This window comes from Salminus brasiliensis, chromosome 24 (assembly GCF_030463535.1).
Source record: "Salminus brasiliensis chromosome 24, fSalBra1.hap2, whole genome shotgun sequence".
Lineage (NCBI taxonomy): Eukaryota > Metazoa > Chordata > Actinopteri > Characiformes > Bryconidae > Salminus > Salminus brasiliensis.
The window spans coordinates 18,782,911-18,902,332 of NC_132901.1; the positions used below are offsets into that span (position 1 = coordinate 18,782,911).

A 119,422-nucleotide genomic window follows, 5' to 3' on the forward strand; every position below is an offset into this window, starting at 1 on the left:
ATAAGAACACACTGATTCTAATAATTAGATTCAAATGACTCATGTGAACACACTGATTCTAATAATTAAATTCAAATGATTCATGTGAACACACTGATTCTAATAATTAGATTCAGATGACTCATATAAACACTGATTCTAATAATTAGATTCAAATGATTTATGTGAACACACTGATTCTAATAATTAGATTCAAATGACTCATATGAACACACTGATTCTAATAATTAGATTCAAATGATTCATGTGAACACACTGATTCTAATAATTAGATTCAGATGACTCATGTGAACACACTGATTCTAATAATTAGATTCAAATGATTCATATGAACACACTGATTCTAATAATTAGATTTAAATGATTCATGTGAACACACTGATTCTAATAATTAGATTCAAATGACTAATATGAACACACTGATTCTAATAATTAGATTCAAATGATTCATGTGAACATACTGATTCTAATAATTAGATTCAAATGACTCATGTGAACACACTGATTCTAATAATTAGATTCAAATGATTCATGTGAACACACTGATTCTAATAATTAGATTCAGATGACTCATGTGAACACACTGATTCTAATAATTAGATTCAAATGATTCATATGAACACACTGATTCTAATAATTAGATTTAAATGATTCATGTGAACACACTGATTCTAATAATTAGATTCAAATGACTAATATGAACACACTGATTCTAATAATTAGATTCAAATGATTCATGTGAACATACTGATTCTAATAATTAGATTCAAATGACTCATATGAACACACTGATTCTAATAATTAGATTCAAATGATTCATGTGAACACACTGATTCTAATAATTAGATTCAGATGACTCATATGAACACACTGATTCTAATAATTAGATTCAAATGATTCATATGAACACACTGATTCTAATAATTAGATTCAAATGATTCATGTGAACACACTGATTCTAATAATTAGATTCAAATGACTAATATGAACACACTGATTCTAATAATTAGATTCAAATGATTCATGTGAACACACTGATTCTAATAATTAGATTCAAATGACTCATATGAACACACTGATTCTAATAATTAGATTCAAATGACTCCATTCAAACAACTTCATTCAATGCACTGCTGTAAATGTAAGTCTGTGGACGCCCCTTCTAACGAATGCAATTAGCTCCCTTAAGGTGCACCCATTGCTGACACAGATGTGCAAATGCACACACCCATACAGCTTGTCTAGTTCCTGTAGCACAGTATTGGCACCATGCCTAATGTCAGGCAGCGGCTAGAGGGGTTCCACTGCCCTCAGCATGGGGCTGTGTTCTCTGGAATGATGCTTGGTGCTACATTCAACATCCTGACCTTACTAATGCTATTGCTGCTAAAAGCAATCAAATCCTCACTGCAAGCCTTCCCTGGACAGTTGAGACAGTTACTCATTCTGAAGCAGGCTCAACTCTTTTTTATACCCTGGATTTAGGAAGAAGCAGTAAATGAGCTAAATTTGCAGAGTTAGCTCATTCATTCGATAGTTATTAAGATGGTTAAGTGGTCGTTCTGTGAAGTGAGCTTGGATGCCAGACCTGAGTGTTGGACGCCAGACCTCACTTTGTCGTGGGCTTAATTCAGCAAAACACTGGCAAAGGGAGGTGCCTACCTGATGACTGCCCTGTGAATAGCTTGTATTGCAGTGGGTGATTAGAATATGGGTAAAAGGAAATGGACTGGGCCAAATGTGCAACTTCAAACATCTTTCTTATCTATAGTATTTCAGTTAAGGCGTTTACTTAAATGTCTATCTGTATTTATTTCTGTGTCTGAACAGAAATAATGAATTGCGTCAACTAATTCTGGATTTTTGATGGGTACTGTACATACCTAGAACAAATCATAAGCAAGCGAAAATACAGAAGAAGATCCAGAAATTAAAATGAAAACCAATTTAACTTAAAACCTAAACAAAAAAAAATCCATGCATCAGAGCTGGCAATATTTTATACTGTATATAGTCAAGCTAGTGCTAATTGGAAACAGGTGTTCTACAACAGGCAGGTTATGCAGGCGGCCTACCTTCTTAACTGCTAGTGATATTTCCAGGATGAAAATGTGTGGTGAACATGTTGTCTTTTGGTTTTCAAATGAGATCACTCATCAAAAAGGTTTCAAAAGGTTACATATTGACAACTAACTTGCATATTACTTCATGTAGCTGAAACCTTTTTATATAGTTATGGATATATATACAGGGACAGGCCAGCTTCCACCTGTATTGAAATTCAGCAGCCCAGATTTTACCAGTACTAACATTCAGCAGTCCAGCTTTCACAAGAACTGACATTCAGTAGTCCAGCTTTCACCAGTACTAACATTCAGCAGTCCAGCGTTCACCAGTACTAACATTCAGCAGCCCAGATTTTACCAGCACTAACATTCAGCAGTCTAGTTATCATCAGCACTGATATTCACCAGCACTAACATTCAGCAGCCCAGATTTTACCAGCACTAACATTCAGCAGCCAGGCCTTTACCAACACTAATATTCATAAGCCCAGCTTTCACCAGTAACAACATCCAGCAGTCCAGCTTTCACAAGAACTGACATTCAGCAGTCCAGCTTTCACCAGTACCAACATTCAGCAGTTCAGGTTTCACCAAAACTGACATTCAGCAGCCCTGCTTTCACCAGCACTAACATTCAGCTTTAACTGTACTGACCCTTTGCATTATGCAGAGGTTCTTTAAACTTGTAAAATAGGTACTATTTTCTAGGTGGGTCTTCAATGGAAATTCTCCAACAGACTTTTTTGCAAATGAAGTCTTGGGGCCACAACAGCACTGCACTGATTAGCTATTTGCTATCGGAGCTAATATCAATTACAGACTATGTCCAAATGAGCATCAGCAGGTTGTTTCTTGTGCCCCTCATACACATTTGCCACTTCAGTGATTGGCAAAAGCCCTTTAAATCCAATCCAGGCAGTGCACACACACTGTGCACACACACAGCATCAAAAAACGTACGAAGACCAGCAAATGCCACATCGATATTTTACAAAGCCAAGCCACAGCTGTCGATAGACCTCACGCTGTCAATATTGACCAATACAAACATCTCCCAGTGCACACACACTCGCTCACCTTCACACCTGCCATGCCCCAAGTGTTGGTCTGTGTCCAATATTTTGTTCTGTGCTCAGTGCTGCAGAATTCTGCACAATGTGGTAGAATCTACATTAATGAACATTGAAGTTCAGATCATTTTTTCCTTTGCCTACTCACCTTATCCTTTCCTAGATATGCTGTATGTTGGTTACTGGGCATTACTCACCAGCACCAACAATTAGCAATTCACCTAACATCCGGCAGCTCAACATTCAGCAGTCATAACATTTAGCAGCTCAGTTTTCACCAGAACTGAAATTTAGCAGCCCAGCTTTCACCAGCAATAACATTCAGCTGCCCAACTTTCACCAGAACTGACATTCAGCAGCCCAACTTTCACCAGTAATAACATTCAGCAGCCCAGCTTTCACCGGATCTGACATTCAGCAGCCCAGCTTTCACCAGATCTGACATTTAGCAGCCCAGCTTTCACCAGATCTGACATTCAGCAGCCCAACTTTCACCAGTAATAACATTCAGCTGCCCAACTTTCACCAGTAATAACATTAAGCAGCCCAGCTTTCACCAGATCTGACATTTAGCAGCCCAGCTTTCACCAGCCATAACATTCAGCAGCCCAGCTTTCACCAGATCTGACATTCAGCAGCCCAGCTTTCACCAGATCTGACATTCAGCAGCCCAACTTTCACCAGCAATAACATTCAGCAGCCCAACTTTCACCAGCAATAACATTCAGCAGCCCAACTTTCACCAGCCCAACTTTCACCAGCAATAACATTCAGCAGCCCAACTTTCACCAGCAATAACATTCAGCAGCCCAACTTTTACCAGCAATAACATTCAGCAGCCCAACTTTCACCAGCAATAACATTCAGCAGCCCAACTTTCACCAGCAATAACATTCAGCAGCCCAACTTTCACCAGCAATAACATTCAGCAGCCCAACTTTCACTAGCAATAACATTCAGCAGCCCAACTTTCACTAGCAATAACATTCAGCTGCCCAACTTTCACCAGAACTGACATTTAGCAGCCAGGCTTTCATCAACACTATTATTCAGCAGTGTAGCTTTCACCAGCGCTAACATTCATAAGCCCAGCTTAGCTGCCTAAAAGTTTACTGGGGTCCAGGCAACTGTATGATCCCTGATAAATAGTTAAAAAAGCTTTTAAATTCAATTTAAATTTAAATTTACATAGTAACGTATTATTTATACAAACATTTCAAACATTTATACGTTACAAAAAAATAAGGGCAAAGTTTCCCCACTATTCCCTGTTGTCACTACCATTATATATAAAACTAACATGCAAAAAACATTTAGGTTTACAGGTGGTTTTGGATGGCAAATTAAAATGATACATTTTGGTATATGGTTCCAATCACCAGCCTGTCACAGACCAGATGTTAATCACATCACACCAAACCACTCTGAATGAAATTGTTTCCATCTCAACCTCTGAATTATGCAGAGAAAAAAAAATCATTGTCAGGCCCCTTAAATGACCACAGCATTGCAGAATGGATCAGTAGGCCACCTCACCTCATTACAGCCACCTCAGCCCCTTCCCGTCTCTCTCTCTTACTGTTCCGCTGATACGGGCCGACAGCACCTGAGTGATTTCTACCTCCGCGTGAGGCACTAATAATGATGATTACAGCCATAATATCCTGTGCTTTTTCTCACATGCAGCCGCTTTGTCTAACTGCCGCTTCGTTCTGATTTTGTCACGAACACAGCGAGAACAAGACGGTAGAGCCCACCTAAGTGAGTCAGCAGTCTGAACACACTTCTTTGATTTGCTATCTCAGAAGGAAAGGGAAAGCAGCTCAATTTTTCGGAACATTGTACACGTCTCCCATACTGATTATGAGACACACTGTACCCTGCGTTTCAAAGGATGAACGATCATAGCAATAGTCTAGCAAAAAATACGATAAAATAAAACAATATCAGACATACACCATTTTTTTGCCTCAGCAGTGACTTTTCTGTTGCCTATAGTGGTTAAATGACAGTAAAATACATGTTGAGGTGAGTTACACAGGTGCTTTTACTTCATTACTACATCCGCTGTGTTTGGGATGGAACTTTGGATGCTGTGGCCTTTGTTGGAGCACCATGGTAAAGTGTATGTGTGAGGATGAGAGTGAGTGAAATACCTCTAAAACCATGTACAGTTGAAACCAGAAGTTTACATACACCATATAAAAAGACATGTATGCTTTTTTCTCACTGTCTGACAATTAATATTGTATTAATATTATATAAAATAATAAACTTTTTCAGTTACATTTATGGCATTTAGCAGATGCTCTTACCCAGAGCGACTTACAGGGTTACTCATATTACACAGGTGGGCCAATGTAGTGTTAGGAGTCTGGCCCAAGGACTCTTATTGGTGCAGCATAGTCACCCAGGCTGGGAATCAAACCCCAGTCTCCCACATGGTGTGGTAGCTCAGTGCCAGGTAGTGGTGTTATCTATTGCGCCACGCCAACCACAATCAATTTTAGGTCAATTAGGATTACCAACATTATTTCTATTTGCTAAATGACTGAATAATTAAAAAGAGGGATTTTTAAGGCAATGTTATTACTTTGTTTAAAGTCAAAAGTTTAAATACACTAAAATCACTATGCCTTCAAACAATCTGTCCAGCCCATATGATGATGTCATGTCTTTGGAAGCTTCTGATAGGTTTATTGGCAACATCTGAGTTAATTAGAGACACAACTGTGGATGTATTTTAAGGCACACCTGAAACACACTGCTTCTTTGTGTAACATCATAAGAAAGTCAAGAATGGAAAACAGCCAAGATATCAGGAAGAGGATTGTGGACTTGCACGAGTCTGGCTCATCCCTGGGTGCAATTTCTAGATGCCTAAAAGAGCCTTGTTCATCTGTACAAACAATTATACACAAGTACAAACAAGATGGGAATGTCCAGCCATTACACCGCTCAGGAAGGAGATGGGTTCTGGGTCCCAGAGATGAACGTGCTTTGGTCCAAAATGTGCCCAAATCAACCCAAGAACAAAAGCTAAAGACCTTGTAAAGACGCTGGCTGAAGCTGGTAAAAGTGTGTCATTATCCACAGTGAAACCAGTACTGTATCCACACGGGCTGAAAGGCCACTCTACCAGGAAGAAGCCATAATGCCAAAAGAACTGTTTGGTCATAATGACCATCCTTACGTTTGGAGGAAAAAGGGGGAAGCTGGCAAGCCTGAGAACACCATCCCAACTGTGAAACGCGGGGGTGGCAGCATCATGTTGTGGGGTTGTTTTGCTGCAGGCCCACAGCCTCACAGCATGATGGAACCGCCACCAAATTTTACTGTGGGCAGCAAGTGTTTGTTCTGGAATGCTGTGTTTTTTTTCCACCATGCATACCAGCCCTTGTTATGTCCAAATACCTCAATTTTAGTTTCATCGGTCCACAGCACCTTGTTTCAAAATGAAGCTGGCTTGTAAAATGTGCTTTAGCATACTTCCAGCGATGCTGTTTGTGGCGTGTGCGCAGAAAAGACTTCTTCTGCATCACTCTCCCATACAGCCTCTCCCTGTGCAAAGTGCGCTGAATAGCTGAACGATGCACAGTGACACCATCTGCAGCAAGATGATGTTGTAGGTCTTTGGAGCTGGTCTGTGGGCTGACTATGACTGTTCTCACCATCCTTCGCCTCTGCAACTTTTTAACAGAAAATAATATATATATATTTATTTATTATTGATTCATTTATTATTATTTATGAGCTATTTCCTGCTTTCTTAGATAACGGTCAATTATTTGTCATTTTAGGGAAACTTTCACTAGTTTTATATTAATGTGTACACTGTAAACAAAACGGTCTAATGACTGGCAGCAATGACTGCCACATAAAACGTGAAATTCAAATAACAATAACATCAGTCAAATAACATCATTAAAATTCTGTGGACAAAACTGTAGTTCTATAGAGAAATTATTACATTTTCACATTTTATATATATTATTACATATTACTTTATTTTCAGATTTTTCCTGAATTATTACAAGTGATTGCCTTCAAAAAAGTAACAACACTAAAAGTTCTGCAGCAAACTAGTACATCTTCCCCATTGGCTGCTGGCACCATCTATTTGCATACAGGGCGTGTCCTCCAGTCACTGACACCGTTTCCCCAAGGCTACCTTTACCTTTTACTTTAAAGTGTTTGATTATAAACATTTGGGAACAATCAGTAAAAGAACAGGATTTCACTGCAGAATTTTTAGGGTTGTCACTTAACAATGTTTGATTGTAGTAATTTAAGAAATATTTCAATATTCAAGGATATTTGCCTTTAATTTTGATATTTGATATTTTTATGATTTTCTTTTTTATTATTATTTTAACAGATTTTTCAACAATTTTCTCCCCAATTTGGCCACCATTTACCCAACCTGCACATACTCTCCCCCGACACTAGTGAGCCAACACACATCCCTGGATACGCCATCTCGTCTACGCCAGCGACGGCCAGCACCGCACCGATGTGCAAAGAGCGCCATCTACTCACCCTGGAGAGAGCAGGGCCAGTTGTGCTCTCTCGGGTCCCGGCTGATTTTCTTTTTTACAGTGTCCTCTATCTTGATCACAAGCTGGTTAACCAGTTTTCACAGTTTTCATGTGAGCAGCTTTTCAACCACCTTGACCATCAAAGACCGGCTTGAACCATCCAAAACCAGCAACCAGCAACCGCTAGTCTTGAGGGATACAACATAATAAAAACATTCGGATATTTGAATGTCACATGTTCTGCATATTAGACAAAATTAGCACAAAAGACAGATTAGCAGGGCGCAGGGATGGTAGTGCTGACCCCCTAAATGTTGCCCATCACACACTTCACTACAGCCAAGAAGGAAAAGTAGACAGTGCTACTGTTTTTAGCTACGTAATGCACTTATGTCCATGTTTGGAGATAACAGGGCGTCATATGGTGTCAGAAAAATGATTAAATATGTAAGAGACGAAATTACTGTGCAACATGACCCAGTTCGAGGCCAATGTAGCAGTGTGATGCTAATTAGCAGGATAAGGGCCTCTGCTTATTAGCTACATAAGCCTCATAGCAATTACTGAAGAAGCAAACTTCTGACACCAAACATGCCATGGCTGTCAACTACTGTTTATTTGGGGTAGGGAGGACCTTGCGTTAATTACATTTCTCTATAAATTACCACTTAAAAATGATAGCAAGCAGCATACAAATTGAACACGTTTGTAAGTGAGGGAACATGACACAGCTAGGAGTCGGTGAGGTGGCGGAGCGTGTATGTGTGTGTGGGGGGGGGGGGTAAGTGTTGAAGGGGTTGAAAGCAAAGGTGAGTTCATCTGCCTGTTTCCCGTGTCTGCTGCAGAGGCACTTTTTAATAGGCGCGGTGGGAGCAGGGCGGTCCCCGCAGGATTCTGATATGTTTAACTTTGAGCTGTGTCACCGGCGCTTTGGCTAAATCAGATTTGATCAGCGAGGCACATCTGGCCAAAAGAGGAGCGCCTAATCCTATAAAACAACACGCGCCGGGAATACATCCATCCCAAAGAGCTCTCCGGCGTCCTTCTCAAGGTGCTGTACGTGTACATGGATAGGGAGGTTGACCCATGCCTGATTTATTTGGTTGCTTAACTTGAGGAGCCTAATTGTTCTAATACGTTCTATGCAATTATTAATAATATAGTATATACATATGAGTATACACAAACAGTAGAGAGTGCATTTCCTGACTTGGGGGGTTCCTACCTCCCGATTTCTCCTTGCCTTCACCAGCGTTAATGAACCCAACCAGATATTGCATAATTAGATGACAACTACAGTTAACACTGGCCTTCCAGAAAATGGCCTTCCATGTCATTATGTAATTAATACACCAGATTTGATATTAATGCAACTTGTATTTATTGGATTTTCATGTTTTCCAGTGCAAATAAACTCCTAATGCCCTGATAAACAGCTGCGCATTTACTCAAGACATGAGCAGAGCGAGAGAAGGAGATGGGAAGTAAATGGGTAGGGAAGAGAGAATTAGACAGATGGAGAGAGAGAGGGAATGAGAGAGAGGTGTTCATATTTTATTAATAATCAGTCTCACTTGGGTAACTGACACAAACTGGGAAGCATGTGATCTCAGAGGGCTTTCTTCAGTACGCTTCACTACACAGCAAAAAGTCCACCATTTCTGAATGCGCACGTCCACATACCAAACCACCCTAATGACCATTAGTCTACAAGGCCTGTAGGAAGTGCTGTCAACCAGTCTGTGCATTTCTGTTGTAGCCAGCTCCACAATGGAGTGCTGCAAACCTGCCCACTGTTAAAAGAATAGGATCCTTGAGGAACATTTGGAGGTTCTTCAGTTTGAAACTGTGGAGGAACCTCTCAGGATGATTAGGGTCCTTTTCTTCGAGGTTCCTCTAAGCATCTTAAGAGGTTTTGCCACAGTTTCAGATTGAAGGTGTCTCCTAAAGTTCCTCAATGATCTTTAAACTTGCATCCTGCACCTAATAAGGCCCAGATTCATCAAATGTGTTGGAAAATGGTTGGGACGATTTTCCAGATGATGATGACCCTCAAATAAAAACACTGTGCAGTTATTTGTATACGTAAATGAGCAGCTGACCTGAGCTTGGGTTACCACGCGTCCCCTTTGTATCCGACACATCCTCCTTTTGGTTTTGGCTTCGAAAGATGAGTGTCAAGATTTAACGATAAGATCCAGGGAGTCATTCCGTAACATCACAGCCGAAATGTTCTCACAATGACAGGACGTTTGATCCACTCACCTCAGAATCCTGTGGATTCAGTGGAGGAGCATCCAGAAAACCATCCAGAGTGCTGACATTTCAATGCTTCTCCTTCGGAAGGGGTTTGACTGCACTGTGAGCCTTCTCCTCTCGCTGCTTTCATTTGCATGAGGGAGGCTACAGAGCCGTAGCACAACCACGCATGACTAAATCCTCAACAGGTTAGGCTCTTCGTGTCTCAAAGCGAAGGCTGCAGCTGAAGTAGAGAGACCTTGCTAGCACTGCCGTCCATTCGAAGGCTCCTCTGCCATCTTTACATCTCTGCTCTGTGCCCGGCGAAGGGCTGTGGGTGACTGAAGCTCTTGAAGGATGCACCAGTTGAGACCTTCAGCTTCTCAGAAACGAAGGCTGCATTTCTTGGCCTCATCGGAAGGATCCTACATTCCTCCTACTGAGGAATACAGCCTTCCTTGGCTTTGAGACATGGCTAATATTTCAGCACCTGCCAATACCACTTGCTGCATTTACACAACAACTACCCACTCCAGTGAGTCAACTCTCAACAGACTAATAGTGATACACGATATGGACGAAAGTATTGGGACACCTCCTTATTTAATGTTTCTGCTGAAATCAAGGGTATTGAAAAAGAGTTGATCCTGCTTTTGTTGGAGTGGCTGTTTCTACTGTCCAGGGAAGAAGGCGTTCTAGTAGATTTTGAAGCATTGCTGTGAGGATTTGATTGCACAGCAAACCCTCTTGCTCATGCCTGGAATTAGTGCTAATAGGGTGACATTCATCTGGTCCACACAGCCTATTTCATTGGCACTACTTCTCTACAGAGAATAGACGAGCTGTGTGTGTGTGTGTGTGTGTGCATTTGCACAATTGTATCAGCAATGGGTGCAACTTAAGGTAGCTGAATGCATTGATTAGAAGGGGTGTCCACAAACATTTGGACATGTATCTCATTGCTATGTTGTTGATGTTGTACATCATCAAATTGCAAAGCATTTGCAAAGGAACATGCAACCTTCTGCCGTTGCGCCAAGATCCGGTTTCATGCTTGCGTGGCCATTGTAGCCGCCTTGGGTGGTGGCCAGGTGCTAACATGGCTCAGTGGCTCACATGGGCAGTGGTGGCTGGAGTTGCTCTTCTGTAGGTTCAAACCTGATGGGATAGGCCTAGTTGACCTCGTGCATCGATGGTTCATGCTGTATCCCTCCTCAGACCCCCTCAGACCACAGCTGACCAACACATCCACTAGAATCAGTGAGTGTTCATAATGTTTTGGCTCATTGTTTATCCAGTAGACTCTCAATGAGATTAAAAAGCCCTCCTCTTGCAGGGGGTCTTGGTCAGAACAGTTAAAAATAGAACGCAATTAATTAATTAATTAATTCTACATTTCTATTAAATGATGTTAAATGTGGTCTGATGACTTGAGTCTGTTACTGGCAGCGCTGATGCGGGACCCCCTGACTATCTGCGTGTCCACTGCTCTGCTGTCCCACTTCACCCCCTCCAGCCCACTTCACATTGCTAAGGAGCCTCGAGGGTCAGTTGTCATGGCAGCCAGCAAGCGGCGCGTGAGCGTTCGTCGGAGCTCGAGTTCCCAGTCCGCTGATGGATGGACATTAGGAGTCAATTCGCTGAACCGATTCGTTCGATTCTTTATTTTTTAAACTACTTGCTCCGTGAAATGATTCAAAAGATTCTAAAGAATCGAATCGAAACCAGCTTAAGCAAATGTAACTAAGCAGAGTATAGGTTGATTCATTCCAGCCACCGGTTTAACTCATTAAACCCTAAAGACCTGTAATTGGGACCATGCATTAAATTACATGAGCTGCTTAAACAAATAATTACTAATCATACAATCTAATTTCTAAAAAAGAGATCTATGTGGTATTTAATAATAGTATTTTAGTATTTGTTATTTTAAATAGAGTAATTTTAAAGTTTAAAGTAAAAAAAAAAGTTACATTATTTTATAATATATATTACTTAATTATTTTATTAATATTTTGGGACTATAATTTCTGCATAAATGTTAAATGCTAAATAATGAAACAAACCTTTTGTATAGAAACCCCTCTGATTCATTCAATTTCTGTGAGTCGACTCGCTCGGCTCGTATGAACGATTCGTTGACGAATTCCCGTCACTATTCCGTTAAACGGGAGAAACGGGGACGGTCCCGTAACGAGATAACACAGAAGACCACAGTTGGATAAGTAAGTTCTCATTTCAAGCCTTTATCATTAGTCAAACCGCTTTAACTTTTTGTAAATGTATTTTTAAGGCTTACGCTGAGTTTGTTTGGGTACTTTGTTATAAATCCCGGTTCGGTGTAGCTTAGCTACAGCTAACACACACAGACAGGGGGAGGCAGGGAGAGCTACTGCGAGAGACCCGCAGCGCTAGCTAGCTTTTATATCAGGGTTTTTGTAAAAACTCATATCATATTTGTTGCTTTTGGCGTCGTGTCTTGTTTGTTTTGCCTGCGGGTTTACGTGGTTAAAAGTCTCGGCTTTATCGCCTGTTGCTTCCCCGGGAGGAGAGCTCTGAAAAGCGGATTGGCTGCAGCCCTGCTGCTCGACGACGGTGTGGCCAAACAGGCTCGGCTCAGTTAAAGAAGAAGAAGGAGGAGAGGAAGCCTGTCTGAGTGTGAAATTCATCGATAAAAGTAGCCAGGCTGTATTTCGATCAATCAGGGAATAATGTGAGGTCTTCAGGCTGGAATAGGATGTTTGTAAGGACAGCAGCGGGACGTCAATAACAGGTTAGCCCGCAGCCTGGCTGCAGGTCTCTATACTGTAGGTAACGTTACACCCATCAGACCATTATAGCTAGACTCACAGTGCTGCTGCATGTGGACCAGAAACCACATTATTATCATTATTATTATTATTTATTATTATTATTTATTATATTATATTGGGACCATGCATTAAATTACATGAGCTGCTTAAACAAATAATTACTAATCATACAATCTAATATCTAAAAAAGAGATCTATGTGGTATTTAATAATAGTATTTAGTATTTGTTATTTTAAATAGAGTAATTTTAAAGTTTAAAGTAAAAAAAAAAGTTACATTATTTTATAATATATATTATTTAATTATTTTATTAATATTTTGGGACTATAATTTCTGCATAAATGTTAAATGCTAAATAATGAAACAAACCTTTTGTATAGAAACCCCTGTGATTCATTCAATTTCTGTGAGTCGACTCGCTCGGCTCGCAGCGGGACGTCAATAACAGGTTAGCCCGCAGCCTGGCTGCAGGTCTCTATACTGTAGGTAACGTTACACCCATCAGACCATTATAGCTAGACTCACAGTGCTACTGAATGTGGACCAGAAACCACATTGTTATTATTATTATTTATTCATTTTATTCTATTAATATGTGCTTATTGTGCATTTCAGCCAGGTATGGGTTGCCTCAATACAGCAGAAGTAATCCTGTCTGCAGAAATTCAGTATCTTAAGCATCCTCTAATGTATAAAGGCACTTTAAGGTGTATAGCATTGCTTTCACCTGAAACCTGTGTCTCTTCACATCTGACATTTTTCACGTTTATGCTTTTTTTCACATAATATGAATCTGACAGATGTTCTTTCATACTTTAAAAATGTGTTGGCTCCTGGACTGCTTTGCTGTTACTGACTAAATACTTATTTGACACTGACATATCAGCATAACAAAAGTTAACAACAAAACAAATATTACTTTTACTAATGAAAACTTTTTATTTTACAGTTAGTTTTCTTAAAATCTAAAAGCTGTTTAAACACATAATTTATATTTTTCACTTATACATAATTGTCTTTTGTAAAATCACATTTCAGTAAACAGTGTTTTCTTGTAATTTAATATGATGTTCCAGAGAATAAAGTACTGGGAAAGTATTGTAAAAGTACATGAATACACACATTGGGGAAAGTACTAACAGACGTTTAAAAATATTTGCTACTTTTAACAGAATATGATAACATCAAAATATCAAAAATCAAGGGCATGATTATGTCGATTACAGGTTCTGAATGCTGGTTTTGAGTCATTTCCAATTAATTGCTCCATTAAATTACTAAAACATTCATTTCAAAATTTGGACACTCAGATATTTGTTGTGGTAAAATCTGCAAAAACCTAGCTTGACTCTGTTTTGAGACTTCTTCACCCACCCATGAGCCAGGTGCCAGGTGGCAAAGTCAATTAGGCTGAGACTGACCATAGGCAAATGACAATCCTTCAATAAGAGCATTAGTCCAATACAAAGGGCAACAACAGCCCTGCATAAACCCTTGGACATCAAGAGTTACTGCTGTCATTTACATTGTTACTTTATTTTTATTTATTACTAATTAATAACATTACTAATAATGTAATGAAGTATGTTTACAATATATTGACATTCTGCATCAGCGGGATTTGAACCTGCACACACCTTTTTTAATGGCTGTGTCCAATGGCTGTGTTTTAAACAGCACACTGTGTACTATAGACTGTATACTGTACCAGTGTCTAAAAACCTAAAAGTTACTAGAGCATTTCTGTTGGTTCATTTATTATGAAGTGTAGAATATGTGTGGACGTCCTGTAAGGTGAGGATATGGAGCTTTTTCGTTCTCCTACATCTTTGTTTTTTTAATTATTATTATTTCAATACAAAATAAAGTAAAATATAATTAAACCAACAATATAACAATATAATAGCAGAATATTAATAACACTCTTCTCTGTTGTGCTCTTTAAACATCCACTTTCATTTGTTGTCTTGAAATCAAAAGGCATATCATACAATTTTGTTCCATTTGATACATTTGTAAAGAAAGTAGGCAAATGAAAAGTAGAATATTAAAAAAGAAATTGTGAAAAAAACAAAATGAACCAAAAAATAGGAAAATTGGTGAGTTTTCCATCCACCAAGTTTTTGTTACTTTTAAAATGCCCAAAAAATATCCTGATTGGGAAAAGTTCCCAGTCAGTTGTGAAATTTCATTATTACCCCTAACATTTGGAAGCCTGGCTTCTTTGAGTAATGTAACTGAAGTACAAAAACCTCGAATAAGCGCTTAAGTTCAGCAAGAAGTACATATACTTTGTTCCACCACTGATGAAGATCTCTTTCCTTGCACACTGGAATATTTGGCTCGGGTTGTAAATCCCATGAAAACTGGGAATCACAGTAGCTATTTTGAACAGAGCCAGTGACAAAAAAGATAAAAAGTAAGATTAAAAGTTTGGAATCAGAAATTTCCACAGAATTGGTTTAAATAAGCTACAGTTTACAACAGACTTTTGTGTTGATTAGTGCAGTTTATAAGGAACAACAGGATTGCTATTTTCCAGCCTTGCCTTTTCTCCTATAAGCTATGATATCAGACATCACGGATGCCTGGAGTGCTTTCGTCCATCAGACACAGTTCAGAAAGGTGATGGGTTCACTTAACTGTGAGAGTAGTGAAGCTGGGTTAAGATCTGGCCACAAATCTCATATGGGATGTGAAACTAACTGTTAAGTGTGAATGATAATCTAGGAGAATATTTAAGGTTGTGTTGATACCTAGCCTACATTCGATTAAAACGAACCCTGGTGCGATTGCTCTGTTAGTGCGGTTCATTAGAGTAAGTGTGAACACTCCCTTTCAAACTCCAAATGCAGAGTTGTGAACACTCACTAACATCACAGAGTCCACTGCTGTCCATCACGAGTGAGTCTCCGTGAAGACCTGCCCACGTTTCTGTGCTTTAACTTCGTCTGTATGACTCTTTAGATTAGCAAGGCTGTGTGCCAAACCTCACACAACCACACTACTACACAGTGTTTCACAACTAGGCACCATTAGAACTGCATTCATTAGTATAGTCGCCTCAGGAAAGTAAAGACGTGCAACTTGGGATGCAGCCACAGAAGCGTTAAATTTTACAGCTTTAATGTACTTCGTTCCGTGAACTAATTAGCATGTGTACATCATCAGTAATGTGGTTTAATACCAATGTGAAGCTGTCCAGATTCAATAAGACAGGTGTATGGGTCCAGGGGTCAGATTTAAAGTTTTTTTTTGCTAGTTATGGCATGGATCACGCAGGGCTCGCAGACACACACACCTTATGCAGACCTCTACTTGCAACCCTTGCGTTTTCCCCTTTTGCTTTGATTGCAAATATGTCAGTGTGAACGCAAAGCAAACCACAACCAAAATCTAGCAATGGATCTGGATTTTCTTGCTTGGTCCAGACCAAGGGAATGAAGCTTTGAGCATAAACACACCCTAAGTGAAGTCATGTCAGCTACCAAACAAATGACAGTTGCTCATAGTTTGCTTGTAATTAATGATTTATTTACAGTATTTATTTATTTTATTTTTTTCCAGGTGTCAGTGAGGATTGAAGACTGGAAAAAGATGATTGAGTCAATTGGTGAGTCTTCAATTGCTGACAGCTGCTTTGCTTTGATTAATGAGTATCTTTTCTTTTTATAACTGATACCAAAGTATGCCAGGACCACTGGATGTGGTTTAAATGGGCTGAGAAATGTTTTTCAGCCATAACATTATTCCCACTGGGAGGTGCAGTGAAAAACATTTTACACATTATCTTCATCTACAGTGGAATCTGTCAAGGGGTGGACATATGTGGCATCAAGTGAACAGTCAGTTCTTGAAATGTTAAAAGCAGGACAAATAGGCAAGCATAAGGATCTCAGCCACTTTGACAAGAACCAAATCGCGATGGCTAGACGTCTGGGTCTGAACATCTCAGGCAGGCTCTGTGGGGTTTTACTGGTATGCAAAAATAATCAGAGAAAAGATAACCAATGAACCAGCGACAGGGTCATGGGCACCTAAGGCTCATTGATAAGATCCATGTCGGATACAGGCTCCACCTCACAACGTACAGGCCTTAAAGGAGCTGCTGATAACGTCTTGGTGCCAGATACCGCAGGAAGCCTTTAGTGGTCTCGTAGAGTCCATGCCTCGAGTGGTCAGATAAGTTATGGCAGCTCAAGGGGGGTCTTCTCAATATTCAGACCACAAACCTGTCTTTGTTGACCGACTCCATCTGGTAATATGATCAACACTGTCTCAATGTACAGCTCTGGAGGAAGCTTGCATTATTTGTTAGCTACATTAGCCTCATAGCCTCAGTGTCAAAACGAAGAAGCAAGTTTAGTATCACACATTTCTCAGCTGACATTTGGAGTAGGAGATACTATGAAAATTAGGGGTCTCAAATGGGTTTGCTGGAGTTCCTCTTTTGACAGTCAGGAAAGATTAGCTCTGACTGAAGCTTTCCAGATTTCCAAGATTTGGAGGTGGCTGTCACATGCCACTGATGGATTGGTGTCCTGCTGGGTCGAAGCAAGTCCTTTGATCTGTGAAAATTACACAGACAATAGGCTTCTTTTATAAAACCCAATGTACTTGGTTCTAATTATGTTCGTTTTCAGCATTTGTGTACAGTCCTTTAGGAAATCACTGTGACCAATTATGGTCTTGAAATAAGGGTCTATAAATTGAGCTTGGCTTGGATAAACAGTACTATCCTACTAAAAAGCGTGGAGGTTCTATAAACTTCACTCTCAAAAACAAAAATGTTTCTTTGACAAACTATCCATTGTAAGGGTTTTTAGGGAAACAAAAGTGATTTACAATGAGATAGCTCCAGAGAGGCTCCAGAGTTAGGCTCCACGTACAATTAGGTAGGTGCACATATTTGTCACTGTACAGTGTACACTGTACAGCGAAATGTGTCCTCCGCATTTAACCCATCTGGTAGTGAACACACACACACACACACACATGTGTTAGGGGCAGTGAGTACACACACACACCCAGAGCGGTGGGCAGCCAACTCCAGCGCCCGGGGAGCAGAGAGGGTAAAGGGCCTTGCTCAAGGGCCCAACAGTGGCAGCTTGCCGAGCCCGGGAATCGAACCCACAACCCTGTTATCGATATCCCGGCGCTCTAACCGCTGAGCCACCACGATAAGATAGGATAATCCTTTATTATTCCCACAGTGGGAAAATTCTCAAAATTTCAGGACAGGGCTAGTCCGGGATTTAAAGGGGAACAGACTGTTCATGTAACAGATTAGAAACCTCCAAGGTGGGAATTATGTTTCTTTTTATAATTTGTATAACAGGCTTTCTGAAAACCCCCACCATGCTGATGAAGAGCCAAGCCAGCCTAGCTAGCTTGCTTATTATCACAGGGCGTGTTTTACCTGGATGGCCAGCACCCTGACCACCAAGTCCAGCTTAGACCATAAAGATCCAATTTATTTGTATAGCACTTTTTACAACTGGCGTGGTCACAAAGCAGCTTTACTGAATCAAAGACCACTGTTGAGCAAGCCAATGCTGTAGTAGCAAGAAACCAGGACTTACAAGAGGAAACCCATCCTCCTCTGGTTAGAACTATTCATAAATTGTTGAGATAAGTCACCGTACCACCACAGAGGACTGTTGTTCTGCTCAGGTGTTCTACAAAAGATGGTCTTGAGCTGGATTCTTTGCCAGGGTGATTACATTGACCACACAAGATATGGCAATGATGCCACCAGGCTTTGAGGAAAGCCAGTCAGAAGTCCACTGGCAATGTTGCGTAGTCCATAATGCACATTATTTACGCTTACATTTAAGGCATTTCTCAGACGCTCTTATCCAGAGCGACTTACAAAAGTGCTTCACTGTTTACATATCCGAAAATATCCTTGCTAGTTTGTAGAGACTAGGATCCAAAAGATACCTCTAAGCTTAGAGATCACAATACTCCACACTACACTTCGCCCAAGTACTCTTGGAAGAGATGGGTTTTCAGTCAGTGTTGGAAGACAGCAAGCGACACAGTTTTTGGGGAAGTTCGTTCCACCACTTCGGTGCCATTATGATAACAGTCCAGATGTGCAGTGTTGTCAGAATACTGCAGTAGAGAGTGCATTAACACAGTCTACTCCAGTACTGCTTTTATAAATGCATCATTTTTCAAAGCTGTAAGTTGGTATCCAATGACTTGTTTCCTCAAAAGCACCCCACCCAACCCCCCCCTCCTCAAAAGCTCTGGAGGTTTATTGCTTATCTTTGCACCATTCAAGGACACTGGACTTTGTGCCATTGCAGATTATCCACTGGATGTCTAAAAGTTCTCAGATGTCACAAACAAAAAATACAAACTGGACAACTGAAAAATTCACAGCGTTCTAAAACTTTTGACTGGTTCAGATCATTTGGAGCAGACAGAATGCACACCGATGCCTCAAACTAGAACCAGTTGATGTAGTTTTTTGATTGCGACATAATTGATCTCAACAGCCACGGAAGGAGGCCTCACACAAAGGCTGTGTTAGTATCCAGCAGGACCACGGCACAAAATCTCTCGGATTAATGTCCGGGAGGTCTTCCTGTCAAACAGCGTTATATCAGAATTGTTTATTTAAACAGTTTGAGCCGACAAAAGCAGAGATCACAGAATTCCAAGTTGGTTCGGACTCTGCGAGCATGAGCATCCTCTGAGATTACAGAGAGAGCTGTTGTTTGTTATTGAATTTCCTGTCAGTGCTTTGTGAGGAGGCGCTGTTTGAGACCACTGTTAAAGAGCTGTGCTCACTCTCACACAAACACACACACACACACACACACTTGGGTTTAGTCACGCTCCATGAGCACAGAAATGACCTCCGCTGGTCCAAACTTGCCTGCAGAGCTTCACTCATTGCACCTGGACATCAGAGTCAATACTGAGGACTTAAGCCCCTATGCGTCTGTTATTGTAACTCGTGTCCCATGTATTGTGAGTACCTGTGCAGTATGTAATACGGTCATTTTATGAAAGGAAAGAACTTTATTACTATATTTGGTTGCCTTTCTGTGTCTTGCAATAACTGTATCAAGCAGATCTGCATTCTTCTTCTGGGAGGCTTCTCCAGGCTTTTCCAGCAGCTTCTTTTAGTTGTTTGTTTGTTTTGGGGGGGGGGTTCTTCCCTCAGTCTTCTCTCCAGGAGATGAAATGCATGCTCAATTGAGTTTGTTTGTTTTAGGGGTTTCACCCTTTCAGACTCCTATCTAGAAGGTGAAATGCATGCTCGGTTGAGTTAAGGTCTGGTGATTCTCTTGGCCAGTCTTAGGTCCTATTCGGACAGGATAGTTTTACATGGAGAGACGGAGTAATGTATTTTTACTGCAGGACGCCTGTAAAATTGATATGAAATAAGAATAACATTTGCGCACTGCTGTCACCGTCCAAAATAAAATGTGCATAATACATAATAACCATCTTATAACCCACTTCATAATGACATAATCTGTATAAGCTGTGGACGTAGTGCAACTAGGCCATCTCATCCTGCGTTATTTTAAACCTATCATGTTAATAATTTTTAAACCGTCAGTCTGACAACAAATGCTCTGAATCAGGAGAGAGAAACTGGTTAGCTTTAGCTCAGGTTTTGGATCCATTGAAGTTGAGCGACTTAGTCTGTAGAAATGATTGACATGGTGCATTTGGACCACTTAGAAACTCTGGAAATACTTACATTAACCCTCCTCCCTATGGAAAAATAATCCTGAAGGCTTTAAATGTTCCAATTTTCCTCTGGTGAAGTTCTTTGTTGTGTTGGTAGTGTTATTTGGGTCATTGTCTTGCTGCATGATCAAGTTCCTCCTGATTTCATAGAAATGCATACAGTGTAAACTGGCTCATGTAGGCCTTATAATCTTATTAGTTTTATAATCAATAGAGGTTAGTCAGCCAATTTCAGAAGCAGCCATGCAAGCCCAAGCCTTGACACTACCACCTCCAGGCTTGACAGATGACATGTAAATAGCAGGTTACGGGAAATAAATACTTACAGTGTATAGCAAAAGCAAAAAAATGGCCTTGCGGTTCCATGCATTCAGGCCTGTGCCACCACCTTTGCCTAATTGTGGAGAATGTAATAAAGGCCAGATGACCTTCTTTCCATCTCTGATGACCAGTGCTTGTTTTGATCACCTCTGAACTGCATCCATCTGCATTCATCTTCATAAGGATGGGTTTATACAATGGATTTCTGCTAAAATCTCCTACTCTATGTAGTTCTGGAGGGACTGTTTATGCTGAAACAGTCTATGAGGTCCACTTCAGTGAGTCAGATCAGTTGACTCAGCTGGCCCATCTGTTCTGATCCCACAGAAGAGCCACTGTAGCACAAATGTCTGAAAAGTTAAAGCTGCCTATGAGAAAAAGAGTCGAAACACCCAGTAAATCCCAGCTTGCTGTGCTTGGCGCTACATACTCACAGACCAGTCAAAGTGCCCATGCTGACCATTGTCCAAACGAGAAAAACGCCTACAATGGGCATGTGAGCATCAAAGCTGGAGCATGAAGCAGAGGAAGAAGATGGCCTAGTTTGACATCATGTGGAAGGGTGCAAGTGCACTGTCCAGGCTGTGGCACTGGGATGCTTTGGGCAATGATCTGCTGGGAAACTTAGGATCCTGACATTCCTATGAGTATTACTTTGACACATAGCAGTGGCAGTGGCGTCGACCTGCAGGGTAGTGTCAGGGTAGGGTACTGTCACACTTTTGAGATGTCCAATTGAGCGTCTGTGAGACCTACTGAACAAACAAGTCAGATGGAGCCCCCAGCTCGCAACAAAGGGCCTTGAGGGATCTGCAGACGGGTCACACAGGTGAACCTACACAATATTAGGGAGGTGGTATCTGTAAGCAAGCCTAAACTTTACCCTCATAAACTTGGTTTTAAAAAACACTAGGATTTGGTGTTGGCTGGTGTTGTGGTTCATTTTTTTCTCATTCTTCTCCTCAGCTTTAGAGACGTAGAGATGTTTAAGAATGTGTTATAAGATGAACTCTGTTGGGCAGTGGTAGCAAGAGCGATAGCCCTCTCTTCTCTCTCTCTTTCTCTCTCTCTCTCGCGCTCTCTCTCTCTCCCATCATCAATCATTCACTTCATTCTCAGCAGAAACGGGGTGGGTAGTGTTACCCAGAAGGCATTTCAGATTCTATTACCCAGTCTGGAACAGAGCGTCCAGCAACTAGCGCACAAAAAAAAGCAAAACAATGACTGGACATGGTTTTATGGTCCTCTTAAAATTGTTACTGCTGGTGGTGTTGTAAATAAAGTGTGAGTAATGTGAATATATGTCACATGCATAGTTATACAGGGTACAACTAGCAGCAAAATGCTTTTATAACTGCCCGTTCACATGAAACAATAAGATATAATATTATACTGTATAAGATATATATGTAACATTATTATTAAGAGTATATCAAATACAAGGATAGAGCAAATATGCCAAATAACCAAATAAAAACAAATATGTATAAAAAGTATAAAATGTATAAAATATGAAAGAATGTAATAACAATATATACACTTAATTTACATAATAAGGAAATTGAGATTTAACACGTCACGACTGCTCTGATCCAGTTCCAGTATTTGTGTTTTTTAGTTTATATGTAAATGTATAAAAGAGAAAACCAGGATATATCATTAACCCACCTCAACATGGCTTTTTAGTAGAAAATGTCCTTTGTCTATATAAATACCCTCTATTTACTACTGACAGTGATGAGTGATGAGTGTTGAATACGCAAAAAAAATGTATGCCTTAAGGTTTGATAAATTGTTGTGTTTTCTGACATTAACTAAAGCACCCATATTTTAAGAATGTGCTAAGTCCATTTTTTGTGTGGAGAAAAAGTGTTAGCCAAAGCAGTCAACGCGGCTGCATAGAAACCCCATTGCCAGACTAGTGCTTCGATGGTGCAGAGCAAAGCAGATGCACCAGTGTATAATCTCCCACAACAATATAGGCCCCTTGCGCAGGCTACGGTGTAAATTTTACAACCTGCACTTTACTAACAGTGTAAGTATGATGCACTGTGTAGAAATGAAAATAAATAAATAAATAAAAATGTGAACTATATGAAACATAGATTTAAACATTTAAGTGTACACAAATAAATATGAATATTAAATATGAGTAAACATAATGTACATTTATTAAAAACATAATGAAAATGTCCTATTTAAAAAAAAAAAAAATACTGCTATTTGTTTAGTCTATGTGTTTAGTTTGTTTTTTATTAAATCAGCTTACAACAGAAAACCAGGACTTCTGTTATGATGAAAAAAATAATAATCTGTAATCAAGGGGCAGCTGTAATGTGTATACACTTAAAATACCTTACTTTTTCAGTGTATGGTATTAGAGACTGAAATGCCTGCAATTCCTGATTTGTCATGTAAGTGCTGTATCTCTGAAGTAAGTGTGTGTGATGCTCCACAGATACCCAGCGCTGTCTGCAGGCAGTGGAGCGTCTGCAGGCTCGTCTGAAGGAGAAGGGGGGTGACGTTCCCTCTGATGAGAAACTAAGCCTGCTCAAATCTGTCCTACAGAGTCCTCTGTTCCACCAGATCCTCGCCCTGCAGAAATCTGTACAGCACCTGAAGGAACAGGTAATGAAACTACATTACCCACGATCCACCTCAGCATGTCTTTAGCCCTGCGCTCAATAGACATGTCCTTCAGCTGTTCTTCTATTAAACAGGCTAGACTCTGGGCCTAACTGATGTAATTTGAGCAATCCTGTGTTATTTTAACCAAAGGCAGTGCCGAACCTGGTAGTAACTCAAGTTATGAAAAAATTCATATTCTGAATGATCAGGACGACATTCATAAAAGTCTCCTGGGAAAGATATTCATAGTTTTAGCTTAACTTTAACTTCAAAGTTTCATTTTCTCCTTAAAAATAGAAAAAAAAATAGTTTTTTGCTTAACTTTTTAAAGTTTTTTTTTTTTTTACTTTTTGTCTCTTTTTTTGCTTTTCTCTTTACATTTATTGAACTTTTTCTTTTCTTCTTAAAATTAAATTGAAAGGTTTTCTTTTACCTTTTGTCTTGTTACTTTTGCATACCTTATTTCAGAACTTTTTTTCTTTTCATATCTTCTTAAGAACAGTTTTTTTTGCTTAACTATTTTGCTTAACTTTACTCTTAAAACGTTTCCTTATCTTTATCCTTTTTATATCTTCTTATGAACTCTGTTTTTGACTTTCCGAAAAAGACAAAAGCTAAGACCAGTTGGTATTCTTGAAAGAATTATGTAGCAAATGTTTTCTTAACCTTCTACTGGCCTCATACATGCCTTAAACTATAATTCAGTAGTCAAGTACGTAAACCTTTAAAATGATCCGTTTTAATAGCTGAATTACTAGATGTTTAATGTGAATATGTATTTTAACAGTAATAAAAGTGAAGATTCTTCTTATGTAACACATATTTGTGAGTAGGAACATGCCTGCCATAATCTAAAATCCTATAAATATTATCTCTATCTTGTTTATGTGTCCAAGACAAGCCTCCACAACCCTCCACCACTCTGTCTCCTCACTTTTAACCCTCATCTATAATCCTTGGCTCAATTTATCAGAGGGGGGCCTGGCCTGGGGAAGTTCTCCTGAGTTCTCTCCTCTCACTTTAGTCCTCTCCCAAATCATAATAAGCTGATGGTATGGTCCGAACTAGCAAAACTGCTGTTAGTAATAGAGAACTAGCAGTTTTCTCCAGGATCAGTTCTAGTTCTTGTTTGCTAAAAGATTTTTCTTAGGAAAGCTTTTGAGAATCCAGCCGGGGCTGTAAAAAAACAACAACAACTAATAACTTAAAACAAGAAAGAAAGAAATCCCAAAATGAACCAGTATATTTTTCAACCCGCTGTGGAAAAGAGGATGAAACTGATGGCTTCCTTTTCGCCGGCTTGTTAATAATCAATTTAAATAGCAGTCTAGTCTCATTTACTTAATTGAGTCATTACTCCTTCATGAAAGGCAGCAATTAGTACATTACATAATACGTTCAAAGAATCTATTTTCTGCAGCTAAAGCTGTGGAAATCTGTACTGAACCATAAACATGCACACAACCCACAGCTGACAAGGAATCCAGTACCCATAATGTAGCGCAAAGTTCTCCCCCACGTGACCCACGGGTTTTCTACTTCACTGACTGTGCCATTTGGCCGTGGTGAGCTATGTAGCGTCACTCATTTGCTCAGTATAAGGCCTCGAGCTACAGAAACAAGTGTTTCAGTCCTGTAGCGTTTGGAGAACTGAGTTATGACTCACTGATCTGACTTTGTGAACCTTTAATCATCCTTACCCACGTCAGCTGCTCGTTCATCCGCTAAAACCACGGTTAGCAAGTCAGAGGTTACATCAGTCAGCATTCCTACGGCAAGAGAGCAGATTTAGGGTCTGTATTTGCATCTTGCGTAATGAATTTTGGCACAGTGCAGTTCATTAAGTAAGCAGACTTAGTTTGTGCTGCTCAGTGGCAGTTGTTCATTTTTACCCGTCAAGAGAAATCCACGTTTTGGCCTTGAGAAGCTCAACAGTTGTTGGATGAACACTTGAATGGTCATTTGAATCATTGCCCCGCTTTAAATAAAAAGGTAAAGTGCCGTCTAGTGAGTTTTAATCCCTGAAGTAGATTCTTTCTTTCTTGCACCGAAGGGAGAACCAGGAGACGGCTGCGGTGTTAAGTTTATTTCAAGGCGATCAAAGTTAAATCTTAGCTCTTGTCCAAAAAAAAGTATCTGGACACGCAGTTTTTATAGCCCGTTCCCCCCCCCCATTCCCAAGAGGGTAAACTTATACACATATACATGTTAACATACACACTCTTATACACAAACACTGATATCCAGCACCCCTTAAACCTTATTCAGATGATTTAGTCATTAATACTAAAGTGAAAACTATTGTAAAGCCGTTTAGCTGTGGAGTGCCACAGGGTTCTATTTTAGGGCCTATAGTGTATATGCTTAGCTATAGAGTTTAGAGCGTTTAATTGGTTAATGCAGTAGGTGCGATCCTGCTTTAGCTATACACGAACCGATCACTTTATTAGGAACGGCTGAACACCTTCTCATCCATGCAGTTCTTCTAATCCTTTCACTCAGCCAATTGTGTGGCAGCAATGCAGTGTGTAAAGGAAGATACAGGTCAGCAGCTTCAGGTAATGTTCACATTAACCTTCAGAACAGGTGGAAATATGTGATGTCAGTGATTGATTGGTTCTGAATGCTAGACTCGCTGGTTTGAGTATTTCGTAAACCACTGATCTCCTTAAATTCTCAGAACAGCAGTCTCTGAGTTGTTCAGAATGAGGTAATACAGGGAACATCCAGTGAGCAGCAGGTCTGCAGATGGAAACGCCTTGTTGACAAGAGAGGTCAGAGTGGTTGTTGGAGCTGACAGGAAGGCTCCAGTAACTCAGTAACTGTTTTGAAGGTGTATCGAGAATGGCATTGAGTGCCAGTGGAACCCCGCAGACCATTGATACCAGAGGGTTACGGCGACTCCCCCGAGTGCTACAGAGCAATCGACGCTCCACTGTGAACCAGTTCACCTCTATAATGTACACCTTCTATCATCTAATACAGCTCATGCCACAACATCTCGCTAGCGTCCTCCAAGCCAGGAGTGGTTCTTCCCACTGTTAGGTGACCTTTAGTGAACTCTCTTGTGCCTGAACTAATGATGACCAAGTCACCACTGTCCTGTTGTTTGTGGGTGGGCTGATCCTGAATCAGCACCGTAATGTGGTGAATGAGCGCTTGGAGTGAAGAGGGTTGATTTTACTGCACTGTGGTTTTTGAAGCTTGTCGAGCATCTGGGTTCGACCTGAGACTGAGAGTGTGTGTTGAAACTATGTGAGCTATGTCGGGGGAGGCTGGGATGGTGCAGGAATGGAGATTATCAAACGCCAGCGGTCTCCCTCTCTCCTCTGTCTCTCTCTCTCCTCTCTCTCTCTCTCTCTCTCTCTCATTTTTCTCTTCTCTCTTATTTGTTCTCTCTTCATCTGTTTTTCTTTTTTTCTTTCTCCTCACCCCTCTCTCTCTTTCATTTTCCCACCTTTTCATTGCTTCACATCTCTCTCACCTGTCTCCTTTCTCTCTCTCTTTCTCTTGTTTTCTCCTCTTAATTTCCTCATTCTCTCTTATTGATGTCTCCTCTTTCTCACCATTCTCTTCCAATTCCTTTTTTCTCTTTCACCATTTCACCTCTCTCCCTTATTTCTCTCTCTCTCTCTCTCTCTCTCTCTCTCACACACACTTGTTTCTTTTCCTCTCTCTCCCCTCTCCTCTGTTTTCTTTTTTCTTTCATATTTTTACTTCTCTCTCTCTCTCTCTCTCTCTCTCTCTTTCATTATTTCACTTCATTATTTATCTTTCTGTCTCCCTTTTTTCTCTCTCTCTTTCATGTTCTTCTTCTCTTTCTCTTCATATTCCCACCTCTCTTTCTCTCTTTCTCCCCTTCATTTCCTCCTTCTCTCTTATTTGCTCTCTCTACCAGTCTCCCTTTGTCTTTGTCTTTTTTGTCTCCTCTCTCTCTCTCTTCCCCCCTCATTTACGTCTCTCTCGCTCCCTTTTTCACCTGTCTTTTCTTTTTTCTCTTTCATCGTTTCACTTCACTCTCTCCCTTATTTCTCTCTCTCTTGTTTATTTTCCTCTTTCTCCCCTCTCCTCTGTTCTCTTTTTTCTTTGTCCTTTATCCTTTTTTCCTTTCATATTTCCACTACACACACTCTCTCTCTCTCTGTCTCTCTCTCTCTCTCTCTCTCTCTCTCTCTCTCTGTCTCTGTCTCTCATTTTTCAGCTTTTTCACTCCTCCTTCTCTCCCCCATTTCTTTGTCTATCTCTCTCTCATTTTTCACCTCACTCTCTCTCTCATTTTTCTCCTGTCGTTCTTTGACTCTCTTACTCATTCTTATTCTCTCTCGCCCCTGCTCACTTGTATTCCTGTGCGCTGCTGTCTGTAATGTAACTAATGACTCATAAGGAAGCATAAAGGCCACTTTAGTCAGCCCTGATTGGCCAGTCAGTCACTGTAATAAATGTTAAATGGGGGAGTCTCTTCAGCTTACAGTCACGAAAGTTACAATTCCAGCGCATGGCTGAGACGGCTAAATTGAGACGTATGAACTGTTAAGGGGTTTCTTCGGCAGGCAGGAAGAGAGAGGAGAGAGGAGAGAGAGAGGCGGTCAGACACAGAGGCGATGGTTTGTCCGGAGGCGATTGGCACTCACGCTTCACCTGAACAAAAATTTCATCAGGGCCTTTATTTGTTTGCCCCGCAGTCTCTGCTGGACCCTGTTTGTTTACAGCAACCGGTGGGTCAGGCTTTGTCTTTGTCCCCCTGGCAACCAGGCTGGAGGGGAGGGGGTGGGGAGTGGTGAAGTGGGGCAGAAGCAATTTCTTAAATGTGCAAGAACCAAACTGGAACGCTAATCCTCTTAGCAGCACAGGCTAACGAACAACACGCACACTCAGTGCTAACGTAGCTTAGCGCATTGAGAAAGCTGCTCACACACGAGCCAAACACACACCGCTGCTCTTCTCCTGAATGGGCTAAGCTTGAGCTAAGCTACATTTACACTGGAGAGCACTTCACAGGGATTTACAGTGCACTAAACCAAACAAATGACACTGGAGTACATAATCATTTAACATCAGTGAACTCTTTATTGAAGCCTATATTTAGGTCAAGTGAGCTCTGTGATAAAATGGGACTTTTTAACCACATCTTATCCCTGGCCCTCACTTTACCCTGAAGCCTGGACCTAAACTTAACCCCACATCTGGTCCTATCCCTGACGCCAACTTTAATCTGAACCTAGAACCTAAACCTAACCCTGACGCAAACTTTAACCTGAACCTAGAACCTAAGCCTACATCTGATTCTAACCCCAACTTTAACCTGAACCCAAATCCTAAACCTAAGCCTACATCTGGTCCTAACCCTAACTGTAACCTGAACCCAAATCCTAAACTTAAGCCTAGATCTGGCCCTAACCCTAACTTTAACCTGAACCCAAATCCTAAACCTAAGCCTACATCTGGCCCTAACCCTAACTTTAACCTGAACCCAAATCCTAAACCTAAGCCTACATCTGGCCCTAACCCTAACTTTAACCTGAACCCAAATCCTAAACCTAAGCCTACATCTGACCCTAACCCTAACTTTAACCTGAACCCAAATCCTAAACTTAAGCCTAGATCTGGTCCTAACCCTAACTTTAACCTGAACCCAAATCCTAAACCTAAGCCTACATCTGACCCTAACCCTAACTTTAACCTGAACCCAAATCCTAAACCTAAGCCTACATCTGACCCTAACCCTAACTTTAACCTGAACCCAAAACCTAAACCTAACTTTACACCTGGTCCTATCCCTGGCCCTCACTTTAACCTGAACCCAAATCCTAAACCTAAGCCTACATCTGGTCCTAACCCTAACTTTAACCTAAACCCAGAATCTAAACCTAACCCGACACTTGGTCCCTCATACTCTGACTTTAAACTCAATCCAGAACCTAAACTTAATCTTAAACTGAACTTAACCAACACCCTGACGTTAATTTTAAACTGAATTTACACTTTAACAACTTTAATGCTAAACTTAGAACCTAAACCTTACTCTACACCTGGTCCTATCCCTGATGTTAGAGCCTAAACTTTAACTTTAAACCAGAACCTAAGCCAAACATTATACCTAGTCCTAACCCTAACTTCACCCTCAACCCAGAACTGAAACTTGCATGTCTTCGGTGAGCTGAATGAGAAATAATTCATATTCAGGCTGCTGCATGCTTTTATTACTGGCAATAACTGTGACTCTTACTGAGTGATATTATCTTTCTCAGATTGCTTCCTTCAGGCATTTCTTTTTAAACTCCACTTTTTTTGAGAGACATTTGCTGTAAATTGTGTTTTTTCACAGATGGTCTTATAAAACACACCGTACATCATGGACAAAGGTCATCCATGAAATAAACCCAGTTCTATAGAACATCCTGAACAGGCAGCTAATTTGTGGCTGAGGTCGTACGCATTACCGCAGGCAGTATGAAGTTGTGCACAGATGTTTTTGAGTCATATTCTGTCTTGATAATTGATGCAAAACACTTTGTACTTTATCAAGATCAAGTGTGTGGGGGGCGGGTAAATATGGAAGTTAATTAGGCAGTTGTGAGGTTTAATGAAGAACACGTGCAGCCATATGTCCCAGAGAGGAGAAATGATCCTGAAATTATCCAAACTAATGTGTTTTTCCCGGCTTCAGACCGACTATTTATATTCTCAGATCATGAATAAATAAAAAGACAATTAAAGCCACCCATGGATCAGGCGAGCATTCCATTTTATCTAAACATCTTCCTCCCACCTTTGTCTCTGTCTCTCTCTCTTTCTCTCTCTCTTTCTCTCTCTCTCTTTCTCAGGCTCCGTGTGTAAACTCAGATTTTAATGGAGGATATGTTGACTTGTCTCAGATTAACGGACAGGCCACACCAGAGGAGCATGAGCGCATCATTCGGGCCATGGCTCAGGTGACACACACACACACACACACACACACACACACACACGTAAAAAGAATGTATCTTAGATGAATATATATGTCAAAGATGTGTATATATATATATATAGATGTCAAATTATAATTATACATATACATTATACATATACACTTGCATATTTGCATCAGTCATTGTACTGAGGTGGGAAAATGAAAGAGAGAGAGGGGCGAGGAGAAAGAAAAAAAGAAAAACAGATGAAGAGAGAACAAATAAGAGAGAAGAGGAAAATGAGAGAGAGAGAGAGAGAGAGAGAGCGAGAGGAGAGAGAGAGAGCATGTTTATAATACAGCATACAGTGCACAGCACCTTCTATAGTATATATATATATATTCTACTCAGTTTTAACGTGATTTGTGTGTGTCTATACTGTGTATGTTTGTGTGTTTTCTGCAGGGCCGGTACGTGACTCATATTGAGCTGGTAAAGCCGGTATCAGGTGGTTTGGGTTTTAGTGTGGTGGGGCTGCGTAATGAGAACCAAGGAGAACTGGGCATTTTCGTGCAGGAAATACAGACCGGAAGTGTTGCATACTGGTAATGGAGCACACATTCACAGTTATTCCTAAAGTCACACTTAAACATACAAGAGGACAGTCAAATGACTAAAAACCTCACTCAAATTCAGTGGTAAAATTTTTAATAACATTTCATTAAAGTTTCTTCAGAGAAACACTGTTACTTTACTGATTTTCCCTGATTTCTTATGATCACTCTTCATTCATCATTCTTATGAACACTTTAATTTCACTTTTACAACACTTAAAATTCTGCAGTGAAACAACATTTTTTACAGTCAATCACCTTCAATAAAGTGACACTGATCCAACAGTCACATCTGTCAAGGGGTGGGACATATTAGGCAGCAGATGAAGCTGTTAAATGCAGGAAAAATGGACAAGTATAAGAATCTAAGCCACTTTGACAAGAACCCAACTGTGATGTTCTAAACGACTGGGTCAGAACATCTCCAAAACATCAGACATGTCCTGTGGGGGTGTTCTGGTATGCAGTGGTCAGTACCTACCAAAACAACCTGTGAACTGGCAACAGGGTCATGGGCATTTTGTGCACTACCTTACAACCCTCAGGACTCCCCTTTAGAATCTGCTGCTAACGTCTTGGTGCTAGATCTTACTGTATTGCTGCACTGTGCACTGCTGACTGTCCTGAATTCTGTCCTGAATATTTCTCCTTATTGTGTAACACTCATGATGAGCTGAAAGGAGAGGATCTGATGTTCAGAGTTCAGACTTTGCAGCATTCACAGTCCATTTTTATCTCATAATATTTCTCCTTCTGGTGTTTAAGTGGCAGGGTGAAGGATCTTTGAGATAAGTAGTTACACAGTGTCTAGACTGGGCCATGTGGGGCTCTCTGTCTCTGCTGGCTTAGTTTAGTTGTACACGCTGCATTCTGTCTGTTGTATGACAACAATGCTGAATAGATCAGAGGTGATCTGACCTTGCTGATTCTAAGCTAAGATTCAAAGTGCCTTGTCCAAGGTTATACAATATATGTACAAATGTTTGTGGACACCCCTTTGCACCCGTTGCTGCCACAAATACACACAGGAGACTCTGCAGCAGATAAACATGTATCTATTGGCACCATGCCGAATGCCAGGTGTGGGCTAGAGGGGTATAAACTGTGGAACTGTGTTCTCTGAAATGATGGATGGTGCCTCCATCCAAAAATTTTAAGATGAGTTGTGGAGTTGGAGAATGAGGTGGGTTGATAATCATCCAACATCCTGATCTGCCTAACGCTCCTGTCGCTGAATTCAGTCAAATCCTCACAGCAATGCTCTATTCACTGCAGAACTTTAAATCTAGTAGAAAGCCTTCCCTGGACAGTCACTCCAATACAAGCATAGTATCAGAAAGGATTCCACTGTTGTTTGAGTCTGTACACCATTTCTACATGAACTGTAAGAACATCAATAATAATGATGATAATAATAGTAATAATAATAATAATAATAATAATTAGGAGGATATTGTTAATATAAAAATAGTAAATGCACTTCACATTCACTTTTATCCAGTGCAGGATTTCACTCCTCGTCTTTACTGTCTACTGCCTTGTTGGTTTATTAAACTGTCCATCCTATCTGTCAGTGATGGTAAGCTGAAAGAAGCGGATCAGATCCTGGCGATAAACGGACAGCCTCTGGACCAGAACGTCACCCATCAGCAGGCAGTGGCTCTGCTGCAGAGAGCATCTGAGCATGTGCAGATCACTGTGGCCCGAGGACCTGTCCCTCAGCTGTCCAGCCCCGTGGTATCCAGAACACCCAGTGCTGCCAGCACATTGTCGGCACATTCTAGTGCGGTGAGGTGTCAACGTCATACATATAAACATAAATACAATCACTTATGTAATGTGATGTTAATGTTCGTTGCTTATAGATTTTGGTGTGTGTCAGATTGCATACTACAAACTAATACTATAAGATAGAAAGTGTATACTAATCGTAATAGTGTGGATTGGTTCTCCAGTCACCATTGTACTTGCTCTACTTGCGTGTTATCCTCCCTTTTTTCTAATAAATATTCCATTTAGTTCCTTTAGTTTTGCTTTGCACTGTGGGATAATAGTGCCCATCGTAATTACACTGAGTATGTATCGTGTTCTGAGTATGTACCTCATAGAGTATATTCAACTTTGCCACTTTTATCTATACTACATGCTTCATACTCAAAAGCTCGTTAGTACTAGTAATTAGTTTACAATTGGGGTGCACCTTTTTTAAAAGAAGCTGGACAAAACAGTTTAAATGGGTCCAAAATTAAGAGGTGAGCTGTAGATGAATTAAAAACATCAAGAATTAAATAATTACATTCATTTCCAAACTGACTTGTATATAAGTGTCAATCAAATCTTGACATAGAAGAATAGCTGTTTCTCTGTAGGCCTCATAGTGCCCCCATGCTGTTACTGCTTTAAAGCTGCCACCAGAGGAGCTAGGATCGCACCCATGTACACACAGCACATAGTAAAATAGATCCACAAATCAGAGCTATTTTTAGCTCTTTTGCACAACATTTCTTCTTGTTGGATACACTATGTTTTTTCTGAGTGAGAGCATACAGACTTTTCATGTCTCAGTTACCTGTTTTCTTGTTTAAAGATGGGAGTTTTCTGACACTAACACAATTACAAAATGCAGCTTTTGGACTTTGATAGATAACATTCATTCCAAGTACTGAATAATGAATAGAGAACTGAGTTGTGGTGTCATTAGGTAATATTTTACTTATGTAGTTTATCTTGTTTAGTTAGTATTCAGTAAAATAGCAACTATTAAAAGTAAGTGATTCCAAAAAAAAAAAGCCATACACACACGCACACACACACACACATTCTTCCATACTTAGACACATGCTCAAAGGAAATCCAGAGGCCGTTTGTGTTGCACTGATATTTAACTGTCCATCATGTGGTCCTCATTCATTCATTCTTTCTTTTATACAACCTCTATCTATCCACCCATCTGTTAAGTCCCTTATTCATATCCTTTGCCTTGTACAGACACACTGGACTCAGGTGGAGACCATAGAGCTGGTAAACGATGGCAGTGGGCTGGGTTTCGGCATCGTCGGGGGCAAAACCACCGGAGTCATCGTCAAAACCATCCTACCTGGCGGTATCGCAGACCAGGTGAGACAAAATTCTCTGAGCTTAATCAGCTTATTTTAAAGGAATATATGAATGAAAAAATATATAATTTTCCTCCTTTTCCCAAGTGTAGTCAATCAACCTTTGTTTGGTGTCTGAAGTCTGCACTGAAGCTTCAAGGCTAATGCAGCTAACATGCAATTATCATGCAAAACAGCTGTATAACTATGTGTTAGCTATAAACTTGGACTATTGTACACTCAGAGATTAGAAAGAACAGAGATAACCTTCTTTATTTTGAATTACAGTTGAGATGTCACAGAGATAGGGTAGGGTTTACTGAGGTTCTGATATCTGTAACCGAGTTGCTTTAGCTTTAGCTCTCCAGGTTGCTCATACGCGAAGAAAGGGGCCTTTTCAATTTCCTAGGGTGGTTAAAGACTGTCAAGCTCTCTTTTTAAACGGTGCAGGCGGACATTCGTAGGCACTACTATTCAGAGCTGGACGTGACGACGCAGTGACTATGATAAAGGTCTATTGACAATGAATTGGTCAGGTGTTCATATGCTCTAGTATGACTATATAGACTCTGTCCAGTAGCACTAGTAACACTAGCCCCTGTATCTGTCTTTTGTCTGACTGTTAACGTTGAGTAGATTAGTCTGTGGAGCATTTAACCCTGAGAAGCCCTAGTTGCCGGTGCGTTCTAGCACCCTCCAGAGGGTGTGTGTGTGTGTGTATGTGTCTGTGTGTGTGGCTTTAAAGAGGAAGTGGGAGCTAATCCTTTAGCTTACTGAGCCATGCAGGATAAAACTTTAATAAAGACATCAAGCATGACCTGCTCAGACTATTCTCACACACACACACACACACACACACACACACACACACCCTCTGACTAAGCCCTTGTTGATAGGCGCAGGAGACCTGCAGTGTTCAGAATTCTGCATGTTCTGAATTGTGCTGCATTGTTCAGTATATGTAATTCGCATAATGAGTTATCGTTGTCATTTTGCTAAATGCTGAAATATGGTTCATTATTTGGTTGTGTCAAGTGGTCGCACGGCAAGAAAATACAGGCTGTTACATAAACATAATTGCTATCTGTAAGCTTGCCTCATTTGGCCAGAATTGTGTTGAGGAACGCTGTGTTATTCATGTGGAACCACTTTTAATCAGGAAAATTGAAAGCGTTGATTTTCAAGGTACTGTTTAATGTGATGGCATGATTCTTTACATAATTACATAAATTATTATTTGTATAATGAATTGCATTAACATCTGATTTATATTCAGTGTTCACAGGTTTAAGGCCTTTTCCCATTTGTTTGAATGTCAGACAGCATGTACAAGATGTTTTTTACTTTCTGCAAAACAAGACTGTATGTTATGTAGAAACTTTTACCTTTAAAAATAACAGTTTCAAGTCATTCTGATGCTCCACTAACTGTAAAAGGGAGAATGGCGTCTCTGTCATTGCCACACCGAGCCAGACCGCTGCTACTGCACTATGTAACTTTGGTGAAGCTGCACAGGGACTTTATTACTCTACATGCTTCAGATGCAGCTTCTTTATCTCTTAGCTTGTCAGCAAATGCATATGTACAGATTAATTAATCAAGGTAAATTATTTCATTCATTAATTGCCTAATATTTTCAATCTGCCAAGAGATTTCAACAATAGCATATAGAATATCATCAGATGCATAGGCATAGACCTAAGAGGAGACAGCCTGAGAGACACAACAACACACTGACAGTGAATGTCAGTGACTGGAGGACATGCCGGGGAGCTCAATTCAGTACTGCCAATTAACCCACCCTCCTTCTAGCACTAGCGATGCTCCTGACACTAGGAGGGTAAGGACTTCTGCTGCTACGCTTAGAGGAAAGCACAGGGACCACATCTCCACCGCACTGGGTAACAGACACCTGTGCTGGCCAGCATCACTTCAAGAGTGATGAAGGGAGAGAGTGCCATCTACCCACCGGGAGAGAACACAGCCAATTGTGCTCTTTCAGGCTCTGGCTGCTGATGGCAAAGCTGCATGGCTAGGGGAATTCGAACCAGTCACTTCTGTCACTTCAGTCACTATTGTATTATTATTCTTACATTAATATCTCTGCATTTGCTCTTTTTCTCTCTGTCTTTCTGTTGCAGGACGGTCACTTGCGGAGTGGAGATCATATCTTGCGTATTGGTGAAACTGACCTGTACGGCTTGGGCAGTGAGCAGGTAGCTCAGGTGCTGCGACAGTGTGGCAACAGAGTCAAACTGGTCATCAGCAGGGCAACAGTAGACGACACCCCGAGTCTCCCTACAACATTGCCAACAGTTACTGAGCAGCAGGTGAACTGATTGATTAGGAGAATGCCTGAACCTAAGCTATCCTCCACACTGCATTATAGGATCTTATAGTGTAGTTTTCTCAAAGGTTATTTTCAGTGTTCTTCCTTTTTGTTCATCCATTGCTCCGTACTTCTTCTGCAGGGCCATGAGGAAGAAGAGCCAGGTGCGTTTGACGTCAGCTTGACGAAGAACGCTCAGGGTCTTGGCATTACCATCGCAGGATATGTGGGGGACAAAAGTTCCGGTGAGTTGGTTATTTCTCCACAAAGATTGATCACTGTCTGATCATACGACAAACATAACTGACTGTGCAATAGAGTGTCACGGAAATACATTCCAGCCAGTGCGCCGCTATCTTAACATCTAACAAGCCAAGAATGGAACAGCCCCTCCATACTTGGTCACAATGGTCAAAAGCTGATCAGTATCAAGGGCCTTTTGGGCTTCAAGTATAGCCAGGCTTGATCCACCATCCTTTAAAATTCACCTAAGACCATCCATGCTTTTTTTCTGTCCTGGCACCAAAGTGGTGGAATGAACTTCCCCTTGGAGTCCGAACAGCAGAGTCATCAACTGAAGACCCACCTCTTCCAAGAGTACAAGTGTAGTGTAGAGCATTGTGGTCTCCATCCTGACTTTTGTATTTTGTAGCATCTAAGCTTAGACGTATCTCTTGGATTCTAGTCTTTACAAAATATTTTCTGAGTAAACAGTGAAGCACTTCATGTACGTTGCTCTGGATAATGTAAATGTAATGATTTCCCAGAAGTGGTAACTTTTAGAGGAGGAAGTGGAAATAAATATTGGATTATTTGGTTTATTATTCTTTTTTTTTTTTCTTTTTTTAGGACTTAGGAATTTACAAAAATTAATTAAATGGTTTAGTTCAACGCAGTTCTGCTTTACATTTCTGAGTCAGGGTGCATGTTTTTAGTGATTAAGCATCTGTGATGAAATTTATATGCAAATTATGGAGCTAGAGGAGTGAGGGCTTACATACAGACTCTTAGGATTGAGCTTTAATGTATGTTAATGTAAAGAGCCGTCATTTCAAGTCATTTCAGATCATTTCAGATCCTTTCGTTGTTCATGGTGAAACGTCAGACATTGTAAAAAGCGACCAGCATTTTCCCACTGTGTAAGACAGGGAGTTATTACAGCGGCAGTGTGTTAATGTGTACTGTTGTGCTAAGCAATTAACTGGGATTGTTCTCAGCTCACTACAGTTGATTCATTCGCAGCTCATTCTCTGAAGTCTTTCTCATTAGTAATATCTCACTTCAGTCTTTCCCGCGATGCTCTTCGATTAACCTGCGCTGTACGTCTTTCCGTGTTGCAGAGCCCTCTGGGATATTCGTGAAGAGCATAACCACTGGAAGCGCCGTGGAGCAAGATGGCCGCATCCACGTGGGAGATCAGATCATAGCTGTGAGTTCATTACAGTTTTTTCCAAGGATGGTTTTGTCTGTACTGTAATGCAGAGTTCTGTCTATAATGAAATACCTACAAAAAACATTTGCACACCCCGCAGGTATTTATAGCTCCATCTGCAGGATCCTAAAGCTTATACATGCAAGATGACAAATTTGTTGTCTGTGGAGTTTATATTGTGTAAGTGTTTTTTGCTCATGTCTACCCCCTGCAGGTTGATGGTATGGACATACAGGGCTTCACAAATCAGCAAGCAGTAGAGGTGCTACGACACACCGGCCAAACGGTCCATCTCAAACTCGTCCGTCGCGGCTTCATGCCAGAAGAAATGCCCCCGCCGATCATATCTGTCGCCACGGAAACAAAACCCACCCCCAGCGTGTCTCTCGATTCAAGACTGGAGCACGTTGCCATTGACCCCACGCCTGGTAAGCAGTGATATTAATAATTGGGAGAAACAGTACCAGTTAAGTGTTGGTCAGTTGCTGCTGTATTGACTGTTTAGAGATGTAGGAAGCAATCACAATCTGCCAAGGACCACAACCCGTGAGAATGGCATCAAGACGCATTGAAAGGTCTTGGGAAAATTATAGCTTTTCAGTGTCACTTCAGAGTAGGGTCATAACTTCTCATGGCTTGTAAAAAGGAATGGGGGAGTTTTCTATATGCATCTGTGTGTGCTTGGACAAAAAGGCAGAAAAAAAACAGGGATAGCCTACAATCTTGTTATTACATGTAAATGGATATTCAATACATATAGGATATGTATATCCCCTCTTTGTATATGTGTTATGTATATAAAGTCAGGTCCATAAGTATTCGGACAGTTATGAAAAAATTCTGAAATTTTTGCTCTGTACACCACCACGGTGGGTTTGAAGTGAAGCAATCAGCAGTCACACTTGACACTTGACTGATGAGAAGTTTCATGATCAGTTGTGGGCTGTTCCCTCATCACTTCATGACAAATTAAGGTGATAAAAGATCTGGAGCTGAACACAACTAAAGTATATAATCACAGGATTCTTTACGTAGTAAACAAAAAAGCCTTCACAACATCTAGTCGAGTCAAGAACACGCCGGAGAAGGAAGGCATATCATTGTCAAGGTCTATAATCAAAAGGCCGCTTCATATATTTAAATACAGTTAACTTGAAGATGTGAATCACTGGTAACACTAAAGAACAGAAGTGATTAAACATGATTCATTCATTTTTCGATTTATAGAAAGAAGGCCTAAAAAGACTAAAATTCCCAATTCTGGGAGCCAAAATGACCTTGAGTGTCGGGAAGAACATGAAAGGTTCTTGATCTAAAGCATCTGTCTGTCAAACGTGATGGAGGTACTGTTGTGGCATGTGTGGCTGCCAGTGGAATTGCTCACTAGTGTTTGTTGATGATTTGACTGTTGATAGTCATGAAGTAGCAGAATGCATTCTGTAATGTATAGAGCTGTGCATTCTGTTCAGATTGATCAGAAGCTCCAAAACATACTTTGAAAACAATCCAGGAGTTTCTTTAAGCAAAGAAACTGAATGTTATTAAATGGCTGAGGTCTCCTGACCTCACCCCAACAGAGCATGTTTTTCTTTTACTGAAGACAAAACTGAAGGCAGACAGAGCCACAGACAGGCATAAACTGAAGGCGGCTGCAGCAAAGGCCTGGCAAAGCATCTCAACTGAGGAATTTTAGCATTTGGCGATGTCAGTGGGTTCCAGACTTCAGACAGTCAATGAGTGCAAAGAATTCACATCCACATATTAAACATAGTCCTTACATTTTAAACTATATATCTAGTTGTACTTGAGCCTGTGAAAGTGTGTGTGTAGACCTTTACAATAGTCACTGCATTGCCACATCGGGCTCTGAATAGTAGCGTTCTCGAACTTTCACCTGCATCATTTAACAGAGCGTTTACCAGTCAGGAGGGCAGTTAACATGTCTGGAAGCCCCTCTAACATGGTTGTCCTTGCCAAAGCACATCTGCCGCAGCACGTTGTGTGCCGCTGCATGGAGCTCAGCAGTGAGGGTGTTCAGTGTGGAAAGCAGCGGCATCTAGTCGGATCGTCTAGGAATCCACCTGTGATGAGTTTTGCAAAGCAGAGAAGGAGCAGAGCATTTCTTTATGCTAACACCAGACAGACTAAGGACCAGCACTTACTGAGAGCATGTTTAACTCCACCCACTTCCACTCCCAATATTAGTGATATTAGCAAGCGCCCTGAACACCACAGCTAGCTAAGAGACACAGCATTGTATTTCTGCATTAAGCTGCTCACTAAGACCCGGTGCTGAGGTGTCTATTCCACAATCCTGAGTCCTGATCTGTCCCACCGTTCAGTTTAACTCCCCTTTTATTGATCACCTCATTATTGAGTTTTTCAGATGTAGTTGAACATTTTTTAACATGGTGGAGTGGAACATCTTTACTGCTTCCTTTCAAATCCATGAATATGTATCATATTCATAGGGCACATCTATGACTCCACATATCCTGACATTGAATAAACACAGGCATGTGTGTGTGTGTGTGTGTGTCTGTGTCTTTCCATAATTACAGCACTAAATTTAGACTCACAGCCAAACCTCTCCACCCAGCCCTGAGAGCTCTCGTTCACTCATCCCTTCATCTTCACCTCTCCCTCTCTCCCATCATTTTAACCAGCCTGTGATTACTGAGGGACAGGAGGACAAAAAAAACCAAAAAACAGCCCAATCACTTCAGATGAGGCAGAGCGCAGGGTGTCGTCTTCTGAGAACGAAAGAGAAAAGGACAGAGTGAAGGAAGAGAGATAGAGACTCTATGTGATTTGTGTTACTTCTTGTTAAGTCTTAAGTTAAGAATTGTTTTTGATGTTCATGCATCAAAATGTGATGGATGTGTGTGTTTGTGTGTGTGTTTATGTACATGTATTTGTGCTCAGAAGAGAAGTTTAATGCGGATACATCAGAAACTTCCAGAAACACGGCCGCTGCAGCTCCTCCATGCATTCCTGAGCAGAAGAATGGTAAGAGAGAATTGGATTATCAAAGTCCAGGATAATCTACCTGCTAATGTTTTAGCAGGCTGATGTGTATTAGTGCTGATTGGCAGCCCAGTGTGTTTTTCCTGTGGTTTCAGTGAATTAGTAGTCATTTTCGTATGTTTCCTAAGGTTTCTGATTGTCTGTTTTGTCTTTACGGTGCTGATTTGGCTGTTTTCTGACTTTTTTCAGGCATCAAACTAAGCCCAGAAGAGGAAGAGGAGCTGCTGAAGAAATGGCAGAATTCTCTCGGCCCCAGCAACGAAGTGATCGTGAGTCATTCATACTCTATAATGGAGCAAAACACATTAAAAAAATGAAAATCATCAGTATCAGATTTATTGGCCAAGAATCTGGTTCCAGCCCTTGGTGTCTCTCTAGTGTTATATGCAGCATTCAGACAGTGTACAAGCAATAAGCACACTAGACCATTAAGAGTACCATTTAAAAACTTCAGTAAAATAAAGTAGACTATTCACAAATAGAATAGAATAGGAACATTGCTGAGAAATGTGAGAAAGGGTTTAAAGGTTAACCCTTTAAAGCAGGGGAGGGCAACTGGGGCTGGAGTCCAGCAGACCTACTCAATCTAGCAATTAACAGGTGAGTTGAATAAGATGCTGAATAAGGTGAGCAGGAAAACTGCCCACCACGATTTAAAGTCGAGTGTATCATATTCTATGCATATTTGAATTTTGGAGACATCTGCAGAAGCACAGTAAATATGAATTAATTAAAGTCACATTTGATTTCATTTTTTAAAATAACTTTTCTTTTTTGTTTTTAATCATTTTAATAATTCTATCTGGCAATGGGGCTTCAAGCTTTAAAGTGTAAAAAAGTAATAGTAATTAGAAAAAGGTATAACTTAGCATTGCCCTGTTTCCATTTTAACCTCTTTCCATAGGTGATAATGTAATAATTTACATAGCACGTATTAAAAAAGATCAGTGTGTAGAGTCCGCACATTCTGTGAGCTACCTGCTTGCTGTATAAAATTGCACAAAGGTTTAGTTCTTGTTGGATGCGCTGTGTTTTTCCTCAAAGAGTGTAAGTTCATTCAGAGTGCAGTTTGACCCTGGAAACGTTATTGCTCGATTTATAGCTTTGGTCTTTTAAAATTGAGTGACATGGGACTGCCATTCCTATTCATTCTTGTTTTCTGGTTTCGAATGAGACTTTCTGACCGTAACAAAATTAGTTTTGGGCTTAATTTGATCACATTCAGCAGAAATGGCAGCCACTCGTGGGCTTGTAGAAGGAGGTTGACTTTGTAATTGTCCATTGAAAGCTGGTGACACTGCTCTAGAAAAGGCAACACAGTGCATGGTAATGTTGAGTTTTGTTTATGAATGACAAAGATGTTCATTAAGTGAAATGATGGATTTGTTGATTTGCACAGTGTGGGCGTGCACGCCTGTGCCGCTGTGATTGATATGCTTGTGCAGATAGTAATTTTCTGCAGTAATTATACACGGTGCACTCGCAGGGCCAGACTGAGCAGATGTGCTGTGAAAGACAAGACCGCAGCAGCAGTGATATGATGAATCTCAATATTTTTGCATTTGTTTGTTGCAAATTCTTCTAGTTGTCTGGTTAAGAAGTGTGTGTGTGTGTGTGTCAGGTTGTACAGGTAGAGAAGTTCAGTGAAAGTAGTGGTTTGGGAATCAGTCTGGAGGCAAGTGCTGGTCACCACTACATACGATCAGTCTTACCTGAGGGACCTGTTGGACGCTCTGGAAAACTCTACAGCGGAGATGAACTACTGGAGGTGCAGTACACACCCAGACACGCACAAACACACACTGGTTTGTTTTTCTACAGCGTTAGTTAGTATGTTCCATTTGATATATTTTTACCCCTCTAGCCTACACCTGCCATTAGGCACAGTGGCAGTGGTTTCATGATGCATTCATCAGAAGGAGTGTCCACAAACATTTGGACATATAGTGAACATATTGTTTTGATTGTTTAGATTCAATTGTCATGGTCATTGTTGTCAATGTGTGTTTGTTTGTTTGTGCGTGTGTGTAGGTGAATGGTATATCTCTAAGAGGTGAGACCCATAAGGAGGTTGTCAGCATTCTAAAGGAGCTTCCAGTTTGTGTGTATATGACCTGCTGTAGACCCGCCCCCTTGCCTCCAACTGACATCCAGACTGGCCAATCAGGACTAGAGGAGGAAGCATCAGACTCCACAGAAAAGGTAAGATAAGTAATAGCTTATGCACAAAGTACACACAACTTTTTTTACTTGTTTTTTTGCTTGTTTAGTTTTTTACAAAAAACCTTACGTTTTCTCATGTCTGAAAGCATGTTGGTCTAAGAGCTGTCAGATTTGCCCTGCTCTGGATTATGTCAGATTATGTTATGCAGGTGGACAGATTTAATCCTAACCCCACTGCAGAGACGCTTAGACTGACAAAAGCAGGGCGAGACACTGTCAAATGACGAAACGCTCAGTTTTACCTTAGAGACACAGGCCTGAAATTTGGCTCGCACTTTTTGACTTCAGGATACATGAATTAGCTAATTTCTCCATTAGAGAAGATGTTTCTTCAGTTTCTCAGAGATTTGGGTTCTGTCCCTGAAGGTACTGGGAGATGTTGAGGACTTCCTTGTGTCTGGTGAATCAGAGAGGAGATTGAGAGATCATGTGACGGAGGAGACAACCGGAGTTCCATTGGCGATGTGGGAGTCAGAGATTCAGGACATTGAGTTGGAGAAAGGAGAGCGGGGGCTGGGCTTCAGTATCCTGGACTATCAAGTAAGTCCTCAGGACCAAATGGACTAACCTTTTGCACCAGATTTCAATCACAGATATGACCCATTCTGCACAAAAAGCATGTTATGTCTGAAACCTGCACACCAGCCTAAAAGTAGTGTAGTGTTTGTAGTGCTCTAGAAAGACAAATAATTAGAACAGAACTTTAAACTTTAAAATGTCTTTATACTATCCTTGTAAAGGCTGTATGAAACACCTTAAAATCATTAGTTTGCAGTTCTAACAAATAAAAAGGCCAACAGTGACCTGTTGCTTTCTAAATAGCGAACCGAGATCCATCTATACTGTTAAAGCTCAGATATTATTGGTTACTAATTTTACTTTGTTTTCTCCATCAATTTCCAGCTTTTGCAGATATTTGTTAAGACCAATGACAGTTCAACCACCAAAAGAAGCTTTTATTAGTTATCAAATAAAGTTTGGCCTACAATAACACACAGTTGTTACATTCACATATAAGCAGTGTTGTTTACATTCGCATTTTCAGCAATGTTGACGTCAGTGTTTGTAACAAATGATATGTTTTAGACTTTACAGTAAGGCTCTCTTTGTTGGTGCTCATACATGTTAATAAAAAAGATTGATACAGTTACTGAAAGATGGATACAGTTACTGAAATACGGATACAATTACTGAAAGATAAATAATATTACTGAAATATAGATAAAAGATTGATTAACAATGGATAAAAGATTGATAAAATTACTGAAAGATGGATAATAGATGGATAAAAAATATCAATTAAAGATGGATAAAAGATGAATGAAAAATGGATACAATTATTGAAAGATGGATAAAATGTCAATTAAAGATAGATAGGATTACTGAAAGATAAATAAAATATGGTCAAGATTCAGTTGCTTAAAGAATGATTCAAATTCAATTGATTAACAATGGAGAAAATATATAAAATTACTGAAAGATGGATAAAAGATGGATAAAATATTAATTAAAGATGATTAAAAGAGGACTGAAAGATTTCTTAAATATGTATAAGAGATGGTCGAATATGGAGAAAAGATGACTGAAAGATGGAGAAAAGACTGAAAAGAGGGCTACAGTCACTGAAAGATGGATGAAAAATTAAAAGTTAAAAGATGACTGTAAGATTCATTAAAGATGGATAAAAGATGGATGCAAATACTAAAAGATGAATAACTGATGTATAAAAGATGACTAAAAGACGGATACAAATGCTAAGAGACGGATAAACCATGTCTGAAAGATTTATAAAAGATGGATTAAATCACTGAACTATGGATCAATAAAATATGACTGGGAGTTGGATAGACAATGACTGGAAGATGGATGAAACAGCCCTTTGTCCTAAGAATAAATGAAGAATGAAGAATTGAATATAATACTATGCAGTAAATAATTTTGTTTTTTAGGCTGTTATTGTCCATATTTCACTACTGTGTAAATAGCTTTTCTAGTTACATTTATTTATTATGTATATAAAGTATTATGTGTATAAAGTAATTTGAATCGTGCCTGACATCAGGTGTGTGTGTGTGCATAGGACCCAATGGACCCAGCCAAAACAGTAATTGTGATCCGGTCGTTGGTGCCTGAGGGTGTGGCTGAACTGGACGGGCGTTTGTTGCCAGGAGACCGGTTGATGTACGTAAACAACACCAACCTGGAGAGCGCCAGTCTGGAGGAGGCTGTGCAGGCACTGAAGGGGGCCAACCTGGGCACAGTCCGCATCGGGGTGGCCAAGCCGCTGCCTGTAAGAAAACTGATTAAGTATAATGAGAGCTAGTGATGATGAATGGTGTTTTTTCTATGCATGTGTGTGTGTGTGTGTGTTTATGTGATAGTGTGGTTCTGCGTACCTCTGTGTGTTATTGAAGCCTGTGTTTCTGTAACCTGACTCCTCTACAGGTTGTTTAAATATTTCATGCTGTAGGCAAAGCTCCGCTCATGTCTGAAGAAGTTTTCAAAGCTGATGAAAATGTAACACTTCTCAGCCTGTTTACTTTTTTATCCAGCGTTTTCTCAGAGAGAGATTTCAGTCTGTTGTATTCCACAGTCTGCCCTATCAGACACTCTGCATCGCTGGGAGGCTTCTCTCACATGCGTATTGTAGCGTTTGTGCACTTGTGCTTTCATTTGTCCCTCCTTCAATAATCCTCTCTCCCTGTTTCTCTCTCTACAATCTGCACTCACTCTCTGTCTCTCTTTTTCTCTCTCTCTATTTCTCTATTTCTATCTTCTTCGTTTTTCTCCATCTCTCCTTTTTCTAACTTTAACTTTTTTCTTTTCCCCCTTCCTATCTGTCTCTTTTTTTCTTTTCCGTGTTCCTGTTTTCCTTTGTCTTTACTTACTCTCTCTCTCTTTCTCTCTCTCTTTATTTCTTTTTTTTTAAACACTCTCTATCTCTCTTTTGCTTTCTCTCTCTTTCTTCTTCTCATTTTCTCTCTGCCACCCCCCTTTCTCTCTTCTCCCTCTCATTCTCTCTCTCTCTCTCTCTCTCTCTCTCTCTCTCTCTCTCTCTCTCTCTCTCTCTCCATCTCTCTCTCTCTCTCTCTCTCTCTCTCTCTCTCTTTATTATACCCTTTCTGTTTTTGTTTTTCCTCTTTCTCTCTTTCTGGTCTCTTTCTCTGTCTCTCCCTCTTCTCTTCCTTTTTTCCTCCTTCTTTCCCTCCACCTTGTTTCCATTTCCTTTTTTTGTATCTCTTTCTCTCTCGCTTTCTCTTTTTTCTTCACTTTTTCTTTATCCTCCCCCTCTCTCCCTCTCCTGTTTCTTTCTACACTCTTTTTTAACTCTCTCTTTTGATACATTTCTCTTTTGTCCATCTCTCTCTCTCTCTCTCTCTCTCTCTCTCTCTCTCGTTTGACTTCTTGCTCTTTAATTTTCAACCTTCACACATTTTTAGACCCCTTGAAGATCAAATGACCCATAGCAGTGTTTGGTTTGACTCCCTCTGCTTATTCCCCAGCTCAGGTTCTCTGCATGAGGTTCACTTCAGCAGATCAACCCAAATCAAAACCACACTCTCAGTGATCATGATGAGAACTCTGCTAGTTGGCTAACACACCTTGCACTACTAACTTACTCCAATCAAATCGTGACTATTAACCGAATCAGTCACCTCAAAACCGGCAAATCTAAGGCAACAGAATTCGCTTGGTCTTCGCCGTTTGTGTAATTTGTCATCCCGAACATTCAGAAGAGCTTCACTACGCTGTCTTTGCAGACCGAGGATGATGCCGCCTCTTCCTCCTCCATCTTCTCGGCTCTGGTCCAGAAGGAGAGAGATGAGGATGAGGAGGAAGAAGAAGAAGTGATGTTCCGTGCTGAGCCAGCGCTGGTCAGTGCTTAATGAGACACGCTGCTACTCGAAGAACACAAACCAAAAAAAAACACATTTTGAATAAATGATAAATAATAATTTTTAATTATGGTCTTAGTAGCAAGTTAGTAGTGCAAGGAACCGACTTGCTGGCCAGGACATACCAGCAAGCAGCCGTGCTTTAAGCCTTAGATAACATAATGACAGGTTTACTCAACGGCTTAAATGCAGTTACTGAGGTCGATGAATCTTTATTTTGACTATAACATAAGAGAAGGGTTCTCATGCCTACCTAGACACAGGTCCACTATATATTTGTGGACATCCTTTCTGATGAATGCATTCAGCTACAGATAGAAGACACACACAGCTTGTCTAGTCCCTGTAGTAACAGAAGTACTGCCAATAGAATAGGACTCTCTAGAGAAGATAAACATGAGACCCTCCAGCATTGAGCTGTGGAGCAGTGGAACTATGTTCTCTGGAATGAAGGTCGGTTCTCCATCCAATACTTTTGAGTAGGGATGAGGTGGGGGTTATGGTCATTCAACATCCTGACTTCAGGATGCTGTCATTTTTATATAATAGACATGACACATAGTTACGTCATGTAATATTTACATTTAACATTGGCATGGTGGACTTTTTATCAAATCAAAATATACCTTCCTGTTTAGTGATGAAAACATGCAGTGTGAGTTCACGGTTTAGAATCTGCACCTCCTACAGGATTTTTCTGCTGGTTTCAGAGTCATGAAGAAAGCTACAGAAGGCTTATCGCTGCTGATAACACATTCAAAGTGGTAGATAGCAGAGCATTAGTCCATAGAGCACTCAGCGTAAATTATATACACAAAATACAAAAAAATAAACACTTGGAACAGTCTGCATCAGGGCTCTTCAGTTCCAGTAGTGGATGGCCTGCGTCCAGCATAGTTTGGTGCTTTCCCTGTCCAAACCCGCTAACAGATCCAGATGTATGTGCAGCGAACTAATCACCAAACTGTCCTAAAAAAATCCCACAAATGTAAATCTGATTAGCTTGACCACGTGTCTCCAGATCGACTCCAGTGATGTGGACTTGTCGGACGAGAAGGCGTTTGATCGCCACTATAACAACGAAGAGGACGACACATTTCAGGCGTCCATGATCGCTCTCCACGGAAGCACCTGCAGTGCTGATCTGACCTATCAGATGACCATGCAGGTCTCTACGCCTCAGGTATTTACAGCCAATGACACTCAGTAAATCTTAATGTTGATCAATACGAAGATATACACTCCTCCTGCGATACTTGGTTTCCTTGCTGTGATTGGTTTTCCAAATGGACTTTTTCTGTTTCTTTGTTTTAAACTGACATTATGAGGCTAATGTAGCTAACAATCTATGGGAGTCCATGGAAAAAGCTTAATGTGGTTTAAGATTACTTAATGACTCGGCCGGTTCGAGACAAGAGTGTGATGAGGTAGGCATGCAGTTTACACAGTGTCAGTTGGTGTAGTGTATAAGTAGAGGTGGGCGATATGTTGGGCTGCTGTGATTACCACGACTGTTTATCTTTTTAGGTCTCTGACACTTCAGTTCAAATAACAAACATTTTTCCTCATTACCAATACCTAACTGCTCCAAGAGGTCAGTCGCTTTTGGCTCCAGTCCGGCTGGCTCTATTTAAAGCTACAGTTTTAAAAGACAACTAATGCCATAGCAGAGCGAAATAGGTCCTTAAAAGTTTCCAGAGACCCAAAGCATCAAAATTAAGTTTGACCATTAGTATAACCATTGATAGGGAAGCTTTGTGAATCTGTTGTTGTTGTAGCCGTGAAATGCTTTGAGTATTAATGCGATATATTCGTTTGCTTGCTGCCTTAGACTTTCCAGTGAATACGTAACTAAGAGAAAATGCTAAGGCTAGGATCTGGGCTTTTACACTGATTAATGGTGCCTGTGTGTGTGTTGATGCACTTTGGGTTTGATTGGATATAAACCATATCTAATGACTCTATTCAGACATTATTTTAAGCACATTTTTTGAATGAAGGGAACAACGTAAATACAGTACAGTAGATCACCTACACTTTGATAAGGGGTATAAAAACCTCATGGCACTGCTGACTATTACGCTCAAGTTCTTGTTTAAACCTTAAAAGAATTGTGAATTGGAGGAAAATGAATTGTTTAGATGAATTGACTAATCGACAAAATAATCGACAGATTATTCGACAGAAAAGCAGGTATTAATGGCAGCCCTAGTGATATGTCAGTAATATTGTATCATGATGAAACACAGTCATGATTTCTGTACAGACTTGCTTCACTACATTCATTTAAACAGGACTGTTTGTGCTCTTTATGATGAAACAGAGAGTCGGTCAGTGTCCTCCAACTGGGAACATTGCATGAGAAATGTACTAATAGCGTTACAATGCAAACCAATATCACGTCCCATGTTTTCATAACGTTCCTGGAACTCTATCTACTCTATTCCTTAACTTTAGAGTCAAACCATGCTGGAACCAATGCGGACCGTTCTTATAACACTTTCTGTTAGCTGGAATTAGCCTCATAGTGTGGAGGTGAAGAAGCAAACCTTATTTACAAAAGGACTTCTTATTTACAAAAAATTCTGGACTACCGATAAGCTGTAAATGTGTACATTTTTTGCATGCTAAAAAGCTTTTCATGAACCACCACACTGCTCGTAATGTTGCCGAAGTACTGAATAACCTTCGCAACAGAAATGAGTCAGACTCCTGATTTGTTCACTTGGTTTCCAGTGTCTGCATTTTTGCATTTTTTCCACTAGTAGGTCATCCATCCTCCCTGTGGACTCATAGCCCAGTAATTCCGGGCCGCCCACTTGGTCTCCCGTAGTGCGGTTCAGTCTGCACATCAGTACAACCCCTCCATCCCCACCCCCTGGTCCCCTGTATAAATTAGCCTTCTCCGACCCAAACATCTCTAAAGCCCCACTGTGTGTCATTAGATAAAGTAGCCAGTTCCCTTCACCCATTCAGAGGAAACACTTCAGCCGCCTGTTTCGCCTCCTGTATAATGACTCTCCATGCCGTCATTTCGGGGCTGTATTGCAGCAAGGCCCATCATCTCTGATTTTATTTGAGTTTTTATTTGTCCTTGTGGGTGCGAGTGCAGTTCGGATTCAGCCACGAGCCTCCACTGAATCATTTAGAGAGATGGAGCCGTGTTATAGCCCAGCCCAGCCACTGTCGGGAATGCAGGGTGTTCGGTGCGTGTGATGATTACTGTGGCTTGTACATGGATTTTGTGAACAAAGCTCAGTAGATCAGTGGCCCGAGTGTGGATTGGAATATTACCTGGTCGTAATAGCGGTCATAAAGTTTGTGATGCAGTAGGGCTGGGGAATACAATGTTGTTATTGTGATAAATTGCACCATAATATGCTTGTTTTAGTGTATCATGAGTGCTGCTAGGACACTGTACAATGGCATGATTCATAAAAAAGAGCAATTATAGGCTGTAAAGAACCACACCTGCTGTATATCTGTAACTCTAACATGTCTATCAGTAGCTAGGGGTGTAAGACAATATCCCTATATATTGAAGTATCAGGATATTCTGTGTTCTTCAATTCTGTATTGATTCTCAAATAGTATTTTATTATTTTTTGACCAATGAAACATTTCCTTAAATTTGATTAAAGAAACTCACAATATATCGTCTTGCTTACAGTAGCGCAGTATATCGCAATATATCATGGTTTGTATCGTATAGGCAGGTTATTGCCAATACACAGTCCTAAGGTTGGGCGGCATCCATTTTTTCATAGCGATATACGCTATTCGAGTGCTGCAGTTTATGGTATTACCGGATGCGGTGGGGGAATTGTGTTTACAAGGCTTCCGCAGAATCTCGTCCTGCCTTATTTAATAAATGGAAAAATGACCAAATACTACGTTCAGTTTGAACACAGGCTGAACAAGTGAACACTGCACAGTTCAAAATCAGTCATTCAATAAATGTTAAACCTGAACCTGAGGAGCTGGTTAGCATTAGCTTAATAAGCAGGATAACACTACTACTCACCACAGAACAAACTCAAGGCTGGCTGACTGAAAGCTCACTTCTAAACGTTTAGTAAACGATCATGATCGAGCGACTGCTGTAGCCTTTGCTTAACTAGCTTGGCTGCAGCTCCACCGAGTATCAGACTGCCCAGTACAGCTGCTGTTGACTAACTGCTAAGCTACCGACCCAAGAGTTGACGAGTAATAACATGTGTCTCAGAGAGCTGTGTTTAGACTCATAGCCGACTAGCTAAGCTTAGAAAAGTTAGCACCACAGCAAAGACCAGTTCCAGATGACTGAGGCTAGAATCACACTACTAGAGGATAAAGCCTTATAATGGTCTCAGGAGTGTTTTCAACTGTTTTCAGGCACACAGGTTTCCTTGCTCTGTCTTTCAGTCGAATTTAGCATGTCGCTAAACTCGCAACTGCAGTGGGCTTGGTCACCTTGTTGCTCTTTTGAAATTCACTCGGGGAAAAAGCTTATTTGGCTGTGAAATATACAGTATACAGTAATACCATTATATCACCCAAGCCAACATTGCTAATAGTTACTGGTAGTAGCTGATTGGACGCCAAGAAAAATGTTGCTTTAATAGCCTTTTTATAGCCTTTATAACTAATATTGAGCGTCTGCTGTTTGCAAAATCCTTAAAAACCATCGTGATTCCTTTTTTTATGTCATGATATTGTAATTGCGCATCACATTGCCTACCTCTACGATTTATTATGAAGCAAATGTGCTGATGTTTGTCTTATATAGAGGAACACCTGCTTGGACTCGTTCATGGAATATCCCTTCATGTCATCGTCCGGAATCGCAGATGATACCGAGCCGTTTTCTCCTGAGAAAAATGCAGCCTCTCTGAGATGCGAGGGAGGGGCTATAAGGCTTGGCTCCGCCCACTCCGATCTGATAGTGGAACTCGGCTTAGATGAAATGGAGCCAATGGATCTACTGTTGTCCACCGCTGGAGTAGCTAGAGTTAGCCCCACCGCTGCTTCTAAAGAGGAGGAGCTTGTAAAGTCGTTATATACGGAGGCGGGGCCAATCATGCCTGAGCTTCAAATTCCTAAAAGCATTTACGTCGGGGATTCTCGAGTGGAGGTAACGAACGATTAATTAAACATATTTTCACCTGTCGTCTGGGCATGTATAGTCAATCACTTTGGTGTTGCTTTCAGGAGAGAGGAGAAACAGAGAGCTCTACAGTGAGTTACAGTTACCGTGTACAACCCCATATTGTTTTGGTCCCATTATGTCCAAGTCAACGGAGGAAACGCAACAAAGACAGCAGCAGGTCATTCTCATTTTGCCACCTTGCAAAAGTATTCAAGTCTTCAAAACATGGTCTAGATCACAAATGTTCCTAACAGTAACAGTGACTGTTCCTAACAGTCAAACCTCATTACTCGCCATCCAAAAAAAATATGACTGACAAATGCACCTGTAGACACCTTTTGCTTCAGTTTCGCTCATTTTTCCTGGCAGATCTGCTCCAGGTTGACGCTTGTGGCCCAGAAGTTTCAGACATTGCCTCAGATTCCCAGTGGGATTCAGATCTGGACTTCGACTTTCATTGTAGAACATTCCCTTTTTGTTGTTTATCCACCAGCGTGTTACTTTAGCCTTGTCCTTGGGATCACTGAAGCGTCTCTCAAACTCAAACTTGTGTTTTTAGTAGACTGCAACAGGTTGTCTTGCAGTATCTCCCTGTATTTTGCACCATCCACCTGTCCTTCGGTTTTAACAAGATGCCCAGCCACACATTTTGAAATTTGTCCAGAAGGCTATATTGTTGTTTCGTATGACCACAAAGTCTTAGCCCTTATTGTAGCTGGATTAGCAGAAGTGCTTTAACGTGTTTTTATCAGTAACCATATAGGCCAGATGTATGTAGCTGGTGTATCTTCTTTCACTTGCCTTGGACTTGGGAGTCCACACCCAGGGCCGATTCTGGGCTCGTTTAGGGGAGGGACTGCTTTCACATAGAAGACTTCCATACGAACTTGGGATTGCAAACAGTGAGCACAGTGTTTTTTAGAGTCATGGCAGGTTTAACTATACAGGAGCACCAGCAAAAAAAGAGCCATTCTCACAGAAGATAGATTTTAGACAATCAGGTGGTGGGTTCACGTGACAAAGTGAACCAATCACGCGACCCTAAATGCAACACCCGGAGGAGATGGCTTCCACATACCCAGCAGACCATACCAGAGTTGGCTTGAAGCAAACCCCAGGCCTCCGATTTCAGGAGGACCAGAGATCGGTTCTTTGGTCCGCTCTTGGGCTCAAAAACATACCGAACTTCCAGAGCAAACGCTTCTAGGTCCGGTAAAAAATGCTAGTGTAAGGACACCCTTATTTCCAAATACTTTTTTTGATTTTCATTTCTACAGCTTTTCTTTGCTTCAGAGTCACAGTCTGAACAATGGTGCTTGAATGAAGTCTTTTATCAAGAATTTTTTCAAGCTTTTTTATTGATTTACAGGCCAGTTGTACAACAATTATGTTCTTCCTAGGCCTTCCTAAGCTTTTTAATCTAATCCATTTTCCACTACATAAAGGTTGAGTACTTTTGCAAGGTGGCGTATATCACCACTGTCACACAAAAACCTTGTATCTTCATTTTTGCCATTTTCCACTTTCTGACATAAGGTGAATCTGCCTGTTATACTTCACATTGTGTCAAATTGCATGACGAATAGACCAATAGAAATGCTCCAAAGTGGATGGAATAACATATTTTTGCAAGGTTTTTTGCTTCTCCTGTAAAGATGCCATTTTGGAGATCCAAGGTTTTTACTCCCTAAAGGTTATTACTTTGACAGTGACTTTTTGACTTTTGACCTGACAGTCTTCAATAAAAATGCAAGCGTAGCACCTTGTGACAGTGCTACAGGGACAAAACAGCAGACTCAATCTTCACAGTCCTCCCAGCATCCCAGTCTGGCATCTATTTATTCCAACCCTCCCGTCCTCTTCTATCCCTGCTCATCCCATTAGAAGCTGTGGATAGATACCAGTACTCTAGAGCCTCACAGGCAGTTTTCACCTCTCTCCAGACCGTGTGTCCTTGCCCTGAGTGATAACGCTGGTGTGTTTCCGCTGGTGTGATGTTGTGTTCCCGTGCAAAACTGTGTCTCCTTGCAGGAGGAGGATTTCCCCATGGTCAAACCAGCGGAAGAACCTGATCAACCAGAAATGACTCCAGGGAGCAATTTCGAGAGGACTATCACTGTTGTCAAGGGCAACTCCAGTTTAGGTTGGTCATTTATCTGACAAAATATCAGATGTTGGAGTGACACCATGAGTTTGTGAATTGTAGTAGGCATGACATCCAATGTATTTTTACCTTTGCTATGATAGCCTGTGGTTTCAGTCCCAGTTGTTGATAGCCGTTAACGTGGTTAAACGTAGCTTGTGACGTTTGGTGAGGTAACGTCAGTTTGACGTACAACAGTGACAGCAGCTGACGTTGATTATGTTTTTGGTTTTACAGTGTAAAGATGTTAAGATCTTCCAAAGGTCACATGCCAACGTCATATTAATATAAAACACCAATATTTAGTTATGAGGATAGGTTACTAAAACCAAACGTCTTTTAAACTTCGTAATGTCCACAATGTGAAATTCTAATGCGGCTAGACGTTGTTATGTTGTAAGTTTTAGGTCATGGTGTTAAGTAACCAAAATTCAGCATCTGTGTAACATTGGAGCTTGATGTCAACCCAGAGTTGTTTTTTGACAAATGATGACTTTAATTTCCAACCAAAATGAAACATCTGCACAACGTTGGATTTTGAACTCAATTTTCATTTTCAACTAAAATTCAACTTCTGTTGAATGTTAGTTTGATGTCCACCCAGTGTTGGTTATTGACAAATATGTCATTTTAATTTTCAATTAGAATTAAATGTCAGCACAACGTTGAGTTTTGACATCAACCCAATTTTAATTTACAACCAAAATTCAACTTTTGTTGAATGTTAGGGCTAGATTTCAACCCAGTGTTGGTTTTTGACAAATGTGTGACATTAATTTCCAACCAAAATTAAACATCTGCACAACGCTGAATTGTGACTCAATTATCATTTTAAAATTCAACGTCTGTCTAACATGTCTAACATCTGTCGACCCATGCTTTTCTCTGTTACAGGTATGACAGTCAGTGCAGTAAAGGACGGTGTTGGTATGCTGATCCGCAGTATCATTCATGGAGGGTCCATAAGCAGGGACGGACGCTTAGGGGTTGGGGATCTCATCCTAGCCATCAATGGAGAACCTGCTGGAAACCTGACCAACGCACAGGCCCGAGCCATGCTACGCAGACACTCGCTCATTGGACCTGACTTGGGGTAAGGAATAGAGAACTGAATGCACGTAGAGGATACACACACTTTGTGTTTGAAATTTGTACAAGTTCTATAGATGATGATGTGCCTATTGGAAGTTCTTGCTTTTTGGTTTTGCACCTCACACAGAAACACACAGCGTTATTCAGTATTTCCTGATTTTATGTTGTTTTATGGATAATCAAACTCAACACAACACAGACATAATACAGTATATACACCAATGAGACAAAACATTATGACCACCTGCCTAATATGCTGTGTGTACCATCAAAATAGCTCACTCTCACTAATCACAAGAAGGTAGCTTGTGGTACCTGGGACCAAGACGTTATCATCTTTCTCCCACTCCAAAGTCTAGTTCTGGTGCTCATGTGATCAGGATAGATGCTTTCCATTGTAGACAACCATTACCAATGCCCCACAATTGTGCCACAGTAGCCCTTCTTTCAGTTCGGCCCAGATTGGATAGCCCTCATGCCTCAACGCGCTGTAGGCCTCAGGTCAGAGTCTCTCAGATCTTCATGCCTGACCCTTTCTTTTCTAACATACATCCCAGACTCAGTGATGTTCGCTGCATCTGCGGTCATTAAGTTTTGACTAATTTCCACACATTTTTGTTTAGTCAGATTGAGCGGAGTCAACATACACAAGCTTTTCTACATCAACATAAGATGTGTTGGCAGTTAATGTAACCCAAACGATTCCCTTCAAGTGTTCATTTTTTGACTGTAAGCTGCATCTCCTTTTAGCAGCAATCTCCGTGAGGTGGGTCACAACAGAACATCAGCCTCCTACACTAAACCCAGTCTGGCTTCATATCAGACCCTTCAAGCTTATCCATGCCCACCGGTGATACCGCTAGACCCTATACGCAGAAACTTGCCCTTTTACCGCTGTATGACTTTGCGAGAGGATTGGTTGAGCTGGGGGACAGAGTTTAGTTGCTTGAGTGCTGCTAACTGAAGCGCCTGTATCAGTAGCAGTGCGTAAACAAATCTCAACATTTCTAGATCTTCAGTTGCTCCAGAGGAGGAGCTCTGCCCCTTTTATATGTGAGTATCTCTAACTCCAACTCAGTGCACCATTTTGCTTCATCTGAGGTTTGACTCACGCTGCCTGTCTCACTCATTTCTTTCTGTGTGTTTACTTTTACTTTTTTATGTGAGGATTATCCAGATAGGCAAATCAGTGGCCATGTTTCTACAGAAGTCCCTGTAGTTACTGTAGAGTACTAAGTGCCATTTTGTAGACACCAAGTTATTGCATGATGATATGCTAGTAAAGTATTATTATAATAGTTAAAAAATAGAGACCATTTACTGTTACATTCCAGTGGAATTTTTGTCAAAGTTGTCAAAACTAATGGAGTATGTGTATAAGGCCTGCATGAAATTGGGAAAAAATATGATATTTTGTTCTGTAATTTATATGACAAGATTAAAAAATACAGGAATGTTCACCAAATTTCTTGATGGTCCAACATTTGGTATTAATAATAAACTCAGTGTATTGAAGATTGGAGTGAAATTATTATTGGGCATTTCTGATAGAAATGTCATGGAAAATGAGAACAGGCATGATGAGTATGATTTCATTTGCCTTAAGTGCACACATTGCAATAACAATGCTGATGCTGAAATGACATAATGTGCAGCCCTACTACTGTTCTAAGCCTATATAATGATAAGCATCAAATAATATGTAGCTTATTGATAATGGTACTGCAGGGTGGGATGTAGGGCTGCTGCATTGCCATCAGTGAAGGGAGTCAAAGAGAGCACAATTGGCTGTGCTGTCTAAGGATGGGTAGATAGTGCTCTCCCTATTATTCTTAAGCCATGTTGGTTGGCACAGGCATCTATTAGCTAAAGTTGGGGACCCGGCTTTCCTAAGAGCGTGTCGGCTGAGGCAGTGGCTGGCTTTGCATGTATCAGAGGTGTTAAATCCTTATCCTATATATTCAACTGGAATCAACCAAGAAAGTGAGCACACACGCATTATACAAATACTCACTGTCTACACTGGCCACTTTATTAGAAACACCTAAATTCTGCTTCCACTTACTGGCCACTTTTATAGAAACATTTACCTTTTAGTTTAACTTGGCCATTTAGTTTGAAACACCTATGTTGTGCTTCCACTCAATGGCCACTTTATTAGAAACACCTACTAGCTTGTGCTTTCACTCACTGGCCACTTTATTAGAAATACCTACTACCGACCTAAGAGCGTGTCGGCTGAGGCAGTGGCTGGCTTCCCATGTATCAGAGGTGTTAAATCCTTGTCCTGCTAGTGTCAGGAGCATTGCTATTGCTAAGGTAATGAACAGGTGTGCATACCATGATGGGGAGAAGAAAAACCCAAACAAAAAAAAACGTTATTTATTAGCATTAAAATATTAAAATAAGTATAAATAAAAAATATTTTGTGATCATAGATGTTAGGAACTGAAATATAACTTGACTGGACAACTTTCTTGTTGTGTTTTACAGTTTTTTATTATATATTCTCTGTTTTAATTGAATTTATTTAAATGATCTAATGATTTTAGAGGAAAAAGCAGGTAGAGCTTAGAGATAATTAGGAAAAATATTAGAGGAAATGAGTTTGAGCAGGTTCTCAAAAGATCCATACAGAAATCTTGTATAATTTTGTTGAGTTTAAAGGGTTTATTATTATCTTTTCCTGTAACTTTTGGTGTCCCATAATAAAAAAAGAGAAATAATAACATGTTACACTTGTTAAATCTGGACAAAAATGTTGGTCAAGCTACTTGCTTCTTGTCAGAAAAGGCACTTTAACAATAATTGAAAAGCTGGAGATACTCATCAGCTCATCTAACGTGATGATGGTCCTGTCTTTAGATTATACATTGTGGAACTGCTGCTCCTATCTGGATAATTTCTCCATCCTTGTTTGCCAAACAGTCACCACTTTGACCCTGATCATACTCTAACCAGTGAAATCTCACTAACTTTTGTTGCACCACTAACATGCAGTGCTGACAGCCTTCATTACTGTCGTAATACTGCCATAATCCTCTCTTTGTCACTCTGTAACATGCCTGCTGACTTTCCTAATCAGTGAATTGTGTAGGCCGAGGCACGAGGATCCGAATCGCTGCTGTTTGATTCACTGTTTGAACAACTCTGATTCAGTCTGCTTGCCTTGGCCACTGTGTTTGCATGCTGTGCTAAAACCATTCAAATGAAACTCTGTTCGATTCACTTCCATTAGATCTGTCATCTTCACTTACACTGGAAAGATCCTGAAACAGTTGATTGCTTTGATTAGATTTGATTCCTGAACCAAGTCCTCTTACCAAAGTGGCTCTCTCCACCAACAAACCCGCAATTACACTCTCAAATTTGGCAGCGTTTGCTCAAATGTGCCATGACACCAAATTGCGCCTGAGAAAAAGAATGCTGAGTTGTTTGGAACAAGCCGTTTGTTAAGAAGGAGAAAGCATCTGATTTTCGGAGTGGTGTTGCAAGGTATTGCAAGACTTTATTAGCAATTTCACCTTGGGCTGTGATAGGCAGAAAACATTATACTGGAACTCATTAAATCTAAGCCTGCTCTCCAGAAAAACAACCAGGTCCCTGAATACTAATTAGTTTACAAGCTTAGAATTTCATCTCCAAATACACTGTCTGCTCTAATACACCCTGTGTCAGTGACCGGGAATGAAATGCTGTAATAAGCTGTTCGTTTTGTCCTTTAAGTAACGATAATGGCATTTCCGGAGGTATTTGGGACTATGCAAAGTGCCTTTTAAAGCTCATGATGATGACGCATCTAATGGTTGGACGAAATGTAAAATGTAGTACCTTGAGCTCATTAGAGGCATGTATGTGTGTGTGTGTGTTTTTTATTATACAGTATCACCTATGTACCAGCAGAGTATTTAGAGGAATACAGAGCTAGTAAGCAAGCCAAGGATGATCTCTTTGCAGTGGATACTTCTGCTACCCCGAGGTAAAGGAATACACACACACAGTATAGCGCTTTAGCCTAGACTACAGTACAGACATGTAAATTGAACATAAATGAGTAAATCCAGTTGTGTAGAATTTGAAGCAAATACATGAGAATGAGATGAATGTGTGTATGTGTGTTTGTGTTGAACAGGTGTGTCTCAGAACTTCCTGAACGGGAGGATGGAGAAGGAGAGGAGAGTGAATTCCAAACAGCAGCATTTAGCAACTGGAATCAACCAAGAAAGTGAGCACACACGCATTATACAAACACTCACTGTCTACACTGGCCACTTTATTAGAAACACCTACGTTTTGCTTCCACTCACTGGCCGCTTTAATAGAAACATTTACCTTTTTGTTTAACTTACTGGCCATTTTGTTCGAAACACCTATGTTGTGCTTCCACTCACTGGCCACTTTATTAGAAACACCTACTACTTTGTGTTTTCACTCACTGGCCACTTTATTAGAAACACCTTCTACCTTGTACTTCCACTCACTGGCCACTTTATTGGAAACACGTACTACCTTAGCTTTCACTCACTGGCCACTTTATTAGAAACATACCCTGTATGAAATCTAATGTATGTGTGTTCCTCTGGTCATCTGTAGGGTGGAGCTCTACAGGGAGGCGGGAAAATCGTTGGGTATTAGCATTGTGGGTGGGCGGGGCATGGGCAGCCGCCTCAGCAACGGGGAGGTGATGCGGGGCATCTTTATTAAACACATTCTAGAGGACAGTCCTGCAGGACGCAACGGAACTCTGAAGACTGGAGACAGAATCGTACAGGTAAACACACCCACAGCCACAAACACACACACACACACACACACACACACACACACACACACACACACACACACACACACATTTTGCTAGTTAAACACACAACCATCTAAAAAAACAGGCATCCTCTAAGAACTGGATACTCATGTCCTGTATGTATGTGTATGTATGTGTGTGTGTGTGTGTGTGTGTGTGTGTGTGTGTGTGTGTTTCAGGTGGACGGTGTAGATCTAAGAGATGCCAGTCATGAGGAAGCGGTAGAGGCCATCCGTAAAGCTGGCAACCCTGTGATGTTCCTGGTGCAGAGCATCATTAACAGGCCCAGGGTCAGTAAACACTGCTCAGTAGATGCAGTACACACATGCCTTACACACCACCTGCTCCACATAGTGTATCAGTGACTTTCTGATAGACCTAGGACAGCTAACAGTTCTGTTAGTGTAAAAAATGCTGTTTACACTTTGACTATATAAAAACACAGGTGAAAACACACCTGGAGGACACATTGGAGATCGGATTACGACCGAATCACTCAAACCACATTCAGAGAGATGTATCTTGTCTACTATCCACATACTATTCAGAGCGAAAAGTCGAAACAGCCTCTAAGACTCAGAAACTGCTCACATTCAATCCTGTTCATTGGCAAGGACTATCAGTGATTTGGGGTGGGTTTACTGCTCAGTGTCCGTGTTATCCCGAATGCCAGCCAGATCCATAAATGTTCATTTTGTCAACATTAGTGAACTAATAGCTTAATCCATCATTGCTGTTGCGTCTCCAAAATACCTATTGGAAGTCAGAATGGAGCTTGGCAGTGATGATATACAGTGCATATACAGTATATAGTGCTGCTGTCCAATGAAAAATGTTATTTCTGTCCGTTTTTAGTGTTTTTCCACCATGTAAATAATTATGGATGAGTAGACCAATAGAAATCCTCTAAATGACTTTGTTTGGTTCAGTTAACCTTTGAATCAGTTATATATATATATATATATATATATATATATATATATATATATATATATATAGACCCATAGAAAGTGTTCTTTAGAAAGTCTTTTGTCAAAAGAAGTATACCATGATCCCTCTAAATCACTTGCTGCACTAATGGAGATGCACTAATGCACTAATTTGGGGGTCTTCCAATTTGAGAGTGCTCTATTATCAAATAAACTAGATGTCAGTGATGATTAAAATACGTTTAAGAGGGAACGTCCTCACCAGTCTTTTCGGAAAGCTGACGAGCTAAGAGAAGCCAAATATCCAATCATTCAGCTGCTGTCCTCTTCAGGATGACATGGCAGGAATGATGATGTGGAATGATGATAATGGGCATTCGCCATTAGGCCATTCAGTCTTTTAGTCTGACACAACCCACAGCTGACATAGAAATATGTTCAGTCTCTTAAGAAGAAAATGACAAAGTATATTTGGCCTCAGGTTTAGGCTTCATTCACCAGTCTGACATTCCATTATTTTCTTATTTGGGAATTAAGGAGAACAACAGGATTCTTTATTAGAAGAGCAGAGCTGTGAACAATTCTGCAGTTTAAAAACACATCATGAGTCTGACGTAGCCTTTTTATTTTAGTTAGTTAATTGAGGCTCATTGAATGCAGAAAGGTTCACCCTCATTCTGCTATTGTTTACTCTAATAAAGGTTGGTGAGATCTCACACAGGATTATAACCATCACAATACAGGACACATATTACATTATCATTGCAGTATGTACAGTATTCTCTATATACAGACATACAGACATGTAGTGCAATACATCCAGTTAAACAGGGCCCATTATACTCTCTTATTATTTGACTATTATTTGCAGCCTTTTGACCGTAGCCCGAAAGCTTTAGACAGCTGTGCCACTTGGGATCTTCATTTAATGATAGGTTTAATGATACATGGAGATGTTCACTGTACTGACAACACCTAAAACACCCTCAGACACTTACTCTGACCTCATATATCATGATAACTATAATATATCATCATATTGCCCACGGCATCTTCACCCCATCCACCCTAGATCATGTCCTGCATGCTCGTCCTCTCTCTTTCTCTCTCTCGCCCGCCGTTCTTCCTGCCTCCTCTCAGCCTTACTCTATGCAAAGCCCTCCTTCATCTCCACACATAGAGAAACACGATGCCTCTCTAAAACGCTCCCCTCCGCTGCCGTGCCAGGTAATTTCAGTTCCGCTCTCTCAGCTCCTGCCGCTCTCGCCGCTTATCTCACCTCCCAGACCTCTCCACCTCTTCACTCGTTCATCTGCATCTCTCATTCATCTCCACTCCACTAAAGTGCTCTAAAAATGTGCCAACAAATTACTCCCGAGTGACTCCAGCAAGGAGAGAAGTCAGGCCCTGGATTTAAACCAGTAAAACTCGTTTAAGAAGAGTATTCCTGGCCCATCTCGTCTCTTAATGTTTCCCTTTTAAAAGCTATACTTATCACTTGTCCTGTCAGTTAGTGCTGTTGTTTTATTTCTTATATAGAAATAGATTATATTATAAATTAGAATTATTATTATTGTCATTATTATTACATATTATTATTATTATTATTATTTGAAGCATTTATTTATAGTTGTGTCTTGTCAGGTTAAACACAGAATTCTTTGGATATTAATTTTGGGCCCACTTTGTATTAAATTTCTCTAATAGTATGATTACATGTTTACACCCAAGGATTAACGCTATGATTACTTTGAATTTTAAGACCTGTTATTCAGTAACTGCTATACGTGATGCAGTTTCAATTATAAATGATTCAGTAAATGCTATAGATGATTCACCAACTGCTATAAATATTTCACTAACTTTATAAATAAAATGATATATTGTAAGTTATTTAATAACTACTAGAAATGGTTCAGTATCTACTCTAAGTGATTAATTAACTGCTATAGATGATTCATCAACTGCTATGAATTATTCGGTAACTATAAATAAAACAAATTATATATTATAAATTATTCAGTGACTACTAGAAATGGTTCATTCTGTGAATGATTCGGTAAATGCTGTAAATAGTTTAGTTACTGTGATAAAGGATTCAGTAAATTCTATAAATGATTCATCTACTAAAAATGGTTCAGTAACTGCTATGAAACTAATAACTTATGTTTGTTGAGGGCGAGGAAGGTATGGGCCTACATACAGGCCTGTAGGGTTTGACAGATTAATAATCCATGCAACTGGTGATGTATATACTGTTACTGATGTATTACAGAAGTACAGGTTATGTAAACTGTAAGCTGTAAACACCACTGTACTACTGCAGTGCATCTGTAACAATGACTAAATCAACAGTAGTTACATTGTTATTACATGTATTGTTAATTATAACTACAGAGGTATTAGAGACACTTATTAGCTTCAATTCTGCTCATTGTTCTGGTCCTATCTAAAATTGCATAGGTTTGTAGTAGCAGTACTATGTGATGTAAAGAATGCCAGCATCCATTTAGAATCTTTTAATACATGTTTCTGATCAGATTGATCTCCATTGGAAGAGCAGCTTAAAAATTTACTTCTGCAGAATTATTTTCCATGGTTTTCTCCTCCTCTTTTGGCCATGAGCACTCGAGCTGTAATTTGCAGAGGTGTAGTTGTGTTTGGAGAGATGTGGGTTGTGCTGTTTGGAGAGGTGTGTTTGGTAGTGCTTTAACTTCCTGTGTTGTGCTTGTAGAAGCCTCCTGTTCCTTTTCTGCAGCTAAACAGCAACGTGCAGCCCCTCCGCTCTAACGCACCAGCCCGCTTTACACTCGCCCCTTTACAGGTTAGAGCAACCCTATGTGCTTTCGTGTGTTTCTCTGTTTCTAATCTGTCCTAATCTGATGCATTGTTCTGTTAACTGCCACATGCCTATGTGATCTGTAACATGTCTGTATAATTAGTTGCTTCTATCTTAATGGATTGCGATTTGTCAATACTTAGCAAAAGTACTACACATTTCTAGGCTTTTTTTGCCCCCTGTTTCCTCCTCAGTTTAATGCTTGTCAATTCCAGTCTAGTTAGGTTTTGCCCTGTCATTGCAATGCTTTCTAGCTGGGAGGGTGATAGATAGCCTGTTCTGAACACGCTTGGAGGTGAGCAATAACTGTCAAGTCTGTTACATTTGACACAGAAAACTTGTTGTAGCTTGTTCTTTTTGAAGAACCATGATTCTGTCCAGCACCAGAAGGGGTTGCACTGTTGTTCAGTTGTTGAGTCCAGTAACTAATTTTATAGAGCTATATATAATATATGTTTTAATATAATATATTATTAATAATATCTAATATTTATAATACATAATATTTATATTTTAATTTAATAATTAATAATACATATTTTATATTGCTAAGAGTACAGCTAGCATCATGCTATTTTTGGGGAAAATAATGTGTCAAGCCAGTTCTACTTACGGATGGCTGTGGCATCACTGGTGATCAAACTCCCAGTCTCATGACTCTACAGGATCAGTGCTTAGATGGTGCGCCTGAGAAGCCCAAAGCAGAGGGCTCCCTCTGAGTGGTGCAGCCATTCTAAACATACCCCTATCACTCGAACCAGTCATGTTTGATCGGCAGTCGTGCCACAACCATCGTTGACAGGAAGCCCCAGAGAGCATAGTTGGCCCAGCTTTTTTTGGATGGGTAGTGTCCCTCACCCATCCAGTCACTCACCCATCCAGTCACATGATGCCAGTGTAGGTGTGTTAGCTGACATAACAGAACTGGTAGGTAGTGCTCTCCTGCACCAGCACCAGCACCCTCCCAGTGCTGGTAGTTGGTGGCGTTGTGTGATGGGGAGAGTCCTAACTAGTGGGTAAAAATTGCATTGACCAAATTTTGGAGAAATTCTGAGGATGCTGCTAAAGTTCCGAATCCAATAGAGGGAGCCTGACAGCCGGACACCCAGGAACTACAAATTTCCACAGGCGATATAAGATCATAGCAGCTCTGCTTTTATTTACATGAATGTTGTGCAGCTTAAAGCCCAGTGTAAGTCTTCCCCGTCAGCTGCTCGTGAACTCTCAGGCCAGATGTGCAGGCGGCGAGTCTTTCTTCATCAAGGCACCCGCAGCTGTCTCAGTGCAGATGGCCACTAAAACTCTCTTTATTTGAAAGCCTCTGAACAACAAGCATAAACCACCGGAGCCACTCAGTGCCAGCAGTCTGCCATTAAAGAACGCCTTAATTATGCTGGATGGCCTCGTTTGGAGTGTTATATACAGCTAGAGAGCTGCCGCTGTGGTGTTATTGCAGCAGTTATGAGTGAAGAATCTGTGTCTGTAGGTGTGCTACACCTCAAGTGTGTTTAATAAGTCATCTTTGAGCACTCTCAGAGTCTTTCTTTTTTGTGCTCGAATGGCAGACGTCAGCGACGGATTCAGTGGAGGACAGAACAGCGCCTGCCTCAAAGCCCAACAATGACAAGGTCAGTGCTTTGAAACTTTAAGAGGAAAGTGGGTTTCTCAGGCAACACAGTGGGTTTGACATGGACAGTGCTGAATGAGTGTTGTGGGAGAAATAATGGTTCATTCTTTCGGTGCTTAAGATACCCCCCCCCTCCCTAATCCTATCCGAGTTTCTTAATGCTGACTATCGACTGATAACGATCCGATTCCAATCCCATCTTTGTGTTTCTACAAACAATACAGCCTCAAAACTTAGGTAAGATATGCCAATGCTCAATAGTAAACACAATTTGTTTGTAAATACTTTTATGGGAGCAACTTTTTAAACTCTATATTGAATAATATCTTACATTATATTGTATAATATCTAAACTTATATTGTATAATATCTTACAGTCCAGTCGGATTGACCTAACCTGAACATTCAGCTCCCAGTTTCTTTACAGCTCTGCAGTCAGATCACTTAGTGTGTGTTCATTAATTATGAATTCACTGCTCAGAGCTGGTTTAGAACCAAAGAAATTAGCGTGGTTCTCTCACTGGTAGAACTGAGCATTTCCATCATAGTTTGGTTTCTAAACAGGCGGAATTCAAGGACAAAAGTTTATAATGGAATAAAATATAGCGTTGCACAGCGCTACTACAACCAAATTATGTTTTTTGGCAGTGTGAAAAAACAGACATTTAATGGATGAGTGAAGAGTTTAGCTCCTCCTCTTCTGACATATTACCTAATAAACTGCTGCTCCATGAGCCGTTCGTTGTTGCTGCATCACATTTACAGCGAGGCTCTAAGCTAACTCTAAGCTAAAGTTTTCCTCTTCCCCAAACTTTCCGTTCCCCCATAAATAATGCAGCAGTTACGCTCTGCTGTCGAAATGTACACACTGCAGCTGTGGCACTATTTAAGGTAGAGCGGAGAGCTAGGATAAGAAGCCAACTAGCTTTTGTTTTGGTAACGTCGCCACACTTAACAGTTTAAATAAGGCTCTGCTTTGTTTTGATCACCGAAATAACATCACAGGTGAATTCTGGCTGTCTGGGGGTAGTTTTGCAAAAATGATAAGTTCACCTACAGCTGCTAAGGATCATTTAAGGACTATTAATGGCACCTAGAGGACACCAGGTGGCACTCTGCTACAGCAAATATAAGGATTGGAAGTGGATCGGAGTCTTAAAAACCAATACCCAACGGTGGCAAGGATAAAAATGCCCTGTCCCAAATGCCCATCCCTAGTATCAGTTAACATCACTGGCTCTGAAATGGCATTCAGTTTGTTTAAAGAGCTCATTTATTGACATGGAAAAGATTGATTTCTGTGTAAATGTACAATAGCATAGCCTGTATATCGAAAAAAGCCATTCTTGTGATGTCACATCCATGACATAGCTATGGCACTATTTGCACATTGCAGTGCCTTTTAGCCAACAACAGTTTGAAATTGCTAAAATTTCAGTCGATTATAGCAACATGATAGTTGCTAGACAGACTGCTTTTAGAACAAGGAACAAGAAAATGAGAATTGAGAGACATGGCAAGGCTCATTTACATAATCAGACTAATAATTGAATTAGTTATTAGTCTGATTATGTAAATTATGTATCTAATTTTCTTTGCTTTCTGGACATGGAAGATGTTAGTGTGTTAAGGTGTATATAGTTCATATAGCCTGTATGTGGAGATCATGCTTGTGACGTCACAACCATGACTCTATTTGCATATGAATTTTTTTAGACTGTAGCAGTTCAGCCCTGCTCCTCCCTGAGGGTATCAGTCTAAACATAATAGCTGCTAGACAGACTGCTTTTAGAACAAGGAACAAACAAGACAAAATAGCCAATCAGAGCAAAGGTCCTTTACATAATCAACTCATTGATTAATTAAAGACATTTTTTAAAATGTACATCAGTATTATGGTATATCAGTATTATGGTATATTAACTTAGCTTTGTGTCTGTGCGAGTTCAGTTAGGGGTGGGTAATGTGGCCAAAATATTAATCCAGCGTTTAACGATACATTGTCACGATGCGGGATGAGGTTCTGCTGAGGGTATGCTGCTACACAAACAACGTGCATTAATAGTGCCAGATTTTAAAAACGAAATCCTTTTAAACAGACACTATATGGCCAAATGTTTGTGGACACCCCATTCTAATGAATGCATTCAGCCAGCAAGTTGCACCCATTGCTTGCACAGATGTGCCAATGCACACACACACACACACACACACACACACACACATACAGCTTGTCTAGACCCTGTAGAGAAGTACGGCAAATAGAATAAGACTTGCTGGAGCAGATAAACATGAACCTATTGGCAGCTGTGGAGCAGTGGAACTGTGTTCTTTGAAATGATGGTTGGCGCCCTATTTAATACGTTTGGGATAAGTTGGAGAGTTGGTTGGGGATGAGCTGTGGTGGTGACCATCCAGCATCCTGCCCTGTCGTTGAATGCAATCAAATTCTCACAGCAATGCTCCAGAATCTAGTGTAAATCCTTCCATGGACAGTGGAGACAGTTACTCCAACAAAAGCAGGATAAACTATTTTTTTAAGACCCTTGATTATGTAAGAAACAATGAATGAATGGCAGGTGTCCCAATACCTTTGTCCAAAAAGCGTATTCTTAGAAATGAAACATGAAGTTTTATGTAGGTCAGTGTTCTTAAAGTACTCACGATATCTATAATATACTGAGAAAAGCATATTGTGTGTTACGATGACATTAAAATATCGTCATATTGCCCACCTCTAAGTTCAGTATGTCCTCTGTCTGTGTCCTTTTCTCTCTCTCTCTCTCTCTCTCTCTCTCTCTCTCTCTCTCTCTCTCTCTCTCTATCCCTCTTATTCTTTCATTCACTGCCTTGCTCTGTTCTCTGTCTCTGTTCTGTCTCTCTCTCCCTCACTGGTGCTGGTTGCTCTCTCTCTCTTTTCTCTGTAGGATGTTGAGAGTCACAGTAGACTTTTCCTCCGTCTCTCCCCAACTAACCCTTTCACCCCTACTCCGTTTAAGGTTTGTTCCTGAGTGTGTGTGTGTGTGTGTGTGTGTTTGTGTGTATGTTCTGACTCTTTCTAACATGTATGTGCGGTAGTAAAAACAGTGTATACAGAGATTCACATCGGCTGCACATACATGTGTCCTTAACAGCCTCTTTCTCCACTATGTGTGTGTGTGTTGGTTTGGTGACTGCAGGATGATTCCTGCAGGCCTTGTTGCTTCTGTCACATGCCAGATTAGGGGCAATTTCAGTCTTTCCGGATACACCTGAAATCAAGAACTTTTGGTAACAAGAGTGAGGTTCATAAGGCTACATACGTACGTCTTTCATGACACCCCACATTAACCTAAAGTGGCTTGCAGAAGTTTGGGCACCCTAAAAATCTGTCAGTTAGAATAGCTAAGTAGGTAAATGATGAGCTGATTTACAAAAGGATTCATTTAATATTTTAGGAAATATTAATTCATATTTTGGTAGTTTCAAAATAACAAAAAAAGAAAATATAGTGGATCAGTGGAGCACCCTGCATGACCAGTACCTGGTTTCTTATAGGGACAATTATATTAAGATCATATTTATGTAGAAGTTGCTGCACAGTAGAAGAGTGCTCCACTGCTCCATTGTCTGCTATATGTTCCTAAAGGACCTTTGCAGTCAAACCGGGGGTTAGATATTCATTTACACCAATCCTAATGCAGTTGTCTTGAAAAGTTTTCTACCAAGATCTTCCACACCTCACCTTGACCTCTAGCTTTCCTGTTAACTGCCATTTGTTAATAACATTATGACCTTAAGAAACGACTATTTAAAAATGCATTGCTATTTTCTCATAATCCTTTTTTTCCATCTCCGTGTTTGTGGGTTCCGGTTATTATTATTTTTAGAGTGCTAGGCAGCTACTTAGAACCCATGGCTGCTGATTATTGGGACATGTTTTGAGGAGTCTGTATTTATAAAGCTTTTTAAATTAGCATTTTCTGGCCTTTCCCAGTCATGATTGTGAAAAAGACCTTGGTAAAAAGTTATGAAATTTCAAATTTCCCAAAGTGCCCAAACGTTTGCACATAGCTGCTTTTCGTTTTTCCACTTTAAAATTGCATAAAACAAAATCAATGCGCTAATCTTGCTTAAATGCTTAATGGATAATTTAATGCCTTTTGGGTACGTGATTAAACCGACAATATACACTCTACCCTAAAATATCCACTCATAGGCCTATATGAGAACTGAGTTCCACCTGGACTCAGTAAGTAATTTTAAACAGCTCAGAATAAAAGCAGCTAGACTGATTTTACAGTGCATACATTTCACTGCAAATATATATTTTTCAAATCAGCAGAAGAATAATTTGTAATAAAATCTGAAAACATAAATATACTAATAAAAAAAACTACTATGAAAATGTTATATTAAAGCAAATAGGAAACTAAAGAAAAACTAAAATACAAAATACAGGAAAAAACTATACAGGAAACTAACTGTAAAAAATTAGAACTTGACAGGACTAAAACTAAAACTAATAGAAAATAAATGGTAAAAACTAAAATTTATACTAATAGGTAGCTAAACAAAAAATAAAATCTAATAGGAAAGTAAAAAAAAACTAAACCAAACAAACTATAGAGAAAATTGGGAAAAACTAAAATAAAAAGTAATAGGATGTTTTTAACCTTTTTAAATATATAAATATATAATGATATGATGCAAGAGAGTTTATGCTTTTTTAAATGTCATTGTGGACTGTATATTGTAAATATATCACTGTTTTGTTGTGATTTGACCTGTTTTTAACCTTTTAAACGGAACTTAAATCAAAAATTGTCTGTGAACTTTTCAATGAAATGTAAAATAATTCATGTTAAAAATATTCACAAGTTTATTTAAGTTTATTCATTTGTTCTTTTACTGCTGTACAATATTAACTCCGCTGATTTTTAAGGGTGTTTGTGAGAACCTAAGGTTTAAAGGTGTTTATGGGAACTTGTTCTGAAACACCATTGAAATTTCAAAGCCTGTAAAATGCTGTTCGGGTCAGCTCTAAAAAGTTTGGTGTTGTAGTTGACATTACTGTGGAATTGCCCATACCAGGCATGTCATTAAGCTACATCTAGCTGATTTCTGGCTTTGATTAGCGCATCTTTCAAAGCTTTTTAAATGAGCATTAATGATGATAACGTTGCCTGCTTGATCTCTAGATCTTAACTTTAGCACATGTCAAAGGTAAGTTGCGCTTCACTCTGCTGGCTTTAAGCTTCTCTGAATTACGTAGAGCTAAAGTTTTACATTGAAAGCTAGATCAGCACAGTCGAACTGCAGGAAAGATAGCATGACCTTTTTTATGGTTAATGGAACATGGCTTGAATGACTGGAAGCTGTTTGCATTAAGCCTCAATCAGGAGTAGATCAGAGCAGTGAAAGCCAACCCAGGACAAGCTTAGAGTTCGCTATAAGAGTTAATGGTGTGGAGGTTAATGGAGGTTTTTGTGTGTATTTAATGACTGGGAATTGCATTAGGGGCAGAAAAGTTATAAGTTAAAGTAATAACCAGTAGTTTTCATTTGTAACCTGTTTCATTTGTAGCATATATCGACTACTGCAGAAAATAATTCCCATGCATTCCTAAGAATAAAAGTGCATCAAATGGTTCTTTGAGAAGATTCGTCAACATGGAAGATCCACTTTTGGTTCTATAAAGAACCAAATTATCTTTCTATTAGGTTTGCAATAGAGGTGTGTGAGTGTAAAAAACCTTTAAAGAACTTCAAGTTTCTTTAGATCTTTCAAAGCTTTACATGTCTATTACAAGCATGAATCTTTCTGGACCCAAATGTTGTTATTGTATGGCAAAGAATCTTCTCCGAGAACCATTTGAGGTACCTTTATTTTTATAGGAATGTTTGTTACTACTTTAGGTGCTTGTTAAAAACAAAAACTGTAGAAAAGAGTAAAACCTGTAACACTTGATGACTGTAGATTTTTTTCAGCACATAGGCCATTGTCAGGGTTAAAAGTAATGGTAATTACATTGCTGTTTGAGAACAAAAGAGGTAACCATGACCACATAAGAACATAGAATATTTGTTTCTGTAGTAACTTAATATAAAACACTTTAATATTAATTTTATTTATTTATGTGTTTTTCTTTCTTTTTAATATTTGTTAGAACCAAGTCAGAGCTTGGAAGAGCTTAGATCTGCAGAATGCCTATTGGTTACTCTGTAACGTTCTTTGTTCTGATTGGAAGAAAGTGGAAGGGTGCTGGGTGCATTTTATTGGATTAAAAAAAATCCTATTTTTTTGCATATTTAAACAAAACTGCAATCACTATGCCTTTAAACCCTGCTAAAGGTCTGCAAGCCAAAATGTTATGTGTAATTCTACAGTCATCAAAAATTGCTGGTTTTACTCTTTTCTTGCTACTTAAACCTTCCGAACCCTAGATTTATAATTCTGTTATTAATTATAGTGCAGAATTATTTGGTTTAGCATATTTTGTGGAGTCCCTCAGGGTTCTATTCTAGGGTCTGTGAAACTGTTGTTAACTGTTGAGAGTATTGCAGTTGTGAGGGTGAAGAACTGATGTGTAGGCCTATGTCTAGGCACAAGTGCTTCTGCTAAACTGCCCACTGGGTATTATTCTTGTAATGAGCTCAGAACAAGGCACGAGATTTATTTTTTGTGTAGTCATCAGCCACAGGCTACAGATGCGGCAGATAGATATTCAGTTGAAAAACACTGGAGCGGGTTTTGTTTTCTCTAAATTGCTTGTATTTCACTGTTATTTTAACTAACTCTACCGTTGAACTGGTTGTATACAGCATGCTTTTCGGATGTTTATCTCACGTTTCCTCTCTCTAAATATGTCCTCCGGTTACCATGGCAGCTACATCGGGAGCCAGGAAAGGTTTCCCCGACGACATCCTTCCTCTCGTTGCCCGTGGTCCCACATGTGGGCGAAACGGACACAGACACGCTGACAGAAATACCTGACAGGATTACTCTTCCTCACGACTCGGCAGAAGAAGAGGAGGATGAGTTTGGCTACACTTGGAGTAAGTGATGTCATCCACTCAGTTTTAGAACGTTGTGGACAGCCGTGTTAAAGCCCGGTACGCTGACCGTACTCTGACAAATACGAACTTTCGATTGCTTGCCGATGTCCTTAAAATGTCCAGAACGGGTGCTTACAAACTAAAAGAACCAGAATAAATGAAGAGAGAACGTTCTAGGTTTTTCTAACACGTAGAGACGTAGAGCACAGCAACCACAGACAAGTCTCATGCTAGTTTAGCTTAGTCAGGGTTCTTAGTTAAGGTTCAGCTTCACAAAGCCTAATTAAAGCAGCTGTGGTTAACTCGTTTAAGTTTCAGTGTTAACCTAGGTTTAGATACACTTCAGGAGGTACAGCTTTTTAAAGCTAAACCTTTGGATGGAAACGTAGCTTTTGAGCTTTTATTGAACAATGCGTTTATATACAGTACTGTACACAATGGAAAATCTCCTTATCTGGGCAGTATGTGTTCATTTCCTCTGTAGAACACTAATATTAGAATAAACACTAATAACAGCATACAAAATTTCATGGTTTTCCATCGCTGTGGTTATTAAAACACCTCCAAAGCTCTTCTCATGGAGTCTAGTATTATTTATAGTTACCATTCAACACCTGGTTTGGTAAATCAGTGTTTTGATCTGTTTTAATGGGATCTGGCTATTGTACAAGCAGAAAATATCTTATAGCTAAGAGAAATGCTTTTAAATAATGTGCTTGGGTGCCTAAAACTTTATGGTACATATGCATAGTGTATATTATTGTGAAAAGTCACTGTGATTCTGCTGAACAGATCATCTGGATCTTGTTTCAGCACAAACAGTGTAAACTGAGTTTAATATTGCATTAACACAGGTCACCATTAGAGGGCACAGTTCTCACGCTGGCATATGACAGGTGGAGTTGCCCATACCTGTGGTGTTTTCTGTGCTTCTTCAATTAAGGGCAAACTGAAATGCACAGGGCAGGGGTGCTCTACTGTAGAAACAGGGGTTTGGAAAGATTGCTTCAAGCTTAATGACAGTGGTTCTCAGTCCTAGTTCTCACTGGGGACCCACTGAGCAGCATGGGTTTTTCTGTTTAAATCAAATCACATTTATTGTCACATTACACAGGTGTAAAGATGAGTCAGAAACTTGAGTGCATTGTCCTTAAGGTAGGAAAAAAAGAACAAAGATATACTTACAAAATAGAAATACCGATACATGAACTTTGCCTATACCCGATACCAATCCGGTACCATTGTTGAATTAATAAACCATATACCTCTACCTACCGTCTGAGAGAGACTGAAGACATCAGGATTGACGTAATCATTCCTTTATTAACTTTGAAAAACAAACTATACTAAAATTTATTACCGCTGGACCTCAGTTTGCTCTGGGCTTCTGTGAGACTAAAGATAACCTTGCAGCTCCTCCCTTCGCGTTTCTCCTTGTCTGGAATACTGACTGGATATAGCTGATACTGCTATACCTGCTCTATACACACACTATAAAGGTAAAGGTGCATGTATTTGTCACTGTACTATGTACAGCGAAATTGTCCTCCGCATTTAACCCATCTGTGGTAGTGAACACACACACTAGTGAGTACACACACACCCAGAGTGGTGGGCAGCCAACTCCAGCGCCTGGGGAGCAGAGAGGGTAAAGGGCCTTGCTCAATGGCCCAACAGTGGCAGCTTGCCGAGCCCGGGAATCGAACCCAATAGCCCGGTGCTCTAACTGCTGAGCCACCACTGCCCCCCTCAATACTCAATACACACACTATACATACTCTATACACACATACAAACACTATACATACAGTATACACACACTATGCATACTCTATTCACACATACAAACACTATACATACACTATACATACTCTATACACACATACAAACACTATACACACACTATACATACACTATGCATACTCTATTCACACATACAAACACTATACATACACTATACATACTCTATACACACATACAAACACTATACACACACTATACATACACTATGCATACTCTATTCACACATACAAACACTATACATACACTATACATACTCTATACACACATACAAACACTATACATACTCTATACACACATACAAACACTATACACACACTATACATACTCTATACACACTATACACATACAAACACTATACACACACTATACATCCACTATACACACATACACACACTATACATACTCTATACACACTATACACATACAAACACTACACACACACTATACATACTCTATACATCCACAGTACACACATATATACATTATACACCATCATTTCGTACATTATTGCACTGGTTTAAACATGCATGTTAGATATATAGTCAGAAATGTTAACATTATCTATTCAGAAAAAGACACTGTATAGGTGTGAATTCAGTTGTAGTATGAGTGGGGAGAAGTCTTTGTGGGTACAGTGTGACCGAACAGAAGTATACAGTACCTCATTTAGATCCAGAAGGGTTTAGCTAAACTGATGAGCTCAGTGAGATACTGAATTATTCCGTAAATAGGGTTTTAATTAGTACAGTAGGATCTGTTATTATCTGCAGGACAAAAGTGAAAGAACATAATATAGACTGAGGATCAAAGATATTGAAGGGGACTAAAGGTAATGTGAAATCTAGTGTAATTATATAGAGATATCATTTTATATAATATTGTGTGTGTGTTTGTGTGAGTAGAGAAGGTTGTGGAGCGTTATGGAAGTCTGCCGGGTGTGCTACACATGATCGAGCTGGAGAAAGGCAGAAGTGGTCTGGGTCTCAGTCTGGCGGGGAATCGAGACCGTTCGCGCATGAGTGTCTTCGTGGTGGGCATCGACCCCAGCGGTGCAGCTGGGAGGGACGGACGCATTGTCGTGGGAGACGAGCTGCTGGAGGTGGGAGATGAACTCACTTCATTGGCTGTCACTCTGTGACATAGATGCCACAGTTATAATTATTCAATTATTTAGATATTGATCTTTATACTGATTCAGTTATTGATCTTCATTTTTGCTGTATATCAGAATCTGTTAGAAAGTGTTTGCACAACATATAATAGTAAAGTGAATTTTAGGATAATTACCATACAAATCCACTGATATTCTTTAAGATAAATCAAGAATATAGCGATACCTGATTGAATAGCCATCTGTAGTATATTGTTTTACCTGGTTATGTAGTGCTGTAGTGTTTTTTGGCCTAAAGCTCAGCCTTTTTGCAGATTAACGGTCAGATCCTGTACGGCCGCTCCCATCAGAACGCCTCGTCCATTATCAAGAGCGCCCCATCCAAAGTCAAAATCATATTCATCAGGTGAGTGTGAAGCTGAAATGATCGAACGCTCTTAAGGAAGTGGTGCAGAGTGATGGAACCCCATTCTGAAGCCTGTTTCACTGTTGAATCAGGACCACTAGATGGCGCCTGTACTCCACAAATGTGTTGTGTGTATGAAAGCTCAGCTAAATATAGTTGTTGTGGACAACCTTCATGATATGGAATGGTGTGTCTGCGTGTGTGTGTCAGGAACACGGATGCTCTGAGTCAGATGGCTGTTGGCCCAATGAAGGAGTTTGGAGACACCTTTGATACACAAACAGAGGTAAACACACACACACATACATACACACCTACACCTATATATACACACACACAAATATTGGGACAACTGCTTAATTAATGTTTCTTCAGATTTCAAGGGGATTAAAAGAGCTTAATCATGTTTTTGTTTATGTAACTGGAAGTCTTTGTACTTGCTATGAGGATTTGATTGCATTCATCTACAAGAAAGTTTGTAAGGTCAGGATGTTGGATGATCATCACCCAACCTCATCCCAAACTTCTCAACTCATCCCAAAAGTATTGGATGGAGCACCAAACATCGTTCCAGAGAACACAGTTCCACTGCTCCACTGTTATGGGGGGCTTTATACCCCTGTAGCCCACAACTGGCAATAGACAGGCTTATACTTCTCTACAGACACTAGACAAGCTGTCTGTGTGCATTTACACATCTGTGTCAGCAATGGGTGCAACTTAGAAGAACTGAATACATTCATTAGAAGGGGTATCCACAAACATTTGGGCATATAGATAATACATTTAGAAATATATAAGAGTACAAAAGAAAGAAAGTATTTGGAGATGTTGCTGTATATTGTATACATATTGTTTTTCATATATAATAAAAAAAACATTATTTATTCATCTTTCATTTAGTTGTGTTGCGAATGTCTGATTTTGACTCCCTGTCATTTTCTTGTAGCCTGAAACATGCTCCTCTATCAGTCCTTTACTATCTGATATGGACCTGTCTAAATGTGTTCAGCATGTGATTCTATCAGTGGTAAGATACACTCCCTCTCCTTTATTTTTCATTCACATGAGTATGTCCCAGATCCGAGTTGCTTAATGCTGACTATCGGCCAATACTGGTTCGATCTTTGTGTTTCCATAAATAATACGGCCGCACAACTGGGGTAAGATGCACTCATACACAATAGGAAAGCCACTATTTTTAGTAACAGTTTTGAAATTGATTTACTTTGTTTGGAAGCAACTTTTTAGATGACTGTTTTAAACTCTGTAGTGTTTAATATCTTACCTCACCGTTCAGCTGCGGGCAGGTCACTTAGTGTGTGTGCATTAGCATTAGCCTCAGTAACGACGCTGTTCTGAGCTGGTTTAGAACCAAAGAAAAGAAGTGTAGTTCTCTCACTGGCAGAACAGAGCATTTTCATCTTAGTTTCTGGGTTTCTATCCAGGTGTAGTTCAAGGGTAAAGACAGGCTGGAAGGAACTTTATACTTCCCAAATGGAAAAAACAGAATAAAATATCTTTGTCGTTGCACAACTACAACCAAACTGGGTGGTTTTGGCTGTGTGTACAAAACAGACAGAACATAGACAAACATTTGACTAGTTTTGAAGAGTTTAGATCCTCCTCTTCTGACAGATTAACTAACACACTTTTTACCTGCTGTGAGCCATTTATTGTTGCTGTGTCACATTTACAGCGAGGCTCTGAGCTAACTCTTATCTGAAGTTTTCATCTTCCCTGAACTTCCCTGAACTGTTCACCCTTAAATAATGCAGCAGTTATGTTCTGCTGTTAAACCTTCACAGTGTAACTGCATCACTATTTAAGGTGGACTGGAGAGTTAGAATTAGAAGCTTAGCTTAGAAGTTTAGCCTAACTGGTAATGTCTCTGCACTTAACAGTTCAAATACAGCTCTGCTTTATAACTCTGTCTAGGGTAGTTTTTAAATAATGAGAAGTTGGTCTGCAGCAGCTGAGGATCATGTCTATTAATGGCACCTAGAGGACGCCACGTGGCACTGATACAGAAAACCTAAGGATCGGAAGTGGATCGATTAAAATGCCTGGGTTGGCCTCTGATCGCTGGATCAGATCGTGACATTCCTACTCGTATTACACCAGTATCCAGACATTTTAAACTTTAATCTTAATAAGCACTTATCAGTAAGGGTTTCTTTATATATATTACATTAGTATGTAAACTATAACCAGCAACAAAAACCCCACCATATTTAGTAGCCACATTTTCTTTCCTTTTTGTCTTTTCTGTAATTACCTGCAAACTTTTCAACTACTCCAGTTGTCAGCTAATATTAAAATCAACAGCAGACCTGTTCACCTCTTTACCATCTCTTATGAACTGTACTAATGTCTTTTTTCTGTACATTGAAAAATATAGGAGGAGGGTGGACTGGGACTAGTTTTGACAGAGGAGGACAGCAGGAATGGTGTCACTGTGCAGAGCATTAAAGAAGAAGGAGCAGCCAGAAAGGTACAGACACACCTCAGATCTGTTCAATACAGCTTTTTATTGCTCTTATCCTGTGTGTGTACATAAATATTCAGGCCTATTGTGCTAGTGTAAAAAATAGTAGTAAAAACGCAGTAAACGAAGTAACAATAGAACAACTTCAATGAAATGAGAGTAGTAGTTAACATTTACCAAGTTGTAAAGATGCTTGTGAATGTAATCCTGGCTTGGAGTTCTAAAAGGTGAATGTGTGTGTGTGTAGGAGGGGAGCATACAGGCTGGTGATAGAGTGATGGCGGTGGATGATGAAATTGTGCTGGGTCTCTCTGTAGAGAAGGTAACACAAACATTTAAGCTATCCCAAACCAGCCTCTTGTTTTTTGAGGACATATCCAGCATGTTCTGCAATACCAAGAGAGTACCAAGAGTACCACTCTGCTAATAGGATCGCTAGAACGGCAAATCCAAACCCTGTTTGACTGCAGAAGAACATTTTAAGAAGATTTAGCAGACCTTAGCAGAAGTGGTGGTGCACTATTCTACTGTGCGGCAACTCCTCCGTTTCGGTGTCCTCACCACCAAATTCAGCGTCAGGCAGTTTTAAAAAACATCTAAACAAGCCAGGTGCTTTTTGGAAACAAGTCCTATGGACTGATAAATGTTGAAGTTAAGATAGCGAATTGCATGAATTGCATGAAATGAACACCTGTCCAACCTGCACAGGAATGGATCGCCTGTGCTTTGGGATTGCATTGCAGCCAGTGGCACACTGCATATTTAACTGGTTAAGAGAAGAATACATTCAGTTAAATCCAAAAGAATTCTGGGTAAGCATCTCACCATCTGCAAAATAAAGCTAAAGATAAAAAGATGATTAGTTTAAAAAGATGATACCTCAGGTGGCGCAAGCAAAGGCTTTGCCATTAAAAATCATTGTGGATAGACCTTAGAAGATCAGTGTAACAAGAAGGCCCAAGAATCTCACAGAACTAGAAACCTTTTGCCAGGAACAATGGGGGGGGGGGGGGGCAATCACCCAAACAAGAACCAAAAAGAAATTGTGCTATGAAAAACTACTTAACCATGAGGTCAGCTGACCTTTGACCATTTTATAAAATTTGCATTGCTTTGTTACAGGTGATGTCCTTGTTGGACAAGGCAAAGAGCTCTGTGAAGCTCACTGTCTGTAGAGCAGACTCCACACTCCAGACTCCATCTAATCAGGCACTCAGAGAATCAGACCCAGCAACCACACTCCTAACCAGCATGCCCCTGTCTTCTGCAACACCTCCAGAACCAGAGCCAATCAGGAGTGAGTACATAAGAGACTCTCATATTGATTTTGAAAATACATGTGTATCGTAATCATGTCATGATTATCTAATTGTAGCTGTCATGGATTTTTCAGGCTCAAGCAGATCATCGACTCCTGCGACCTTGGTGTCTGACCCTGTGACTTGCCCAATAATCCCTGGCTGTGAGACCACCATAGATATCTCTAAAGGAAGAACAGGACTAGGACTTAGCATTGTTGGAGGCTGTGACACGCTGCTGGTAAATAGACTACAGCTTTGTTTGTTGTTTTACATAAACTATGAGTCTTATCTAGACGCATACACACTGTAATCTGTCACACACTAAAACCAGTATCCTTCACAGGGTGCTATAATAATCCACGAAGTGTATGAAGAAGGTGCTGCCGCTAAAGACGGCAGGCTGTGGGCCGGAGACCAGATTCTAGAGGTAATTTGCACTAGAAACGTCTACAAAGGTGTCTCTATACATAGACTGCGTCCAAATACCTCCATTGAACTTCCTTTTCAGCCTGCTTTCCTTGGTTTTGTCTGATCTGTAGCCCATGGCGAAGCTAAATATTGGAGGAACAGACCAGCGTGGCTATTAGATTAGGCAAAGTCAGAATAGAGACACTGAAATATTATGGATATATTTATTTATGCAGTGAATTGTTTTAGTAGTTGTTTCAGAGCAAGAAACCAATGACTTTCATGTTCATCAGGTGAATGGTATAGACCTGCGCATGGCCACCCATGATGAGGCCATCAATGTGCTGAGGCAGACTCCTCAACTGGTGCGTCTGACTGTGTTCCGTGATGAAGGTCAGTATAAAGAGGAGGAGCTGTGGGATATTCTCACCGTGGAGCTGCAGAAGAAACCTGGCCAAAGCCTTGGACTCAGCATCGTCGGGAGAAGGTAGAGGAAAGAGACAGAATAAAATTAAATATACAGGGCCAGACATGTACATACATCTAAGATTTTGACCTCTTTTCCACTGCAGGGTCAAATTTCGTTATGGCTGTGCGGTACCGTCCGGCCGGCCCGAATCCGTTAGACCAGTTCTGATTTCTTTTCATTTAACAATTTGCTGTGTTGCTAAATCAGGATCAGGAAGTGCACGCCGTATCATAATAATTATGTGACCGTTTCATTCATTAGTCTTGCACTACAAGTACAAGGCTAATGTTGCTAGCTAATGCTGCTAGCATAGTGTAATCTGCATGCTTGAACCACACTCTTCTTAAACCAAGTCAAAGAGGCCAATTTATAGATGTAGTAATTCAAATACTGTTGGAATCCACTGAATCAGGTTAGATGCAAGTGTAGCATAGTTAGCACTATGCTAGCGGATTGCTATAAAAAAGATGATGAACAGTCACATAGACGTGGTACAAATCATGATCGTAGTCCAGCACAGCTGTTACACATTAACTTTTAATACAGTTATCCTTGTGAAGGTAATTCTAGCTTCTGTGTGAGCCGGTTCGTGCTAATGCTGCGGTAGCGATGCTGAACGAACCTGGTAGTATGTTGGACGAGGTCTGTATCCGATTAAAGCATGTTAAACTTTATTACACTACAGTGTACTAGTCCCCACTCTAATGAATCTTGCAGCACAACAGTGGGGAAAATATGGAGCCCATCTGCAGACCACTACGCCATTAAGCCCTTCCACTGAACGGGCCTGTGGTCCCAAGGCCGGTTAGCTAACTGTGCTGAGATAACCGGCTGTAGTCAATCATGATCACTAGCAGGAAGTTAAGAGGCCTTGGCCATGGCAAGCTGAAAGACATTTTGGAACTAAGCAGCACCTCTGAATTAATCATCTAAGTGGGTGTATGTACATGTATGACTTTGTATGAATCATTTTGATCCTGTGTTAAAAAAAAAAGATAACATGTGCAACAAAGTATTTCTTTGTTTCTAGTAAAGATGTAACGAATGCTCAATAAATGCTGAACAGTTCTAAGAAATAAAGAAATTATAAGCCCAGTATTGCCATTCCTTCATGTCCGTGATGCAGTTATGCATAGTGCTGATTTAGTGGATATGAGCTTCCATTAATTATTAGCTACATTATTCATCAGCTACAGCTGAGGTAAGGGGAAAGTTGTGTAAATTAGATGTTTGGCAAAAGCTACTTGACCCTTGGCTGTTACAGTGGAATTCTTTCCTGTACTTGGCTGTTCCAAGCCTCTGTAAACTAACTATTAGCTTTTTAGACCATAGATCATTGAATGATTATTGATTTAATAATATGTATTATTGATTTAATCAGCCTGGTTTCCTCTGTTCCCCTAGGAATGATACAGGTGTGTTTGTGTCAGACATTGTGAAGGGCGGAGTCGTGGAGAGTGATGGACGCCTCATGCAGGGAGATCAGATTCTGTCTGTTAATGGTGAAGACGTCCGCTCAGCCACGCAGGAGTCTGTCGCTGCCCTGCTGAAGGTAATAGAAGTGTGTAAAAGTACATTAGAATTTACAGACTATCAAATAAAAAAAATGTGGACAAAAGTATTAGGATGCCTGGAATACAGTCATTGTTTCTTCTGAAATTAAGGTATGGTTATGCTGCTTTTGTTGAAGTGACTGTCTCTACTGTCCAGGAAGAGCACTATATTTTACTATATATAAGGACATTGCTGTGAGGATTTGATTGCATTCAGCTAAAAGAGTGTTAGTGAGGTCAGGATGTTGGATGATCACCACCCCACCTCATCCACAACTCCCCAAGCCCAGATTATTGAATGGAGCATGATCAGTCCAGAGAACACAGTGTAGAAATCATCTGCTAATTAATTAAAAGACATTTGTCTGCTGTCTGTGTCTCATTAGTGTTGTGTTGGCCCAATCAAAGTGGAGCTGGGTCGTTTTAAGGCGGGGCCATTCCACTCAGAGAGACGCATGTCTCAGGCCAGTCAGGTGAGCGACAGCTTTTCACTTTACATTACACCTTAATCTACTCTGGAAAGTTTACAGTATTTTAAATCTTGTGAAATAATGGTGTGGATGTATGTGTGGTTGGTTGTGTGTAGCTGAGTGAAAGCGGGAACTATAAAATCACCCAGCAGTCATTCAGCGGCTCCGGCAGCCTACAAGGAGACTTTGAAATCCGCAGAAGTCACGAATGTAAGCAGAACACAGCGCTGTTTTCTGAACACGTTCTGTTTTTGCTTTGTTTTGTTGTTTTATTCAACATGTGTTCTTCCTTCTCTCCCAGCACTGGACCAGGATTTCAGAACTGTTGAGCTGTCCAAGGTAAGAAGTGCTGAAGACTCTGTCTTCAGATGCTATTTTACTTTTGAGGTGGTGCGACATGTGTGCCATTAGTGACCTTGTAGCTGCCTTACTGCTAGACAGGTGTACATTGTAAGTTAGAACTTAGAGATACGTTAAAGTGTTAACAATTTTGGTAGAATATTTTAGAAGCAGTTTACAATCAAACTAGGCTTGCCTGTGGTCAGCTGGTGCAACTGGCTACAGGTAATTGATGATCTTATTGTGGTCCCTTTACACTGATGAATGGAGTAAAGTGGGACTAAAATACATGGTGCAGCAGTAGATGAGTTACAGCCAGTAACCCACCAATAAACTAAAACATTATGACCATATGTTATTGATACGTCTCTCAAAATATGTCTTGATTGACCACAAGAACCAACTTACAATTTACACTTAATTTGTAGTACTGTGCAAAGGTTTTCGGCAGCTGTGAAAATTAGGATGAAAAAGCTGCTTATCTGGTCAGTAAATGTTTATTTACTCAGTAAAACACTAATACTAGAATACAGAATTATAATATTTGTACAGAAAGTCCTGATTTTACATCACTGTGTTCATTAAAACATCTCCAAGGCTCTCCTCATGGGAGTCTAATATTATTTATAGTGATCATATTTATATTGGTTTGGTAAATCAGTGCTTAATGAATTAAATCAGGTGAGCTGCTGCTGATGGAATTGAACACATCCACGCTGTGCTAGCTGATGGGGGCATCCAGGAAAAACCTGGAATCAAGCTTAGTTCTTCAGACTAGCTAACAGATCTCAACTCCTTTCTTCAGCATGAGAACTTCTTGTTCCCGTTTACTGTGTTTATGTTATCTGCATCTGTTCTAATGGGATCTGGAGTTTCTACAGTAAAAACTCTCTTACTGCTGAAATATATTGTGTTAAACAATGTGATTAGGGGTCCAAAGCTTGTTGTAATGATTTGACATTGCCATTAAGTGAACACCTATACACATATATGTATATGTACAAACTGGCATTTCAGTGTGTATAATGTTTTTTTTTTTATGTGTACTTCAGGGGCCGTCTGACTCCCTGGGCATCAGTATAGCAGGTGGTCTGGGAAGTCCTCTGGGAGATGTGCCCATTTTCATCGCAATGATGAACCCTGCTGGTTTAGCTGCACAGACACAGAAACTTAGGGTAAGTGTGTGCATGTGTGTGTGTGTGTTAATGTGCACTCTGTGAATGATATAAGCCAATAGTGTGTGACCTGATTGACCCTTTTGCTCTCTCAGGTTGGGGATAGGATTATATCTATCTGTGGCACATCTACAGAAGGCATGGCTCATAGCCAAGCAGTATCACTGCTGAAAAATGCCACAGGAACTGTACAGCTGCAGGTATACACAGGCCACTACACCACACACTCTCAGCATCATGCTTAGTGAGATCTGTCTCTCAGTGTTTGGTTCATCTTGGTGTGTGTAGGTTGTGGCTGGTGATACTACAGTAACAGGTGCACCTCCGGATCAAACACCTGGACTCACCACCAGCAGTATCTTCCATGATGACCTGGGGTCTGTGTTTAAGTATATGTCTCTTTAACATCAAAACTCTGTTGAAGTTAAACAATAACTGAAACTATTACAGTCATAAAGTATTATTTTTTATATTTTATGTATTTTTATTGTTATATAGTTTGTTATATTGTTATATAGTTTGTATTCTTCATTTTATATATAGGCAAATATCATTGTCACTGTCATTGAAGATTTTATTTTAAGCCATTCTGAAGCGTTTCTGTTGGTCCATTCACTTTTGACACAGTGTAAATAACGCCGAAATGTTTGTGGACACTCCTTTTAATGAATGCATTAAGCTACTTTATTTTGCCCTCAGTGCTGACACAGATGTGCAAATGCAAACACACACACAGCTTGTCTTGTCCCGGTAAAGATGTATTGTCAATAGAATAGGACACACTAGATGGGTATAAAGCCCCCCAGCATTGAGCTGTGGAACAGTGGAACTGTTCTCTGGAATGATGGATGAGGTGGGGTGGTAATCATCCAACATCCTGACCTCACTAACAAACTTGTTGCTGAATGTAAACAAATTCTCACATCAATGCTCCAAAACCTAGTATAAAGTCTTTTTCCCTGGACAGTAGAGACAGTTACTCCAACAACAGCAGTAATATTTAATCCGCTTGATTTCGGAAGAAACAATAAACGAGCAAGTGTCCCAATACTTTTGTCCATGCAGCGTATATACAATCACAGACTTATTTTATGTGTGAACACTTTTGTTTTCCCAGTCCTCCGCAGTGTAACACAATAAGTTTGGAAAGAGGGCCGGACGGTTTGGGCTTCAGCATAGTAGGAGGCTTCGGGAGCCCCCATGGTGACCTGCCCATCTACGTCAAAACTGTGTTTGGAAAGGTGCACATTTTGTTTCATTTAGGCTCATGGCTTATCAAAGTCTGGATTGTTTAGTTTAAATTGTATGAAAACATAACATTATTGTACAGGCCAGGTTTATATCAGCTGATTTAATGCTCAGATTTTTAATGGAAATTTTATGGAATTTTATGGAAATAAATTTCTATGTAGATAGAAATAGAATTCTATGTATTTGAAATGCGATCAAATCTCCAGATAAGGGCAGATAAATTACAGTATTATAGTATATTATTTTACAGTATAATTTACAGAATATTATTTAAAACGATCTTAATTTAATCAGTAAAATATCTCACAATCTTTGCAGTTTCCATTTTATAATATTTTCATTTTTCATTGAAATTACAAGTGATTTCAAATTCTATTGGTGTAAACTAATACAGAATCGTGTTTGTGTAGGGTGCTGCAGCGGAGGATGGACGTCTGAAACGTGGCGATCAGATTGTTGCTGTTAACGGTCAGAGTTTAGAGGGAGTTACGCACGAGGAAGCAGTTGGCATTCTGAAGAAAACCAAAGGCACCATCACACTCACTGTGCTTTCATAGGGAGCGAAACACTAAATCCAGTTCTACAGCCTCATACACTGCAACACACACTTACACACTTACATGTGATATTTTTGAAGGAGTATTACTTTCACAATTATACTCACCTAAACTACATGCACTCACACTGTTTGAAACTGTTTGGCCTCTGTGCTTTTAACTAGACACATATTAGGTATTGTTACCTATAGAGGGTCAAGCAAAGCCATTGGTGACACTGGCTCAGGCTGCTTACACACTGTGATCTTTATGGATGATATTATGGAAATGTTCGAAACACTCCGTATGTTTTTTTTTTACTATTACTGTTACACTGTTTAAATGTAGTCCTTTTTATTATGGTTCACCTGCTTTACTCTTTAGTACCTAGCACACATCGTATTCGACAGGGGCTCATTGGATTCTACAGGGGCTCGTAGCCCCAGTTTCCATTTCCATTCCATAAGTATAAGTATTTTCCTAAAAAACAAAGACATAGGTGGGCTTATTAGAGGGATTTCCCCTTATATCTCACTCATGGCTCATTGAAGCACACAGAGATATTCTGTATAAAGTCTAAAATGTAAATTTTTTTTTGATTTACAGCAAGAAAAAAACATCATTTACCTGCTTATTTCTATACTTTTTAAACTTTAAAACACTGAAGAAAAAACGGCAAAGTAACTGTTTAATTAAATACATAATGGTATATTGTCAACTCTTGACTTGAAGGGTTAAAACTCTTGCTAAAACTATGGCTTTTGTTTCAAACTGTGCTGTACCAAAACTACTAACAGTACTGGGCAGTTAAGGGGTCCACATATGTCTGTGTAGTTTGTGAGCATGTGAACCAAAGTACTGTTCACTCCACAGGTCATACTGTGCATATAAGGAAACATGTACAGTTTAGCCCCACCCCGTTCACACAGTTTTTTTCAACTTTTCCTAGTTGAACAGTGCAAAATACAGGGCAGCCAATCAGAACAGATATTAAGTATATTATATTATGTGGGTATATAATTATAAATATATATTTTAAAAAATATATGATAACTTTTGATTAATTTTGGCACATAAAAAACCACACAAATGTCACAAGCTGACCTCGAAAAAAATGGAAGAGCCCTTAAAACAACTGACACACTGTTTTTTAAATGATGGGAAATTTCCTTTTTTCACACCAATTAGTGAAGCATCTTAATTAATGTTGCTACTTGCTATAGCCTCTCTAGTTTTAATTAGTGCTGCCATCAATTATTTAATATAAGTGCACTGTTAATCTTCAGAAGATTCCATCGCTATTCAGTACAATATCAGGTGGATGATGAAGGTGTTGTGACTTATTAATAATAATAATGATATTACTCAGTATTTACTGTGTTCCTGAAATAGTTTGTGTAGTTTCCTACTTTTTAACAGTAGCTTTATTATAAAACTTACTACTTTTGCTTTACTTACTAAACTAGCAGTTTCTGTTAGCTAAGGAGATTTGGAGTACCTTCCCCAACACTGGTTTCTCCATCAGTAAATAAACACAGTGAATACTTCAGACAATAGTTTTAGTCCCAGACTGCAAAAAAAAAAAAAAAAACCCTAGCTGTCTCTTTGGACTCTCTGGATTATTTCCAACAAAGGACAATCTTACCCCTGGTATTAGCGATTGTGTTCATGTGGATGCTTTCAAGAGGTGTTATAATATGAAGTGTGAAGTGGAGAGTGATGAAGAGTGATTTAGCCGTCTGAACTGTGTTATTTATGAAAAATGTTTCAAGCATCTGAATCTTAAATGCAGGATTAACTCTCTCTGCTGTTTTCTCTTTGTTAATAGTGTAGCTGCTAAGTCACACCACGTCTTTATGCAATGCTATTTACAGTGTTCAGAATAGTACTCAATGTGAGTTGTTAACAAGTTAGAAATATGAGACGTATGGGCTTCTAAAACACAGTGTTTTTATTTCTGCAGCTGAATGAATAAAAGTGACCTTCAGTGGATTATGTCCTTCACAACAGCTTCCTTATAACTTTCTGTTTTTATATTTCTTATTGAAATGACTGCTAGAAAATTAGTGAATCCTTTACATTGTTTGGTATTTCTGCTTAAATTTGTCCCAAAATGTGATCCAATCTTAGTCCTAATTCTAAAACTAGACAAAGACAACTCAACTTAGCAAAAAAAAAACCCACAAACACGAGGTTTTGTACATTTATTTATGGAGTAAATAAATGAATGAAATCTTGGGTCAATGTATCAAGGTATGTGACCCTCAGTAAGGACTTTTGGCTGCCCAATGGGCTAAAGTTCAGGTGCCTGTTGCTTTGAGCTAGAAGTCCAGACCCCTTTTTTCTATCAGTTAGTGAATGAGTTAATGCTACTTTCTATAACTTCCCTAGTTTAAAATAGTTCTGTTAACAATTCTTTACTATTGCTCATCGTCAGTAAGCAATATTCACTTTCCCTTCAGTGCAGAATCAGGTGGATGATGGTGTTGTGACTAATTAATAATAATGATATTACTCAATATTCAGTGTGTTTCTAAAATAGCTTTAATGTACTTTTGTACTTTCCCAGTCCATCGGTAAATAAACACCGGAAATACTTCAGGCAGTAGTTTTAGTCAATGTCTGGTAAGTGGGACAAGGACTGAACGATACTGCAGGTTAAATTTAGGGAGAAGATTGTGTGTGTGTGGGGGGGGGTGGTGTGTAATCTATATCTTGCAGCACTTATTACTTAAGCTTTAAACAGATATATAAAAAGCAAGTCATGATTTAAAAAAAAGTTTTATTATTTTTTGTGACGCTGACAATGTTGTTTTATAACTATGCAAAACATCTTACAAAACAAACATGTGCAAAGCCAAGCCATGGTAGCTGCTCCCACTGTAACAGTATAGTACAGCATCGTCTGTACAGTCTAATGGTCGAGTCATTTATCCATGTACAAAAAAAAAGGAATGGAAAAATTAAGTAAATGGCACTCCAGGACATTCTTTACTACTGTAAAAACTCTGGCACTTCTTCAAAAGTCTGCTCGTCTTGTTACTCACTCTTACCAGCAGGAGGCGAAATTGAGCAGACTCAATTAATAAAAACCCCACCCTACCCAAACCAGATCGTTCCGAATTAAAACCAGCTGTTCTGACTCCCTGATTTTCTGGGGAACAGAAATCAGAGTTTAGGCACACTGAACAGTTTATGTTCCAGCCTGTTCTGGCTTAAAGGAACACCCTGGCATTTTCAACTTAATCTCCATCTGCTGCATCTGTTCACACTTGCATATCACAGACAGTTGTTTTAATGTGTTACATGTCCTCCAAAAATACATATTTGATTGAGAGTCCACTGTAGATACACACCTTGTCTTGAGCTTATGTTCAAATAAATCCCCAATAAATTCAACTGAATTTTAACTTGACTTTAACTTAACTTGTTTTATTAAATGTAAAATGTAACTTCATGACACCTAAAGCTAATTTAAAAAAATATTTTATCTCTAACTTTAAATTTCCTACCCAATCCACATTTTTGTGAACTCTGCCCATCTCTAGGAAGCTGAAGACTAGCACATCCAGCAGTCTCTTCAGATACATGTGAAGTCAGCCACCTCTTTTTCCTGAACTGCTTTTCCTGACAGCCAAATTGCTGAATCTGAGGAGGAAGTGCCTTCAGCCCACCTCTGATAGAGCAAGGCCAGTTGTGCACTCTCAGGCTCCGGCTGCTGATGGCAAGCAGCATGACCCGGGACACTGGCAGCACTTTAGTCCGCTGGACCACTCTGAGCCCCCTGCTAACCTAAATTTTAACCCACCACCTAAACATCCTAAAGCTAACATTGACTGTAACTTTAACCCATAATGTGTTTACAATTAAAGCATAAATAGTAGAGGACTATCAAAATACAATAAGGCTAAATATTGTCTGTGGTCAATGAAGCTATGCTACAGATGCAGGAGGTGCAGATTAGACTGAAAGAATTCCTAAATAATTCCCTTAAAAGAGGAAAAATCTTTTTACTATACATTTTCCACCCTCTGGCTGTACACTTTTACCTCGTTTAAAGTCAACAGTCCTATTAATCACAAAACCTCAAAATAAAAAAAAATAAATAAAAATCAAACTAAAATCTAAATTTATTACAAAACTGAAATGTAAAAGTGACCTAAACTAAACTTTAAGTAACACCAGTTATTTAACTTCTGAAAATCAATGAGATACAGAGTGAGACAACTGTTACACACTACAGTCAGGAAGGTAAAAAGAAAAAACCTTTAAGAACGCAAAGATTAAGATAACCTATAAAATCATATATATATATATATATATATATATATATATATATTTTTTTTTTTATATATATATATATATATAAAAACACAGAAAAGCAAATGCAAAATGTATAAGTGGAGCACATCTAAAAACCTGACGCTTAAATAGTAATGCCTTAAGCAACTTGAAAATCTCTCCGTCTCTCACACACCATAAGTTACTAAGTGGCGTTTAGAGCTGCAAAATATAATTTGTTAACAGTTGCCGCTACATTATATTTAAAAAAAATATATATAGTGATAGCGGCATAACTGGCTATGTTTACTGTAGCAATCCTGACCATCAGAGTTTAATTTCAAAGGCGTGTTCCTGAATAACAGTGACTAAACAAATGCGAGTAACTGCAGTTAAAATAATGCCCTCTAATAATCATGGCACTTTAGTACAGTCAGGTTCATAAGCATCACCTCATTAGAATTCAAATGAAGCAATAAAGATGACTGAAGTGTTGTAGACTCCCAGCTTTAATTTAATGGGATTAACATTGACATTAACCATTGCATTAAGCGTTAAACATTACAGCCATCAGAATTCTGTTTTTGTGTCGTGTAAAAATAAATAAGCACAAAACCTTTATGTTCATCGAGTGTCACGTCAAGAACACCCCTGAGGAGGCTGGCATTGTCAAGTCTACATTCAATTTAAATACATAGGGTTTACTTCTAGATGCAAACCACTGGTACTCACAAAGAGAAAGGTGAGATTAGGCAGACACAAAAAAAAAAAAACGAGTGTGGAGAAGGAAAGAAAGGGTTTTTCATCTGGAGAATATCACATTATCCTGTCAAACATGGTGGAGGTACTGTTATGAGACCATCATAAATGGCTGTCAGTGGAACTGGGTCACTGGTGTTTATTGATGACGTGGGGTCTGATAAAAGTAGCAGATTGATTTTAAAGTGTGTAGAGCTGTACTTTCTGCTCAGATTCAGCCACATTCTGCAAAAATTACAGGGTACACAGAATTGGAAGACATAGGGCAAAAATACCCAAAAGCAGCAGCTGAAGGTGGCAGTAAAAGCCTAGCAAAGAATCTCAACAGAGGAAACTGACAGTTTCGCCAATGATTTTTGAGCCTGCGAAAAATGAAATGTCTAATTTCTAAACAATTGATGCAAAATTGTTGGTAACCCTCGAAAAAAGCTGAATGTCAACACTTCAATCACATCTTCATTGCATGAAATTTTACGTGAACCCAACTGGATATTGCAACATGTAGAAATCCAATCTAAAAACATGACACTTTGTCCATTTGTCCATAACCCTAGTGTTGCCTGGGAAGAAAGGTCCAGCATCTGTAACATGACTGGCTTTACTAGCATGATTTTGCATGCTGACTTTAGCATTAGAAGAATCATTCATTCAGTATAACTGCAATACAATAGAAGCATGCTGCAGTTCTAAACGCCATCAGCAAACACCTGAACCATTTAACACAAAAATATGAGAAAAGTGCCCTTTATCTGCTGTCCTCCCTTTAAATCCACTCCAGCTGCCTTATCTTACAAAATAACGAGTGGGACAAAGGGCAGGGCTGTTGTCTTTCTCAGTTCTGACCTTGCAGGTCACCTAAGGGGTCAGCCCTGAGCTAATTTATAATAACCTGAACGGTAGGTCTAGCTCACCAAAATAGATCACTTGATAGAATTCATAGTCATGTTACACTGCATTCATTGCAACACATACATTAAGAAACACACGAGTCGACTCTCCAAAATCTGTTTTTTTGTAAGGTTATGAAATGTAGTTAGTCATTTGTGAGCGTTTCTGTTGGTCCAATAATCATGAAATGTTAACATAGTGTAGAGAGAAGCTGCTCATGTGATGTAAAGGGGAAAATGGAAATAACAGAGATACATTTCTTTAACAATATACTTGCCATTTTGCATAAGCAAGCTTTATTTCTACCCCTCCCCAAAAAAAAACAAATTCTGCCGCTAAGCTGAATGCAAGTAAGACTGCCTAAAAAATAAATATATAATATATAACAGATCAAGTGATTTACAGCTGACCTACATACAGCCTTTCATTTTCGACCTGATTGTTTGTGTGTGTCTGTGTATATAGTCAGTAATGTTCCCTTTTAAGCTGAGAGTGCTCCCGTCAGCGTGAAATAAACAGGTTTGAGAGATCCATTCACTTCCACTTTATAAACAGCTATAGTTTTCTACATCGTTCGCTCTTCCTCTTTCAGACATAGCCCTGAAGAACAGGTAATGCTGACGTTCAAAAGGTTGTGAATGTTCCTGAGCCGTTTGCGTAGTTAGTGTTAGTCAAGTTTTCAACGGGACGCTCCAAATCAGCTGGGCTAAACACTCGTCCCTTTATTTGTTTCCTTTCCTACAGTTGTGGGCGAACGTTCACATTCACTCTTTATTGACATGGACATCAATGATTGCTTTGAACTGCTCTTTTTCCCCCCATCTGGGACAGAATGAGTGTTTACGGTGAACAATATACACAATATGTCCAAATGTTTGTGGACACCCCTTCTAATAAATGCATTCTGCGACTACTTTAAGTTGTCTAGTACCTGTAGAAGTAAAAGTACAGACAACAGAATAGAACTCGAAGCAAATAAACATAAACCTACTGGCACCATGCTGCCTAATGCCAGGTCTGGGCTAGAGGGATATCGAGCCCTTCAGGATTGAGCTGTGGAGCAGTGGAACTGTGTTCTCTGGAATGATGGATGGTGCTTCATCCAGTACATTTGACCTCACTAATGCTCTTGTCGCTGAATGCAATCCAATCCTCACAGCAACGCTCCAGAATCTAGTGGAAAGCCTTCTTTCCTGGACAGTAGGGACAGCCACTCCAAAAAAGCAGTTTTTTTTAATACCCTTGATTTCAGAAGAAGCAATGAACGAGCAGGTGTCCCAATACTTTAGTCCATACTGCTTACACACACTCTCTTGATTAATTCTGAGCTGCTGAAAGTTCCAAAATGTTTTCTAGTTCCAGTGATCACGACTGATTACAGCTGGTAGCTGGTAGTTTCTCTGAGCCCCACATAAAACAGGGAATGTTCGGCAGCAGTCATTGGATTCACCAACACAAAGTACAATGGGAATGTCAAAAGAAGTCAGAGCGAATCTGAGAAGAATGATCGTAGATGAATGTCTCTTGAAGCCATTTGTAAACAATCGCAGATTACAAGGTTATCTGTTCAAACAATGGAAAAGAAGACCCAACCCATCACTCTCAGCTGAGAGGAATTAGGTTTGGATGGTCAGGAACGACCCAAGAACCAGCCAGGTCTGAACTGGAAGCTGCTGGAACCCCAGTGTCACTGTCTACAGTTTACACTGCCTAGGTTTTACATCACCATGGACAGAGAGAGGCTGTCGTCCAAGAAAAGAAGCACCTGCTCCATAATTAACACCTTCAAGCTTCAAAAAGGCTTCTGGAGGAAGGTTTTATGGTCTAAACACTACAAGCATGGTGGTGGTAGCATCATGCCCTGGGGCTGTTTTGCTGGTGCATTGCACAAAAGTGGATGGGATAATGAAGGGGGCGGGTGATGTCACTGATTCTGCCCAAGAAGTAGAACAGTTCAAAGGAATCACTAAAAGCAAAATATTGCCATGACATTCATGTCCATGATCTGTAATGATGTACCTTCTCTGTTACCATAGTGATGGTCACTGTGGCGGTCCCTTTGAAGGCAATAGTACTTAGCACGAGTAACACATAAAAAAAAAAAAAATAAAAAAAAAATCACAAATTTGATTGTTAGAACATCGACACATTTAAGTATTATGGTTCTTAACTGGCTCTCACCATGGACGCATACCGTTTTTGGGAAAATCTTGGTATAGAGCCTTCACATTGTGTTCAAGGTTCTACATACTACAAAACATGGTTCTTTAGGGAGCTAAGAGTGGTTCTTCTACAGCACCACTCCAAAGAACCAATTCTGACACTATTTAGGACTATTGTGAAGAGTGTAGTCAGAGCCGGCAGTGTTCATAAGCGTTACAGTTCCAATTGTTTTGAAGATGATCTTAATGATGGCGAAGGCTGTCTCCATTCCTTTAAGTCATCCTCACCATCTCCCTTTTTCCAAAGATGCTTAGATCTACATGCTACTCGAAATGCGGTTTCAGCCACATCAAACATGGCCAGCAGAACATTCCAGAGCCCTTTCCAGCTCTATCTATCTTTTTTCTCCTTCGCCATGCCAATTCCTCTGCACTTCTCCAGCGATGACGATGCTCCTGCCAAAAGCAGAATAAGGCCTTCTCTTCTGAAAAAGTTCTGATGAGGAGGCGTCTCACCTTTCCTATGGTGTGAATGGAGGGTACAGCATGAGCACAGGGGGTTTGGAGGGAGAGCGTTAGAGTAGGAGAACTATGGCTAGACGAGAAAGCGCAGTAGGAAAGAGATAGCAGCTCCCAGAGAAAGACCCAGAGCCAGGAAAAACGTCATCAGAGCTCCAGCCGTCTCTCCGTCTTTTGGAGCCACCAGCCTGGGAGACAGATCAGGGAAGATGAAGCAAAAAAAAACAAAAAACACTCATGAGGGACAACGCACTGCAGCATATTGCAGAGATGTGTAGGACTGTGTAGAGCTGTGCCAATATTCCATTGGCAAGAACTAACCATTACAATAATTCTCCAATCTGTGATCTTACAAGACACACCTATGCAAGAATACAGAGACGTAGATATTACCCTTATTATAACTATTTTTATAGCCTTCATCATAGTAAGCTATAGTAATTTTTTGTCGTTGCCAATTGTAGTTAGGAAACGTTATTAGTTTAATGCAACTTTGACAGGCTCATTACCTGTTTTATAATTATTCATCCAATTTATTTTACATTTTTTCCTCCCCAATTTGGACGCCCAATCACCCAACCCACTCATTAGGACTCCCCCAATCACTTGCAAAGCTACCAGCACTAGGAGGATGAAGACGACCACATGAGAGTCTTTTGAACGGCCTGCTGATGCACCATCACTGGGCACAAGCACAGTGCCTGATCCCCAGTTCTGATAAATCAGCAACATCAACAGATGTATGTGATAGCCAACAGCACATTTAAGATTGATGTGGGGAGAGAGAGCATCAAATTCTAGAAAAATAATGAAATATGGCATAAATGGAAAAACAGCAGCTACGAGATATATGTATATATATATAGAGCAATGTTTTCAATAAATAAATGCCTGCCATTGTACTCACTGTGGTGCATAAGACATGGAGAGGCAGACGCAGTATCCGCTGGAGACCGAGAAGAACATCATGATGATGACAAATAACGCATCGTTGGAGAAGAGCACGGGGAGGAACTGACGCTCCTGAACATTGCACAGCATCAGCAGAGGCACGAAGACCACCCGACTGACCACCAGGATCGGAAACAAGCGACTTTCTTTAGGAGGCTGAGATACAGAGAGGAGGAGAGGTTAGTCAGTCTACTAATCTAAACCCTATAGAATCCAACCCTATAGAATATCATAGCAACTGCCTAGCAACCACACAGCAACACCCTTGCAACAAAAAGCAACTCACTGTTCTTTAAATCAGTCCCCCACCTCTACATCTCATGAGGAGGTCATAATAAGGTCACAGTTTACACAACATGATGGTCAAACCCAGCTAGTCAGGTACATACAGTGAAAGACATCCAAACTAGCCTCATATCCCCCCTATAACCCCCCCTTTATTTTCCCAATAAGCTCTGTCACATCAGTGCTGCAATTACAGAGAGCCAGGAAGCACTTAGCTCCTCCCAGCAGTGGCTTGATCTCCCTTTAAAACAGCCATATATGGCTGTGGACGGTGGTTCGGGACACTGGAAACGAACCGTTATCTTCTGTATAGCAATAAACGTCTGCTCAATTCTGTACAATTACAGCACCTTCTCCCATGTGACTCTGCTTTAGCTACGCAGAGACAGGGGTGCGTGTGCTCTTATCATTGGGTCTAGTGTGTGAGGAGTGTGTTAGTTGGGATGTTATATTGTGTGTAGTTGCTCAGTAGTCATGTGGGTTAAGAGAGTTTTTGTTCTGTGAATGAGTTCTGCAGATGTTGTCAAACAAACGCTTCTGGTGTGTTTAGATAGATAGAACTAGGCCTGCACACAGGAATAAACAGAGAAAGCGAAAGAAGATCATCTGGTGATAAGCAATGACTGTAACTCACCCACTGTACGAGAGACGTGACCGTTCTTCCGGTCCAGTCCATCAGGTTAAAGATCAGGAAACAACACACAGGGATGAAATAACGCTCTGAGAGAGAGAGAGAGAGAGAGAGAGAGAGAGAGAGAGAGAGAGAGAGAGAGAGAGAGATTAAAGCCTAAATTCACAAGAACATGCAGACAGGTGACGGGTGATGTTTTATACATTGCAGCTGCCTAACAACCACAACACCATAGCAACAACTTAGGATACCACAATGGCTGTTATTTTTAAACAGTAAACAGAGTCGAGTGAACGCAACGGTGTCTCAAATTCAGGGTTTCTCGATGTCTCTTAATATCTTTGTGATAATACACATCGCATCCAGAGTTACGAGACTGTGAAGACCGAAGACCGGTCGAGAAACCCGCCTTCTGCCTCTCGCTGTGTCGAATGTGTGGATCGCAGTGTTTGGTGTGAAACTGACCAATGGACTCGTCTTTTACCTTAAGCTGTAAGCCGCTGGATTCGTATGGTTTTGTGGGAGCTGTAGTGATTTCGAAGTATCGCTATGGTAACTGTAGTCATGTTTGAGCCCTTCCTCCCACCCTTCTCCTCCTCCTCCTCCTCTGTCTCTTGTCTATCTTGTTGACTTATTTATGGCTCATTTTTATCTCTCTTTATTCTAAACCACTCAATGTTCTGAAAATTGTGAAAATTAAGTGTTTGACCGAAATTCTGATTTTAGCATCTTATTTCATCAGAGGAAATCATGTTGGGTTGGACAAGGCTGGTGTGTTGGCACGTTTGTGTGCTTCAGTGTGTAGAAATACAGTTTCCGGCGTAATTAACACATTACAGGCTGTATTGACTACCTCAGGGGGGCGCTATATGGAACTAGATGGAACAACCTGTAACTTACACGACTGTCTGTTTAAATCAAATGAAAAGAACGTTGCCCCTACCACCCCCCACCCCCCCCTCCCCCCCGCCCCGCCCCATTGCACCGCAATGCGAACTGCAGCGTGAATTGAACCGTTACACCCCTCGGGTAAAGTGTGTGAATAGGTGAGTGAGCATACCCCATTTTCCTGGGTAAACAGTCTTCACGTCCACTGTGACCGCTGGGAAGACAGATAGAGTGACCGTGAAGACGAACGTTACGCAAAATGCCATCACCCAGATCTACAGAGAGAGAGAGAGAGAGAGAGAGAGAGAGAGAGAGAGAGAGAGAGCGTATATTCACTGAACAATGTAGACACACCATTAACTATTAACTGTTGAACAACATTAACTTTAATGAAAAGGAATCCAGGAAGGACCACCGCTGACCAGTACGACTTGGTGGTCTCTTCTCAGCTTAGCAGTTCCACTGCTCCAAAGCTCAATGCTACAGGGGGGCTTTTATACCCCGTAGCCCATAACTGGCACGGTGCCAGTAGGTTCATGTTTATCATGTTTATCTGCTCCAGAGAGAGAGTGTGTGTCTGTGTGTGCGCACATTTGCACATCTTAAAGTTGCTGAATGCAATGTGGGGGTGTCCACAAACATTTGGACACAGTGTACATGGTAGGCGTCGCTAATAAAATGCCTCAAGAGGGGAGCTACAAAGGAAGTGAAGCAGACACACACACACCTTTTTGAGCACCTCCAGGACAGAGCTTTTGGTCTCTTTAGCTTCAGCAGTCTCCAGACGGACGAAGGCTTGCTTGCCACCATCACCATCCTCACTGGCCGAACTGCTGGGGTTTTCTTTGGCTACAGATCCGTTGGCGTGACCGTTTAGCTCTGTGCTTTCCTGAGGCGTCTCTATCAGAGAGAGAGAGAAAGAGACGGTCAGTCAGTCAGTCGGTCGGTCGGTCAGTCATCACACTGAGAAGAAAGAATCTCAGTTTGTTTATGAGCTAAACTGACAGTAATAAACCAACAGTGCAGCACTGTTCCTTAGCCACTGTGGAAACAAAGGCTGCCTTTAACTCCTCCAGACGGGCGGACGCAGCGTGACCGGGGCTGAGATAATGTTATAATAAAAAGTAATCAAAGCCAAAGTGAATGAGTGGATTATGGCACTGTGCTTGTAAACCAACATCAAGACAGCGCTTCCAGGTTCTGAATCTATAAAAAGGCCTAAATGTGTGCTAGCGAAGAACAGACAAGCTTAAACCTGCTGTCCACCATGCTCATTTTGATGAAACACTAATGTGAAGAGAAAAAAAAACTAGCTATAACTACAGTACATATACTTGTGAGACCATCCTACATTATCAGTTTCTCTGGTTTAACTATTTATAGACAATGCGTTTACATAAATTAACATGAGCATTGTATTTCATAAACCATGGACAACATTTCCCTTAAATTCCTAATTAAAACATTGCTATTTAGAGCATTTATTTGCAGAAACAACAACTGCTCAAAAAAACAACTGCTGAAATAATGCAAAGAAATTATTATAATAATTATAATGCAAAATAAGTTATTCAAATTTAAACACAGTACTAATATTTGAACTTTGAGAGCATTCAGAAATCACTATAGTGAAATATCCTTTACTGCCAATCACAGCTTTTATGTCTTGGCAGGCTCTCCACTAGTCTTTCACATTGCTGTTGGGTTTATACCATTTACAGTATGCAAATTCAGGTATCTTGTGGTCTCTTATCATTGGTATATATATATGTGTGTTAGTAAGTTCGACTGAAAACCACATGACACTAACCTGTAGGCAACAGCTGGTGTGAAGTGTCCACTTCATAGTTCTGACTCCTGTTCAGATAATACCTGGCAAAGTCCTGAAGACCAATACAGAAAGAGCTGTTTACTGTAAAAACCATGACTTACAGCACACTGTAATGACCCCATAAAATTAGTTCGTAACAGAGCAAGGAAACACGCAGTTATTACCATATCTAGTGGAAATGTACTGTATAAACACCAACGTTGATAAGAACAGCCAGCACTAATGCTGCATTCCATTCAAACTGGGATGTCAGAATCTCTAGAGAGAGTCCCAGGTAAGGAATTTCAACTGGAACCCCCGCACAAGTCATAATAAATGAAGAGAGTTCAAAATGGCCAAGGTGGACGCATCATACATTAACAGTAGTAACAGCAGCTGTATTACACAGTTTACTGAACTCTAAAGCACGTCTAGCTGTTTGTGTTGCATAGTACTGCCCAACTGCTGTTTGGATGCGCAACTTGGCGTATAATGCGTCATCAACTGGTATCGCTGACAGTTCTAACCTGGGGCAAGCTAACAATACTAATCTGGGACATCAAAATTGGGACATTTTACAATCAGATTTCTCACAAAACACTAGTGGTCTGTCAAACCAGTTGTGGTAAACTTTTAATATCGAACTATTTGGGGAAATTTTTTGTAATAGTGTACAATTGTCTGAAAATTTTACTGGAACACAGTCAACTTGGAGATGACGTCATTCCCAGCTCCGACAGTTGATTTCCGAGGTAAATGGAATGCAGCATGATTAAGAAAAAAAACAAAAAAACATGGCACACACCAGTTTGGGCAGCAGTAGGTAGCTGATCAGGGTTACTAGAGTCCCCACGCATGGAGTGATGAAATACCCCAGAGCCGCAGTCTCATCATCCGTTTCACCTGTTGTATTCACACACACGCATAAACAGGTGTATCAATATAGCTCACACTAAACAGAGATATTAACAAAAGTCACCGAACTGTGTGTGAGGGTATGTGCATAGGTGTGTGAAAGTTTGTGGTGTCTTGGACAGTCATTTTGCTTCTACAATCTGAAACTAAGCAAAATCGATCTGACTGAAGTTCAGATATTCAGTTCAAAAGTAATTGGACAATTGTCTTATAACATGGCCTTGCCCTGGCCTGTTGCCTCATTATGCCATGATAGATTAAGGACAAAAAAAAAAAAAAATGACAACAGCACAGCCATATCAGAACTCAGCTCAACTCCATTATCTGCTCCACTCCCCATATAGGAGCACACTGCATCCATCGGTTTCTCTACATACTCTGTTAGCCTCCTTTCACCCTGTTCGTCAATGCTCAGGACCCCACAAGACTGACCACCACAGAGCAGGTAGTATATGGGTGGTGGGTCATTCTCAGTATTGCAGTGACACCAATGTGGTTGTGTTAGTAGTGCGTGTTGTGCTAGTACAACTGGATCAGATACAGCAGTGCTGCTGGAGTGTTTAAACACCTTAGTGTCACTGCTGATCTGACAACAGTCCACCATCCACTCAACGGCATCCTGTGAGCACTGATGAAGGACTAGAGGATGACCAACACAGGCTGTGCAGCAGCAGATACAGAGCTTCTGTCTCTGATTTACATTTACAAGGTGGACCCGCTAGGTAGGAGTGTCTAATAGAGTGGACAGTGAGTGGACACAGTGTTTAAACACTCCAGCAGCACTGCTGTATCTGACACACTCCTACCAGCACAACACACACTAACACACTCGCCACTACCATGTCAGTGTCACTAAAGAGCTGAGCATGACCCACCACCCAAATACTTTCAGCTCTGCAGTGGTTCTGTGGGGTTCTGAACATTGAAGAACAGGGTAAAAGGAGGCTGATAAAGTATGCAGAGAAACAGATGGATACAGTCTGTACTTATAGAACTACACAGTGCTCCTATGTTAAACCAGGGGTGGTTATAATATTCTGATATGATTAATATGACCATGTTTGCATTTTTTTGACATTATAATGATCATGTTTCACGGCCAAAAACACACTTACTGCTGCACAGTTACAGTTTTAAGATCTTTGCTCAGTACTGTATGTTTATGTCTTCCAGTCTGTGAGACTCACTTGCGATGGCAAAGAGCATGGCAACAGCAGCGAAGGTTCCTGCCAGGCCTTGTCCACTCATAAAAACAGCACTGTACTTCTGAGGCAGCAGCCCAACCAAACCAAACAGACTGCCCTGCAGCACGGCGCCAAACGCTACACAGCGCGAGAGAGAGAGAGGCAGACAGACAGACAGACAGTCAGTCAGGTAAATCCACTTTTTGAGTCTTGAGTCTTTAGTGTTTTAAACAGCACAACTGGCACAGTCACTCACAGTTGATGAACCAGATGGTTGCCATGGTGATGGAGAAGAAGCTGTCCTCCTTCATGGGAATCTTCACCAGAATAGCTGTGAGGATGAAGAGGATGAGGATGAAGACCAGGCTGCCCGCTATCCGCACCTTCTCCGAAATCCTGGTGAGAAAAAGGGACGGCCAGGTTGCAATGGGTTAAACAGGGTTCAGTGCTTTTTAATAATCTGGTGTTGTTATGGAGCTTAGACCGGTGTGTGGTCACGTGTGTATAGACGTGCAGCTCTGAACCAAGCTTGATCACTAAACAAAGGACTTAGAAAACGTGTACAGCTGGCAGAGCATGTGTGAGCAGAAGGCCGTTAGTGACGGAAGTTACTCTTGATGAGTCAGCAGGGAGGAAACACACACATTAGATGAACACACAACCAAAGTATTCTGTGCTCATTCAGAGGTAACATGGTACCTCAACCACAGCAGTTACTCAACAAGTCATATTACCTACAGAATAATTCCCCATTTGCTTCTCTATAATAACCCATAGTTGATGAATAACCCATAGTAATTATGCAATAATTCATAATAGTTGATTGACAGTATTTATGCAATACTTTATAACAGGTAATACACAGTATTTATACAATTATTTCAGTTAATTTACAGTATTTATGTATTCATTTATAATAGTTAATTCACAATAATAGATAATTCATAATAGGATCATTCCTAGTAGTAATGAATAATCCACAATAATTTAACAATTATTCATAATGATTACTGAATAATTCAGAGTAATTATGTAATAATTCATAACAGTTCATTTACAGTATTTGTACAATATTCATAAAAGTTACTGAATAATTCCTAGTATTTAATGAATAATCCACAGTAACTATGTAATAATTCATAATAGTCCATTTACAGTTTTCATGCAATAATGTATAATAGTTAATTCACAGTAATGAATAATAGTTCATTTACAGGATTTATGCAATCATTCATAAGTTAATTCTTAGTAATATGCAATAATTCATAATAGTTACTGGATAATTCCTAGTAGTTAATGAAAACAATAACTCATAATAATTACTGGATAATTTACAGTAATTACACAATTCAGAGTAGTTACTTAAATCATAGTAACATAACAGCTCTTAGTAACTAAATAGTTTATTGTAGTTACTGAATAAGTTAAAGTATTTACTGAAATAAAAAATAGAACTACTACTATAAATAAATAATTAATAGTAGTAATTATCCTTTTTTTTTTACAATTCATAGCAATTACTGAACTTTTCATAGTAGGTACTTCAGTATTCATAGTAATTACTAAATAATTGGTAGTTCATAATAGTAGTTCCTCAATAAGTAACGTTATTTAAAACAATCATTACTGATAACAGATACAAAATATTACAAAATATAGTATATTTATAATAATTAAAGAAAATTAAGCCCTGCAAGATTAACAAACAGATCTGAAAAATGATAAACTCTACAGGAGAACCAATAATTGGTGGTGCTGTCACTTAACGACGGCCTCTTACCGCGGGTAGAGGATGGAGTTGAGGAGGGTGAAGAGCAGCAGGGGCAGCTGGGACAGTAAAGTCATCCAGTTGTTGAAGTAATACTCCTTCTTGGCAGTAAGCGTTCCGTTACTCCACTCAGACGTGTTTAGTCTGTTGTTGAAATACTGTTCGAACAAACAGATACTCAGAGTTGTTAGACACAGTGTTTAGTAGACAGTTTATTAGGCACACGCTGCCACAATCATTTCCATTTCTACTGTGTCTGTGTAAACGTACAAAGTGCACCTTTAGTATAGGATTATACTGAAAAACCCCTAACGCACACACACCACACAGCGTGTGTATGAAATCACCTGAACCTTCAAGAACCGCATTTCACCATTTTCATTATGTCTTTTCTGAAGCAGTCCAGTCACATGAGACATTCCTTGAACGAAGACACACAGTATATCACAGCTAAATCCCACTACCACTGCAGAGAAGCCCTCGGCTAAGGTGTAAAAACATCACACGTTCAACCTTTTGAGCTGAAACACGGGGGGCTTGGCAGAGATTAAATAAAATCCCCTTTATCAGGAAAATGCTTGACCCTAGCAAGTAACGACCTCGCTAATCCATAAAAACACAGGTGTCCGTCAATAACGCTCAACATCCACACAATACCAAAAGACTGGATCAGCAGGCGAGTTCCTCTGACCTCATTTCTACAGACTATGAGCATGTGTAAAGCTTTTCCTAAAAAAAAAAAAAAAACACAAGCCCTCTTTTCTCAGGCAAAACTGAGCGTCACTAAGCACCAGCGCATAAACAGTTCTTATTACATCTGGCAAACCATGAAAACACAGGCTTTGTGGGTTTGGACTTTGACTTGATGTTAATGCTGTTGTTGTTGTTGTTGATGTGTTTTTTTTACCATGGAGGCAGTCATGAAAAAATTCCATGGCAGCAGTGTTCCTAGTCCGAGGATAAAGAAAATGATTCCGACCAAATAGCCGCTGTTGGAGGAGAGATGAGAGAAAGGATGGGTTAGAAGCATTAATAGGAGAACAGTTCATTACTTAGTTACATAAACAGTTAATATACTTAAATATAATGAAGGCCAATTCATCAAAAATTATTCAGAACAGACCATTTAGAACCTCAAACTGAATATGTCTTGCTCATCAGTTATTATTATTAGTTTTAAATCATTTAGTTATCAATTTCCCCACTGTGAGTGTTTGTGTACTACCCCCTTAAAAACAGTGTGTGTGTAGTCATGCCACTCCGCCCCGCCCGGTCTGCAACATGGAAGCAACATGGAGGAGAACTCAAACACTGAGCCAATTTAGCAACTTGAACAGCTTATAGCAAAGAAAATGCTGTGTTCGTCACCCATTACAATAATCGACAATTAAAATAATCGCCCATTTAAAAATAAATAAATAAATAAATAGGCTACTAAAAACCGCCCATCAATTAAAATAATCTTCAATTAAAATAACCGCCGATTAACATAATCGCTCATTAAAAAAAAAATCACTTGATAAAATAATAATCAATTAAATTTACCACCCATTAAAATAAACGCTTGTTAAAATAATTGCACATTGAAATTGTTCATTAAAGTAATCTCAAATTTATCATAACTGAGAAAAAAATTTCACTATTAGTGATATGGAAGACCCCCTCATAAGTGTAATGTATGTAGAGTGTTGTGTATCTAGGTATCCATGCTGATTTTTGTGTTTGGCAGCATCTAGCTCTGAGTATCTTTTAGACTCTAGACTGTACAAACTAGCTAAGGGTATAAGCAGTAAGTAAACAGTGCACTTGTGTAAGTTGCTCTGGATAAGAGCATCTGCTAAATGCCTTAAAATGTACAGATTTTAGGTCATATGGCCATAAGGCAATAATGGTAAAAAAAAACACAGAAGTTCTCATAACCGAATGTCCTCTTCTCCACAACCCTAAACAAATGAACTTATTTGCATCGCAATACAAAAGGACAAAGTCTGTTGGTTCAGCAGAAACCGGCCAGCACTGAACTCACCGGTCCGTCGGTGCACCTTCTTTAGTCCTCATCGTCTCTGGTGTGAATGTGGGCAGCTGGAGGTAGAAACAGAAGATCAACATCAATGCTTAACTTCTAATAAACCAACAGCAAGCTTCTCAAAACACACTAAAGATTCCAGCAGGCGCAAGTTTAAAGGCTCAGTCAGCGAACAGAGCTTTCTGCTGTACTGCAATTAAACGGGCGGATCTGCCAGATCTTCTAGTCTGACTGAAAGCTTCGTAAAACAAGTCTGAACCTTCAGCACTCTACATTCAAAAAGGCTAACCCCTAAACCCTACCCCCTTTCTCCATGGATACCTACATACTTGTTCAGTGCAGAGGTTTTAGGCACCTGAGAGCAGAAATGTCTCACCCTGAAGAACTTGTTGAGATCTTTTAGCTAGTCTGAAGAGCAAAGCTTACCCCATTATCAGCCAGCACAGCGTGGACGTGGACCAAACCACTATAAATATGATGACTATAACTAATACCAGACTCCATGAGGAGAGCTTTGGAGATGTTTTAATGAACACAGTGATGGAAAACCACGACTTTCTGTATGAATATTATTAGTGTTTATTCTAATATTAGTGTTTTACTAAGTGAATAAACACTTACTGACCAGCAGCTTCTTGATTCAAATTTTCACAGGTTTCTACACCCTTTGCACAGTACCGTGTATATCGTTGCTGTCCAATAAATCCATATATCTTTACAAATAGTGACCTTACAAGAGAAGGCAAAGATGTCCTTAACTTTGAATAGAAGTCAATGTAAAATAACAGCTTATTCCAAGCAATTTAGAGCACTTCTATTGGTGCATTCATCCAGACGTATTTACACAGTGTACAGTGCAGCTACGGAGCTCAAACCATGGAGAACTCTGTTGTGCGGTAGTGTGGTACAGTAAGCTGAACAGCTGTTCTGGTACTTTGGGAGGGGCAAAACGAGGTGGGACCTGTAGGCCACGTCTCCTTAAAAAAAATAAAAAGGGCAGAAAACATGTTGAGTACACCGCTGCTCCTTCAAGCACTACAAGTAATCCTTCTTCATGATGCAGCTTTCAGGCTGAAGCACAGAAGCTATTCCAAATTACTTCTGCAAAAATTCAAATGCAATCTTGCCCGGCCACAGGAATCACTAATGCACCGGCAGCAAATGCCACAGCAGCCACAGGGGTCTTAAAAAGAGATGCACTAGAACCAGCAGGCCTTGTGGTCATGCCGTGTATCACTCTATGCCCTTCATCAGTATTTTTTTTTTGTTGGGGGGTGGGGTTTGCACCTAATCTGCATATTGTTTAGGGATATTAATGTGGAAGCATGCATTTGATTTATTTATATTAACAGGTCCCCCTATATTAGCAGCAGTTGAGGTATGGACTCCACAAGAGCTCTGAAGGTGTCCTGTGGGATCCTTTAAGTCCTGTGGAGGTGGGACCTCCTCCATTGATCACATTCTTGAACCTCAGGTGCTCATAACCCTGTCATTGCTTCACCGGTTGTCCTTTCTTGGGGCACTTTCTTTGGTAGGCACTGAACACTGCATACCTCTGGGTGTCTCAGATTCTCATGCTTGTTCATGTTTCCTGCTTTTAACACCTTCATCACCTTCTGAAGAACTGACTGTTCACTTGCTGTCTGATATGCATCAATGTTTTGTATTTCACCAGGCAGTGGTGCTAATGTTATGGCTGTATATGTGGATCTGTGTATGTGTGTACATTACTACAACATGGACCAAATAACAAAGCCAAGCCAACATACTCTCACGTAAATGAATCAGAGTTTTAATATTTATGTTAAATTCTATTATATAATATATATACATATTTAAAAAGCTAATTTTTTAAGTAAAAGTTACTGTAAACTGAGTTATAAATTCTCTAAGCGTTTGTGCAGCCAGAAGTATCAATAGTGGTAGAAACTCCCTTGTGCACACTGGGTTTGTTTTTATCAGGGGGTCAGAGCTGGTGTCCTTGGGATAAAACAGTTCCAGGAAACTGATCCAGGGTCCAGGGTCAGCAACGCAACCCCACCTCCCACAGCATTTTTTCCCCCACTGTGAGGGAAAAAAAACACTTCCAGTATCTAAAACCTCCCCCAGCGTTTGATGCTACCAGTGCTGTGAGGGCAAAGCTACAGTGTGCTTACTCCTTGGAGGAGAACACTAACTGCCTGTTGTGTACCTACCTAACAACTGATCACACTAGCATCCTGTTGAAGGCCGCCCTACCCACCGAGAGAGAGAGAGAAGCCAGTTTTGCTCTCTCTGACTCCTGGCAACCCTAGACGGCCGTGCCACTCAGGCGCCTCTTACCAACAGCATTCCTGGAAAGCCCTAGAACCACGGCATTCGCATGCTCGCATTCCGACTGTGATTGTTTGCCGTCTCTGTGAAAGAGTCACATTAGCCAGTGATTGTTTTTCCTAGAGACACGCACTCATTCTAAATGCAGTGGTCAAAAAGCTTGAGCAAACATCTCCCAGAGCTTTGTTCTGAGAAGCTCCATTAACCATGACGTCAGCACGAAGTCACCTGAGCCCAGCAGTAGTGAGGTGCTTAGGTGTCCGGTGCAGGAAGCCCGTCCCGTCCCCCCGCTACTGTTACTCAACAGTCTCACTGGCTGCTCGCTGAACAACACTGAAGACAAATTCCATTCAATTACGCTGAAAACAACTGGTAGCTCTGTGGGGTTGCCCCCTGGTTGATGGCCAGTGCCACTCTGCTCTGAACTAGGGATGCATTGATCGTGGGAACTGTGGGACAAAGCAGATAATCAATACTTTTAATGCGTGTATCTGCCAATGCTGGAACACAAACATTTAGAAAATGCAGCTAAGTGAAAGTAAACAACAGTACTGCACGTATGGCTGATTTTACTACTGCTGATGTACAATGCAGCCATCTTGGACTTTGAACTAGGGGTTTGTGAGGCTCTCCCGACGTTTTACCCATAACTTAATGAAATACAGCAGGCGATCGTCCAGGATAAGCATTTCCACTCTGCATGAATACCGCCACTGTTCTGGCACTGAGTAGTGTAGCAGCTTTCCCCCAATTTCACATTCATCACTGCATCATTTTAAACTCCTGCCCCAAATGGTCCAGCTACGATCCACACTGGCACACGCATACGAGAACCAGGAGGCTGAAGGTTGTCCTTTCTCTCGTGTTGCCGACCTTTTGTTTAAAAACAAATAAACATAATTTTTATTGGTGTTTAACGGACGCTCAGCTCACTGTTCATGTGGGTTAACCCAAAGCAAGTTCTTTGAACAAGCCATTATTCCTGAGCTGAGCCAGAGGCCTAATCACACGTGAAAGATTCCTAGAAACACAGAACATTGCTCCAGGCCGACATATCTTAAGTCAACAGCATTCTCAAAAGCGTTTTTCACAGCCAGGGGCAAATCTGCTTCTGCTCATCCATTCTACTGAAGGCCTGAGCGCCACTCACTTTTGAGTGATAATAGTGATCAATAATGGAGATCAAGTCAAAGTTCTTTAGACCTTTAAAAATGTTCCTCACACTTTATGGAACCAAAAGTGGTTCTTCTGTGGCATCCCTCAAAGAACCATTTAAATCTGACCCTGGTTTGTATACCCTCTGGACCAAGGGGGTCTCTGGGGGGAGATCTAACCGGACCTAACTGTCAATCAAACCTAACTGTCAGGTGTACTCTGCCAACCAGCTCCACCAGCCTGGTGTTAATCCGGTATACTGTCCAGATAATCACCACAGCTATGAACAGATGCCATCTCTGCTGTTGCTCCATGTTAAGCTGCAGAGAAACACTACACTAGAAACACTCGTCCATAACTCAGCACCTTCTCCTGATATTTACTTTCCTCCAGCATTCTGTGTGTAGCCATATAGACTGCGCATAGTCAAAGCCATAAACTCAGCTTGTACAAAAGGGGGAGGCGGACAATCGGAGCCGTAGGATGGATCAGAAAATGCTAGAAGTGATGTTGTGCATGTTGTGCTACCGTCCCAGACAGGTCTCACCGAATAGCAGAGAAAGCGCTCCCACGTGGTTCGTTGTGACGCACTTTGGGGCCATTGAAGCTTGAAGGGCTCTTGGTACGCATCAGGTTTTGACCATTGCCATCAGGTATGGAGGGGCTGGTCCATTTCTGGCTCTGTAGGCCAGCGTCAGGGTTTCAAATCTAATGTGGGCAGCTACAGGAATGCTGACACTCCAAAATACTAGGAAAGTTCATATGGATTAACAGTTCTTAAATTGCTTGGTTGGTCATCCGTGAAGGAGGCCTCTTCGTAAACCTGACGGCGCAGCAGTGAAACGGGACGTGCAGCCTGACTTCTTAACCTCGCTTTTGTACAAGCTAACAGTTTTCAAATGGGTCCACACAGAGCCCAAACACTGGTTCCTTGGTACACACAATCATCAATCCAAGGAATAGGTGCTCCCAAGACGTTCTGCTCAGAAGGCCTTGAGTGTTTTCCTTGATCTGAAATGCACAACAGCTCTTCTAGCATTTTCTCATCCATCCTACGGCTCCGATTGTCCGCCTCCCCCTTTTGTACAAGCTGAATTTATGGCTTTGACTATGCGCAGTCTATATGGCTACACACAGAATGCTGGACTGGTTGGAAGCAGAGTGCCCCTTCATTCAAAGCAGGATTTTTTTTTTCATGCAAATGAGAGGCATGGGAAAAGTCTCCATTGGCCGATTCCCTATCCTGAGAACAACACTAATAAACGTCCTCACAAATGAGAGAAGTGTTGCTGTAATTTATACAGCATTTTAAAATGTCAGCTGCTCGTTACGTTGTGTGAGAATGTCATTTTACCAATAGAAACGGGAGCGGCCGTGGCCTAAAGGTTAGAGAGGAGGGCTTGGGAACTGGCCGCTGGTTCGATTTCCCTTGTTGAATTCCAGCAGGAATTGTTCTCCAGAAAAATTCTCTCTCTTTCTCACCACACACACCAGTACACTCCATCCACCCACTCTTGGCTGGGAAAACTCTCTGTAGTAGTGAGAGTGTGTGCGCATGTGTGAGTGAAAGAGGAGAGAGGGGGAGGAAGGAACTGCACTGGTCTGAATGAAGAGACTAAATAGCGCTGACCTTTCTAATACAGGCTTCACACACTTACACCAGTGTGTGTGTGTGTGTGTGTGTGTGTGTGTGTGTGTGTGTGTGTGTGTGTGTGTGTTGGGGGGAAGGGAGGGCCAGAGGAATTAATTAGGCTGTGGTTTCAAGCAAGAGTGTGAGAAATAGACAGCAGGTGCCATTCTTAGCACAATAGTTACACCAATGTGGCAGCAGACGAGCTACAGTTTACAGTGGAAAGTGTAAAACTGCAGTCAACTACTCTCATATGGAAGTGTGTGTGTGTGTTGTCCAACAATATATTATATATGTCACACAAATGTAACAAATACAACAACTTAGGCCTATTTCAAATTAGTTCACTATATTTGGCAAAAGTATGCGGACACCTATGCTAGCTTTTAAGACACCCCATTCTAAATCCATAGGCATATATATGAAGTTGCCCCCCTCTGCAGCTCTAACATCAGTGCCGGCTTTTCTGCACTATGCTCCTCAGCAGTTGGAGACCCCGCTCTACAACTTTTCTTGTGGAAACAGGTTGCTGTGCTTCCTTACACTTCTCAATAAAACCACTCACAGCTGATGGTGTAATATCTAGTAAGGATGAAATTTCATCAGCTGATTTGTTGTTGCAACGGTGGCTCCTATTACACACAGTACCACGCTGGAAATCACTGAGCTCTGCAGAACCACCTACTCTTTCACTAGTGTGTGTAAAGGCAGACTGCATGGCTAGGTGCTTGATTTTATACAGCTGTGGCAGTGTCACTAAATAAAATGCCTCAACTCAATGATTCAGAGTCCCAATACTTTTGTCCATATAGTGTACGTTTCTTATATTGTATATCAACATATACAAACACGTATAATATATTATGTAACAATATATGAAAGAAAGCTATTAGTCTCACGAGACTCAAGGTCACCTTGTCCAACAGTGAAACTGCCTTGCCTGGAATGATGGAGCTCCTTCAAATACCTTAAGGATTAGTTGGTGTACATTTGTGCTCCAGAACTGCCAACTGACATCAATACCTGACCTTCCTAATGCTCCTGTGGCTGAATGCAATCAAATCCTGACTGCAAAGTTCCAAAATCTAAGACCAGAGACTATAACTGTGGTAAAGGAAGGGACAAAACCTCGAGTTCAGAAGAATTGTTGGTGTCTACAGACCTTTGGATGCACCGTGTAGCTGCACTTTCGTTGTTGACCTCTAATATTAGTCTTTAGCTTTTTCTGAGAGTAAGACAAAAGAGCACATAGCTCTTCAAACCAAAGCTAATATCTCAAAGCATGTAATTAACATGGTCACCTTCACAACAGAGCCACTTACCACTGTGGGACTCGATCCAATATAGGTCTAACAGCAATGGCTAATCTAGGGCCATTATCCTGCACAGCACTCAGCAATGGCTAATCATCTGTTATCTGTAGCTTGAGGCCACCAGCGGGCTAATTTCGTCCTCTATTAGGCTGGAACCACACAGACACTCAGACACACACAAGCAAACAGACAGACAGGTGTTCCATCAGTTTACACAGCGTACCCTAAATACCCAGAGTCTCCAGATTAGACGACAGATTGGTCAGTCTGGCAGCAAGAGAAGCACAAAAGCTGCATTCAAAAGGGACGTAGAGCTGAATTAATAAGATCATTCCAGCCCTACCTGTTTAGTTTCTGCATGCTGTAAATATATGAACTGCACTAGCACTAGGTCTCGCAGTACACAGTACACTAAACCACACATGGCCTGCTCTAGTTTTCTTACTAATTACAGCTCAGTCTCACTACTTCTGACCTACGGGTGTTAAAATATTCTCGGCCTAAAGAAGAGGAATGGTAAAGTCCAGGCTGTCTGCATGGGGCTCTACTGCAGACGTCCTAAACCTTCCACTGGATGCTACAGCTAGATTGTAGGAAGGGCTGGGCGATATGGTAAAAATACTAGATCACAATATTTAAAGACATTTAAAGACAAGAGATTCTTAATAAACTACTATTTAGATACCCTCTCGTTATGAATACAGTGATTTCTAATCAACATCCACTGCACCTTATCTAATTAACCCAGTCTAATTACACTGCTGGTAATGAAACATGCAGTTGATCAGGGTTTATTAAGCACAAACAATATCCTCAATATGTTTTAGAAAAGCACATCTTGTATCAAGATACCGTAAAACATCGTCATATCGCCCAGCTCTACTTACTTAGGCCATCGTTAATCATTCTTGTTCCAGTTCTTGAGTCATTTCTATTTCGGTCGGGTCTATTTACTCTCAGAGGCAGTTCTTTCTTTCTAGGCTTTATCTAGGCTTAAGTTCAGAGCAACATTCAGTCTCATTCAGAAAACATACAATTATTTGTATGTTTGATTATTCACGTTTTTAGAAACCAGGTCTATTATTATTATTTTTATTTTTATGCAGAGCGACTTACAGGATTACTCGTATTACAGAGGTGGACCAATGTAGTGTTAGGAGTCTGGCCCATAGACTCTTATTGGTGTAGCGCAGCATAGTCACCCAGACCGGGAATCGAACCCCAGTTTCCCACAAGGTGTGACAGCTCAGTGGCAGGTTATCTGTTGTTATCTGTTGCCTGTTGCGCCACACCAACCACACCACCACTGTTAGCCCTTAGCAATGCTCCAGCATGTGAATTATAGCTGAAGGCTTCTCAGCAGCTATGTGGCAGAAACCTGTAGCACCAGGTCTGAATGTCTAAATGTCTAAAAATGCCTGAAAACCTCTGAAACACTGAAAAACTGGTTTGGAGACTTAAGCTTTTTGTCTGTGTGTTTTTTTGTATTCGGAAAAAACATATTATACTTTTTAATTTTTAAATATTATTTTTTATAAAGTTTTGTATACTTTAGTATGTTTTTTTTATTTATTTTTTTTTTAACACATTATTTATTAAAACATTTTTCTAACTAAAAAGAAAACAGAGGTATGTAAACCGTGTTCATATACACATTATTTATTTATTTATATTTATTTTTAATATGGCGGGACACTTTCCTCTGCATTGCCAGCTGTCAACTGACACGTGTTGTGCTATATGTAAATATATAGCTAAATGTTGCCAGATAATCTAAACCCCACCTCCCCAGGACTTAATAACACACCACAGACTTAGCTATAGTTAGGTCTAAATAATTAAAAAAATCTGCTCCAGTAATGACCTATAATCCCTTCATTGAAATGCCTGTAGGCCAGCTCAGTTTGTCCTCCCCCATAGGAACAATGAGGGACACGAGGACAGCACTGAGCATCACAGCGTCTTAACAGCCTCGATGATCGGTACAAGGACTAATATGCTTATTAACGATAATAATAACGATCATAATTGATCAGCTCTGAGCGATGAGAGCTGCGAGCGGAAGAGACTTAGCTAACCAACCATATGACTGCAGGCAGGCAGGCAGGCAGGCAGGCAGGCAACACCAGGCGACATCCACCCATCATCCTACAGCAGTCATAAAACCCTCAGCTCGGTCTGTAATGTTTAAGAAGTCAGGTATCTGCTCACCTCTGACACTCAGTCGTTCATTACTACCTCCACCTTCTCCACCTTCTGCACCTTCCGCAGGAGCCGCTCCACTCTCTCTACTCGCCACACTGCGGGGACAAAACCCGGGCGCTTTCTAATCCCACCCCTTCTCCGGAAAGCCCCGCCCCTCTGCGCTGTGATTGGCTGCAGCACAAAAAGGGTTGGGCAGGAGGGCGGTCTTAGACGCCGGTGGACGAAAATGGGGACAGATGTGAGAAAGAGAAGTAACATAATGCATGTGAACTGATACTCATACAGACAAGCAATACAAGAAGTGAAAAAGGCTGAGGCGAAAGGGCAAAAATGTGTGTTTTCGGCCATTAATTAATTCATTATTTAATAGATCGATTAATTAACAATAATAAAATAATAATAATAATTCTTCAATCTGCAGGGGAGCTGTACAGCAAAGTATTGGGAGCAAAATAAATAAATAAATAATAATTAAAAAAATAATACCGCAAAATTAATATTTAAACGACGTACACAAAAACAAAATGAAAAAGATGGCGTTTCCGAAATAAGTGGGGTAAAATGGGACAATAAATAAATAAACAAATAAATAAACAAATAAATAAATCTCATTATTGATGTAGAGGGACGATGTATCGTCCAATCAGAGCGTCGAGGGGCGGGGCATGTCGGAATGCGGGTGGACAGCGGTTGCTGCCGCAAAAGCGTGCCATCCATCTGCGTCACGAGCAGAATTCTTCTTCTGATCTTCTCCTGCAGCGCCGTGAGCGCGCACCGCGCCGCCTACTGACAGCGCCCAGTGCTACCAGGCAAACACAGGAATAACGATGGGGGTCTGGTCTGATGGGGGCTTGGATTAATGAACATTCTTCTGAAGTCACCTTCAGGCTCAAAATAACACTGGACTGTTTGTTTTTCTGTTGCATCGTTTATCATCATTAAGTTAATTAACGTTGAATGAATGTTGAAGAACATTATCAGGGAGTTCACAGAGCAGGACTGTCTCTGCTAGCTAAATGACTGAAACAGAAACCAGACAGAAGGCCTGTCTGCAGGCAGAGAAGCAACTCCAGATTTATTACTTAGTGTGTTGTACAGTGCAGACAGATCTGACAGATGTTTTAAACAACTGGGTGTAAAGACTCCGAGATGTCTGAGATGTAAGTAGCCTATATGAGACTACCTGAGATGCTGAGACTACCTGTAATACACTACAGCACTCAGTACTGCCTCAACTCTTTGATATTAAATGTCCTTTTTTAATATTTCACCTTTTGACTTTTTCTTTTTTCCATTTCAGCTAATGAATGCATTTACCTTCAGTCCCAGTTCTGCCAGACCTGGCTCTCCACTATCCACTACACTGCCCACTGCCATGCTGTCCTGGACTGGAGCTAGCCATGCTCAGGCTCAACTGTTGTCTAGTTAGTCCAGTCTTAGTCTTACTGAATACCAACATGCACTATATGTATAAATGTCTGTGGACACCCCTTCTACTGAATACATCCAGCTGCTTATAGTTGCACTCATTGCTGACACAGATGTGCAAATGCACACACGCACACAGACTCTCTGGAGCAGATGAACATGAATGTAATTGCACCATGCCTAATACCAGGCATGGACTAGAGGGGTATAAAGCCCCTCCAGCATTGAGCTGTGGAGCAATGCATTTTTGTTGGGTCCCGGTACTGCCAGACCTGGCTCTCCACCACCCACCTCGCTGCCCACTGCAGTGCTGTCCTGCTCTGGATCCTCACATTGATTAACTCTTGCCTATTCGCAGTGCTATCCGGTGTCGACCAGAGGAGGATGGGTTCCCATTTAGAGCCTTGATGGTCCATCTGGAGGAAGAGAGGGTTGTTGTAAACAGAAATATGCGCCATCTCATGGAGAAATGGAGGAACTGCACTGTATGTTTTTTTTTCCATGTGTGGACAGACCATAGCAGGGACCTCCAGACAGGCATTTTTGCTATGACAGGCGACAAATAGAGAAAGAGTGAGATGATGGACCGTCTGTGGGTTCCTGGCTCAAGGGCACCTCACCTATGAATGTTGAAGGAAGATAGGATTTGAGGAGTCTAGTGGCTTTTTTGTGAGTGTGTAGGAGTGTGGTGTGTGTGTGTGTGTGTGTGTTCAGTTGAGTGGTAGGGGGTGAGTTCAGTTGGGTCCCTATGTGTAGTCTGATGGCCCAGGATCTGGCAGTGATGACCTGGATGCCCCGGTACCTTCTGCCATATCTTCTGCATCGCTGACAAGAGCCTGTTGGCTTTTCAGCTGCAGCATGTGGTGTAAATGTCACTGATGGAGGGGACAGAGACCCCGATGATCTTTAGAGCAGGAAATGATGAATTTCAGCACTGGAGCTAACCATGCTCATGTTCAGTCGTGATGTGCCGTCTTTTGGCCATAATATTCACATTACATTTAGTCTATGCGAATACCAACATACACTGTATGTCCAAATGTTTGTGGACACCCCTTTAAATGTGTATGTGTAAACGCACACACACTCACACAGCTTGTCTAGTTTGTGTAGAGAAGTACTTCCAATAGAATAGGACTCTCTGGAGAAGATGAACATGATGAACCTATCCGTTGGCACTATGCCTAAAGCCAAGTGAGGGATAGAGGGGTATAAAGCCCCCCAGCATTGAGCTGTGGAGCAGTGGAACTGTCTTCTGTGGAATGATGGTTGGTGCTCCATCCAGTGTTGGGGAGTTGGGGATGAGGTGAGGTGGTAATCATCCAACATCCTGACCTCACTAACACTGCTGTCGCTGAATGCAGTCAAATCCTCACAGCAGTGCTCCAAAATCTAGTGGAAAACCTTCTTTCCTGGACAGTAAAACCAGTTACGCCAACAAAAGCTGGATAGACTCTTTTTTAATACCCTTGATTTCAGTGGAAACAAAGAATGAGCCGGTGATCCTAACACCTCAAGGCCAGCTTTTGCTTAGACAAGCTGGTATCAGATGGTCAAGGCTGGTTTTTGATGGTCAAGGTGGTTGACAACATACCCTGTTCACTTAATGTTTGAGTTTGATGGACTAGCTGGTGTATCAGTCAGTCACTGGTTGTCTCATTTGGTAAAGCTGGTTGATCAGTTTGGTCAAGCTGGTCACACTGGTGGACCAGAACGGTCAAGCTGATCGTGTTGCTAGACCAGCTAAACCATCTAATTCAAATGAAAACACACCCTATGCTGGTCAAGAGCTAAACTGGTCCAGCTTGAGCTGGCCAGGCATGAAATGCAGTTGCACTCGGGCCTGTGGTGCAGGGGGGTCCAGAGTGACCAAGCCCCCGTAAAGTCCTCATGGAGTCCCTCATTTACAGCAGATACTGACATGATAAGGAAGATACGGTTTCCAGTAGTCTATCGTCTTTCAGCCAAACAGTTCTTCAGCTTTGGGGCAAGCTCAGAGAACACATAGGTCCAAGTTTAACATGGAAAAATTCAGAAATAGACATGAATTAATTCATTCAAGAAGGTTTAGGGTGTAGTTTGATCTTGAAGACCTGATCTGCCTAACATTAGTAAAGGTTGAATTGCTGTAACCACCAGTTTCAGCACGCAGCTGCAGTGCTGAGATGCTTAACATGTTGAAACAGTGCTGTTGTGAGTCAAAAACATTGATTCATGTTCACCCCACCCTCGTCCACGTCCCTTAGTAGAGTTTTCACCCACACTGCACCAGTTAGTCCATTGGCTTGCTTGCTTGGATGCTTTATTTGTATATCTACTCATGTTTGGAACCAATCATTCACCCTCTTCCCCACACGACCTCATGCAACCTTGTCATTTGAATTATTCATTCATTTGGTTTTTGGTAGCTATGATATACCATAGACAGGCATGTATCCATTATACATCTTATAAATGTATAAAAGAAAGCTATTGTGGAACAGCCATTACATTAATACCACTGACAGGTGAAGTGAGAAACATCATTCATGTACAGTGACATCTGTCAAGATGGATATATTAGGCAGCAAGTGAACAGTCGGTTCTTGAAAGTGATGAAGGTGTTAAAAGCCGAGAGCCAAATTATGATGGCAAGGGTCGGAACATCTCCAAAACATCATGCAGGTCTTGTAGGGAGCTCTTAGTATGCTGTGGTCGCTCTTTTGGTATCTACCAAAAGAAGTCCAAGAAAGGAACCACCAGTGAACCGGCAACGGAGATCATGGGAGCCTAAAGCCTCATTGATGTGATCCATGGAGGCTCCACCTCACAACTTCAGAGGCCTTTTGGAGTCCATGCCTCGAATGCTCAGGATATGTTGAGGCAGCACAAGGGGGACCTACTCAATGTTACTTGACCGTTTTATGTAGTAATGTTCTGTTGTATAGCTTTTATAGTCATTATACTCTTTAAACATTTGGTTCTTACCTACAGTTCTAACTAACGATTCCTAGAATATCCCATTTTACTCCATACCAATCTGAATGACGTTGTTTACATCTAAAAATTTAGATTAGATTTAATAGATTGGATTCACTGGGGTGTGTTTTCTCCCACCAGAAAGAGACTGCACAAGTTTGATTTTAATGGGAGGAAATCCTTGCTGTCAGGGCAAAACTCGAGACCTGTAGTACAGTACTGATTTCTGATGAAAATGATGAAATGTAATTACAGATAATAGATGTGAGGTTCTATAAAATACTAGTTAAAAAATGAGTTAAAATGACATTAAGGAAATGAATGGCCTCATAGATCTGTAGATATTATTACTAGTGTTAATTTTATAGTTGACATCATAAAATCCGTCATAGTTGACAAATGATTTTATATGATCTTCATAATCTTAATGTAACTACTATAAATGATTCAGTAATTACTATAAATGATTCAGTAGCTATTATGAACGATCCATTAATTACTATAAATGATTCAGTATATTCATATCCTTAATGTAACTACTATAAATGATTCAGTAAGTATTATAAATGATTTAGAATCTCCAATAAATGATTCAGTATCTACTAAAAAAGATAATGATATAAATTCTTCAAACATGTACTTGCACTACTATAAGTGACTTAGTAACTATTACAAATGAGTCAGTATTTGCTATAAATGATTCACATAAGTACTGTTAATGATACAGGAATTACTTTAAATGATTCAATAACTAATATAAATGTCTCACTAACGATTATATATGATTCAGTTACTACTATAAATGAATCAGGAACTAATTTAAATGACTAAGTTAAGGCTATAAACGAATCAGGATTATTATAAATGATTCAGTTACTGCTATAAATGAATCAGTAACTAATATAAACGACTCAATAAGTATTATAAATGATTTAGTAACCACTATAAATGATTCAGTATCTACTATAAATGATTCCGTACGTGTTATAAATGATTATAGTTACTGACTCATTTATAGCAGGTACCAAATCCTTTGTAGTAGTTTTTGAATTTGTAGTATCCAAACTCAAAAATTAACCCAGGGTTCAAGAGGTTACTTTACATCATAGACACTTGCTAGGACAAATCACCAGGGCTGGTCCATGGGTTTGGTAGTTTAGTCATATCTCAGTCTTCAGATCTGATGATATGAGATATGTATTTGTGACCACAAGTGTGTATCACAGAATGACAACAGTGGTCCTGTCAAGACATTTTGCTTTGCAGAAAGCTTCGAATGCAACCAGCAGATGGCGCAGGTCTCCTTCCCATGTGCCTAAATTCCCACAGGACTCCCCAATGTGATTTGGGCTCATATTGCAGAGGTAGATATATCATCAATTAGTTCTCAGTCATGAAATACAGATGTTCTCAGTATGCCTTCAAATCAGCTGCTATTCCTTTGATATAGGAACATAGTCTGCATAAATGTCTGTTACTGCAGAATTCATGATGACAGGTCGTCCAGGCCCAGGCCATCACACTACCACCACCATGTTTGACTGTTG

At 40.3% G+C, this 119,422-nt stretch overlaps 3 protein-coding genes across 12 annotated transcripts in view; 1 reads left to right on the plus strand and 2 right to left on the minus strand.

Moving 5' to 3' along the window:
- Positions 1–10,062, minus strand: part of LOC140547107 (adhesion G protein-coupled receptor L3) — a 423,620-nt gene extending 413,558 nt beyond the window's left edge. Inside the window, exon 1 of one of the 2 annotated variants that reach the window (XM_072670638.1) lies at positions 9,940–10,062. The gene's annotated coding sequence lies outside the window, so the exon portion shown is untranslated. Of the gene's footprint in view, positions 1–9,776; positions 9,859–9,939 lie in introns of those variants that run through there. The other variant, XM_072670640.1, reaches the window with a different exon arrangement.
- Positions 10,063–12,056: 1,994 nt separating this feature from the next.
- On the plus strand, positions 12,057–87,813 carry LOC140547132 (multiple PDZ domain protein). Of its 9 annotated transcripts, none has more exons than XM_072670687.1 (50): positions 12,057–12,137; positions 16,294–16,339; positions 23,222–23,391; positions 30,216–30,323; positions 30,747–30,886; positions 32,470–32,683; positions 33,884–34,012; positions 36,132–36,320; positions 36,462–36,564; positions 37,660–37,748; positions 37,966–38,179; positions 40,677–40,760; positions 40,968–41,047; positions 42,400–42,546; positions 42,810–42,980; positions 43,368–43,541; positions 45,082–45,291; positions 46,763–46,876; positions 47,919–48,080; positions 51,666–52,010; positions 54,057–54,168; positions 55,063–55,261; positions 56,272–56,313; positions 59,144–59,239; positions 59,393–59,485; positions 59,854–60,031; positions 60,244–60,354; positions 63,728–63,817; positions 65,398–65,460; positions 68,387–68,458; positions 72,328–72,496; positions 75,202–75,398; positions 75,725–75,816; positions 76,027–76,102; positions 76,766–76,846; positions 78,218–78,310; positions 78,552–78,626; positions 79,427–79,601; positions 79,680–79,843; positions 79,949–80,032; positions 80,307–80,500; positions 81,887–82,034; positions 82,422–82,508; positions 82,622–82,715; positions 82,807–82,844; positions 83,897–84,019; positions 84,115–84,219; positions 84,308–84,396; positions 85,137–85,260; positions 85,681–87,813. In XM_072670687.1, the coding sequence occupies exons 2-50, from the start codon at positions 16,324–16,326 to the stop codon at positions 85,825–85,827; spliced, it is 6,270 nt and encodes a 2,089-aa protein (XP_072526788.1). In that variant the 5' UTR covers positions 12,057–12,137; positions 16,294–16,323; the 3' UTR covers positions 85,828–87,813. The 9 variants fall into 9 exon arrangements, with proteins under 9 accessions (XP_072526788.1, XP_072526790.1, XP_072526789.1 ...); XM_072670689.1 differs by having other exon boundaries at positions 79,698–79,843; XM_072670688.1 differs by having other exon boundaries at positions 40,680–40,760.
- Positions 87,814–88,571: 758 nt separating this feature from the next.
- LOC140546716 (equilibrative nucleoside transporter 2) lies at positions 88,572–113,608 on the minus strand. The gene is made up of 13 exons (XM_072670099.1): positions 113,496–113,608; positions 104,874–104,929; positions 103,755–103,836; positions 102,860–103,005; positions 101,336–101,475; positions 101,083–101,217; positions 99,786–99,883; positions 98,981–99,053; positions 97,898–98,070; positions 97,343–97,445; positions 96,286–96,371; positions 95,323–95,522; positions 88,572–94,603 (listed from the first exon to the last, which is right to left on the minus strand). Exons 2-13 carry the CDS (start codon positions 104,903–104,905, stop codon positions 94,492–94,494), a joined length of 1,380 nt encoding a protein of 459 aa, XP_072526200.1. The 5' UTR covers positions 104,906–104,929; positions 113,496–113,608; the 3' UTR covers positions 88,572–94,491.
- Positions 113,609–119,422: the final 5,814 nt, after the last annotated feature.

Excerpts from the sequence above, each read along its gene's own strand:
- LOC140547132 (XM_072670687.1), top strand. Across the intron at positions 68,459-72,327 it reads TCACCCCTACTCCGTTTAAG|CTACATCGGGAGCCAGGAAA; the intron begins GTTTGTTCCTGA and ends TTACCATGGCAG. Across the intron at positions 85,261-85,680 it reads TCAAAACTGTGTTTGGAAAG|GGTGCTGCAGCGGAGGATGG; the intron begins GTGCACATTTTG and ends GTGTTTGTGTAG.
- LOC140546716 (XM_072670099.1), bottom strand. The coding sequence starts at position 104,905 with ATGAGGACTAAAGAAGGTGCACCGACGGACCG. Across the intron at positions 98,071-98,980 it reads ACACCAGCTGTTGCCTACAG|AGACGCCTCAGGAAAGCACA; the intron begins GTTAGTGTCATG and ends TCTCTCTGATAG. Across the intron at positions 95,523-96,285 it reads TCACGTCTCTCGTACAGTGG|CCTCCTAAAGAAAGTCGCTT; the intron begins GTGAGTTACAGT and ends TCTGTATCTCAG.